This window comes from Hakea prostrata, chromosome 2, assembly GCF_041222555.1.
Source record: "Hakea prostrata isolate BN-2017 chromosome 2, UWA_Hpros_2, whole genome shotgun sequence".
Classification (NCBI taxonomy): Eukaryota; Viridiplantae; Streptophyta; class Magnoliopsida; order Proteales; family Proteaceae; genus Hakea; species Hakea prostrata.
In genome coordinates this window covers 73,296,698-73,412,136 of record NC_142601.1, presented here as the reverse complement: position 1 = coordinate 73,412,136, position 115,439 = coordinate 73,296,698, and the positions used below count along the sequence as shown (strand labels likewise).

The 115,439-nt window shown below is 37.3% G+C and overlaps 10 protein-coding genes and 2 pseudogenes across 19 annotated transcripts; 5 read left to right on the top strand and 7 right to left on the bottom strand.

Moving 5' to 3' along the window:
* Positions 1 to 4,164: 4,164 nt before the first annotated feature.
* On the bottom strand, positions 4,165 to 5,568 carry LOC149026382 (uncharacterized). The gene is made up of 3 exons (XM_089143307.1): positions 5,407 to 5,568; positions 5,185 to 5,314; positions 4,165 to 5,091 (listed from the first exon to the last, which is right to left on the bottom strand). The coding sequence occupies exons 1-3, from the start codon at positions 5,534 to 5,536 to the stop codon at positions 4,320 to 4,322; spliced, it is 1,032 nt and encodes a 343-aa protein (XP_088999433.1). The 5' UTR covers positions 5,537 to 5,568; the 3' UTR covers positions 4,165 to 4,319.
* Positions 5,569 to 11,418: 5,850 nt separating this feature from the next.
* LOC149026381 (uncharacterized) lies at positions 11,419 to 14,577 on the top strand. The gene is made up of 7 exons (XM_089146670.1): positions 11,419 to 11,802; positions 11,992 to 12,084; positions 13,058 to 13,119; positions 13,218 to 13,285; positions 13,714 to 13,939; positions 14,030 to 14,074; positions 14,165 to 14,577. Exons 1-7 carry the CDS (start codon positions 11,449 to 11,451, stop codon positions 14,220 to 14,222), a joined length of 906 nt encoding a protein of 301 aa, XP_089002796.1. The 5' UTR covers positions 11,419 to 11,448; the 3' UTR covers positions 14,223 to 14,577.
* Positions 14,578 to 14,723: 146 nt separating this feature from the next.
* PNG1 (peptide-N-glycanase 1) lies at positions 14,724 to 38,991 on the bottom strand. 2 transcript variants are annotated; one of them, XM_089146668.1, is made up of 17 exons: positions 38,699 to 38,991; positions 38,552 to 38,605; positions 38,298 to 38,468; positions 38,039 to 38,137; positions 37,852 to 37,938; positions 36,756 to 36,838; positions 34,654 to 34,767; positions 30,226 to 30,280; positions 30,066 to 30,152; positions 27,781 to 27,836; positions 27,599 to 27,658; positions 27,382 to 27,469; positions 26,475 to 27,239; positions 26,310 to 26,370; positions 24,072 to 24,174; positions 15,785 to 15,919; positions 14,725 to 15,695 (listed from the first exon to the last, which is right to left on the bottom strand). In XM_089146668.1, the coding sequence occupies exons 1-17, from the start codon at positions 38,774 to 38,776 to the stop codon at positions 15,611 to 15,613; spliced, it is 2,181 nt and encodes a 726-aa protein (XP_089002794.1). In that variant the 5' UTR covers positions 38,777 to 38,991; the 3' UTR covers positions 14,725 to 15,610. The 2 variants fall into 2 exon arrangements, with proteins under 2 accessions (XP_089002795.1, XP_089002794.1); XM_089146669.1 differs by lacking the exon at positions 34,654 to 34,767 and having other exon boundaries at positions 14,724 to 15,695.
* Positions 38,992 to 39,193: 202 nt separating this feature from the next.
* On the top strand, positions 39,194 to 42,945 carry LOC149026379 (uncharacterized). 4 transcript variants are annotated; one of them, XR_016171839.1, is made up of 4 exons: positions 39,195 to 39,420; positions 40,021 to 40,374; positions 40,522 to 42,291; positions 42,386 to 42,945. XR_016171839.1 is itself a non-coding variant. In XM_089146667.1 (3 exons), the coding sequence occupies exon 3, from the start codon at positions 40,542 to 40,544 to the stop codon at positions 41,055 to 41,057; it is 516 nt and encodes a 171-aa protein (XP_089002793.1). In that variant the 5' UTR covers positions 39,195 to 39,318; positions 40,021 to 40,374; positions 40,522 to 40,541; the 3' UTR covers positions 41,058 to 42,945. The 4 variants fall into 4 exon arrangements, 3 of the variants coding, with proteins under 3 accessions (XP_089002792.1, XP_089002793.1, XP_089002791.1); XM_089146667.1 differs by having other exon boundaries at positions 39,195 to 39,318; positions 40,522 to 42,945; XM_089146665.1 differs by having other exon boundaries at positions 40,522 to 42,945.
* Positions 42,946 to 43,450: 505 nt separating this feature from the next.
* On the top strand, positions 43,451 to 51,978 carry LOC149026377 (uncharacterized). Of its 3 annotated transcripts, XM_089146662.1 has the most exons (4): positions 43,451 to 43,693; positions 47,313 to 47,532; positions 50,903 to 51,078; positions 51,160 to 51,978. In XM_089146662.1, exons 2-3 carry the CDS (start codon positions 47,331 to 47,333, stop codon positions 51,055 to 51,057), a joined length of 357 nt encoding a protein of 118 aa, XP_089002788.1. In that variant the 5' UTR covers positions 43,451 to 43,693; positions 47,313 to 47,330; the 3' UTR covers positions 51,058 to 51,078; positions 51,160 to 51,978. The 3 variants fall into 3 exon arrangements, with proteins under 3 accessions (XP_089002788.1, XP_089002787.1, XP_089002789.1); XM_089146661.1 differs by having other exon boundaries at positions 43,453 to 43,693; positions 50,903 to 51,953; XM_089146663.1 differs by having other exon boundaries at positions 43,457 to 43,693; positions 50,906 to 51,930.
* LOC149026378 (pentatricopeptide repeat-containing protein ELI1, chloroplastic pseudogene) lies at positions 43,704 to 47,296 on the top strand (annotated as a pseudogene).
* Positions 51,979 to 58,484: 6,506 nt separating the features above from the next.
* Positions 58,485 to 64,047, top strand: LOC149026376 (vacuolar-sorting receptor 6-like). The gene is made up of 13 exons (XM_089146660.1): positions 58,485 to 58,587; positions 58,663 to 59,103; positions 59,531 to 60,223; positions 60,309 to 60,397; positions 60,709 to 60,778; positions 61,427 to 61,510; positions 61,607 to 61,683; positions 62,019 to 62,100; positions 62,950 to 63,032; positions 63,147 to 63,210; positions 63,344 to 63,472; positions 63,722 to 63,825; positions 63,942 to 64,047. The coding sequence occupies exons 2-13, from the start codon at positions 58,818 to 58,820 to the stop codon at positions 64,041 to 64,043; spliced, it is 1,863 nt and encodes a 620-aa protein (XP_089002786.1). The 5' UTR covers positions 58,485 to 58,587; positions 58,663 to 58,817; the 3' UTR covers positions 64,044 to 64,047.
* Positions 64,048 to 65,316: 1,269 nt separating this feature from the next.
* LOC149026375 (organic cation/carnitine transporter 3-like) lies at positions 65,317 to 67,145 on the bottom strand. The gene is given in 2 exon segments (XM_089143306.1): positions 65,317 to 66,768; positions 66,770 to 67,145. Coding segments are annotated over 2 exon segments (1,563 nt in total). The 5' UTR covers positions 67,073 to 67,145; the 3' UTR covers positions 65,317 to 65,508.
* Positions 67,146 to 72,056: 4,911 nt separating this feature from the next.
* On the bottom strand, positions 72,057 to 85,289 carry LOC149026374 (uncharacterized; annotated as a pseudogene).
* Positions 85,290 to 93,417: 8,128 nt separating this feature from the next.
* On the bottom strand, positions 93,418 to 96,150 carry LOC149026373 (protein ACCELERATED CELL DEATH 6-like). The gene is made up of 4 exons (XM_089143305.1): positions 95,413 to 96,150; positions 95,190 to 95,219; positions 94,372 to 94,949; positions 93,418 to 94,263 (listed from the first exon to the last, which is right to left on the bottom strand). Exons 1-4 carry the CDS (start codon positions 96,044 to 96,046, stop codon positions 93,520 to 93,522), a joined length of 1,986 nt encoding a protein of 661 aa, XP_088999431.1. The 5' UTR covers positions 96,047 to 96,150; the 3' UTR covers positions 93,418 to 93,519.
* Positions 96,151 to 96,747: 597 nt separating this feature from the next.
* On the bottom strand, positions 96,748 to 104,809 carry LOC149026372 (RNA-binding protein Y14-like). Its single transcript, XM_089146659.1, is given in 5 exon segments — positions 96,748 to 97,306; positions 98,631 to 98,776; positions 103,878 to 104,014; positions 104,192 to 104,308; positions 104,311 to 104,809. Coding segments are annotated over 5 exon segments (588 nt in total). The 5' UTR covers positions 104,453 to 104,809; the 3' UTR covers positions 96,748 to 97,260.
* A 271-nt stretch (positions 104,810 to 105,080) lies between these two features.
* Positions 105,081 to 114,029, bottom strand: LOC149026371 (monooxygenase 2-like). 4 transcript variants are annotated; one of them, XM_089146658.1, is made up of 6 exons: positions 109,232 to 109,310; positions 106,705 to 106,851; positions 106,524 to 106,592; positions 106,293 to 106,458; positions 105,969 to 106,197; positions 105,081 to 105,852 (listed from the first exon to the last, which is right to left on the bottom strand). In XM_089146658.1, exons 2-6 carry the CDS (start codon positions 106,848 to 106,850, stop codon positions 105,296 to 105,298), a joined length of 1,167 nt encoding a protein of 388 aa, XP_089002784.1. In that variant the 5' UTR covers position 106,851; positions 109,232 to 109,310; the 3' UTR covers positions 105,081 to 105,295. The 4 variants fall into 4 exon arrangements, with proteins under 4 accessions (XP_089002784.1, XP_089002781.1, XP_089002782.1 ...); XM_089146655.1 differs by lacking the exon at positions 109,232 to 109,310 and adding an exon at positions 107,673 to 107,783; XM_089146656.1 differs by lacking the exons at positions 105,081 to 105,852; positions 105,969 to 106,197; positions 106,293 to 106,458; positions 106,524 to 106,592; positions 106,705 to 106,851 and adding exons at positions 107,985 to 108,807; positions 109,613 to 109,790; positions 110,575 to 110,643; positions 110,753 to 110,899; positions 113,857 to 114,029 and having other exon boundaries at positions 109,232 to 109,460.
* Between the last annotated feature and the right edge of the window lie 1,410 nt (positions 114,030 to 115,439).

The window sequence follows — 115,439 nt, the reverse complement described above, 5'->3', positions numbered from 1 at the left end:
ATCTCTACATCTAAGGTAAATGAGACAAATATACAAAAAATACTTGTCATGTAACTCAATAAATCCAAAAAACATTGTTCAAAACAAGAAAATTTAAAAATCGATTGTGCATGATGAATTATGTTTGTCTCTTTTCTGTTATCAAACAATAGCACTATCTTTTGGTACTTTGATGGAATTTGTTACAATGTTTATGACAATGTTTTTTGCCTTTTATATCTACTCAAATAAAAACAAAGTTGTTCCATTATCATCAACCAAGTGAAGACTATAATCAAAGGTTTTAAAATCGTGGGTACATCCCTTCTCTTTGTCATAAATCATGGATTTTGTATTATTTTAGTGACCATTACACCGAATTGAGACTTGCAATGATTTTGGTCCTCCATTTTGATGACACCACTATTACTCTTAGGCCATTCTCAACATTATAAATGGCTTTAAAGCATCAAAAGGTTAAAAGAAAATCTTGTTTTGAATGAAAGGTTAAAAGAAAATCTTGTTTTGAATGACTTTTTCAACGCCTTGTTGTTTATCAACTCAGGACATTTTATGAAAAATGAACTAAATAACTTACAAAGAGATTGAATTATCCAATAAAGGTGATGGTTAACGATGAGCAAGTTTAGTCTTGTAACTTGTGAATGGAGAAGAAACATAAAGAAGAAAAGGAAAACAATGATAATGAGAGTTTTATGAATATATTTAACGATTAAGGATTTTTCGGAACCTTTTGGTATTTAATTTGTTAAATAAAGTATATGTAGAAAGAAATCGACACTCTTGCCTCATGATGCAATCACATAATTTAGATTTGTGAAATAGAACAGAGAAATAAATCACACACAATGAACAAAGAGATTTTTACTTGGTTCGGATCTTACGATCTTACATACAAGACAAAGGTAAAATTTCTAGTCTTCCACTATAAAGAATGAACAAGTACACCTTCAATTTCGCACAAGACAACTCTTTTTTACAAAGATTACAAACCATAAACCTTCAGGAACCTTTACAATACAAAAACCCCAATAAAAGAGAGTAAAACGTGCAAGAAATTAAAAAGCCCTAGCAAAGCAACAAAGAGTTGCAGCACACGAGAGAGAGAGAGAGAGAGAGAGAGAGAGAGAGAGAGAGAGAGAGAGAGAGAGAGAGAAGAAGAAGAAGAAGAAGAAGAAGAAGAAGAAGAAGAAGAAGAAGAAGAAGAAGAAGAAGAATTGTGAATACACCTAATGACAACAACCACAAAACAAAATGATAAAACTCAATACAATAAACAAGTAGAAAGACCTAAGTGCCCTTACTTATATGCATGGAAATTACTAACACATCCCTAAACTAATGCATGGTTTTATAACACAATATAACAACCCACCGGGAAGAATCGAATACACCTTGCCAACCACCAAAATGATAAAACTCAAAGATAAGCTATAGACTTTACCCTGCACTTACTCGAGAAAAAGAAAAAGAAAACATAAAAAACTATTGTTGAATTTTCAGCAAACTTAAAGCTTCTCAGTCTTCTCTAAACTTACCGACACACTTGGTTAACATATTAGCAGGATTTAAATCTTCTCCAACTTGACTTGACCACTTGCAATGACTTTCTGATAAAATGCAGCCGGATATCTATGTGCTTGCTCCTTTCGTGGTAAGCACTATTCTTTGACGAATGTTTTGCACTTTATGAATTACAAATACAACAGAATCTTCAATTTAAAATCCCTGCTCCTCAATTCCCATGAACCATAAAGACTATTTTATAACTTCAGTTAATGCAACATACTCCGTTTTAGTGGATGATAAGGCAACAATATGTTGTAATTTTAGTCATTCTTAAATGAACTCTCACATACCTCTTTGTAACTAATTGGCTCATTGAACTCAATTAAGTCATCAACATGAAGTGCAAAGGCTATAACATCAGCATGAGCAAACCTAATAGGTGCATGGTTTGATGGTCCTTCTAGACCTATATCTAGAAAGAAGATAATCAAACAAAGAGTGATTGCCTTGAGCATCTAGATTAGGTTTAGTTTCTAAAGGTATATCAGAAGGTAATTCTACGCCATCATCATCATTATTATTACCATGCTCCAGATCATGATATTGATCCAAATATGAACCAAATAGTGGATCTTGAGCATCACCCTCATGCTGCCTAGAATGGGCAACATTCTCCACCTCCAACCAATTCTATCCAAGTTATCAAACTCTTTAGTTTCTTGTAATATGTCTCTATTAAATCATACCTCATTAAAGACAACATCTCTACAAATGACACACTTCTTTTCAGCAATAAGCCACAACCTATGACCTTTGCTTCATGGATTTATCCTATAAAAACACCCTTAAAAGCTTTAGGGTTTAATTTTCCTTGCTTAGTATGAACATAAGCAATGTAACCAAAATGTTTTAGGTAACTCAGATTGGAGGGTTTTCTGTCCAAAGTTCTATAAGAGTTTTAAAAGCTATAGCAGAGAAGGGGGACTTGTTAATTACATGACAAGCTGTTGATACAACTTCAACCCAAAAAGATTTATCTAGACCAGAATCAGCCAACAGACACCTAACCTTGTTTAATATTGTCCTATTTATCCATTCAGTCACCCCATTTGCTAAGGTGTATCAGCACATGTTCTATGTCTAGCAATACCAAACTAGCACAAAATAAGAAAATTGATTATTACAAAATTTCTATTTTCAGTTCTTAAAACTTTTATTTTCTTATTAGTTTGATTTTCTATTAGAGTTTTCTAGATTTTACAACTTTCAAATGCTTGATCTTTATGTTTTAAAAAATGGCCCCCAACTCTTCTAGAATAATCATCAATCATGGGTAGAAAATAATGTGAACCTAAGAGAGAACTCAGAAGGTGGCCCCATAAATTTGAATATATATATATAATATAATATAGATTCTAATCTATGTGAAAATGCAATAAAACTAAGCCTATGAGACCTACCTAAAAAGCAGTTTTCACAGAAATCAAGATTGGTTTCCTTTTTGGGGTCCAACAAGCCATGCTTGCAAAACTCTTATAACCCTTGATTACTCACAAGTCCAAGTCTTAAATGCTAAAGACTAGTATCATCAGATTTGTTAATGAGTATATCAAATCCACCCATAAGAGCATCACCCTCTAAAATGTAGAAAGAAACCTACGCTTTTGCCTCTTGATTCAATCACACAACTCATATTCACGGAATAGAATAGAGAAATAAATCACACACAATGAACACAAAGATTAATACTTAGTTCGGATCTTGCGATCTTACATCCAAGGCAGAGGTAAAACCTCTAGCCTTCCACTATAAAGAATAAACAAGTACATCCTCAATCTCGCACAAAACAACTCTCATTACAAGGATTATAAACCATAAGCCTTCAGGAAACTTTACAGAACAAAAGCCCCAACAAAAGAGAGCAAAACTTACAAGAAATCAACAAGCCCTTACAATGCAACAGAGAGTTGCAGCACACAAGAGATAGAGAGAGAAGAATAATTGTGAATGCACCTAATGACAGCAACCACAATACAAAATGATAAAACCCAATAAACAAGTAAAAAGACCTAAATGCCCTCACTTTTATGCATGGAAATTACTAATATACCCCTAAACTAATGCACAGTTTTAAAACACAATATAATAGTATAAAACCAATTAGTATGCCAATTAAAATGAAAATTTATATGGGAGTTGGTTTTTTAAGTCGGGTACAAACAAGTATATGCTTAATATACAAGAAAAATTAGTTTTTTCAATTATATATATTCGCATACACACATTAATACGGTGATTAATATACATATTCACTAACTAATACATGCTTTTTTCTTTTTTTTTGGTTTGACTAATACATGCTTTAGACTTTAGAGTCTACGATACCCCAATATTGATCATAATCATCTTCTGATTCTTAGATCTCATGATCTTGTGAATTTAGTCCACACACCGTCCATCAGGCAAGCAAATTAATTAAGTGGAGTGATTTCCTTGTCAAAACTTAAAAAGTAACCCTTTATCTTCGATATGCTTAGCTAGACTGACGGCTTTTTTTCTTTCGTACGAAGACTGACGGCATTTTACCTTGTCAAATTATGTCAAAGGAGGATCTGTATAATCTTTGAATTCTTGGCTCTGCAATGAGTGCCTAGGGAGAAGCTACACTTACACAAGTGAAGATAGATTTTGTTTTGATATTTGTTAAGAGAGAGATTCCCATCCAACGGAAATGAACTTTAGGAATGCTTGGTCAGCTGCCTCGACAAAAATACGTACAAACACCAATAAAATACAGAAAAGATCTAACATTAATCCCATGCAAGTTGATCCATAGAGCTCATACTGCAGTACATTCCAGAAGACATCAGTGTAGACTCCACAAAGTCAAGATCAAAGTTAGGGCTGTTGAATGAAGAACTACTTTGCATGTTCTGACCACCACTCTGCACTTCATTGGTCTCAATAAGCTCAGCTTCATATGCCTTCTGGGTGCTTTCCTGTGTCTGTGGTCGTATCTCTTCCTGCCCTGGAAATTCTGAGGGTTGAACAACACCAGTACCCCAAATAAGATTTTCGTCTAAAAGACCTAGCTCATCAGATGGAACTATCGAAGATGAGGAGATGGGTGTGCTCTCAATCGAAGATCTGCCAACAAAACCAGATGAAACCTGAGAGTTTTGGCCTTCAACAGTCCAAGCAAGACTAGGGTTCGGGTGTTCATAGGTGGAAATGGTCATGGATTCATGCAATGGAAGATAATGGATTTGAGTAGCAGCAGTGGCTGCAAAATATGGCAAAGGAGGAGAAGGGGACAATGTGATAGAAGGTGGGTTTCTGTGTTTTGGTCCATCTCTCATATGTGAACTACTTACAGAGAAAATTGAAGAATTTGGCTCTTGGTATAAATGAAAATTATTGAAAGCCCTGTTATTGTTGCTGGTACCCTGATGAGGGGAAAGGAGATTGTGAGTTTTTGGGTCCAACCCTCGTGCAATCAGCTTCTTCTTGATGCATGAGTTCCAGAAGTTCTTCACCTCGTTATCTGTTCTCCCTGGTAGATGCTTAGCTATCTGAGCCCATCTGTGAGATATAAAAGAGAAGTCATCCAATGAGAATCTGGAGATGATTAGAAATAATAACCGATGATGAGATGGGTTTTTAATTCACACAAACCGGTTGCCAAGAATTCTATGAACGTCAATGATGATTCTTTCTTCTAGTTCAGAAAAAGATCCCCTCTTCAGGTCTGGTCTCAGGTAGTTGATCCATCTGAGCCTGCAACTCTTTCCACACCTCTGCAATCCTGCAATCGTAAATCAAATCCATTCAGAACTCTGCAAGAAAAACACTACAAAATTGAGACGCAAGGGGAGAACCAGAATCTCAAGTCTTGACCTGCTAGTTTTGGAACAGAACTCCAACAACCATGGCCATAAGTGGTGATGTATTTGAGGAGTTTCTCGTCCTCTTCTGGAGACCATAACCCTCTCTTAACTTTCTGTTTGCTGCAGCAGTGATGACCCATTACAAACCCACCACCTCAGCAACAGTGCAGCTTCTTTTCTTTATATACCCTTCTCGAATAAGAATTCTTGTCCAACAATAGTGGTGTTCCTCCAGATTTAACCATATAAAAAGTGTCTGCTAAAAGCGTAAACCAGAGACAGAGAAAGAAAGAGAGAGAGTACTGCTTGAGAAAATGTGCTGGAATTCTAACTTAAGGTGCACTCATTAGAGGACCACTAGTATCATGAGTGTTTTGATGGCTTCCAAGACTTGTCTTCAACCATTGCTTTCAAATTTGATTACTACTCCAAATCAGCTAGTTTTAAATTCATTTCATTACATAACCAATTAGGGCACAGTGCATGAATCTTCTGATAGCAGCATCCCTGGTCTTCAACCGTTGTTGGAGGAAAAAGAAAAAAATAAATCTACTCTACAAATACCCATACAGGTCTTCCTTAATTTTCAAGGAAATCTCAAATCTGTTTCGATAAATTAATCAAAATCTCACATTTTCCTCACTAATGGGGCCATATGACGTAATTTTTCTAGCTTGTCTATCAAAAGATGCCTTACCGTTTTCTGTTACATGACCCCACAGTTGACACCAACAGGGAATCTTCAACCTTTTGATTTAAACTTTTTTTTTTTTTTTTTCTTTTTCAAAACTCCAAAACTTGAGACCCCATGCATTATATGTTATATAATGCAGTATTTTTGTTTATGAGAGATCCATCTCACTGATACGGAGATGGTATAAAAGCATTTGGGAGAAGTAGATAGTGATTTACGTAGATATCTACGAGATGAACTGTATGTTTAAGGTAAGCTTGCTTCTTTACTGGCTTCTTTCTACTTGCAAGAAGAAATGATTCTGCCCATTATAGCATACCTAATGATTTTTTATATCTAAGCTGTATTCATTCAACATGCAAGATCCCCTCTTGCACCTCTCTCTCTCTCTCTCTCTCGCTCAAGGTAGTAGCTTTACGTTTTGTCTTGGAACAATACAAAAGGCCTCTTTTAAAAATTATTACAGAGATCGAAATGGGTATGTCTTCCCTTCACTCAACCGTTGCTTGGGAGTGTCAGTTCCTTGGTGCCAACGTAGAGGAAGATGATTGGCTGATGGGTTGTATCTCCAGTTATCAAACCCGCCAATTCCATCTTTCCTTTTCACTGAACAATTATGATGTTCTGGGTGTCTTTGTAATGAAAACGTTTTTCTTCTGGTTCTTCTACTACTACTACTACTTTTTTTCCAGGAATTTTATGATTTCACGTGACAAAGCAAAGAATTAATTAGGAAAGCTCCTAAAAGAAACTGATTCATCCTCCCTCATAAAAGAATGACGATTACATTTTGCATTTATATCATGATGAGAAACAAATGGGACCGGAAGAAATTATTTTCTCCCTCTACTTTCTCTATTATTTCAATTTCCTTAAGTACTTCTTATGCAGATTAAACTTAACTGAAATCAGCAATATATTATGCAGGATATATTATGCAAGTAGGGTTGACACTTGCTAATTTTACCATGGAAAGTATCAAGTAGCAAATGAAAAGGTACCAATTGCAAGGTCATTCATCATGGTTCTATGACTTTGGAACATTAATAGATTCCAAGCAATCCAAGACAATCATGGTTTCTGTGATAACTTTCCTCCTGAATTAGTGATGCAGAAAGAGAGTCCCTTCAATTCAGCCTCAAGGGCTGATCTCCTCCCTAAATTGAAGATCTTTTCATTGAATTCTTTCGTTCCTGTATTACTCAGAATTGCACACCGGCATTCTAGAGGCCCGTGCTAGATGGGTATTATGATTGCTTTCTTATCGGCAACAATTATAAGTGCCACAATTTTTTAACCCAAGCATAGAAAAAGGAACCTAGAATGATGCAGAAAACAAATAGAAATCACAAAATGCACTTTACTGGGAGTTATATGGTTCGACCTGATTGTTCCCTATGACCATAATGACATGATATTTGCTTCATTGTCAGTAGAGAGTAGAGAATAGGTCTATCTCGGAATATCCTCCCAGTTCACTCAAAAGTCAAAACTTAAGAGAGAGTTACCACACAAAAAGAAAAAAAAAAAAAAACAACTCAACACTTAATAAGAGTTAAGAGAGTAGAAGATCAAAACTGTAGCATAACGAATTTTAAGCAGTCGAGTGAATCCGACATGAAAACTTACAGTTGTAATTTGTACACGTCTTTTGAAGTGACTCTTTTAAATAGATGTCACATCTTTTGAAGTGAGGCAAGAATCATATCGAACAGCTCAATTGATCCTTGTAGAAGGAACTGGTGGAATGCAGTGATTTATGGAGGTCAGAAAATCTTATCATGTAATAAGAAAAGAAAAAGAAAATGTCACCGCTTCAATCTGCAGATTTCCTTGCATTTCTTCTCATATTCAGCTGCAAAATCTTATACTCTCACTCTTCCATTGGGAACTCTCAATTATTCAAGTTCTTGCTGCTCTTTTAATGTATATACTTCATATACCAAGTAGAGAATCTTCTTCAGCTTAAGTCATAAAAGAAAATTTTTGGTAGGAAACAGCTTAAGTCATAATGTGTGTATGACTAACATTCTCTTACACATAAAAAATTGCAGGAAACCCATTATTAAATATCACCTCATTCGATATAAAAATATGTTTTTAATTGTTAATTACATGATTTCCAAAACGGGCCTTCCCACCTGATGAAATCTTCATTGAAATTTGGTGGGCAAACAAGATATAAGATCTCCAGTGATTGGACAAGTTAGAGGGAAAGACACATGAAGTGAAGCCTCTCTTAGATGCTAGTATTAAGTATTATTCCTAGGGAAGGAGGAACTCGAACTTGAACTTGTCCAAATGAGGCTAGACTGGAAACCATAATCAAATCTGTCATTAATGAAGCACCCGATTTAATTATTTGTCTTTGTTTTATTAGTATCATTATATTTTACGTGTTCTGCAACCAGTGGTTCACAATGAAGATGATGATAGTCATCTGTGCTGCGCTGCAGAAACATTGCAAGAGAAGTAAACAACTTCGAGGATCATGTTCCACAACTACATCAAATCAAATCCCTTCCAAACAGTGAGAAATTAAAAAAAAACCCTACCGACAAAGTTGCATAATTATCTTCCTTCATTTTATATTGAAAAGTTGAAAAGCTTAAAGCGTCCTTTTTGTTCAATGTCAAAACCCAACAAACTTGATTATGCCCACTTGTCAAGCTAACAATCTGAAATGACTCCTTTCAGTCCCACACCTCCTTCTTTCTCTCTCTCTCTCTATCTTTTGTATATTTGAAGCTTCTAAGTCTGTAAACCCCGTTGTTCAAGGAATGAAATAACTATGATAAGTTCAGAATTACTAACTTTTCTTGTCGGTTCTCTTAATTAAATGATGATCAAACCATTTCCGTGCCCCAAAGTAGCTTGAGGAGTTTACTAATTAACTGTATACACTTTTCTTAATCTATTCTATTAATTATCTTGTCACTTAAAAAGTATCTTTTTTCTTCTTCTCTAATGATGCTTGGGGCAATTGTCTGTGCTGATAATCACAACTCTTATTATAGATAATAGTATCCATGTTTTTTTTAGTAAGGAATTCCATTTGTGTTTAAATAACAATATTTGGGAATTATTTAGACTTCATGTTAATCTTGTCTCTCAAGATATGATATGATGACAATAGATTACACTTAAAAAAGATGCTTTTCTAGAAACAAATCATTCAATCTATAGAAATGGTTGATCCGGTCATTCAATATGTAATTTTTTCCTCAACTGTGGTGGTGATCCATTTCTTTTTTCCTAGATCTGGGATTTATCCGCGCGAATTTACATGCACCTCAACTACATATTTGGGGAGCTTTTGTATAATTAATGTAGATGGAGCTTTGCCCATGGTCCTAAGGGATTTAAACTCTGACCTCCGATGTATAAATATTGGTTTTTTACCATAGAGTCACCCCTCGAGTTGTAGTGATCAATTTAATTTATTTTATAATATTATTAACATCTTACAACTATCGAAATTTATGTCCTACAATGTATCATATGATTATCTCAAAATTAAAGATCCTCCTAATCCTTCAATGGTTTTCTTTCGACGTAAATGAGGTTTGTATCTTTTTCCTCTCCCAAGCACCATTCCTTTCTACACAGATACAAGAGTCAGAGAGTAATTTGTACATAATATCATCAATACTTGTCCCCTTAGCTTTTGTAAATACTACCCCTCTTTTTTCCTACAAACTCAACAGATACAAAACCCATCAACTATACATATACATAAATTATTACTAACAATTTCATGTTTTGGATCTTCAATTACCATGTAACATTTATTGCATACCTTGGAAGAGCCATAGTTGCATGACACTTCAATTGACTACACAATTATATTAGTACTAGTTAATTGTGAATATGCCTTCTATGTTTGAGAAGTGTCATTTCTTCGTCTCTTTGTAACTATGTTAACGTGGAGGTCAATTTAAATTCACTGGTTGACATGGTCATTCTTCCACCCCCACGCCCCCCCCCCCCTAAAAAAAAAAAACCACCCTCCCCCTCTCTCTCCTAAAAGAAGAAAAATTACAATGATAATAATAAAAAATTATATAGATGACACATTCCTCCACAGAAAACATTTCTCTTGCATGCTTAGACAACTCTTTTCAATTTCTTCCTTCTTAATGGTATAGATGATCCTTTCTTGTAAACAATTTCCTTTTCCTATCCATTTTTCAGTTTTTGCAGCTAAACACTCCAACTAGTACGCAGCCTTTTAAATTAATTTTTTCTTGCCTACTTTTGTTCCATTCCAAAATTATTTGTACGAAGGAATCGTGTTTAACTTATACAATTAGGTAACTTAGAATATTTAACCTCTAAAATGAATAAGAAAGTTAAACAACGCAGATGAAGTGTTGAAGTGGATAGAAAGAAACTTGCACTTCATATCAATAACAAGTTCTCATTGGATCCGCCGGTAAATGATTTGTTTAACCGAATTTGAAAGAGCCATTCATTATCAACTATAAAACATCATGGGACTGTATTTTTTCAATCCACACACAAAGTTCATTTAAACCCAACTGTTCTTCCATTAGTATTCTTGAATATATTACGAGATGATGCAAACAAGAAGAAATACTATAGATTGTAAATTTTGTTTTCCTATTCAATATAGCTACCGTTCCTTTCAAAACAAAAACATCCAATGGGGCTAACAAGTAACAATACCTCTACCAAGTCACGACTGATTATTACCCAAAAAAAAAAAAAAAAAAATTCACGACCGGTGATATAAAAAAATTGCACTGGCTCTCCAAAATGGAGGCCTTAAAGCACTGACATCCCTACTTTATGTTTAAAAAGCACAAAGACCCTAAAATTGGATTTTTATTATATATATTTGTCAAATTTATCATTGAAAACAATTAAATTACTGTTTATTTTAAAAAATATCCCTATAATAAACAATGTCTGAAAAGTTTTTAGTGATAAATTAGACAAATATATCCAATGAAAATCAATTTTGGGGTCTCTATACTTTTTAAACATAAATTGGGGTGTTAGTGTTTTAAGGCTTTCATTTTGGGGTGCTACTTCAATTTGCTCTAAAGTTAAACAAAGCCTTCTTCCATTCTTGGCATGAGTGTTCGCCATAATTTTCCAGTCTTTGGCCCATTTAATTGAATTTTGGATTAAGTTACCATGGGCTTGATATAAAGTTGGGCAATTTTTTGGGCTGGGCTTCGCCTCAGATTATGTAAATGGCCGAGCAGTTGGGCCTATCCAAATCCTGACCCACGGCCCAAACCATTCCAGTGGTACCTTTTAAATTCAGTGGATATAATCATGAATTGGGAGTCTCACGTTTTCAAAGATAAGACGTATTGGTTAGAGGAGATGAGTGCCTCGACATTTGCTCTGGGTTCTTTCTCTGTTTCTTTCTCCTCCGTGAAGCTCAACAAATCCATCAAGACAACGGAAGCAACAACCACAACGATCACCGCTAACCAAAACAAACATGAGAAACTTCCTTCTCTGCTACTAGTGCAAGAGAATGAAAGATCAGGAGTGTCGTTGGGAAGGAGAGAAGCAATTGGGCTTGGCTTCTGTTTTGGAATCATTAATGGTGTTGTACAGCAATCTTCAGCCGCAGAGGCACAATGTGAACTCACTGCCACTCCTTCTGGCCTCGCCTACTGCGATCGAGTCATCGGTTTAGGTCCTCAGGCTTCCAAAGGTCAACTTATTAAGGTAATTTCCAACTCACGTGTGAGAACTGTTCGAAGAAATTCCCCAATTAATTGGGTTTCCTATTAGCAAAGCGAGACTCTTTACAAGAAGCAAGCTTTTCACAATTTTGAATTCCAAACAAACTCGATGTCATGCTCCTATGTTTCAGGTATTAAAAGCACAGGTAAAACGTTTCCCATAAATTTGCAGGCACATTACTTAGGGAAGCTGGAGAATGGAAAGGTGTTCGATAGTAGCTACAACCGTGGGAAGCCTCTCACATTTCGCGTTGGTGTTGGTGAGGTATGCATATCCATCCAATAACTGAAAAAAAGTGCGATTTAGAAGGGAAGATAAATGTTGGAGGGTGGGTACAAAAGAAAATTAGGACAATTATTGTTGCCCCCAGTATTTCTGCTTAATTACTAATTGATTACTGTTCTTTGTGAAATTACTATTGCTTCCTTCAACTGTAATGGTGTGATTTAGTGATGCTCCCTTGTACTATTGCTTAATTATTACTTTATTCTTGCACTAAACCAGCTTTAGACTTTGTTTGATTACTAATGCCCTCACCCATTAAGTTAAAATTTGTTATTATTGATTTACCCTTCATCATCTCATTAGGAGACTCATAAAAATCCAAAATGACTGGAATATAACGGCAAAATCGATATTTGATATGTTTTTTTCTAAATGAATGTAATATCATTTTTGACTTCTTAATTCTAGTGAAGGAAAAAATAGACATTGCATATCCTTTCTTAACAGATTTTAAGCACCATTAGAAGTGAAGGGACAATAATAATTTCATAAAAAACAAGGTTCAATTAGTAATATTTATGGTTGGAGGTTCAATTAGTAATTTAGCTATAGCACAAGAAACATCAGTAATTATTCCTAAATAATAACAAACCTCATGATTATTTTGAGATTTTTAAAAAATACAAAAATCCCATGTTATCAGTTAATTAACATAGTTTAATGGTAAGGGGCATTATTGTTACAAACAAAGTATGAGGATAGATTAATAATTTCAAAAAATACAGAAGATAATTACTATAAAGACATCAATAATTATCCCAAGAATATTCACTCATGCAATTTTGTTCCTTGGTTATCCTTCCAGATTAGCTTGGTTCTTAAACTTCAAATGCCAATTTTTGTGTATTTTTCACTGTTTCTCTTATGAGGAAACAACTTATTTTCTTGTTCTCAAGTAACTTAACGAAGGCTCTAATGATTCTTGTGTATTCCTCACACATCATTTTTGCAGGTCATAAAAGGTTGGGATCAAGGGATTCTAGGTGGTGAAGGAATCCCACCCATGCTTGTTGGTATGTAATTTTAGTTGTTGTCCATGCTTGCATCTTATATTAAAAGCAGAACACTTTAAAGTTTTAAACAGTGCATCTTTACCACAAAATATTTCAGGGGGGGAAACGTATGTTAAAAATTCCTCCAGAACTTGGATATGGCATGAGAGGGGCTGGATGCAAGGGAGGTAAGCTTTCCACATTGATTGAAAGTTTTTGTAAATTGATTATAACTTGTTCAAAAAGAAAATATCATTTGGAATTCTTGAGGTTTGATTCAAAACATTTTTTCGTTCAAAGATAATGGCATTTCTCCAGTTAAGGACGTTTATAACAAAAATACTTTTTGACGAAATAGTTATCAGGATCACGCTACACATGTAAAACTAATCCGACCATTTTGAATGAAAACAAGGGAGTTAACTGTAAATATAAGTTTTTTTATTTTATCAAATCCCATTTTAATTTTTGTTTTTTTGAAATTTATCAAACCCCCTCTTAATCTTTTTTAAATTTACAAAAACAAAGAGCTTCCTGCTTCTCTGAAATCGACTTGAACTTTCAAATCTGGACGACCATCACCGCTGCTATAAGAAGTGCTATTGGCTTACTGAAGCAACCGTGGCAATGGCGATAGAATCACCATCAACGTCTTCAGAGGAGACTCTCTCCAACATCCCACAGATGCTTTCAGGTGAATGTGCTTCTCCCACCGACTGCAAGAAGGCCAGGATCCAGCGCCCAAAATCAAGAAAGGCGGAATCTTGCACCATCAAGTGTGTCACTACTTGCATTCGTGGCGGTGCTGGTTCCCCTGGCGAGGGTCCTCTCAACGCAAGAAGGTATTTACTTGTAAATCTTTGTATACTCATTGAATCAGCATTTACGAAGCTATCAACATTTTTATATTATATATTTCCTCTGTTTTGCAGGCCACTTGTGGTCTTCAAACAAGGGTTTCGAAGTCGGCAATACTGGTATAATATTTTATCCCTAAAACTGTGCATCTATCTTCGTCTTAACCAATTTTCAGAGATCTCATTTTTGCCATTATGTTTTATCTGCAGCTTGGTTGAGTGCTCTGACATCTGTAATCTAATCAAAGATGGTGAAGATGGACCATGAATTTGATTCACTTACGAATGATTGTTTTAGGGTTTTTTAAGCGTTCCTATTCCTCCGAGAAAGAACCGAATAGCTATTATTTAACGAAAACTCATATCACACCGATTTTTCATGGCAGAGCAACTATCCAGTTGTCCTTGTTTTTTTGGGAATTCGCCTTTGTTTTCTTTTATCTTGGAAACGGGGAACTCTTTTTGTAAATTTAAAAAGAATTTGATAAAATACGAAATCTATATTTACAGTTAACTCCCTCGTATTCATTCACAACTGTTGGAGTAATTATTGCACACCTATGACGTATGGTGCTGACTATGTTATAAAAGGATATATTGGTCATAAAATTGATAGTGTTTTTTAAAATTATTTTTTTTAATACCACAGAAAAGGAAAGTGAAAATATCATTATTTAAAAAAAATAAAATTCGGTCAAACCTCTTAACTCTTAAGGTCTAAATAAACATTACCTTTATACCCCCCAAATAAAAAACCAAAAAAATATACATATCTATTTTGAGGTACTAAGATGTTTCTCATGGCTTTTTATGGTGCAGGCTCTTGTATCATTCCTCCAGACTCGGTTCTTCTGTTTGATGTGGAGTTCATAGGCAACATATAAGATAAGGACACAGTAACCAGTTTTTTTCCCCACTTTTCTTTCCTGTTGGTCTATGTATGGAACCTCAAGTGTATCGTCTATATTTAGAAGATGAAATTTCCTCCAACCACAAGCAGATGAAGAAATAATGGGTTTTTTTTATTGGGCAGGAGAAGAAATAAAACTTCTGGCTAACATGAAAGACAAACGCCATATACTGTGTTAGAGCCCTTTGGGCAAGATATTCTGAGAAAAACCCAGGAATAAATAAATCACAAGACGCCCCCTCCCCAACCCAACAAAAACCCAAAGCACACACACACACACACAAAGATCCCTTTAGTATCAAATTCCGATGAATTATACATCCCTATGAGGTCTTGGAGTCCTGAATTACTGATTCAGCTGTAGAAAATAAGATTACATGAAGAAAACCGGAGTGGAAGCAATTCCACAAACTTTCTGCAGATCAGGGAGCATCTTCACACAGTAATTCAACCTTATGCTAACTTAATGGGGTCAGTTCATGGATCCCAGTAGAAATTGCACACCTGTTCAGCAAACTGAGTACTCAACCAGTAGTGAGTAGCTTAACTTTGGAACCTTAATACATACACAATCAGTGCTACACTGCTACTAATAAATAAAAGACAATAACTTTACATATTTTCAGAGACATCTAATCAGATGGTAACTCTACAACATGGTGATTTTAGTTGCTGATATCCTATTACAATGTCGCTTGAAACGGACAAACTTGTTCTGCAAAGAGGCGAATGCTGCATATTAGGCACTAATTGTTTCTTGCAAAGAGGTCAATGCTACCTATTTGTAGTCGTGATGTTGCTTGAACATCTCGAACAGCCAAAAATCTAAACCTGCCAATTTTAACACAACAAAGTAGAGGTAAACACAACAGAGGATGCTTTTAAGAATGTAAAAGAAAATTTGACTTTTGGATATTTACCTGAAAGCATTTGACAAGCGTCCTACTGAATGAATCTTAAAGGTCTTCCTCTGGAAGCGTTTCTCAAACATCTGTGAAGTTTGCTTATCCAAGACATACCAACTGGCGCCCCCATCATCACTTCCTTCAACAATCCTGAAATGCATTGATCATAAGTACCAGGTATTATTGTAGGCTTGTAGCACCAAACAACGTACCAAACAGAGACTTCCCTGACATATGGCCTTCAATGGAAAAACAATACTGCAAAGAAAATCAAGTGATTCATGCATAAAAGGAACGACAGGACAAAGTTCACCATAAATGTTATAAACACAATAAAGGGAATAGTGATGCAGATAATCCATGGTTTTACAAAAATGGCATCAGATCGGCTGCATCGACAAATACATATGGGTACTTCCTGAGCTCAATACAAATACCCGCCCAGGACTTTATCAGCAAAATGGTTCAAATTGAAGGTAATTCAAAAATAAATAAATAACAACAGCAATAATCAACATTTGAAGGCAAAACCACTCAATTTGGCCATGGGCAGGCTGATATCCATCACAACACTCTTTTAAAATCAAAGGCTATTTTAGTGGAAATAGGGTTTGGGTTATGTTGTGTATTAAGCCTTTGATCCAAGGAAATTTTTTGCTATAATAGACTACTTTAATGAGCCCAAGCTAAGGGATAGAAACTACGACTACAAGACTAGTTTAATAAAAGTTTGTGGGTCTATTTAACTCATTTATAACGCCAAATATTGGAAACAATAGGCATGTTAGTCCAACTTTAATTTTTAGCTCATGTTTTGCAAATTATTTGAATTAATTACAAGTTAAAAAGTTCACCAAGTACTAAAATCATTAGGAGCTCGAGTCCAAATGTTATTTCAAATCAATGTTCTGTTTTTTTCTTTGAGTTCAAGTTTGAAAAGGAGTCATAGATTCAAGTCTGATTTTATCATTCCAAATAGTAATTTTGTTTTAAGTTATCAAGGTGGCTGAAACGCTGAAACAGTCAATGTATGAATTATATAATAGAGATGTAGTGGCCTACTGGACTGTGCCTAATGCAAGAAATTATGAGCAATAGTACTAAAGCTTTCTTCTGCAATCCCATTTAGTTGGGACAAGGCTTCTCATTGATGTGGTACTGAAGCTTTCTTCAAGTACACCATTGAGGAAGTTCTATTTTCGAAGTGGATTCTAAGGTTCAACTCCTTGGATTCCAGGGGATTTTGGTGGATTCCACAACCAAAGCAGGTGCATTCCTATCCTGTTATCTCTTTCACCATTTATTTTAGTCTCTCAGTAAACTATAGGTCAGAGTATCCGTTCTCTTTTAACCATCAGAATCCTGTCTCATACAACTAGAAGAGTCTATGCAGGTCAAACCTCTTCTATCTTGCAGAGATAGTTTGGTGAGTTGCTGAAATGGTTCTGATCAGCCTTTCTGCTGTTTCATTTCCTGTTCTATCTGGTGGACTGTTTCTGCTAGTAGAGAAGACTACTTGACCTGGAAGGTAGGATCTCACTTCTCAAGTTAATAATTTGCCCCCATGTCTTATTCTCTGTACAGGTGAAGCTGGTTTTGCAAAGTTCCAGATCTCCAATCAGGAAATGTACTTGCATTGAAAAGCATACATGGCATGAAGCAAACACCCTACTCACAAGAAGGAACAAGTATACTTAATGTTCGCTTAAAATGCTTCCATGGCAAACACATTTCATGGGGACTTCTGTTGGATGCTTTGGAAAGAGAGAAGTATTGGGAAAGGGATATCTATTTCAATGGAACTCGTGGAACTATTATAATTTGCATAATTATACAAGTGGTAAATTTTTTTGTCATTTCACATGTATATTTGAACTAATGTGCAAGACAATGACATAATGATAAGTCATTTTCAAATCAATTTTGAAAAACTTTTCTATGCTAACTCAAAAAAAAAAAAAAAAAAAAAAAGAAAGAAAGAAAGAAGAAGAAAGAAAAAAGACAAAGAACAACATAAAGAGATGGACCTCCAACTTTGGATCCTTAGATTTGATTTGGAAAGCCATCTGCTTTGATGTTTCCCATAGGCTACAGCTTCTCCCTTGCCCCCGATCTTGGACACTGAACATGCACATTGTTCTTTCCACTCTACTTTGCAGCCCCCTAGTAGGATGTAGTCCATGTCCCCCCCCCCCTGCCCGCTTTCTCTCCCCTTCTCCCTCTTAAGTCACCCCCCCAAAAAAAAGTGTTGAGAAACCCGATATTGGTAGAATGGTTTATTAATCAATGATCTCAAGCCCTCTATTTATAATTATGTGGAAAGTACACTATTAGAAGGAATAGAATTTTACATGAATACAAACTCTAATTTAACTCCTAGTAGAATCCAACACTCCCCCTCAAGTTGAGGCATAGATATTAGTCATGCCCAACTTGCCTACAATAGGAAGGAAATCTCTTTCTTTCAAATCCTTAGTGAAAACATCTGCTACTTGGTCTCCAGATCTTACAAAAGGCATGCAAATAAGCCCTTGTTCCAACTTTCCTTTGACAAAAAACATGTCAATTTTAATGTGCTTAATTTGATCATGTTGCACTGGATTATTAGCAATACTAATAGCAGCCTTGTTGTCACAATATAACATCATAGGGTTTGGAACTTGGACTTCAATATCTTGCAGCAAGCCTTTTAACCATAGTAGCTCACAAACTTCATGAACCATAGCTCTATATTCAGCTTTGGTACTAGATAAAGCTACCACATTCTGTTTCTTACTTCTCCAGTAACTAGTTACCTCCAACCAAGGTAACTTGAAATTGACTTCCTGTTTGAGAGATCCAGCCCAGGATGCTTCTACTTTAGATTATCGGTGGGTGGATGAGAAGTATTCATTTTCCATGAGTTCCCTTCAAATATTGTAGTTTTGGTAATGACCTTCATATGAGCTAAATATGGATCATGCATGAATTGGCTCACTATCCCTATAGCATAAGCGATGTCTGGCCTGGTGTGGGACAAGTAAATAAGCTTCCCTATCAGCCTTTGGTATGTTTCTTTGTCCATTGGTTCTCCCTCTTTTTCTTTAAGTTTAGCTCCAGCTTCAATAGGGGTATCAACTGCTTTACACCCCAACATTCCCACTTCTGATAATAAATCTAGGACATACTTTATTTGGGATAGGAATATACATTTCTTTGATCGAGCCACCTCAATCCCTAAGAAATATTGTAACTTCCCTAGATCTTTAATTTCAAACTCTCTACCAAGAAAGTCCTTCAACTTTTGAATTTCTTCACCATCATTCCCTGTGATGACAATATCGTCTACATAGACAATGAGAAGTGTGATGTTAATACTTGACTTCTTGACAAATAGTGTATGATCAACATTGCTTTGCTTGTACCTAATAGAATCATTGCCTTCAAGAGGCGTCCAAACCAGCATCTAGGAGACTATTTTAACCGATAAATTGAATCTCTTCAACCGACAAACTTTCCCTGCAGTATTGTCATCGGAGAAACCATGTGGGATTTCCATATAGACTTCTTCTACTAACTCCCCATGTAAGAAGGCATTCTTTACGTCTAGTTGGTGCAAATTCTAGTCTTTGTTCACAGCTACAGACAACAGAACTCTGACAATGTTTAGTTTTGCAACAGGGGCAAAGGTCCCCGATAATCAATCCCATAGGTCTGGGTAAACCCCTTTGCAACTAGTCCAGTTTTCAACTTGTTGACTGATCCATCCATATTTTGTTTAACCACAAATACCCATTTGTAGCCCACTGGTTTTTTTCTTGGAGGAAGTGTAACCAGCTCCCAAGTTTCATTTTTCTTCATTGCTACATTTCCTCTACCGTAGCTGCCTTCCATCTCTTATCAGCATAGGCTTCCTGCCAACTTTTAGGAATAGATATAGATGACAGAGAGGATATAAAAGCATGGTAGGAGTCAAACAAAGAGTTATAAGAAACATACTTAGCTATGGGATGTTGAGTACAAGATCTGACCCCTTTTCTAACAGCAATAGGAAGATTAGAAGAAGATACCTTAAGGGGAACAGTAGAATCTGATTCTGGAGCAGGAGACCGAAGTGGTAACGTATCACCTTTCTCCACCTGCTTTATCCGGTTGTAATTCTTCCTCTGATAAGTTTGCACCTCCTTATTCTGGTCAATTTGGTTTTGAAAGACCCCAATAGTGTGTCTCACAGGAGTGGTCTCCCCCTGGCTAGGTTCTTCACATGGTTCAGAAAACGAAGGGGGAGGATTAGAGTCCTCAGATATACTGGCCGAAGTCTCCCCCTGATCAAGAAACTCTTCTGGGACTCTTAAGTTGTGTTGATGTGTGATAGGAAGATCTAGAGTCGGAAAGAACACCTCTCCTCTAGGGCTCTCCCCCTAGAGAGGTGTATAGTAAGGGAAAGACTCATTAAAAATTACATCCATGGATACAATGGTTTTCCTGGAAGGAGGATGACAACATTTGTACCCTTTCTAAGTTGTAGAATACCCCAAAAATATGCAGCGTAGGCCACGGGGAGCCAGCTTACTCTGGTGGGCTGTGATTCTAGCATAACACACGCATCCAAAAGCCTTTGGGGGAATAACAAAAGAAGAGGCTCCCTGAAGAATCTCATTAGGACATTTAAAACCAAGTATCCTACAAGGCATCCTATTCATAAGGTAAAAAACAGTGAGTATAGCATCACTCCAGTATTGGTCAGGTGCATTCATAGCAATCATAATGGAATGAACTATCTCTAAGAGATGCCGATTCTTCCTTTCGGCAACCCCATTTTGGGCAGCCATTTCAATGCAACGCTCTTGGTGTATTATGCCAGAGTCAAAGAGATATCTCTGAAATTCACCACTAATATACTCTGTTCCATTGTCACTGTGAAGGATTTTCACAGTGGCATTGAACTGAGTTTTAATCATATTATGAAAATCATGAAAACATCGAAAACCTTATTTTTTTTGTTTTAAAAAATAAATCCATGTAGAACGAGAGTGACAATCAATAAAAGTAACAAAGTACCTATGGCTAGTAATAGACACACGTTGGCAGGGACCCCACACATCAGTATGAATTAGCATAAAAGGAATAGTTTTTCTATTATGAAGAGAAGGTAAATAAGTAGAACGAGTCTGCTTCGCAAAAATGCAGGCTTCACAAAAAAAATTGTCCTCATTACAAGAAGAAACCAAATAAGGAAATATTTTCTTAAGAGTTCCTAGAGGGGGGTGACCTAGCCTATGGTGCCATTGATGAAGGTCGGATATTACTGAATGGACTGGATTAGAAGATGTAGTCAAAGTAGAAGCAAATCCTCCAATTGGCTCGAGCAAATAAAGTCCATTGTCTAGTTTACCACGTCCAATCTCCTTCCCCGTGACCAGATCCTGGAAGACACAGTAAGATGGGAAAAAAATCACTTTACAATTAAGTCATGTGTAAGACTACTGCTAGAGAGCAAAATTAAGTCATGTGTAAGACTACTGATAGAGAGCAAGTTAGTAGAGAAAGAGGGAAAATGTAAAACTTTAAACAAAGAAAGTAATGGAGAATGCTGAATGGTCCCTTTTCTAGCAATGGAAGAATAGGAGCCATCAACAATTCAAACTCCTTTCTAGAAGTTGGAGAGTATTGTAAGAAAGAGGAGGACAAACCTGACATATGATTTGTGGCTCCTGTATCAATGATCCAAGGAGTAAAAATTGAAGAAACTTGAAAGCCTGTAAAAGTTTTACCTGAAGTAGCAAGGTAGGAGTTGGTATGGGTAGTAGAGGAAGCAGTGGTCGAGGCTATATCGGCAGTAGAAGACTGCAGAATACGTTGCAGAGTAGAAAACTCCTCCTGTGAAAAACCAACGTCTGCAGAGGGTGTGGTGGAAACTGTTTCAAAAAGATTAGCCTTTGGTTTTCCCTTTCTTTGTGCTCATTTTTGCTCAATTTCAGTAGGCTTCCCATGTAGTTTCCAACAAGTTGCCTTGGTATGATATAGTTTGTGACAGTGCTCACACTTGACAATCTCTTTAGTTGGATCAAATTTAGTGCGAGCAGACTGTAAAGCTGATTTCTCCATAATAAGAGTATGAAGCTTGGCTAATCGACAACTTTCCTCACATTGAACAAGAGCATAAGACTGTTCTAGTGTAGGAAAGGGAGAACGACTTAAGACTTGCACTCTGATCTGATCGTACTCCACATTCAAACCTGCCAAGAAGTCATATACCCGAATCTTATCAATGTGCTTCCTTTAAGTATTCACATCATCTGGGTTAGTGGGATATTGGGATGATAAACCCCATAATGATCCAACTCCTGCCAAAGAGATCGCAACGCGGCATAATATTGGGCCACAATCAGTTCCTTTTGGGTAGTCCCATGAAGTTTCTTTCGGAGCTCATAAACCTGTGCATCATTCCCCAACTGTCCATATGTTTCAGTAGTAGCCTTCCAGATTTGGGCTGCAATATCAAGTAATAGAAATCCACGGACAATATTTGGAATCATGGAATTCAAGAGAAATGACATAATAAGAGTCATTCAAGATCCATTTATCCTGTGAAACGCCTGTGGTAGTAAGTTTGATAGTGGTGCCCTTAATGTGTCCAACAAGTCCTCTTCCGGCAATAGTCAGGTAAGCAGATCGGGACCAAATCAAATAATTTGTCCCATCAAAGCTTAGGATGAAGAGTGGGGTAATGTTCGGAGCCAGTGGGAGCAGGAGCACCATCAATAGTTGTCATGTTGACAAAATCATCTGCAGTTCTTCAGCGTTCACCCTTCCAAAGTAATAGAAACATCGCAGAATACAATAGCCGAACAAAGGGTTTTTTTTTTTTTTTTTTTTTAAATCCTAAAAAGTATGAACCCCTGAAACATCAATAAATATGTATATATATATATATATATATATATATATATATACAAAATATGGTTTGGCCAATGGAGGATTGGTCTGGTTTAGTCAGGCGATGGGCTTAAAGGGATTTCAGAATCATCGTCCCTAGCTTAAAACAAATTGCAAATCGCAAAGGCAGAGGCGATGGTGTACCTAGGATGATGATGGTGATGGCAAAGGTGATGGAGATGGCGATGGATCGATGGTGAAAGCAAATCGTAGTCTCACTGGAAAACAACTCGCAGTCTCGCTGGAAGCTGGAAGCAGATTGATGTCGATGGTGATGGTGGAGGCGATGGCGATGGCGATGGCGATGTCAATGGCGATGGTTTGATGGAAGAATCAAATCGTAGTCTCATTGCATGAAGCAAGCAGAGTCGATGGAATTTGTTTCTTCCCTTTTTTTTTTGTTTCTTTGGTCGATGGCGGAAGCAAGGTTGAAGTGAAAGTTCTGTTAAGTGCGATGGGATGTTGCTGACGAAGAAGAAGATGTTTGGTTGCAGCAGCGATAGCTTTTGGAGAGATTGGGTTGATAGCGGAAGCAGAGGCTGGAGAGATATCTCAGTAATGGAGGTAGGATTGGTCTTCCTCAGTGAGATTTTCTTTTCTTCTCTTCCCTAATCGAACTTAGGCTCTGATGCCATGTTGAGAAACCCGATATTGGTAGAATGGCTTATTGATCAATGATCTCAAGTCCTCTATTTATAATTAAGTGGAAAGTACACTATTACAAGGAATAAAATTTTACATGAATACAAACTCTAATTTAACTCCTATACAAACTCTAATTGAACTCCTAGTAGAATCCAACAAAAAGACAGCAATCAAAAGAAGGTGTCAAATTCTAAATTTACCTACTGAGGTGCTACTCAAATACTCCCTATATATGCATACATAAAAACATATTAACAGGAAAATATTAATAGACAAGCTAGGAAGAAAATACAATTTATTTGCCATTAAGATCTATATTTTACATTGGAAACGTTCAAATTATACTTCATGACATCATATAGAATTCTAAGCTGGCTTTAATATGTTTAAAAAGAACAAGCAGACATTGTGCAGCCTGAAAAGAGTTGGACTAAGTGTGTCTTCCTAGAGTTGATTGCTTTCTATGGAATAGAAAATCCATTGGAGCCATTGGAGGCAAGGGTTGGCTTAGCTGGGTCAAATTTATCCTTTTAAGGGCAAGCTTTTAGAGAGTAGCACGCCTGATCAAATCAGCCGAGGATGGGATATAATGAAAGCAGCTTCAACATATAGCACATACCCACTATTTTTTTTTGTCACTTTTAGCATATTCTTATTTACTGTAAATATCTTTTAGGTAATATGATGCTTAAAAAGCATACTCACAACAGTCTGCAAACAGGTGGTCAGAACAACTTACCAGTCCATCGGATCTCTTTCAGGAGCATCATTAGCTGACATCAATTCATACACCTCAAGATCAAGCATCTGATTATCCTTTACTTTGTACATTATCCAACCACCTACATGATTAGAATCGATTATATGCATAGATGATGGTGAAAACAACACACTAAAATCACTGTGAGAAGTACACATGATACTTTGAGTAAGGTCAGCCACTGCATGCATTGGGCATTTGATCATTTTGGCACATAAATGGAGATGCATTTCTCATAATCCCATTCAAAAACAGAATTTTTGTATGACTCCTAATAATTTTTATCACTAGGTAACTGTTTTCTTACTGTGGGTCCCAATAGATGGCTCCTTGGCAATATCAACCTAAAACCAAAATAACATAGATATTGCTTTGCTTTTTCCTTTTAAAATCTCCATGATATATACATTCTGCTTATCTTTTAAAGACTTAATGCTGAAAAATGAAAATTGATGCCGACATAACAAGATATATACAAAGTTAAAGGGATATGATTATAAACTAATTTGTTATCATTATTGTGATGCTAATTTTGATGCAAGTATTTTGAGTGAAGGGGAATATATTGACCAGTATCAGAAAAAGAGGACACCTCACGGTAGTCAGGAGACAAACCAAAATTGACTTCATACATACCTAAAGATTTGGCATGCAAGAGATGCACTACTAAGGCATTACTGCACTGACCTCACTGAACCATCATCATAGTTGTCAAAGTGACAAGACGAGGCAATAGACGACAAGGAAAACCAAGGCGACACCAAGCAAGGTGACAAGGCGAGGCTAGGTTGCCTTGACCCAAAAAAGGCCTTGACAACTATGACCATCATGGACGATGGATGTCTAGGACTGAGAGGAAAGTATAGCTAAAGCAATACAATGTCAGGTCATAAGAATCATAACCAGTCACCTAATATTCATTTTAACTGGCTGAAGGCGAGGCTGTTTTAATGTTATCTCCAGTTAGCCATTTAAGGCAATACATACAATGGCACTAATGGAAAGACTACTTTTACTCCCATAAGAAGACTCCATGGTTTCGACATCTATTTGTAGTCATCTACAACAGCCTCAGAATAGAATGGGGGCAGTGGGGACTCATATGGACAAACTCAAATGTCTTTAGTGGTGGTTAAAAGTATTAGCTGGGTTTGTATGATAAAGGTATGCAGCTGAAATTAATTATCAAATTTGTCCAAATTGGTGATAAAGTTAGAAAACAATGAAGTATAAAAATACTTAAGGATTAATCAATTAGAAATGCAAGCAAAGAGCAATACTTCATAAGAATCTTCTGATGCAGAATATGAAAAGCAGTGGCTATTACATAGTGGGGCCTACATTGTCCATCAATTGATCCAACAAAATTGTTCCAAATGAACATTTGATCATCCAATGAATTTAATGTAATTAAAGATTTCCCCCCCTTCTAAGCCTTCTGCTTAATGTTATTTTACTATTTCTTAATTTTTACTGTGTTTGAAGGTTTGAATTGATGCTTGTCTAATTTTACGCCAACTGTGGATATAAGAACTTTTAAACTAGCATCGAATGCAAGTCTTATTCAAAGTCATATCAAAAGCGCTGGTCAGGACCCAGAACCATGTGAAAGATTGTATCAATCATAACTCTTCTGTTTGTAATTCAAATAAACTAAATTGTGCTTTTGTTGCTGGATGCAAAATGTACTGTCTAGTATTGTTGGTTGTGCTAACTTATTGGTTCCTATTGTATTGCAAGAATATTATGTATTTATATTTACTCTGATATTTCTGTTCTTTAAATTCTATTATTTTACATTGCTGAACCCAGAGTATTCAGAAACATGTGTAATCTCAATCTGCATGTTGCACTTCAAAATATAGCAACCAAGACATTGCTATTTATAATTTTTACTCATGCTGCTATTCTCAATAGCAGCCATGGGTACTGTTAGAAGGACCATTTGCCCATTTCAAAACCCCCAACCTAAATGCTCATTTTAATTCTCAGAACCAAAAACCCCTTTTACACTGAATCCTCCAACTCCTCATTATTGACCTAATATCTACCTAATTATACACAAGTTTTTTGAAAATCTAAGGAGGCTTCGTTGCCTGATTGGTTTTCTAACATCCTGCCCAGAAAAAGCATGTGATTAGTATTTCAGTGTCTTCTTATTCTGTTTTTCTATTATTGACTGCCAAACTACAATAACCAGTTCTTTATTGTAAATACCTTTTGCTCCATTTGGTTCCTCCCATTTAGATGTGCGAATACCATCAAATGCTGAAGTGACCTGAAATTTATTGTGAACATCAACACGATACAGTTTAGTAAACTCTCCACGAATACCAATCAGAATAGTGACTTCATAAATCTACAAACTAGATTGTAACTTACAATTCCAAAAGGAAGCTCTTCACCACTGGCAAGGACTAGACCAGAAGATATTCTATTTGGCTTCAGAAGTGGTAAATTAAAGGAATCTTTGCCGAAGCTGTCACTATTTGTAAGATATTCAATGAAGTCATCTAGAGCATCCAATGCAACCGGTAAAGCAATAGAAGTTTTGACAGGATCACCAGCCAAACAAAAGTTCACCTTCCCACATGCCTCCAGTTTTTCACTCTTCAATGAAAGGGAATCAAGTAAGACTTCTATAGAAGAAATTGTTTGCAGCATGACTTTTTTTAAAGCAATTGTTTCCAAACTTATGGAACCACTCCTTGATCTAAAAGATGCCTTTTTAAGATCCAAAAGTCCCCTTTTAACCATCTCTAGGACTTCAAGAATATTAGGTTTAGGAACATCATTCTCTATGAATTGAGATAGCATAGAACAAAATGCGTTGAGAATGCATGTAACATGCTCATCAACACATAAACGGATTGGGCATTCAGAAGAACTCAAAGAGTTATTCTCATTAGAACCCAGTTCAGATCGTGCTATCCGCCATTCCTTAGCGCCACTTCTTCTTCCTGGTAATGAGATTGAACCATCACTTTGAGAAGGGAGGCCTGTTTCAAGTTCATCGACTTCTTTCCTGTCACGATCCTCTATTACAGCAAGCTGTTGAGCTGTAAAACCTTTTCGGCAGTCTTTTGTTATATCAGAGAGAACAGCAGAGACAACAGGCTCTGTTGTAATATTCCGCCTAGACAGAACCTGGAAAAGTAATACATTATCACTCCATCCATAAATCAACAGAAAAGATAGTGAAAGGAGATGATTAATTTAATCTTCACCAAGATTGCATTTAAGGAAAGGCAAATCAAATACCATGACCCTGTGACTGCTTTACAATTACCTCATGCCATTTTCTTGTATATCTTTTAGTGACATCACGCACTCCATCTTTTGCGATGGCGATTACATAATCCAATTTCTTGTTCCAGCTTAAAAAAAACATGTAAAGCAAAAATTAAGACAAATAAAATAGTAAATAGAAGCCCAATTTTCCAATACAGTGCAGATTCAGTGACATAAGTCACAATGTAATGGATAATTGCAAGGAGAGAAAATACCCCTTTTCATACAGCAACGGCCTGTCATACACCCCTTCACAAGGATCAAGATGCATCCACCTATGTAATCAAATCATTTTAGTTTTGACATCTTTGGAATCAGTATGAACAGGGGAGGGGAATCTTTCACTTTCAATTGGAAGCTACGAAATTTTTACAAAAATAAAAAATGCAAAAATTACCTTCCCAGCATATTTGAGAAGCATTCTGTCCAGACATGATCTGTGAAATCCAGGATCTGCAATTTAGTACAAGTAAGCACACAAAGACCTTGCCTCCTCTAAAATGGTAAAACCAAAACTCCTTTGAGTTGCAAAATCAAGAAGGACCCATTCAAATCTTAGTTGAACAGAGACAAACACAAAAAGATCATTGGAAACTCAAGGTGTATCACTAGGAGTTCGCACACAGAAAGAAGCTGGAAACCCACCAACAGAATGACTAGAGCTGTGCTCTACATAAGTCTATATCAAAGTTGTCAAGAATGTATCAGATCAATATGGCAAACACGTATCCAGGTTGAACATATTGATACAACAAAGAACCAATCCATAAAAAATCTAAAAATACAATTATATTGAACCATTGAGAACTAATATGAATTTGTACCCAAAGATACACTTAAATACTATACTAGCGAAAATCCGAAAGGAAAACCCAGCTTTTGAAAAAAAAAAACAAATTATACTTGAATTATTGGGCCAAAACCTAAGTGGACCCATGATCCATCTACACTCAAAAACAACCTAAGAGTAATGATAAATTTTCTTTTAAAGAGTTGTTTCAATGAATCTCAGTGAAGTGTAGGAACCAGGACAGACTTCAAAGCTAGAACTTGAAGTTTTGTATAATGTTTTTTCATGCGTTCCTGAATCTGGGCTTTTCTTGCTTGTTTTGCCAAGTGTCATATTTGAACTAGAAATCAGACCTATGTTTAGATCAATTTTGAATAATGCTTTATTGATAATATGTATGTTTCCATTTTGAAGTACTTACTACTAATAGTTACATCAACTTTAGGTTTGTAAAATCCAATACCGTTAAAGCAATAGAATGATTTATTGTTAATGTATACATATTTAATGTATGTCACTTAATAACTGTAGTATGTTTATACTAATAGACTGCTTGCTTGGTTTGGACCTTTATGGGTTACTTTAGGCCAGTCTTCAAGGATGCAAACAAATTTTTTCCCCTTCTTTTAATCTCTCATATCTTGTCTTCATTGCTTCTTATTATTTGTCAGTAGGTTTTAAATTTCCCTTGCCAATGAATATTTGAATCACAAATATGTCATAAAGACAGTAACCTGACATTGAACAGATATTTGTTGTTCACTTGGGGTGAACAATGCTCAAAAGCACTAATTTTTTTTTTTTTTGGATGAATGAATAATTAAATTAAAACCAAAGAGGACAAATACAAAGCCTACTGTCAGATAGGAGGCCCAAAGGAGGAGCTGAGATCCCAGAAGACAACAATAAGCTTGTTCCTTGGGGTATCAAGAACAAGGGGGTGGGGGATGGAAAAAAAGCCTAGCAGAACATTAAAACAGATGGCCTTCCAAATCATGTTAACAGAGCGGGATTTGGAGGTCCAACTACTAAGATTACGCTCCCACCATAGATAATGAATAGTAGCACAGAAAACAAGCTTGCCAATCTTGTCGCAAATGGAGGAGCCTGAGAAATTTCTCAAGATCCAAGACCAATCCATAGCAAAACCGAAGGCATGATGCCGCGAGAGGGGCCAAATAGAAGATAGGGCTTTTTTCCAAAGGGAACTAGAAAAATGGCAAGAGAAGAAAATGTGATCAAGGTCCTCAGGACTATTCCAACATAGAATGCAATTTGGGTTAGTAGGGATATGACAGCTAATAGGGGGGATTGGGGGGAAGGGCTAGATTAAGAGCCCCTCCAAAAGCACTAGTTTTGGGTGTCCCAAAAGTGAGTTTTTCTCAGTATTCATATCAAAGTGTGCCTTAACTGTATCTATCTCTGAGTTCTCTTAATTCACGCTTTCCAGTAGCCTACTTCCAAGCCTAATCACAACAAACAATTGTATCTAATCATCTACATAATGAAAAAGGAAACAAACTGGCTGCACTTTAGATGGGCCTGGGAATGAATACTGAGCTTGGTCTAGGCCTGATAATTGTAGATAGCCTTATAAACCTATACTAGATAAGGCCTGATAGATGGCCTCTTGTTACTTTGATTAAAGTTTTAACTCACGGGTTTCTAGAAGGCATTTTCAAGGAACATACACTACCAATATAAACAAAGAAATAAAGTTAAATTCTTTAGTTACTTTAAACACCATTGTTTTTAAAACATGCCAATCACCACCTGAGAATGCCTTTTATTAAACAGCCATAACAATGGAATCTTCGTGGATACTTTTGAAGATAAAAGCAAACAAGGCATATACTTTCTTTTCATATCTTCTGAAGATACTAATGACTTACAAGACGAGATTCATAGCCAAATGCACGACAATAAAGTGTAAAGCAATTAGCCCACTCTCCACAACGCCCTTTTCTTGTTTCTACAAGCTGTAAACAGAATGAAAAAAAGTTCAGCACCCTAAAAATATAAGGTTCTTCACCATGAAAGAAAAATTATTACCTTTATTGGGTCATTGTACCGTGGAAAACGGGTGGTTCTAGAGCAGTTAATACACCTGGTGGTTGTTATGGATTGAAAAGTTAGAGGTATACAAATAGGAAAAAGAAAAAAACATGGCAATGCACAACAAGAAAGTAATGGAAGGTTTCTGACAGATTAATCAGTATGAACACATTAAAAGGTTGCACATATTGCAGATTGAAAAAACTCTCAACAAGATAACAGCAAACAATCCACATTCACTTGGATCAAGCGCTCACCTGCTGAATGCTTGGTCATGGCTTCAAGTCCTTGAAACAGTATCTCTAGAAACAAGGGTAAGGCCACATACACTTAACCCTCCCACGCCCTATTAAACATGGAAGCCTTGTGCATTGGGTATGGCCTTTATGAGAGAAAAACTAGATATACAAGACCCTGAGATTTTTAGAATTTTTGCCAAATCACCTAGCATTTCTTGGTGAACAAGGTGTACCATGTAATTTGTACTTAAAGAAGTATTTATGCAATGTGTAATATATACCATGTTAACACATCGCATATACCATCTAATGTTATTGTTATTTCATTCCTAATGCAAATTTTAGTAGTTTTGATTAATTTTTGTTTGTTCTATACCATTTAGAATTGATTATATTAGACAAATATACAGCAAGGTATGACATACACTAGCAATTTACGGTCCAAAGCTAATTAACATTTTGGTGGGTTTTCTTTACAATCTAAATGTTCAAACATGTTTAAAGATGCTGACCAAGATTTTCTGAAGTTTGGGGATCATATATGGCCACTTAACCACTAAAATGACCAACTCATTATGGTTCATCACACAAGGGAACCACTAAAAAAAATGTGCCCCAAGTTGAAATATCACAAGTACTGCTTCATCCTGGACCACTGCCACAAGAAAAACTATAACAAAGTTGTTTTTGGGTGAATGAAAAATTCATTGCTAAAAAGGGGATAGAAAATCAGGGGGCATCAAGGAAAATGGGGAAAATAAATAAATAAACAAACAGAAGAACAGCAAGAAGAAGCCTCTCCCACACTAAAACGAGGTCGAATAGAGCCTTAGGAGGCAAAAATGAGCCCATTCCTACAGAGTCTATATACCTAGAGGGGGCCAAAGGCAACTTGGTTTTGACATCAATGAGATAAAGTCCCATAGCTGCAGAAAGATTTTGGTATGGAAGTCCAGCTTCACAGATTGCTTTCCACACAAATGTAATAAAAAACGACTCCAAAACCAGGCTTGCCAAAATGATCACAAACTGAGTTACCAGCAAAGACATCTCCATCCAAATCCTTTCTTGCTTGAAAGGAAAAGTTCTTCTTTGGGGTCAGCGTCTAGAAAGGAAAGCATTCCAAAATCATGGAGGCAGCTGAAGAAGAGATGGTCAATGTCTACATTGACGTTCCAAAAAAAGCACAAAAAAGATAGTGAGGGTCTGCCACTGAATTAGGAAACTAGTGTAGATCAGCCACAAGTAATAACCAGTCCAAAAGAGGATGACAAACTGCAGGTCCAAAACAGAATGAATACTTCAATCAATATTCAGTTTTGTAGGATATTATAGAATAATAAATTATAAACAAAACTGGGGAAAAGAAAAAAACTAAGGGAGGAAGATAGGGTAGCCTCTCTCATACTCAGGCCTCTTACAATGGCCACTCATGATACTTTGGTCTTGTGCCAACGGCATCTTTCCAAACTCCCTCATAGAGCAACGCACAAAACTATGTTTTTTATTTCTCAATCTCATTGACTGCTAATACAGCAGGCTACTCCATTTATATAACAGGCTATAACTCTCTCTAACTTTTCTTAATTAAAAGCCAATTACAAAAGCAAACCAATCTAATTAGTTTTCTTTGGGTGAATAAATTAATATTACTAAAATCCAATGGCAGACCATTGGGGGTTGGGGTGGGGTGGAGCAGCCTACAACCTACCAGATGGCTGCAAAGAAGAGCCAAGACCTCAAGGAACAAGGATGTGCCTGTTCCTTTGGGTGTCCAAAACCTGGGGGCAGGGAAGAAGATGGAGCCTAGAGGAACTATGGATAATGAAACACCTTCCACACACAAACAGAATTATTGTCTTCTTTAACTGCTAGTTGAAGTCCCTAATAACAGCCCTATGCAGGCTGTCAAATCGATCTTCAGTGACCCACGAGATCTGGGAATTATTGTCTCCTTTAACTGTTAGTTGAAATCCTCCCATATAGGCAACCTTGACTGCAAATCTTTGGAGAAAACTCATCTGAAGCTGGGGAGCAGTTGATTATGGAAACATCTCCTTGAAATCAGTAAGCTTGATGGCCATAAGAGCTGGAAATATCCCTCCAAATAAAGCTGGCAACATGGAGTGAATCCCCCTTCAAGTCAGCAAGATCAATAATTATATTCTCGCCAAAATAAGACTGGCTTGTAGCTATCCTTGGGTCAGAAAATAAGGTGGGGCAATCAAAATCAGATGGTCATGTAATGTGGGTCAGGTATGGACTAATCCTGCATAAAAAAGATTGCGTTCTGGGGTAATAGGGAGGGGTCCACCATGTAACCATGTAGAGAAGATGTGATGGGGAGTATGGGACTTGAACCAGACCAATTTGCGCCAGGGAATCACTGAGTTACAAGTTTGAAGGAGGTCACAGCTGACTTGGAGATTAAGAGCCCGGAGGATAAGGCATACAAGAAACAATATTATCACCTCAAGTGGGCCTTTTGGGGATATCCAGAAAAACATACCAAATAGCAGACAACATGAGTGGATGCAGGGGGAATGAACTCGCCATGCTAGATAATGTCAAAACCTCAGCCATCCTGTTGGAATCCAAACTGTAAACAGTTCTATCACCAACTAAACGGTAGACTCTTGGGGATGCCAAAGGGCAAGCCATAATCTAATGGAGGAGCCATCATTGATCAAGGAGTTGATTAACTCCAGAAGCAATTGGTCTAGGCTTCAGAACTTTTTGTCAGACCAAGAATAATCAGAGATAAAGGTGGTGGCCTTTTTTTTTTTTTTTGGGTGGGTGGGTGGGGGGGGGGGATGGGGGAGCCTTCCAAGTATATTCATTTTTGGAGGGACATATAGTAGCAAATCACAAAATATGGGCTGTAACACTGTTCATGAGGAATCTCATTGATGAAGAGAGGGGTAAGATATGTCATGTATGACATTTACAATAAAATCCCCTCTTAAGGAGTCAAAAGCTTTATGGATGTCAATCTTAACAAAAGCTGCATGGGAGTTAAACCATTTGAACCTCTGAAAATCTAATTACAGTGAAGAACATTTTCATAAACACTGTTGCCAAGAATGAAGGTTGATTGGTTGTTACTGACCAGAAAAACCCAACTAGTGTCTATTATCCACAACCAATATGAATACAAATTTGAAGAGCCAATTACAACAGAAAATGGGGCTGAGATCTACTATAGAGGAAGCACCATCCTTCCTAAGAATGAGGCAAAGGCAACTATGGTTGATCCCTTTGGTCTGACTGGGACCAAAGGAAAAACTTTGAAGGCTTTGATGAGATCCACTTTGATAAAATCCTAAGCAGATTAAAAAATAAATAAAAAACCAAGTTGCAACTATTTTAACCAAAGGCTCTGTTAGCCTTGCAAGAGTGGACAGTAGAAAGTATATTTTATTTCTCGGGGGATTTAACAGGATATCATAGGAAAAGGAGGGGCTGTATTTATTGGCTAGGCCACCTGACACAGCGTCTGGGCCGGCAACAGCAATAGGCCTGAAAAGCTGCATAAAGTAGCCACCGCTTGGCACTTAATATCATCAATTATCAAAAAAGGACCTTCCAAAATCCAACTCTAGCAAAGATATTAGCAACCCAAACATGGGCTTATGTGCAGCATATAGTTGATCCTATCATAAAGGAGAAAAGAGAAGTAGAAAAAAAGGATAATTTTCATTTGGACCCCTTGAGGTTCAGTCCAAATTAATTTCAGTCAAAAAAGAATGACATTTTGCATTTGCCTCCATGGTGGTATTAAAAGAAAAACCAATTACGGACACACCATCGTTTTCATGATCAAAGTGCCCTTATGCCCTTTTGATTTATTTTCTTCAACTTACCCAAATCTTGAACAGAGGTATGAGATACCAATAATTTGGTATTGGAGTAAGCTTCTAAATGAATATGCTACCATTTGAAGAAAGGAAATTGAAAAAGTATAAGGTATTTTGATTATAAAAATGATAGTATGTCCTCAATTGGTTTTTGGATACCCAGGGGAGGCAAATGCAAAATATCCAAAAGAAATTACCTGAAAAGAAAATACAAGAAGGACATCTAGGAAAGCAAGTAACTAACTCTCCCAACCAGGCAAACTAAAAATAATAATAAAAACTCTCAGTAATATGATGCATGATGAAAATGAACATAGATTCTAACATACCTATAAAGTTCAACTCGAGATCCTCCAAATTGAATTTCAGAAGGAATTGGAGCACCCATCCCATAATTAATGGTTTCACTACCACAACCATCACAAGATGGTGCATTAACCCACCTACAAAAATTTTTAGGCACAGAGAAACAAGAAACTACTGAGAGGCAGCATGGGACAAGAGAACCAGCATAGAATGAAAGCACATGCATTAAAATGTGAAAAAGAGGAAGACATAAAGAACACAAAATTAGACTTTGAAATCATGTAAACCAATTTGAAATTTCATTATGTGCAATTGGGAATGCGCCATAAGATATTGTTCAACATGCAACTGAGACTGCTTCTCCAAGATACACCCACTAAGACACACAACCTACAGAGCGCATGGTTCCAGTTTCTCAATTACACAATATGGGCCTTCAATGATAAAATGAAGTAAACCTTCAGCATATTAAGGATTCCCTGATTAAATAATAAATATATTCATAACCCCATGTATGGTTTCCTCAGTTACATACAGAAGAATCTAGAGAAAATAAAAAGTATACTCACATAACCATGTGGACTAGACCTTCACATATTATAGATTTCCTGATATATAATAAATATTACCAAAACCGTGTCTGATCACCTCATTCGACCTACTCTTAGTGGTGTTCATACAGAATTGACCATATCCATACCAAACTCCATAAAATACTGCGGACCGAGGATGTACTTCATGAGTTGTTCCACTATGTAGAAGAAAGGGGGGATCTTAATTACTCAACGGATACTTTCTAGATAAAGTGTCACCAAATAGAGTAATCTGAATAAGTACAATAAAATCAAAATTGGAACACCCCCCCCCCCCCCCCCCCCCCCCAAAAAAAAAAAATAATCCCAGTTGAAACGAAAATGTGTTAATAATAGATGTTAGTCTACCAAATATGGAAGTAACAAATGAAACAGACCAAATCAATACTTAACCAGCAAATCACAAGGAAAGGATTTTCTCAAAGGCATGTCTTTTGCCACATGGAGGGACGATATGGCCATCCTAATCATTGGATGTATGATAGAACCCAAATTCAATGATATAGCCTCCCCATGTACACTATGCACCCACTTGCTAGTTCTGAGTTTTTGATGCAGTAGCCAGGACCTGGCAGGACCGTCATGATCCACTTTGGAAACCCAGACCAAGAGTTCAGCCTATATCAAATTTCTGGTCTGGTAAGAACTTTGACTATTAATATTAATATTAGTATTACTTTATTTTAAGTGTTATAATTGCTTGAGTAGTTTACGTAGGAATATCCTATTAGTTGTTTCCTTTTCTCAGCATTAACTTGGCATGGTAGTTTCCTATTTCAGCTGGTTTCTATCTCAGAGAAGTTTCTATTTTTGAGACAAGGCTTGTTGCCTATTTACTATGTAACTGAATGAGGACTTCTCAGGTTTTGAGTCATTGAATTTGATTAACAAAGACCCTTAGAAGAGAAGCTCCGGCATGAGTTGTGAATGTGATTTTCCCCTTCTCCTTCTACTTCCTATTCATAATTCTTTCTCCATGCGGCCCACCTTAGCAGGCCTTCTCAGGCTCTGTATTAGTTTCTCAATGCTTTTTTCCCCACATGGCGAACTGCATCTATTGAACTTCGCATGTCAGCAAGGGACCTGAGGTGTACTTGTTCACAAAGATTGGGCTGCATCCAGATTGTCATGTGGTTGATATTTGGGGCTATCAAGATATTCCTTTCCAAGAGGATTGCCTGGAAATTTCATACCTAAATTCACCACGACACGTACCAGAATTTACATTGATCTTGCAGCACACAAAATAATACAAGGTCCAAGCGTGTTGGATACCTTACTCTTGGCTGAACTTTATTAAAGAGTAAAGCAACTCTAAAAATCATGACAGGGAAAAACAAGTCAAATAATTTGAGGATGCAGGAGTCAAAAAGATCAGAGGCTACAAAGCCTAACATATTGTATAGAGAACCACATATTTCAAAACTAGTTCTACTTTGGAAGATAAGCAGGAATTACTTAGACTGTATTCAAATGTATTCCACTTGATAATTTCAATAATTTCACTAGGGAAGCAGCTAGACAAAAGGCACCTGAATGTTTGCTTGAACCAGAAAAGCAATTGCAGTAGGAACGCATGATCTTGTTCAGATTTTGAAGGTTTGAAGTTCCCCTCCTAGAAAAGATGGTTAAAGTTGACCATTAGAAGACCATCAAAAGAAATTCTGGATAGCAACCACAGGATGTACCAATAGCATTTTGAGCCACCAATAACTCGGCTTCATTGATATTCAGTCAGCCCTTGATAATGTTGTAATAATATATAAGAAAGAAAAATAATATAGAACAGAACCAGAAGTTTGAGATTTTCGATTTTCAAAATCAAGCACTACATCCTTTTGATAAGGCATACACAACACAGCTGATGGCAAGGCAAGTTGGGGGGTGAAAAGAAGAAACTGAAATTAAATGGATTCCAACCATCATTTTTTAACGACTGTTTGTGGGATATTTTCTTTCAAGAAGATTAAAATCAACTTTGGGCACAATGTCACAAAATTATCACCTTCTTTTGCTTAGAGTTTTTTCAACATATTCCAAATGAATAAACAATCATAACCAGAATAAGAGGGTGCTCCATGCATCTTCACAGATAATCTGGAAGTATAAAATGCTGGAATGTATAGTTTTAACAGACATATAATAAAAAAAGGCAAAATCAATCATATCATCACAAGACTGCTTCACATTGGCCAAAAAAACAGCTTGATCAGTAGTATGTAGAGACAGTAAAAAAAGTTTGCATCCAAGTCTGAACTCCATGTGTATCTTGCAACAGGATCAACAACTATCCATGAGTTTTCAGGGTGACACTGTTAGTTAAGACAGCATGCCACAAAAATAACGATATAAACAGTGATAATAAGGTTCGACATCCTGAGCAATATCTTTACAGGACAAAAGTCGGTAAATGTCATCATGTAGTGGAAAGGAAATTAATGGCCATGGACATGTAAGATTGTATTACTCCAACCACAGTTTGGAGGAATTTTTTATGCCGTGAAAGTCATTGTGGAACATCACATGCAAATGAATCATGTTGTCACATTTAGGCACATCTTTGTTCCTAAACAAGTAAATAAATGCAGGCACTGAAATAGGAAACTACTAAGACGAGCAACCAGAGACCTTAGCTAACGAAATAAATGCTTTCTCCTCCAGTTCATCAACTGGAACCGTTTTCTGAGCTGCTGCTTGGCGCACTGGATCTTCATACTGCAGCGATCAAGAGTCCAAATTATAATCACGAATTTTAAGGAGAAATATCAGCCCAACAGAAAAAAGGGGTGTACATCAAGAAATTAAATTACATTACCATCAGAACTTGCGAAATATAAGGTCGAATCATTTGTTCGAATTGTCCCCTGTCTTCACTGGCACGAAACTGCTGGAAGAAAAGGGCATCTTCCTCGGCCTTCAAATTCAAAGAAAAAAGGAGGAGAGAGAAAGAAAAAAAAAATCAGAACTTCAATTCAATAACCAAAACCCAAGCCAAACCGAATTTGTTGTACCATTAGTTATTTTCTTTCTCTGTTTCAATTTGAAGCTACCATTAGTGACCCAAACCTACTAACCTGAAGTATTCGAGCCAATTCCTCATCGGATTGTGCAAACGCATTGTCATCCTTGACGCCGATTACTGACGAACCTTCGCCCACTTCATCAATCGATGACAATCGGAGTTGATCAGTGACCAAATTGAGATCGGAGTCGTCCTTTAAGAGCAGATTCTCCCCTCCAAAGATCTTCTCAATGCCAATTACATCGGCTCATTGTCAAGGATGAACTAAAATTTTATGACAGAGAGAGACTTGAATAAATATATTACCTTTTGTTCATCAGGCGGAATTGAAGTTAGAGAGAAAAGCTGAAATTTAAGAACCTGCAATAGATAAAAGAACAAACGAAGTTTCGCTTTAGTATTATATAAAGAAACAAATCTTTCCTCAGGAAAAAAAGTGAGAGAAAGACAGACTTCGAAGCCATCTTCTGTATCGTAGTCGAGATCGAAGAGAGAGTCGTTGTGTTGAACGACGAATTTGCGAGCTACCATTTCCAAATTCCAACTGAAGAGGATGTTTCCTATTTTTCGGAGTATTAACACCTGGGATAAATTCTCAACCGCAGTTGTTTTGCATCAGTTCTCTCTGTTCTTTGCTTCGCAGATATTACTGATGGATTCTGTCTTCTTGTCCATTTATGCTTTACGTAATTGTGCGAAGGTGATAAAGTTCAGCTCCATGTTGACGCAACGGCAATGGTTAAGTCTACGCAGTCGGATCTAAAATGTGATTTGTAAAAGAAACTGTTTAGAAATCAGTTCGATTTTGATTTAACAATTTTACAGTAAACTGAATTGTCCGGCCCAATGAAATATGAACCAGCCCCCAGGGTCCAAGAGACCAAGAGGTCCAAGAGGAGGTCCAAGGGTCCAAGACATTGGGGTAGCGAAATGACCATCGTACCCTTCCTGGTCTATGCCCCTGCTTACGCTATTACAGGCGAAACTCCTTTCTCCTGTTCTTATCAGTTCTCATGTCCCTGCTCGAAGAATCTTACGAACAGTCAAAGTGATTCTGCAACTGAACTCCGGCTGTACGTAAATACCATTCCCTTCTCGTCTTCTCCCCCTCTTTGATTGAAAATATTTTAGTGTGCCTCGACTCTGTTCCACCATTTCCGCCGGATTTACTCCAGGTACTTTAATTCTTAATCTTCGTTTCTGGTGTTTGAAACTATAAACAGTCGCTCATCCCATTCATTTCAGTGTCTTTCTTTATGGGTTTGATGAGATCTTGATTGTTTATCCAGGAAATTTGGCTTTATTTCTGTTTTGGTTTATTATCTTTAAGCCTATTGTTAATGTAGTCAATCACTTAGGTTTTACTTAGAAATGAAAACTGAAGGTAGAAGCTTCTGTAACGTCTGATGTCTGAACCACTTGATCCTGGTTGATTGCGTTATTTGTTTATGAAGTGTACGATTAGATCCTTGGAAAAAGAATGAACTTCTTAATCGGAGAAGTTCAATTCTGAATTTCATGTCATATTTTTTTATAGAATTTGTGCACAAGAATGGTGATTTTTTCCCCCAATAGAAACGGTTTTCCTTTAGTCTGACATTCTTTCTGAATATCTCTCCTCCTTTCCATTTGGGTAATGATCTTATGTTAGTGTTTTAATAAGGCTTTTGCTTCTACAAGTTGGATAAAGGACTGAAGTGTATGGGATGATTTGATTCATGCTATTGTTCTATTCTATCCTTACTAAGTTACGCATGTTCTACTTTTTTTGACAGGTTTTTCTGACCGGATCCATAAATTTACCTTTCCAAGTTGTTCCTGAATCCAAATTTGTTGACTGGACCTTCCAAAATTTATAAATGAAGCTTCTCTGAAACCTAACCACCAACTCTCAAATCTTACATTTTATCTGATAGAACACCAATTTGATTGGCAAGCTCTTCCTCTCATTCGTTCACCACACTTCTCTAGGATTGGAGCCTCTCTGGTAAATCATACAAAAGGGTTGGGATTTGGAGGGCGAAACCTAAAGTGTGGAAGACCAAGTTTTGGCACTATCCATTTTCTATTACAACTGAACAATTAGGCAGCTTAACTTCTTTCAACAGCCAAGGAAGCTTCGTCTCTAGGTCATTTGCTTCTCCTTAGAGCAAGTTCTTTCATTCTCGAATCATCGAAGATTAGAGCTAAATTGGAACCCTATAAAGCTGAGTTCTCAATTTCATTTTCTTAATTTGGTGTCTGACCATATGATTAACATTTCATTTCCTATATAGGAACTAAAGGGGTTTCGCTCATGGATCTGTCATGGATTAATGCCTTGTTGGTTGGGGCAGGCTGCCTTGCTTTGGGTTACATTATTGGAACTCGTAGGCACATCCGATTCCTCGCCTCTGCTAGAAAGAATGTTGTATCTGCTGTTGCTGAACCTCATGAAATTGAGAAACTTGCTGATATTCTTGAAGACTTCAAGATGGTATTAGTTGTGAGGAATGACTTAAAGATGGGTAAAGGAAAGATTGCCGCCCAATGCAGTCATGCAACGTTAGGTCTCTACAAGAAGATCCTTCATAGAGCCCCAAAGGCTCTGAACAGGTGGGAGATGTGTGGTCAAGTGAAGGTGGTCCTTAAAATTGATGGTGAGGAAGAGTTGCTGGTTTTGCAGAATAGGGCAAAATCACTCAAGTTACCTACACATATTACAATTGATGCTGGAAGAACACAGATTGCTCCTAATTCCCGGACAGTGATGGCCATTCTTGGACCTGCAGATGTGGTTGATGATGTAACAGGTGGACTGAAACTGTTGTAGCAGTAACCTTAAATTCATTGTTTATTATCTGCAAGTTGGCTATCCAGGTCTAGATTGGAAAGCTGCAAGTGGCTTGTGTCTATGCATAAAATGGTTTTCGTTTCTTTTGTTTTGGTCTCAATGGTGTATGTTTTTCTTTTTCTTTTTTATTTTCTTTATATTTGAAAATGCTCGAACTTGATGACTTTGAAAGTTTCAAAATACAGCCCTTTACCTTTTGGGCATGCTAAATGCAAATGAAAATTGTGCAGTCTCCAATTTTATGAAAATTGAATTTGATAGGTTCAATTTATTTGGAGGGCCCTCAGTTTTCCTTTATGTAATGTTTGATTGGTTATCTCATTTCTATCTTTGGCTTTTGTTTCTGCACATTTTTTTCGTGACCATGTGGTAAGGTCCTGGGGCCTTCATATTGGATTTGATTTTACCAATCTGTTACTGATTTTCCAGTTCTAGCTAAGAATGTTTGCAGTCTGGCAATAGATCTGGGTCAAGGAAGCATTCTGAAGTGGCAGGGGTGGGGATTCGTTCTATACCCAAGATCTCTTCGGAGAGTGCATACCAAGCACAGCACTAGATTCTTCAATTTAGTTTTTGAAATGGCTGAATGGGTTTTTGTTGTTCCTGTGGGAGTTGAGAGATGTTTCAGTTTTTGGAGTTGTAGGTGGGCATATATGTCTCCAAATTCAACTGCACATGAGTCCATGACCTTACAATACATGGAGTAGCTGAAGGTAACGTGTGAACATGTGCAGGAGGGAAATGTTTTCATTACTAGAATGGCAACATATTTTGTGTCCAAAGAGATTCACAGGAGCATATTAAGAAGGGAAGGTCAATTGATAAAAGAAAGAGGGAATTTATTAAATTTGAATGGAGAATGGAGGGTTTAAGCATGTTGGCACTTTAAGACTTAAGGAGGTGGTTTTGACTTTAGAACAGAAAGCCTAGGATCATCTTTGTATAGGCTAGAAGGATTACTGACATCAATGCATTTATATCTTAAACATAATTCAAGAATATTTGGACATTGAGGTGATGGAATCTTTCATCCAACTTCATTGTGAGCCAAGCATGAAGCAGCATGTCTTGCTGCTCAAAAATAGTTAGAATAGAAAGCTGCAGCATAATTTGCTGCTCTACAATAAGTTCAAGCCACTCAGAAGCTGCTGAACATCCCATCGACAGCAACAGCAATAGGTTGGAAACTGCCACCACTTCCACTGCAGGCAAGGTATGGGTACTGTGATTATTCTATATATTCCATTTTATTTGGGAACAAATACTATCATGTTTACTATAATGAAATTATATATTTACTGCTGCAGTGTGTTTGCTCCAACAGCAACCGCTTGGTTAGGAAAATTACATGCTTCTCCCTTGTATTATGGCCTAACCTGATTCCCCTGTTCATGATGCCACACGATGAGATGTGAAAATGACGAACACGGAGTGCACAAGACAGACATCTATCCTAAAGTTGGGAGGTGAGACAGGGTAAACAAGTTGTGGTCTCTTTTGAAGAGTGAAGGTATGAAAAAGAACCCTGGATTGCGGTCAATGCAGAAGCCTGTGTATTTCTTGGATGAGATGCATCACTTCTACAAAGGGAATTTACATGGTGGAAGCATTGCCCTACCAGATCAAGGGAGGAAGATTTATGCCATTAATAGTCCTGTGTTTTGTGCTGCATAATTTTAGGGAGGAGCAAGAACAAGCCTCAATATACATAGTGAGACGATGACAATCATTTGACAATTTTACGGTTGGGCTTGAAAACAATTGTACTATAACCAATTATCTGGTTGGAACTATGAATTTTATTAGGTCATTTTTTTTGGTTAGAAATTGACCATCTATTTTCCTCGACAGCTATCTATGGATCACATTAAAGGGTTAAGATTAAGTTAAAATAAAAAAATTTAGATATTTTAAATCTAGTCTCAATCGTTTGATGTGATTGATCAACATGTGCTCTCCCCATCCACGAGGAATCATAATGGACTTGATAAAATTTTGTTGGAACCATGTGGCTTATATCCAATGGTGCGCGGCACCATCATGTCTAATGCACCACACAAGGAAGATTAGATAAAGATTTGTATTTTAAGTGTGAAAATTTCTCTTCCTTTCCCTACAAATCTTCTTGCTTATAATATTTCCATCCCCTATGGCTATATATTAAAAACTCCCTTGTACTTACTTTAAAGACAAAGACTATAAGTGTCTGACGAAAACGAAGGGGGCTTATGTAAAATTTATATAAAATATGTATTTCTTTTTTTTTTGGGCCCAGAAGCCCAAGCCCAGCCCGATAAAATAAAAGCTTCCAACTCAATTGTGGGCTTTAAAGGTTCTGCCCGGCTGAGCCTCTCTGGGTAAGAAGAAGAAGACGACGCTCGCCTTGGCTTAAACTCAAGCCAGTTTTGTATTGGATTAGGCTCGCCTTGGCTTCGAACCGCCAGCCAAAGAAGAGAACCGGCTCAAACGCTCTAATGCTCGTAACCTAATCGGTGCAGAGATCAACTCTTCTTTGTCTTCGTCGTCTATTCTCTCCCCAAAACGGCTACTTTGAGCATCGTTCTACGGACTCCGCCGGCCTTCCTATCGAATCAAGCATCTCTTGTTTATCCAAGGTACTTTCTGACATATTTTCGTGGAATTGAAACTTTTGTTTGTGAGTTTGTATTCCAGTTATTATCATTCAGTAGAGATTCAAGTTAGGAAGTTTATAGTTTTGGTGTTACGTGAATTTGAATGGTATTGATGTTCACTTGTTGCTCCTTTTTTCGTTTTTTATTTCGGGGGTTGGGGTTTATCTTTGTTTGTGATTTCGGGTTTTAGATAGTAATCACAGTGCTCTCACCTTTTTGTTGCTTTACGTTTTTCTTAATCAATGTCATGGTCAATAGTAACTATCTGTGTTTGTTTTATTTTGTTAAATTCATGCTCTCGTATGACTAGTTATAGGTTTTTTTTAATCATAGTGTTCACCCATCTTTACCATGAATCTTCTATCAGTCTATGCACCTACTTTTTACTCATCGCACAGCTGGTTGATAGTGGACCTATCTTAGATATCATAATCCAAAACCTAGTTATTTTAGCTTATTAACGCTGCTTACGGCCTGATGCTGTTACATCCTCTTGGTTTTGAAGTTGTACAGGGCCTTCAGTCTTTGAAATTGTACCAGTTACTAGTATCACCTTCGTCATGCATGGCATACCCTTCCATCAACTAGGTGGGAAGGGAAACCGGTTGGTAGTGTGCCTTAGGAAAAAGGAAGTCAGCACTTACTATTCTTGCATTTTCTCTCATTTATTCTCGCTTCCTTTCACTGCGAATTGAAACACCTACGCATTGTAGTGTCCAAGATGCAAAGTTGCTCTCCCTTTTGGGGCCCATTGGGGAAACCCCTCCCCAATTACTTCCGTATGTACCAATATTCCAGTTCTTAACTGGTACCCATCTGCTCAAACTAGGCCAACAAGTCCATGCCCACTTGATTCTTCGAGGCCTCCAACCGAACACCTTCCTTGGTGCAAAGATGGTTGCAATGTATGCCAGCTCCGGCGATATTGATTCCTATTGCCCTCTTCAATAGAATTCAAAGTCCTTCAGTCCTTCTGTATAATTCAATTATTTGTGGGTATTCTCGATCTGGGTATGCTGAGAGGACACTTATCACTTTCCTTCAGATGCTCTACATAGGCCTTCAACCAGACTACTTCACCCTCCCCTTTGTCTTAAAGTCGTGTGCTGATTTGTCGCTTCTTCAAACGGGAAAATGTATCCATGGGCAGAGTTTAAGGATTGGTTTGGAGTACGATTCATATGTTGGGACTTCATTGATTGATATGTACATAAAATGTGGTGAGATAAGGGATGCTAATCAATTGTTTGATAGACTGCCTGTTAGGGAAATTTCCTCTTGGAATGCACTTATTGCAGGTTATATGAAAAATGGAGTGGTTGATGTTGCTGAGGCATTATTTCATTGGATGCCAAAGCGAAACTATTTCTTGGACGTCCATGATATCTGGGTACACCCAGAATGGGCTTGCAGACCGGGCATTATGCTTGTTTGAAGAAATGCAGAGGGAGGATTCCGAAATTAAGCCCAATTGGGTGACCATATTGAGTGTCCTCCCTGCTTGTACCCACTCGGCTGCTCTTGAGCAAGGGAGAAGGATACATAATTATGCATGTTGGATTGGTTTGGAGAAGAATCCTTCTGTACAGACTGCACTTGTAGCAATGTATGCTAAATGTGGAAGCCTTGTTGATGCACACAGCTGTTTTGATAAGATACCTGAGAATGAGAAGTCTTTGATTTGCCTGGAACACCATGATAACTGCTTATGCATCTCATGGGTATGGTATGGAATCTGTGTTGACTTTTGAGGACATGATAAGAGCAAAGGTTCAACCTGATTCTATTACATTCACAGGCTTATTATCTGGTTGCAGCCATTCAGAGCTTGTTGATGTAGGCTTGAAATACTTCAATTCTATGAGTGTTGTTTACTCTGTCAAGCCAAAATTGGAGCATTATGCTTGTATTGTGGATCTTTTTGGCCGGGCTGGTCATTTGGTGGAGGCAAAGGAACTCATTGATCGAATGCCAATGAAAGCTGGTCCTAGTATATGGGGAGCTTTGTTAGCTGCTTGCCGAACACATAAGAACTTGGGAATTGGGGAAATTGCAGCCAAGGAACTCTTTGTGTTGGAGCCAGAGAATACTGGAAATTATGTTCTGCTTTCAAACATGTATGCTGAAGTTGGGAGGTGGGAAGCAGTGAACAATTTGAGATATCTTTTGAAGAATCAAGGTATGAAGAAGAACCCTGGATGTAGTTGGATTGAGATCAATGGGAAAGCCTATCTATTTCTTGGAGGAGATATGTCACACTCACAGACAAAGGAAATTTACATGCTTTTGGAAGCCTTGCCTAGCCAGATCAAGGCAGCTGGGTATATGCCAGATACTAGTTTTGATCTGCATGATGTTAGCGAAGAGGAGAGCCTCAGTACACATAGTGAGAAGCTGGCCATTGCTTTTGGGCTTCTCAATACCAGGCCTGGATTAATTCTTCGGGTTACAAAAAATCTTCGCATCTGTGGCGACTGTCATACAACTGCAAAGCTCATATCAAGAATCTATGATAGAGAGATTATTGTGAGAGATGTCTACCGATTCCACTGTTTCAAGGATGGCTCTTGTTCATGTGGAGACTATTGGTGATTACCATGGTTATATGCAAATGCTCTGATACATGATGAAAATAACTGCATCAATTTCCTGAAATGTCTTGCTGATTAGAAAAGGAACACAGAGAAATCTGGATTTGACTCAATCAAATGTTATCTTGAATATCCAGAATTGCCTTTGTGGGTGGGTAATGCTGGGTTTACTTCAACTATTGTGATGGCTTATCCATCAGCTGTGACTGGTTTTTACCCAAGTTTGACCTTATTTAGCAATTTCTCTTAATGCTATTGAGTTGTATGACATTGCAAGGAACAATATTTTGACCAAATTGCTCATTTTGTTTTGAAATAAAAAAGAAAATTTTTAGGATTAATTAGCTTTCACCCAGGTGTCCAAGGTCCTTCACTCTTACATGAACTTTTAGACACACTAATTTACAAGTAGACTCTTGATAAAGCATTCCTTGCCCATTTGATGCACCACTTTGAGAAACTCAATGCTGAATAAATAGTGTCTATCCAACAGTTTACTTTTTCTTAGTGGTAGTTACTCCAAGAAAGTTTTTTCTTATGCATCTTTATTTAGGATAGTAAATGCAAGATCTCCATATTTTATTTGTGACCTGTTTTCTCAAAGTGCTGTTTAGTGGCCCGTTGGACTATCTGGCTATTTCAGTACACTACCTTTTTAAGGTTTTAGTATAAATTTGCAAAGAGTTCTCTGTAATCAAATTCTGAGAGGGGTGTTAGGAGGATGAGCAGTTGTGTTTCTATTCTCCATTGGTTTGATAGTCATCTGGATGTAAGCAATCTTGGTGATCCACAGAAATCTTCGTGTGCTTTGTGTGATTGTGTGTGTTTGCGGTTTGTTTGTTTTGTGCACTATGGTGTCCCCAAATTTCAATTCTTCCATGTTGCTTTCCTTGTGCAAAACAGGATTTTTGTAACACCTGGATAAATGGTATGCATTTTAGTTGAGTAGTTGACTTTTCAAGATGTCCAACTTTTAGTCTAGTTGCAATTAATTGAAATCTGACTTGCAGTGGTAGAAGAGTTCAACAATGGCAAAGTCAATGAGATCAAAGAGGGAGAAGAGATTGAGGACTCTCAGAAGAGAGATTGTAGAGCCCTTCTATGAAAAGAAAGATGTTGCAAAGCTTGCTGCTCAAGAAGCAGCTCTAGCTGCTCCGAAGCTTCCTGTCCGTCCCGTCAAGAGCAACAGTACTAAGATGGAAATCACCACAGATTCCAATGCGAACATGGGTACTTCGATTATTCTTTATATTCCATTTTACTTTGGGATTAAATTCTATGATGTTTTCTGTAATAGGAAATAGGCCTTCTATTTTCTGTTTATTGCTTTTGCTGTCCTGTTTTATTTGTTTCTCATCATTCTGCTGCTTCCACTCAGTGAAAATGGCTACTCAGGTATCTAGTTCTATGAACAATTCCATTTTAGTTTTAAATATATTTTATAAAAATTGTTTCCATTTTGGAATTGCTATACTTCTGTTTCCATCGGAAATCAAGGTCACCAATATGATATGGCTGATCTCATGCCAAGAAAGTGATAGTGAGACCTAGTTGGTTAGTTGGTATTTCTGACCTTCATGATCTTTTCCGTTGTAAGAGAACAAAAAATAATTTCTAGCGTTAGATTGCTTCCAATTTTTTTTTGGTTGGCATTCTTTATTTATTTATTTTGGGTGGTGAGTGGGGTTTTTTTTTTGGGAGGGGGGTGTTGGGGTTAGATAATGAAACATTTAATCACAACCCTGAAGAAGGCCTGAAGGCCCTAAACAGGAGGGGTGATGTTCTTGTTCTTCCATTGAAAAGAAATGGTTTTAGAATAAGAAATGTGCTTTTCTATTCTTCTCCTAATCTTATAAGGCATCAATTGTAGATTTCCCTAGGTTTTTTGTTGTTCCAAGACCACAGACCATGCCCACTATCAGAAAATAGCCTGTATGTTGATTGATATCTTTGCTTATAATGTAGGACTACAAACCCAAGGGTAGCTGACCCAAAAAATTGTTCAAACTCCAATGATTTAATAGGGCTCTCCTTGGCATAATTTATATTTATGTTTATGATCTATTTATGAATAACCAATTATGATAATAGGTTATGAGTGAGTCAGTGAGAAACAATTTTCATTTGGTTACTATAAATTTTATATATTATATAACAAGAAATAGGTTTGGTACCTTTAGGTGAATTATATATTATGTATCATCAGTTTTTTTTTTTTTTTTTTTTAGTTTTTGTTTACCTCGTAAAGTATATGTCAGCTTTAGTTTTGGTTTTATCTCGTTTTTATTGGTTTTGGCTAGTTTTTATTTTTTTAAAATGTTGTTAACTGGAAATTGGAGCAATGTGGAGGGTGGAGAGAGAAAAACAAGGTTTTGTTCTAGTTTTTGTAATTTTATCTTTTTGCCCCTAAGTAAATAGTAAATATGCTTATGTTCATTAATGGTACCTGCATAAATGGAAATTAACAGTTTATGATGATAAATCATTAAGAGCTCCTGTTGTGAATTTATGTTTAAATATATTTATTTTAATGATAAATATGGGCCATAAATCATACCAACTGCATCTATTTTTATTATAGGTCAAATAATCATAAATTTAAATTTAAATTGTACCAAATGGAGCCTAGGAAGACAAACTCACAAAACTATAAAGCAGATCAGAGTTAGTAACTTTAGTTCTCTTTGGTACAGCAAGTTTTATGTTTATTTGACACAAACATAAGTAGATGTGTTTGGTATAATTTATGACTCTATGTTTAATTAAAAATAGATTGATATAAATTCATAATGATTTAGGGCCCCACAACCACCTCAAGACTCAAGAGGACCCCCAAGGGCCGAAAGGGAGCATCAGGTTGCTGCCCAGAAACGTAGAGTGTTTTTCAACAGCAGGGGTATTTTGGTCATTGTGGGCAGTCCAAGTCAGGCCCAATTGGGTCTAGTTACAGTCTGAATTTTATTTTGAGTCCAGCTAAGTTTTTGGTTTGTAATTTGAATCAGCCTATGTTTATTTATGTAGCAGTTGTACTCAGGAATTCTATCTAAAATAGAAGTCCTTTTAGTTGCAGTCCTATTCTATGTTAGGAGATCTACTTAAAACAGAATCCTTTTCTTTTGGGTTTTGCTTTCAAAGTTGAGTGCTGTTGGGAGTTTTTAATAAATGCTATAAATACATAGCCTATTGTCACGGCCTTAGTGATTGACTAAGCCAACCGTGCTGGCACTTAGCACCAACTTGTACTAAGTCAGATCTTAACCCGCAAGTGAGTGAGTAGGAGAGAACTTAAAAATGCTTGTAACCAGAACAATTTTTGATGAATAAAAATGAGTTGCAGACTTGCAGCAGAGAGAGTTATTCAATTGAGTTGTCTAGGTTTCTAATTCAGGAGAAATCCTGCAACAGCCTGGTGTGGTGTTTCTTCTTCAGCAGATATTCATCTCCTAGCTTTCTAAAGCCACTGGGTGCTCATCCCTAACTTCGCCCACCCTCAATCCCCCCTCCAATTTCTGTCCCCTTTTTGAGTCATCCTCTCCTTAATCCCTTAGCACTCAACTATAAGTATCAGCGCTGAGCATTCCCCAGAAAGCCTAGAAACTGAAATTCTAATTTCACCAAAATGCTAACCCATTTGAATATGAACTGATTTAAGATTCAGGCATCCTAACCCTATACCCTTATAGCTGAACCCTGTATACCTACCCATTCAACTCTAGAACCTCCTAAACCCTTAGAAAACCCTAGCTGCAGGGTTTTAGAAGCCATAATTTATCTGCTGATTCCTTGAATGATCTTGGATTTTGACCCTCACCCGAGTGAGGTACAACACATAAACAACTGTAGAGTTTTTTTTGATTTACCACCATGAACTGTAAAACTTCTGTTTATGTGGATACCATTGATGAACATGTGCAGAATTGCTATTGTAGTAGGGGGTATAATGGTAAAATCAACAAAAATTATAACAAAATTTTCATTCACTCTCTGACGTCCACCCCTCATACCTTCTCTTTGATCATATTTTAGGGTGTCAAAACTCGCCCGAAACCAATGACACTGAGCCAGATCATAAAAAATGAGGTGAACCAGCCAAAATGGGATGAAACACCAGAACTTAACCAATAGAACTTATTGGTTCATGTTCTGAATAAAGATTTTGTTAGTTTAAAACCGTACCGCAGTACCGAACAGCACCTAATCTTGAGGACACTGAAAAGAACTTAAAGAATTGAGTCAAAACCTGTGTAGTCCAATTAGAAACTAAAACCAACTTAAAATTCATTATTACCATTTTTCTTCATGCTTCTAATATATTTACCAAGTAAACCGAACCAAACCACATTACCAGAAGAGATTTTGGGTTTTTTTTTTTGAAACTTATATTCTATATTGTATTGTCCATACGAAATAATGAACTATCCATATTGTATTAGCTCGTTTACTAGTTTGTCATGTCTGTAATGCAAGTAACTTTGATGTTATTTCTAGCTTCTGTTCTCTTTAAGCACAGCATTCGTAAAACTGCTATTTTTCTTTTGGGTGTGGGGGGGGGGGTTAAACATGCTATTTGTCTGTTGGAATCTTATAAACCCTGTTTCAGCAGATGTGGCGATGATGGATGAGGGAGAATCAAAGAATCAGAACTTGGGCTTTTTAAAACCCGTTGGTGGTGTAGGGAAGAAGTTGAAAAAGAAATTGAAGATAGGTAAAGGCAAGCGGCATGGAAAGGGGAAAAACAAGAGGAAGAATAAATAATTATGATATTCTACCGATGAGGTATCTTTCCTCATTTTATTTGAGCTTAATTGTAGGATATTTTCAATCCAAATGTTTGTAATATTTTTGGTTTGATTTCAGATGTTCGAAGAAAATTTTGTCCTTGAAAAGACGCTACTTAAAATTTCTGTGATCAAGTGAGCGAGTAAATTTAGTATTTTGTGTCGTCTGTCTCTAGAACGTATCTTCTTAGCTAGTTCCCGTGAATAGATTTCTGGCATCAACCTCAGATGTTTTAAGTTTTGTTGCTGTTCTAGAGAAAGCCTCTTCCAGACTAAATTTGTAAGTATAGGACATTCTGGATCTTCATCATCTCTGCATGTAGAGTTATCGGGAAATAGTAGCGGGGGACGGGGACAAAAGCGTGCGAGTGGGGCGACTTCCTTATTTGGTGGAGTTTTGTGGTGACTTGTTAATGGTTGCAAGGAAAGTACAGTCACAAACTTTCCCAGTAAGAACCGATTTGTGGCTTAATCACAAAACGATTGGCTTCGCTATTTTTAAGTTGTTGTCAAGCCCTGATCAACAGAAGCCGCAGGGAAGAACCGATATTAATTATTAGCACTAGTTGTAGTAATGCTAGAGTCGGAACTTGGGAGCAGATACACAGCTTAGGTGAGTACAAAATGTTGTTTCTAGCTTTGTAGGGGTGAAGGTGAATCACTGTTTTTCCCTTTTATCGATTGCTGCAACTGGATCTTGTTATAGAAGAGGGAATTGCATCTATTTCACCAAGTGTTGTTCAATTAAACCAAACATCCTCGATGCTCACTTTAACTAATAACCAGACATAATATTAGATGCTCACTATACTGACGATATGCAATTTCCAAAGTCTTGAAGTGTGATACATCATATATAAGGAAACAATCATAAATAATACAATTCATTTCTAGAATTGAGCATGATCAAATTTTCAATAAGAAATATAGATACATGAAGTTCAATGGGTTGGGCTGGTTCAGTTTGTAAGAATAATTAACACTTCATGGTATGAGGTTAAATTTATTTATTTATTTTTTTTTAAGGGTCATAGATGAATTTTTTTTCCCTTTCTTTTATATGAAAAAAAAATAAAAATTAGACTACCCAAAAAATTAAAGGTTCAAATTAGAAACCTATATATGTTAGATTTGGCTAAGGATTTTTAGCCTTTTGCTATGCCATTCTAACGTCAATTTCTTCAGTAGAGGCATAAAGCTTTTAAATGAAAAATGGTTGACAAGCAAACTCTAAAAGCACCAAATCCAAGTACGGACCGTTAGCAGAAATTTGGTTTCAGTTTAATTTTGAACACGATTTAGGTTTAGGTTGAGTATGGTTTGGATCGGTTTTGAGATCATAATCAATTCGTTATCGAGCTGTTCCATCCATTCTAAATTAAAAGTTATATTTGACCCTTGGATTTTGTCTCTTGGGCTTAAGCTTTAACAAACCGACTTCTTTAAATCAGATTCTAAGAAGTTGGGTTTTTTAATGGTGTGGTTCAGCCAATGGGCCTCCAGGAAGTTCGACCTCTTCAACTAGAAAACTGGAGGTTTTTCAATCCCCAATCCAGATCTCATCAAATAACCTTGGATTGGTCCGTCTGGGTCTTAACGCGTCAATTTTATTCGTTTTCAATAGTTTATACCCATTATTGACACCCCTATGAGGACTCATCTTTTGGTTATGAGCAGACTTCTAGTTTGGATAAAAAAGAAGAAGAAGAAATCCTCTAGAATGTTTGCTCATGCTTTGGTGTATGTTTTGATGACCCACCAAGGTTCATATATTTTTACTTTTTTTCCTAAGCTCATGCACTTCTAATTATTATTATTTTTTTCTCTTTTAAAGTTATGCCTTGTGTTATAATTTTGGAATTTTTAATTTTCTATAATATTTAGTCATACAATTGTGGGTGATAATTTTACCATGACCCACTTTCCTAAGTTCGTACATTTCTATTTTTTCGGGAATTTTCGCTAGGGTGACAATTTTATGATTGTGCCGGTTTCACAGGTTTCAAATGAAAAATTGAAAATAAAAATTCGTAGAGAAGATTTGAAGTCTATTTAAACCGGTTCATTTCAATCAATCTCTCAGAACCCTCTAATCTATTTGTCTAGATGGATTAACAATATAATTTCAACTTAATGTTCCCAATTTGCTTCCACCTCAACCATTAAGTGAAACAACTTTAGGAGAGTTGAAACAAATTCTAGGAAATCAACATGGGAGGGATTCAACTGAATAGTGCTCCCTATCAATGGCAGAAGGGAAAGAGAAGATGAGCGAAGAAGAGTGGACGAGGCCTACCAGTGATATCCTTGATGACATGGTCATGGAAATATTATCAAGGCTTCTAGTCAAGAGTTTTGCAATATTCAAGTGCGTGTGCAAACCTTGGTGTTCTCTTGTAACTGATCATGCATTTGTCTAGATGCACCTTAATCAATCCCTTGCAAGCAATAGCAGCCTTAGCTTCATTTTGAGTGGTTATTGTTTGTACTCTGCCGACCTTGATACCTGTGAACAGAAACCTGCAGTAAAACTTATCATCCATGTCAGAACCGATATAGTACGTGGGTTCTTGCGACAGCTTACTTTGTTTATACACCAGATGATAAGTTTTATTGCGGGTTTTTGTTCACAAGTATTAAGGTTGACAAAGTACAGAGAATAACCGCTCAAAATGAAACTAAGATTGCTATTGCTTGCAAGGGATCAATTAAGGTGCATCTCTCGACAAATGCAAGATCAGTGGCAAGAGAACACCAAGGTTTGCACACCAGGCCACCTGAATCTTTATAAGACTCTTGACTGTAAGCATTGATAATATTTACTTATGAAATCTTTCTACTAGAATGCATCAATAGTTACCCTTATTCCTTTCGAGTTTCCAATATTTACCTTTATCCATTTTATGTTGCAGAGTACAACCCAACACCAAGGGTTAGGGTTGTGCAACCGGAAGGGAGACAACAGCCACCACCCAGCACACACGGACATGGAGTCAGCCGATTCCGCCACCGGGTGCAAAGCGAGTTGGAACGAAAGCTCGGTGACGACCTCAAGATGAAAAGTATTGAGAGGGAGCCTAACGTGGATATAAGTCACATGCAGGTGGTTCGGAGGAAAGCCTCCTGAAAACCCATGCCGAAAGATGAGGAGGGGAGTACGGAGGAGGGCTCCAGACGAAACAACCCATCGAGCAACCACGGACAAGAACCATACCTCAAATCAATGCTACTCAACTAAGGGAGAAGTAGTTGTTGTAAAAGATAAGTTCGCGGTCTGTTTAACCCCACGCGAAGGGCAAGAAGGACAGAGAAAGACAATATGAAGCAAGAGGTAGATCGAGACAAGCTCGACTCACGGACAAGCTCAACAGTTGATGCCACGGGGGATGTGACAAGGGTTTGATATTTCTAACTGTGTTACAGCTGGCTAGCCAATGACGTGTCCCTTGTTGATACTTACAAATTGTTACATGTACTGTAACTCTCTCATTAATAAGATTATCTCATTTCATCCACTCTCTCTTGTGACATCTCATTAATCCCATAATGATTAAGAGTCTCATATATAAAGATTCAATAACAGTTGGCCTTGAAAGAAGAGTCTTGCGCTATTAGGTTGAATCCCATGTGATTTTTTAGAATTCATTTGAACTCTCTAAAGTTGTCCCAAATGGAACATTAACTATGAATTGTTGATGTGGATGCAAATTAGAACTGGATGGCAACAAAACCGAGTCGTGTGGTGACTTGGTAATGGTTGTAAGGGAAGTAGAGTCCATATTTTCCCCAGAAAGAAGAACCGATTCGCGTATTGAATACAAAACCATTGGCTTTGCCATTTTTAAGTTGTTGTCGTCAAGCCCTGATCAGAACAAGTTGCAGGGAAGTAGTAGCAGCAGCAGCAATAATTGTAGCAATACTTGGGAGCAGATACATAGCTTAGGCGAAGACAGTATGTTGTTTTTAGGTGTAAATCACTCTTCTTCCATTTCATCGGCGGCGGCGGCTGCTGCAGCAACTGGATCTTCTTATAAAAGAGGAGGGAATTGCATCTATTTCACTCCAAATCATTTCATCTTATATCGTTATCTCGTCATGGATGATAGCAATTTTGATTTCCATGAATTGGATTTGGGTGTGTATGATTTGAAAGATAAAAGCATTCAGCCATTGCCGTCGTTATTGCAAGCTCTTCCTCGTAAACAAGGACACTGTTATATATTGTCCCTACCCACCTATTTGGCTCGATCCCAACCCATACTAGTAATTATATATCATTGTCTTTTTTTTTTTTGATACGAATTAAGCTGAAAAACTTCAATCAATGTCATTATGATTATTTATTTAATTTGTTTCTTCCCATTTTCTGCTTCCTTATTTGACTAAAATGGGAGACACCTGAACAGGTTTGGACTAAAATTAATGTGGATGGCTCATGTCTAGCTGATTTGGAACAAAGCTGGGCGGCTTTGGGGGAATTGTGAGAGATAACAATGTTCGCATGATTTTCTGGTTTGCAGATGGATGTTGAAATCAGAATGTATTGTTTGCATACGCAATGGCAGTTTGACAAGCTCTTTTAAATGCAAAGGAGAAGAACATACACCACATTAATATAGAATTAAAGAGATAACTTGTTCATCTTCCAACTTTTGCAAGCAATATTACAAAATCTAATTCCATGGAAGATAAGGCATACCATCTCATTTTGGATGCTATGGAGTTGAGTGCATGCTTTGAATCCTTAAACTTTAGGAGATAAATTTTTAGAGGGTTCAAGTTTAAATAAATTAATGTTTCTATAAAAAAAAATTGCATTATGTCTGGTTCAGTTGGTAAAATCAACGACTCATGATGTGAGATTAAAGTTCCAATACTTTGAGTGAAGTCATGCCATATATATTTTATAAAGCTATCACCATAAGTTAAGACACATGTAAAATAGCCTAAGAGAACCTCATTCCTCCTAACCCTCCAAAAAAAAAAATTAAATAAATATTACAAATATATGGTATGTCCGCTTCTTTAGCCGTCCGACCTGAAAGATAGAGGAAAAAAAATTATTTTAGTCAATAGATCCAACTATTACTTTGATCTATGTTAACTTTATCTACAATGTTTACATTTCTTACGTTAAAAGAATGCTAATAGAAGAGTACATAGTGAGTCAATGATCACTCTATTCATAGGAAAAAAAAGCAACATTAAAAGAGCTAAGAAGGACAAGAGAAGAAGCAGGACGAATTAGAAATATACTGAAGTATGGTTGTGATGAGGATAAATAAAAGAAGAAAAAAAATCGGGAGATTAAATGATGAAATCTAGTGAGATTGTTTCAATTTCAACCGTTCGTCTTGCAAATAGTTAAAAGTAAGATGGACGGTTGATCGTTGGCAACACAGTACTGTGTATTAAATAATTAACTGAAGTCGAATTCGATCGACCAGCAAAACAGAAGGGCGGGCAAAGTGAAATTATAATATTTGGATGGAATTGGGTTTGGGTTCAACCAGAAAAGAAGGTAAGGTGAGCTGAGATTGGAGTTGGGTTTGCAAGAACCTTATCGGAAAAATGAAATCTGCATCGAAATCCAAGGTGGTCATCCTAAACTTATTAAGTTCTTGTTGGACATGGTTTCTTATTCTTATAGTTTTTTGTATTTAACCAAAGAGAAAAAAAATAAATGGGATCCCAACTAATCTTCTAATTTGAATTGTTCAAATTAGTTTAATTATGCTGGCCGCTAAAGCGTTCCTATTAGTCTTATTTTATTATTTTGAAACATTGAGTTAAACTAACTGGTTAAAAAAAAAAAAAAAAAAAAGACAACCAGATATGATATAAGGTCTTTTCAGCCAAGGTGCATACAATACCTACTGGGGTCGTTTATTATTATTTAATATGCATACCTATTCCAAAGAGAAGGAGGTGATGATGGAAAAGATAATCTTTTGAATTTTTATTTGCTACAGTAGCGATTGCAGCCTATAACATGCTGTTGCAATTGCACCACGTGTATAAAATTCTATCCGATATACATGTAAGTTCAACTTTATTTTTTTATATTCAAATATTTAATATTTTAGAAATTTATAAAACCAAACCCCTGGTTTTACCCTGTCTTGAATAACACACGGTCGGTGGTGACTCGTGAGGTATGTGTGGAAGATTCTAAGGATTTAATTTGATTTCGAATTTGAATTAAACGGATTAGTTCCAAATCAAATCAATCGAAATAGATCATTGATTTGGATTGACCTGGCTGATTTGCACAAAAGCTAGGGTTAAGTCATTTGTTTATTGAAATATAGATTCTAATTGATCTTAAATCCAATGAAAAGCGATTCCAGATATTCAACAACATGGGTGGGTGATCTCTATTCAACCACAGTCGTTAAGATCTAATGAAGAATTTTTGCAAGTATTCGTAATTCACCTCACTCATTCAAGGCTTACCCATAAGAGCTAGCAAAAAGAGTAGTATGATTGGATGGTAACAAGAAAGTTTAAAACTTAATTACGACCCAAAAAATGATTTTTTTTTCTTCCTTCAACTGACAACTGGTATGCTATGTTATACAGTGGAATAGAGAAGAAAATTAGTAATGTTGACCTTCATTAAATAGAGTCAAGGATTTGATTTTGTAAATTTATAAAATATTAAATACTTGAATATAAAAAAATGAGGTTATATTTATATTTGTGTCTCCCATGTACATGCGGCACAATAGCAACGACTGGTTGCAGGCAGCGACCATTACAACAAATAAAAATTCAGATTTTTCGATCAATACGAGGAACAGATATATAGGCCATGTGACCGTGTAGAAAATAATATTCCTCCTTCTAGTCATAGACTATATTACCCTCCTCTCTCTCTCTCTCTCTCTTTTTTTTTTTTTCCTTTACTTTAAAAATATACCTTCTTCTTCTTCTCAATTTCTATAATTTTTCTCTTTCTGCCAGTATCCATACATAATCTCTCGATTGAAGAAAGATTTTAACTTCACCAAAAAAAAAAAAAGAAGAAAGATTTTAAAAAGAAAATAATAAATTATTACATTTGATACAACTTTATACTTTTAGAATAAAGTCCGAAACACCAAAATTTCGTTGGCAAGGGCTTTGCTTTAACTTAAAAAACCTCTCCCTTAAAGATTAATTAAACACTGAGGAACGCTAATCTTTCGTTTTCAGGTTTCGTCATTCTCTCTTTGACGCAATTGCTTACTTGTCAGTTGTCACCTTCTGGTGTCCATTAGAATTCCAACCTTCCCCAGTAAGCATCCCCAGTAGACGATCGGACGCACAGATGCCAATCTGACGGTAAAGAACTTGTGGAAGCCATCATTGACTTCCAATACCGCGCCTCATCGGTCATTTGAAGGAAAGAGTACAAATTTCTTCTTCCCTCGCTCGATCTCTTTCGTTGTTGTGTCGCGTTCCTGTTACTTCATCTTTGCTCTGTCAACCTTTTCATGTCGTTTGTTTAACGTTACAGAGACAGGTAAACGAGAAGACTTGGCTCTCCCTTTCACTTCTTTGCGGTTCCTCCTCTCATCCCAAGTTTTTCTCTTTGTAGATTGCGTCTTTCCACCTGTAAACTGTTGGCAAGAACCCAGATACACTTGTTCTAATTTCTCTTTAGCTTTGGGTTCTTCGTCGGAGTGCTCTGCTTCATAAGACAAATTTTTTGAAAAATCCAGATAAAAAAGAGAGAGAAAAACATAGCATACAATGCGGATTTTCGTAGAATTCATAGTTCTGTTGTTAGTTTTAACTAGCCCTGTTTATGCTCGATTTGTTGTGGAGAAGGAAAGCATCAGTGTTCTGCAACCAGAGAGTCTCCGTTCGAAGCATGACGGATCAATTGGGAATTTTGGAATTCCTAACTATGGAGGAACCTTGTTGGGATCCGTTATATACCCTGCAGAGGGCTCTAAAGGCTGTTCTTCCTTTACTGGCGATAGCCCTTTCAAATCTCGGTCTTCTCGTCCTACAATTCTTCTTGTGGACCGTGGAGGTATTCTCTTAATTCAAATCCAACTTTCCTTTATTCCTTTTGTTTTGAGTGATGAACTGGAAAGCATCAACCAACTTACGGCTGCCTTTTCTTACAAGTTTGTTCATTGATGGTTGTTTATTTCTGGGGGTTTCTGGTTTGATTTGGTACTATCATAAAGCATCAATTGATAGCTTTTAATTTTACATGTTTCAGATTTTGACTTCTTAAGTATTTCTTTATGTATCTTTACTTCTCTGTTTTTTTTTCCTTTTTGGATTCTCTTTTTCCTCTGTTTGATCTGATTAGATTGTCCGTTGACTTACAAGTTCCAAGTTGTCCCCCCCCCCCCCCCCCCTTCTTCTTTAAAACTGGTATTCCAGCAAGAACTCATGGTTTTCTAGTTCACTTCGGTTTCTAATTTTTGCATGGAACTTTTGTCCTCTAGAATGCTACTTTGCACTGAAGGCATGGCATGCTCAAGAGGCCGGAGCTGCAGCTGTTTTAGTGGCTGATAACGTAGATGAGCCTTTGATAACTATGGACTCTCCCCAAGAGAACTCTGATTCAGGGGGTTACATAGAGAAGATCAGCATACCATCTGCTTTAATAAGCCGGTCTTTTGGTGATAGCTTGAAGAAAGTCTTGCAGAACGGTGAAGAGGTTCTCATAAAATTAGACTGGACAGAATCCATGCCCTACCCTGATGATAGGGTTGAATATGAATTCTGGACCAACAGCAATGATGAGTGTGGAGTCAGGTGTGATGAGCAGATGAATTTTATTAAGAACTTCAAGGGTCACGCCCAGGTCCTTGAGAAGGGAGGTTATACCTTATTCACTCCCCGATACATAACTTGGTACTGTCCAGAAGCCTTTATTCTCAGTAGCCAATGTAAATCTCAGTGCATAAATAATGGAAGGTACTGTGCACCTGACCCAGAGCAGGATTTTACAAAGGGTTACAGTGGGAAAGATGTGGTATTTGAGAACTTGAGGCAGCTTTGTGTGCATAGAGTTGCCAACGAGAGCAATCGGTCTTGGGTTTGGTGGGATTATGTGACAGATTTTCATGTCAGGTGTTCAATGAAGCAGAAGAGATATAGCAAAGAATGTGCTGAGGATGTCATGAAATCACTTGGTGGGTTGTAAAAACACAATTATGCTGTTTTTTTTCTTCTGTCTTTAGTGTCCGTTATGTTAATGATTTTAAGCATTTTTATCAGATCTGCCAATAGAAAAGATCGACAAATGCATGGGTGATCCTGAAGCTGATGTTGAGAATGTAGTGTTGAAGACAGAGCAGGATTTCCAGGTTGCTTTCCGTAACTCTTCTACTTTTGTTAGTTGTCCTTATCAAAAATGGATCTCAAACTTGCATCTTCTATCTAATTCCTTTCAGGTTTTACAACTTAGAGGATAAGATGTCCATAGATTTTAAAAGCATAGTAGAGTTGAGAATTCTACTCTCTTCATTTTATGAAAATCAAGGTTATCATAAAACTCAATATATCAGTGCATAAGAAAAAAGGTTCTTCATGCGTTAGGACATATCATACTCGTAATTTCTTATTATAATTTGGAATGCTGAGTAAACTCATAATTTTCTTTTAAATTGTAATCCAGGTGGGCAGAGGATCTCGGGGTGATGTTACCATCTTACCAACTCTAGTCATTAACAATGTTCAATATCGAGGTATGTTGAGCTATATTACATTGCTGAATGCTACCATCCTCTTTGTTCTTAGCACTAACAACACATGACGATCATATAGTAGTATTAAGGGAGTTTTTATTGGAAAATTAACTGCAGTATGAAGCATAAAATGGTTGATCACAATAAGTGATGAAATTCTTGTGAGACTGGGCTCTGAATTTATCACCATTTTATGTTCCTAGAAAAATGTTACAATTAAGTTCATCAAGTTTCTTGAAGTTGTTTCATTTTGTCCCTTGATTTAGTCTTCTTCCAAGTGGGTGAGGGTGAGCCGATGAGACCTACAGTACAATGAGGATAGGGTTTAATGGTCTATGATTATGTCTTTGAAGTTGATTTGGATTGTGGAAATCAATTCTCTCTCATTGTTTTGCATCTGCAAAAACTCTGGGTGAATGAGTTATTCATCAAGTTGACATGTTCTGATTCTTTATGTTTCCTATGTTTGAGACTTTGAGTAGTTCTCATCATTCTTTTCTGTCATTCTTTTCTGGTTTTAATTTTTTTTTTTTTTGGTTGGGGGGGGGGGGGATTGTTTTTGGTCCCCCTAATACTTGTGATACAAGGTTTTTTAATCTTTGAACAGCATCCTCAGGATTTTGAATCTTATTTTTGATTGGTGTGCAGGAAAGCTGGAGAGAACTGCTGTGCTGAAGGCAATATGTGCTGGATTTAAAGGGACTACTGAACCAGCAGTTTGTCTGAGTGGAGGTCCATACTTCTAGTTCCTAATCAAATATTTGTTTATTGAAACTTATTCTGTGGATCTACTTGTTGACCTGTATTAACTTTCTATTTGATCTACAGATATTGAGACTAATGAATGTCTTGAAAGTAATGGAGGCTGTTGGAAGGATCTCCAAGCTAATATTAGTGCTTGCAAGGTATTTAATCTATTGTCCTTTGCAAGTATGGGTTTTCTGGTTTTCAAGTTGTGTGTTGTCCACTGGGGGAAAAATTTAAGGGGAGGTTGGTTAATTAGATTTGTGGAGTCCACATACTGTGTTAACCCACCTATGGCCAGTTGCATGAACACCTTTGCAGATGAAACTTGGTTTCTGTTTCAAGTAAAGAAAATTTCATTACTTTCACTTATTAAACAGAGATGATATCTCTTTTCAATAACAGGTTGAGCTAATGTATGTCCTTGTATAAAGTAAATTTTTTAGGATTCCTTCAGAAATATTATTTTTTTGATCTATCACTTCTCTTTGATTAGGACACTTTCAGGGGCAGAGTTTGTGAATGCCCTGTGGTTAATGGCGTCCAATATCATGGAGATGGTTACGAATCTTGTACAGGTACCCTTTTGGCCTCTTGTTACAAAGCACACAAACAGTGTCTGTATATAAATTGACTTACATATATCTTGATTTGAATCAGTGACCACTACAGATACATTGTGCCTCTAATGTATTTATGCTCAAAATGCCTACACAATCCTCCTTGAGACATTACAGAGTCTCTTATCAGTAGATGTGTCAATATGATTATTCTGGTAAATGTTATATGATTCCTAATGTTGTATCTGACCGGTGGTATATATCTAATCTGAATTTGGGTTATGATGCAATGTATAGATGTCGGTTTTTGCCTTTGACATCAAGATTTCTCCTTCCACTAGATTTCTAGATGACCTTCTCTGAACTAATTTCATACTCGGTAAATTTTTCGTTGGATATTGTACCATCCCAAAGTAGTCAGGCTTGTGACCTTCTTATAAAACTTACTCTCTAGTTTGAATTACATGCATTGGATCACCATCTGGCTTGGGATATCTTGTTCAACTTCTCTCCATGGATAATTAAAAACTGTGGTGGAAATGATTGTTTACGGTTGTGGCATGTCTATTTTACTGTTGCATTGATTTTTTCCTCTTTTGAATTTTATTCTGTAATTCTTGTTTTATTAGGTAAATATTTTTTCTGGAGTAAACAACAGTATCTAACAATTTACCAAATAGTGTTCAGGATTTTAACCACAATTTGACTATGTTAATATTACATTATTAATTTCATCATTTAGATGAAAATGTATAGATAGAAGTTGGGATTTCCGGGATTGAAACCCGCTGTAACCTGAATTAATTACCTGGTGATACCCCATTTTAGAGTTAGCTCTGGAACTAACTTCTTTTTTCTTCTTAACAGCGGTGGGACCTGGAAGGTGTAGCCTGAATAATGGTGGTTGTTGGTCAGATAGTAAAAATGGAAAAACCTTTACAGCTTGTTCAGTTCTGTGTTGTTATCCCTTATCTTTTTCCTTTCCTTTGGTCCCTCCATATTTTAGTTAACTATATACACCTATACATGTTTTATCTTATCACTCTCATTTTTTCTTGAAACAGGAGTCTCTACTATCAGGTTGCAATTGTCCAGTAGGCTTCAGTGGGAATGGTCTAACATGCGAAGGTATTTTTCTGAATTATTTATTTATTTATTTTAAATCTTTGACTTACTAGATGTTTCCATCTCTTTGCTGAAATAATGTTATTCCTCCTTTTCATCCGAGTTACCATTATATCTTCCTTCTGATTGTGTGTAGATATTGATGAGTGTAAGGAAGGTCTTGCTTGTCAATGCGATGGTTGCACTTGTACAAATACATGGGGCGGATATGACTGCAAGTGTAAAGCTAACCACCTTTATATAAAGGAACACGATGCATGTATCGGTGAGGAGAACAACTATATCTTATCTTAGCAACTGGTTTTTGCACTAAAAAATATCTGTTTCTTAAGGAAACAGGATTCCAGATCTTATGGTCCTATAAATTTTACAGGTTCATGTGTGTGTTTTTGTTGTACTTAGTTTGGGGCAATGGGATTTAGGAGCAAACCTGTTAGCATCACTTGCTATTGGGTCTAGAAAGTGTGAAGTGCACATAAAATCTTTGACGATGACTCTTTCCTCTATTTGACAGCTCAAACTGCATCAGCATTTGCATGGTTTGTTTCTATATTTGTCCTTGCTGCTGTTGTGGGTGCTGCTATTGCAGGTTACATATTCTACAAATACCGGCTCCGGGTATGTCAAAAGAGAACTAAGAGCACTAGCTTGAGCTTCTATCTCCATCTGTTACTCTTGATTGATGAGATATCTAATCCTTGATCCTTATTTTTCTTTCTCCTTTCCAAATGCAGTCATATATGGACTCAGAGATTATGGCTATCATGTCACAATACATGCCAATTGATAACCAGACCCAAGTTGAATCCCTACAGCAAGGTACCACCACCGTGTAATAAGGTACTTCCCTTCTCCATTACAACTCTGATCAATGTTTCCATTTGCTTGAATACAATGTAGTTCTAATTATTACAGTATCTTTTGAATTAATTTCCATTTCCTCTCCTTCACTTTCTAATATTTATGCACTTGGTAGGGTACTTGTAGAAAGAACAATTGAGCCAACTTCAAAACCAGTACAGAAATGTGTGACAGAAAGGATGATGCAGTTCCCAAACTTTTTGACCATTAGCTGCACCAGGAAGCACGAGTTTTTCCTCGTCTCCAAATTCATACAGGAAGATATTGTTCATTGCAATACATACAGGGAAAATAAACATTCCACTCTTCACAGAACATTTTTTTCCTTCCTTTTTTGTGTTTGTGCAAAGTAAATACATTGTAAATGGTAGAAATAAGGAGCTCCATGGTTCCATCTGTGTTTTGCTTTTTGCTTTTTGTTACAGAGATAAATAAAATTCATGTTTATGTACAATAATATATTTTTATCGTATGATGCTTCTGCTTCTTTTTATGGACTTGGGTTTTCTATTTTGGTGTTTGGAATTAATCTTCAAAATTCATAAAATTTCCTGGAGACAAGAAAAACCGATTAGTTTCAGGATCCCTCAACCATGGGTTTTTTCTTCTTCTTTTTTTTTTTTTTTTTTTTTGTGAGCCAATGCCCAAACCTAAAGCCTATTTGATTACCAGAAAAATATATTTAACTCTAAAATATCTTACCAGAAAACCCAATACGACAGGGGAGATGATCTGGTAACCAAAGAAAATGACAAAGAGAGGGAAACGTGTTATGTACGTGGCATTTTGGTAGATAAAGTCATTTTCATCTTGTTAAGGGATCGAAGTCCACATCTTGACACCATTGATATTTTGGAGCTACCTATGGGAATTATTATTCTACGAACACAAACAAAAACCACAAAGTTGCGTTTTCTGAGACTCTGTACTTGACTATACAAGCAATTTCACACTCCTTCGATGTCTTTAAAGCCATTCGAATCTTAAAGAGCTGTATCAAGTCTGCAAGGAACTGAAATAGAAACTACACCAATTAAGACAGCTTCTTTCTAAGCAGTGTGTAGTGGGATATCATCAGAAAAATCCATTACTATAAAATTTTAATTAATTTAAGTTTTAAAATTAAAAAGCATGCAAAAGACATATCTGATGATGCTTCTCTTCTCTATTCGAGATTTATTTATGAATACACAACTGATCTCCTATATATTAGAAAATAAATTTTCAATTTGAAAGAGACAATGGACCCATTAAATATAGTAAACAAATCTGTAAAAAATTAGATTTAAGACATAATCGATCCATTGATTAAAAAGAATCTGAGCAAAAGACAGAGACACAAACACTCTTTCTGATCGTCATCCACTACATACATATCAGATGCTACCTACCCAAAAAAAAAAAAAAGAAAATTCAGAAGGACAAGCTAGCTAGTTAACTTCACGCCAATAGTGATCCATCTCCATTTGATGCAAGATGAGTTTCCTTGTACTCTTGTTCATCCATTGTGTCACAGAGTGTGCCACCCTTTGTCTCCGGCAAGAAAGCCACAAACAACCCACAACACCCTATCACCAACCCAAAAACCCCATACGACAGAAACTCATCTTCCATCTTCCTTCCCACGGCCACCAACACAGGACTGAAAACTCCACCAAACACCAAAGCTTGCCTCACAATCGACAGTGCAGAGTTCCTCACACTCGTCGGAAACAGCTCCAACGTATATATCATGACCACATTAAACGCCGTGCATGCACTGAAGAACGATACCAATTCCAACCCTATCTGCAACTCCTTCAACGACTTCCCTATCACCACACACATTATACTACAAACCCCACTCACCAACGTGAACACCAACACCGAACTCTTCCTGTTTAATCTCCCTATCAAGAAAAACGTTATCATCGAAGATGGCAGCTCTGATAATGCATTAAACGTCACGCTCAAGTAGAGATTGTAAGCCAAGTTACCAACTCCTAATGGCATTCCATAATAAACCATTCCGATTCCAAACCCAACTGTCATGACTGCTGATAATCGTCTTCTAGACCATTTCTTACCTAATAATATCTTGATCGCCGAGAACAGATCCACGTTGTTATCTTCTCCGATGGGTAATGTTGAGAAGCTAAAGCTAATGCTACTCTGGGTTCTTGAACCGATGCTTTTTAATGTCTGAATGGCTTCTTCTTTCCTTCCTCGTACCAACAACCACCTCGGCGATTCGCGAACTAGGAAATGGATTAAAACACTGTAACACATGCAAGGAATCGATGTCCATAAGTAGAGGATTCTCCATGATGAACCGTTGGTGAAGTAAGCTATACCAGGTAAGGATAAGAACCCAACTGTGAAACAGATGAAGCCAATGATACCCACTTGTCCTCGCCATTGTTTTCCGACGAGTTCACTCGCCAGGACCAGTGCTGCGGTGCCGATGCTAGCCCGGCCAAACCCGCTCATGAATCGGAGAGCCGAGTAGACCCAGACGTTGGGAGAAAAAACGGTGGAAGCGGCTGTTACCGACATGATCAAACAAGAGAGAACAAGCATGTTTTTCCGGCCGAGTGAGGAGTCAGCGAGTGTTGCAAGAACGAGTCCGCCCGCGAGGCAACCCATGAAGAAAGAAGATGCAGGGAGGCCGGCGATGATTGGTCCAGCGCATGTGAGATTCCATTCTGATACGATTGAGGAGCTTGAGTGGGTTGTCCCAGGACCATGAGTTTCTTGGTAATTTACAAGGGTTGGGAGCCGAGTTGCATGACTCGTCGTCGGAGCGAGTACAGTGCCATGTGGGATCGGCGTCGGTGAAGACACTGATGAAGGTTTGTTGGGCATCAAAGAGCCAAGCGAAAGAAACTAAGAAAGCTTGCAAGAATTGGGACCAACCGAAGGTGCCTATGCAGCGTTCGATGGTGGAGTCTAAGGAAGGATGATGCTTCTCCAGTAGAGGAGCCTCAGAATCGTCCGAGTTGGGTAATGATGAATCGGCGGCCATTTCACGCTAGTTAGAGAGCTCAGATAGATAGATACACAGTTGTATCAACCGTGGAAGACTTGAATGCAATTTTGCTGTGGGCGAAAGGGGTCTTTAAAAGAGGTGATTGGTGGGACCCGTTCCCTTCTACATTGAGATTATGGGCTCCACACTCAAATGAATCTACACGTTGGATTCCATGCATTTTGCAAGAGAATGAGTTGGCTCTTCCACGCCAAAGATTCCTTCCCCAGATTTTACCGACGACATGTTGGGTATTTATTATTCTCCAAATTAATGTATAAATCAGAAACATCATTAAATTATGAAATAAATATGAACCCTAGAAAGAAAAAGAAGTAGAATTTATCATAAGGATCCTTCCTTCATCTTTCCATGTGTTGTTTTCATCTTTATCTAGCCAGCTTTTTAAATTTCGACTCAGGAATCAATGAGAGAATCCATCCATGGCGATTGGCTGGAATAGGTCTAATTAAAACTAGAATACGTTGGAAGCTAGAAACTGGAAGCATTTGAGATGAGTAACATTCAAGTTTAAAATGAATAAAAGTGTGGTCAATCTCAAACAATTCTAAAAAAAAATCTTTCATCTATCCTTTTAAGTTTAAATTAATTTGATTCGTATATGAAGAGAGTCATCTAGATATAAAAATATATGCAATATATTGGATGACATTTTAATCTTTTGTTACATCTAGCCAGGTCTTTTCAGCTTGGTTTTTTTTATTTTTCTTTGGGTTGAGATGAAATTTACGCAAGAAAATGTGAACAGTCCATGGCATCTTTATCAGAGAGTTTCCAAGAAAATCTGAACAGTTCTAAATAATTCTGAGGATACAAACCAGTCCATCATTGAAATATTGAATTAATAATAATACTCATGAGGATACACAGTTCCTCGTCTTTTTCTGCAGCAAACAAAACCAGGGTGACCACAGTTTATAGACCATGGGTGTATCCAATTTCTGACCAACCAAGATGAAGAAGATAGATGAGAAAAGAAAATGATTTTAAAATGTCAAGTGTATTATATATAATCTCTCATGTGGGGTTTTCTTTTATTGATCATTTTGGACTGAATGTAAATGTTTTCTCTCTCTTATTCGATTATGAATCTTATGATTTAGAGAAAACAATTTAAAAACATCTTGATATGAATGATACTGGCCTACTTTTGGTATATTATTTGAACCTCATTATTGTTATCATTCTAATCCAAATCATGTAGGCCTCCATGTCAATGATAAATCTCCAAATCTATGGTTGCACATTGTTAGGGGTAATCTGGTATTTGTACTATTCTTGGTCTTGAACCGAACCGGCTGGGTTCATTTGGTTCACAGCCTATTATGTATAGGAGGCTGGGTTGGTTCTGGGGTATTATGCAACTCGTGTTTTTCATTTTTCTGAGATTTCTCTCTCTGTTCTACGGGTTCTTCTTGGAGCTCTCTTGAAGCTTCGTTCATGGCGCTGTGTTCGAAAGCTTGTATCTATGGTTATCCCTGGTGATTGAAGGAGGAACAATAGGGCTTTTGATCGGTGGAGTGAGGTGAACACTCGATGGTTTTTTGGAGATCAGAGGTTGCTTATATTAGGTGTTTCGTATTCCTTTCTTTCTTCTTCTAGGTCTGTAATCTCCCAAATCATATAGTGGATTGGATTCATACCTGAATCCCGGAGAGTAGGCTATGCCGAACTCCGTTATCATGTCTTCGTCTTCTCTATTGTCTTGAAATACCCTTGTATGTTCGGTCCACAAGTAATTAGGGCATGAGGTTTTAGATTACACGATCACACACATAAATTTGAAATCTGTGATTATGGATAATTAATTGACAGCAAAGATTCATGATTCAATAGAGAAAAACAATCATCATTGATTGTATCACTGTATGATTGGTTGCTGCCATTGATTGAAAAAAAAACAAATCAACAAAGTCGTCTTTGATTTAAGATAGTTTTCTGTTTACCATCCTTTTTAGTGAATCAAATAAATTCAACTTTTAGAATTTCATTAAAAATAGGTTTTTTTTTTTCTAACATTTTTATCCATCTCATTTTATTCCATCAAACAAACTATCTCTTAAAATTTAGGATTTTACCACCAAATGCACAATAATAGTAACCAATATGAACAATAAATCGAAAGCTATAGAAAGAGAATATCTTGAGAGAGAGGATATAGTAAAAGTATAAAAGTCCGGAAAATCAACCATTAAGATCAACAAACCTTTGTATTTCGCATTAATTCATGCTATTATAGCCAGTAGTGGTTGAAAAATATACTCATCATCTAGGGACTAGGGGTATGATTGCACTCCCCATTTTTTCGCCAAGAAAGAAAAAAAATTGCTCTCCTCATTGATACAAAGTTTGAATTTTTCTGACGCTGCTGTTATCACAATAAAAGATAAAACGCACCTGATTGTTGGCCGCAAGCAAGAGAAATATAACATCAGAAGTAGTTAAAAGGAACTGAAATGCCTGAAGTATAGACAAAACTCTAAGTATACATCAATGATTTCGAAATATGCTACTAAACTTTTTTAGATTTGCCATCAATATGTGTAGAAAAGTACATCAACCATCTATAAGAAAAGAGCCCAACACGTTAAAGATGGATCCATTGCATCATTAAGGCGCCGTTTGTGGACAACAACAACAAAAAAGAAGAAGATATTAAGGCACCATTGTTTGCAAAGATTGGGTAAAAAAAAAACATGCAAGACCCATATGTAATGGGTTGGAAGAATAGAAAAAGAAAGTAAAGGATTTTGTAAAAAAGTTTTAAATATGGATCTCATTTTATTGTTTTTCCCATTCTTTTACAAAATTCTATTTATTTTTTAGGGTTTTGAATATATATACATAGTGAAAAAATTAGCATGCCAGTAGACAAACTGTCTCACCCCACAAAATTAAGGAAACTGTTTACCAATTTTTTCACCCAAGTGAACTAAATAAACCACATTCTGAAATTTCATGAAAATATTTAAATTTTCAAACTTTTTCTCATCCATTTTTTTTTTCTTCACCCACTCGAGATCTTACAAACAAACGGTACCTAAAGATGAAGATCTATTATCCTTTGTATCCAAGGTTTAAAGTATCGGTATGGAGTATCGTATCGGTCAGATGATTTTAAGAGACGTATCGTCCTGTATCGAGTATCGTATCGTTCTCTGGCTAATGTATTTTAGTGTAATTCAATGGAGAGACGTATCAAGATGTATCATATTGGTTATACGTATCGACTAGTATCGTATGGTATCGTGAGATACTTTAAACCTTACTTGTATCTATGTGTGTAGCTGATTAAGACCCCTGAGTAACTATAAAACAATCAAAAAATTTCCACAACTGTAAGGCCAGAAAAATAAAAATGATGAAGAAAACAACAGTAAAATTATTACACTAACTCGGTGTTAGGGAGTGAGAGAGAGAGAGCCGTTCAAATATGAAATTAGAATCTAATAGAAGCTCATAATTAAGTACCTATATCAAATGCCATTCAATTCGCATCTAAAACTGTCTGCTTCATAGCGCATGGATTAAATGAATTGGAGACAATGAGAATCTCATCTAATTTTAAAGAGAATGGTGGTGGCGACAACATTTCTCTCTTCCGCATGTGATGATGTGAACCGATTCAACTAGGAGGAGTAAAGCAATTTTGTTATGGTTTCACCTTTTTAGTTTTGTTTCTAGTACTTGAAACACCAAGTAGACAAATTAATAACAAATGGACGATATTAACTTATATATATGAAAATGACAAACAAAAGATGGAAGTCAAGTCCATCTTTAATTAAGAGAGGGAGAGAGAGAGAGAAACAATGAATATATACTCCGAATGTAATGTTCAGGTAAGTAATAATTCAAAATTGGAACAAGCAATTGGTATATAATCATCACTTCACAAGAAATAGAATTGTTGATTTTAGTGCTAAGGACGATCGATCATGTAGAGCCGTATACGAAAGCTTGTAATCTTAAAAGTAACCATTAATTCATTGATAAAATAGATTATCCGCTATTTTCTCAGAAATGTAATCCAGTAGTAGTGAGAAAAAGATGGCAAAGACATTTAAGTCGAGACATATATCCTTAGTGAATGAAAACAGTGAACAAAAAGATGGTGTGATGACATGGGAGATGATGATCAGCAACCATACAAGAGACAATGAAGCAGTAGTGTATAAGCTTCCAAAGAAAATGTATATTACAAGGTGAAAGTGGTAAGTGTCAATCTTGAACTGACCTGAAACAGTGACTTTCCATATATATATATATATGAAGTCTTCAGCTTCGTGTTAAAAGGTAAGAATTGTAGAGGATGTAAACCCCCGTAAAATGATGCAGTGTCACAATCCAATAATATAAACCCCGTAAGAATTAGAGGAATTGTAGGAGACAAGAATTGTAGAGGAATTGTAAGAGGTAATTAAAGCACGTGTCACAATCCAATGATGCAGGGTGTTTTGGTAATTTAAAATACCTTTATTGGGCTGGGTTAGACTGAGGCTAGATTGGGCTTTACTTTGAAAGAAGGGCCTTTTTTCTTTTTCTATATTGTATAAGGTTTTCAAATTCCAACAACTCTTACCCAAAAAAAAATTTAAAAAAAAAAAAAAAAATCCAGCACCTTGGAACTTTTACTACTATTATTACCACAAAAGGAAGAAAAGAAAACACCGTTTAGCTCTACGCCTTCACATATTCTACTTTTCTTGTCTATTTTACCCTTGATTCCCTCACGCTGAAACTGGTTCATATGTGTTAAAATCTATGCATGAGCATTGAGGAGGCTATATGTATGAGAACTCATAAATAGGACTTTATTAATTAATACATAAAACGTCCACACATTAACATAACTAGGTCCATACATCACATAACAAACTCTTACAAGCAATAGTTTAAGAGATCTACACAAGAACAGAAGTGTGGTTCCTAGCTAAACTTTACATTGTTATCTTCTGCACTACGTACTTTTCAAAGGCTTTGTCTCCTCTGGAGGCTTCTCTCCCTCGGGCTTCTTGTTATGGTCTTTGAAAATACAAAAGAGTGGAAGACAACAGCAAAGCAAACATCCACAACAGACCGGACTACAAAATATAGGACCAAGACAGTACTTACTAAAACTAGTTAATAGCGTGCCCCCCACAACAAGGAAAAACAAGCAGCCAATAACCGCTGTGGAGATAGCAAGTGGGCGATTGTTGGCTAATACCAGGTAGGTGCTCGTCACAAAAGCTATTAACATCCCAGTATTAGCAAGGATAATGAATTTAGCAGCTCTATCTGTGGAAAAATCGATGATGTTTGTGGTGGTAGCATTGAAGTGGATAAAAATAGCAGAAGTTGATAATGTCATCGCCAATGTGTTTGCTATTGCAAACACTATGAAAGCTGCTTTTGCACTTAAAGTCGCCATGCCTTGGTCTGGGCCATCGCTGTTGTAACCTCCAGGCATTGTGAAAGTAGCTGCAAAAGAAACGGTGGCTATGAGGGTTGCCACCAACAATTGGATTTCACGTACTTGGTCTACGTCTTCAGCTTTCCTTTTTGGCACTTGGCCTTCATCTTCAGGGTCTTGGGTCTTCTTTGGGTCGCCATTCTTAAACTCTCCACCTTGTTGGGTTTCATTATCTGCAATCCTCGCCACTTGATTGGGGACTACACCTGTTTTACTCTTCAAATTCTTTATGAGAGTTGTCTGCAAAAAAATTAATTTTTAAAAAAACATTGTTCATCATAATAATTAGGAGATTTTCATCTTTTGATAGTCGCTAGCTAATGCCTAACATGTCGATTCATATATTTAATTGCATAGTTTATGTTGGTTACCTTTTCCACGATATCATCGATTCTTTTCGTTTTAACAATGTCCAGAGTGGTCAAGTTGTGTTTGTCCAGAGCTCTTTTGTCCACTTGAGGGAGATCCATTAGAACTTTCAATGCATCAAGGTTTGGTAATTTGGCAGCAATATGTAAAGGTGTGTTTCCATCCTTGTCGCTCTTGTTCACCATAAACTTTGAAATGACTCGCCCTTTTTTATGCTTTGTCGTAATAAACTTGATAGCAGAATCACTGCCAGATTTAACAGCAAAATGAAGCGTGGTCCAACCTTTCTTATCGACCTGCTCGAGGGAATCTGGAAAACATTGAATCAGCTCATTGATTGATTTGTCGTTGCCTTTAAGAGCTGCATAGTGAAGCGCTGTCATCCCATTTTTGTCTTGGTGATACACAACTGATGTATGATCACTGAGAATTTCTGAATCCGCCAGCAACCCTTTCGAATCAAGCAACATCAACCTCTCAGGGAATCTAATCGTCACAGAATGCAAGGCAGCAAAGAAGTGGAGCGCCGAAATCGTCTTCTGATGAGCTCTGGCTTTCGCTGATTAAGGCATGATTTCTAAAACGAAATGAAAGCAAGACTGTTAGCATCTGGAAAATCACATGTATCAGTTATCGTCTTGAGCAAAATGGGCTACCCAAGTTCAGATCGTAAAGAACCGATCAGTTAGTAGCCACCCGCCCGACCATATAAGGATTGATAAATGGTCTTTGGATTGATTTTGACATCCCCTTCTACTTAAACCCATTTGGTAAGATATAGAAATATACATATTCAGCCCGTTTATGTACGGAAAAGAAAAAAAAAAGAATTTATCCAATGGGAGAACAAATTTTCGTTTTTAATAGAGTTGAGACATTTTCAGTACATACTGTTTCTTTCTTTTTTCTCCTTTCTTTTCTCCTAAATCCAAGGGAAAGTAAAATTAGTAGCGATCCATTAATTTTCTTGAATATATACACTAAGATTTAGAAACGTAGATTAATTAATTTCCTGCACTCCGAGCTCTACATAGAAAGAAAGCTTTCTATCCTTAATTGACAGTTGACGTACGCACAGAAACATGGGTTCTGCTTCAATTGCGCAGCACTGATCTCCCGGATCACTTTTGGTGGTCATCCGTTTTGGTTTTGGGTTTGGTTGGTTTTTTTTTTTTTTTTGAACTGCACCACTGAAACACAAAAGAAAAAAACTAAAGCAGGTGATCGGATTCAATATTGACCACCAAAAGTGATCCGAAAAGACATTAATGAAAAGCAGCTAGGGAATACCCCCCCGCACAAGAGAGAAGAAAAAAACACACCACCCCCCAAAAGAACGCGCGGCAAAGCCGCAGGGGCCACCAACGGCAACAAGAACAAGACACACAAGAAACGAGCAGCCCCCGGCAGCAGAAAACGGGCCACGGCACCAGATCAAGGGACAAGGGACCCCGAGAGAGCCACCACCCCAGGACCCCCCGAAACCCACGAAAGGGAAGCAGAGCCAGCAAAGCGGGCCGAGAACCATCGAGGAGGTCGAAGAGGATCCACCACCAAACCGGGAACAGAGAGCAGCCACACGAAAAGGCCCCCGCAGCGAGGAGGGAGACGCCACCAAGGCCGCCGAAAGTGGAGGGCAAAACACAACCCCCAAAAGAGGCCCTGATACTGGTCGTCCGATGCAACGACGGCAACAGAAGGAGGCGTCGACGCGACGCAGAGACGAGATGAACGCGTAGGACCAGAGACCCCAACACGGCACAACAACCGGCAGCCCAACAACACGGCACACAGACACACACAACCGGCCAGCCAGCGACAGAAACGGAAGGGCGCAAACCAAGCCGGCCAAACACACACAAAAAGGCCGGGCCGGGCCGGGGGAGGAAAGAAAACCCAGCACACCGAACCCAGCAGACAGAAAGGCAGGAGGGCGAAGGCGGAACCAAGGCAGCCAACACGGCACCAGCGCACAACCGGCCGGAGACAGAACCACACCAACAACCAGGAAGAACGACAGCAGGGGGAGACGACGACACCGCCACGGACCCACCGAACAAAAAGACAAAACACAAGGACAAAAAACCAAAAAAGAGAAACAACAAAGAACGACGCAAAACAGACCCCAAACAGAAACAACCCAACGACCCCAAAGAAAAAAGCGACCCACAAAAGGATGAAAAGAAAAAGGAGCCAAGCGGAAAAAGACAGAGGCGCCCACAGGACAGACAAAGCCCAGCAACAACGACCACCACAAACAAAGGAAAAAAAAAAAAAAAAAAAAAGCAGAGAGGAAGAGGGATAAAACGGAAGGGAAGGCCGAAGAACCCAAGGCAAAGCAAAGGAAAAAGAAAAAAGCTCCAAAGAGTCCGGAAAGGAAGACGACCAACACAGGGCAGGACAAGAGAGGGGGGAAAAAGGAGGAACAGGGGAAAGAAAAACCACAAAAACCAACAGGAAGGACAGGAGAACAGTGCCAAAAAAGGAACCAGCAAACGCAACAAAACCAAGAAAAAAGCAGCAACAGCAAGCAAAAGCAAAGCAGGGAAACAACTCAACAAAAAACAAGACAAACAGGACAAACCAAGAAGAAGGACAGGGAAAAAAGAGAGAAACAAACAGGGGGGGGAGACAGAGAGTAAACCCACCCAAGAGGCCCCAAAATCACAACCCACGAAAGAAAAGCAGAGGGTTGACAAGGGGTTTGAGAGGGGATTTTAGGGCTGAGATTATGGGGGTAGAGAATTAATAAAAAGAAGGCACGGGAAAGTAAAAACAAAGCAACCACAAAAACAAGCGGAAAAATGAATAGATAATGAGAGGTCACAAATGTACCTAACATTAATAGTGGGCGAAATTTACCTAACAACCTGCCCAGTTTTAGACTTTTTAGTTGACAATAGCGAACCGGGTTCAAGAGTACTGTCCCATTTATTCTGCAGAAATTTGCGAAGGGTTTGTCTCCTCGACAGTTTTCCCGCCCTCTGCCTACTTAATTATTACTTCTCTGTAACTGTAGCAGAAGAGGAATGGAAGACTTGGACGGAAAAAAATCAATTAAAACCAAAGAGAGTTTTCCTCCAAGAACCCAACCTTCATGTGAAATTGATCATCCACCGAAAATCAAAAGTATAAAAATTAAAAAGAAAAAAAAATAATAAAAAGACCGCCGCCACCATTTTCCCCTTTAAACAACCGTAAATTGAAAAATTATTCAGGCAATTTTAGTCTCAGTTTTGCACCTCGAAAATCAATCGATCCCTAGCTGGACAGCTCCAACGATCGTTATAAAACTTTTTTGTGATGTTCTATCCTCGTCTGTCATTAATGGACCTCAATTTCAGTTCGTAAGTCTTTCGCAATTCTGATTCTGGGGTTCGAAACTTTCAGAACCCTCTACGGCTCTTGGTGTGTCACTTTCACCAAAAGATTATACAACCGAAGCTTAAAATTCACAGCAAAAACCTCGTCGGATTCAACTCAAAAGCCCGATCGTTTCAGCTCTATTTACCGGTGTCAGGATGAATTCAAAATTGATCTTCGGATCAAGAAGTTCGTCAAGTCGCGGAGAGGATCTCCAGTTGCAAACAACGATCAAGTTCCCAAGTACCGAAGTACCGCAGCTGCTGGAATTCCGAAATTCGTATTCTTAAAAGGTTTCTCTGAAGGCCGTCAAAGCTCGAACTGAGAAAGTTTTCAAGATTCCTTCAAGCATATTTTACCTTTTCGGTCAGCAATGATCATGGGTTTATTACTGTTTCCTAGAAATCTCTATCATTGTGGTTTATTTAATGAAAATCATTATTCTTGAATTGATTTATGTTTGGAGAAAATGGAGAGGAAGAAGCAAGAGCTGAGTGTAAATTGATAGATTTTCTTGAATTACTGCTCGCTTTCATCTTAAAATATTAATCTGCCAAGTCTCAAATGGCAGGATGTTATAAACCCTTCAACCAAAGCTTTCTGAAATATTCAAAAAATATGCATGGCATTGCAGACTAAGAGCATATAGCAGAAAATCATGGTAAACTTGCCAATCACACTATTGTATGACTAAATATTGCAGACAATTGAAAATTCCAAAATTATAACACTAAACATAAATTTAAAAGTGAAAAAAAAAAATTAGAAACACATGAGCTTAGGAAAAAAGTAAATATATATGATCCTAAGAAAGTGGGTCATCAAAACATACGCATGAACAAACATTCTAGAGAATTGGAAAATCCAATTTATAAACGGCATAATATTAAAAAGAGAAAAAAAATAATAAAAAAATTAGAAGTGCATGAGCTTAGGAAAAAAATAAAAATATATAAACCTAAGAAGGTGGGTCATCAAAACATACACTAAAGCCTGAGCAAACATTCTAGAGAATTGAAAAATCTAATTTATAAAAGGCATACCTTTAAAAAGAAAAAAAATAATAAATAAAGAATGAATGAGAAGTGTTTTTTTTTTTTTGGCGGGGAGGGGTTGTAGAACAACTAGAAGTTTGGTTTTCTTCTTTTTGTCGCCAAAGTTTGACCATAACAAGAAGATGAGTCCTCATAGGGGTGTCAATTATAGGTATAAACTTTCTTTTTCTTATCAATTATAACAAAATTATGGGTATAAACTATTGAAAACGAATAAAATTGACGCTACCAAACAGACCAATCTAAGGTTATTTGGATGAGATATGAATTGGGAATCGTAAAACCTTCAGTTTTATGGTTGAATAGGTCCAACTCCTTGGAGCCCCATTGGCTGAACGGCACCATTAAAAAAATCCAACTTGTTAGAATCCGATTTGAAGAAGTTGGTTTGTTTGAGCTTAAACCCAAGAGAAGATCCAAGGGTCAAATATAATTTTTAATTTAAAATGGATTGAACAACTTGATAACAAATTGATAATGATCTCAAAATCAATCCAAACCATACTCAACCTAACCCTAAATCATACCAGTTCAAAATCAAACTGAAACCAAAGTTCTGCTAATGGTCCGTATTTGGATTTGGCGCTTTTAGAGTTTGCTTGTCAACCCATTTTTCATTTAAAAGCTTTATGCCTCTGCAGGAAACATTGACGTGAGAATGGCATAGCAAAAGGCTAAAAATCCTTAGCCAAATCTAACATAAATAGGTTTCTAATTTGAACATTTAATTTTTTGGGTAGTCTAATTTTTATTTTTTTTCATATAAAAGAAAGAAAAAGAATTCATCTATGGCCTAAAAAAATAATAAAATAATAAAAAAGAAGAAAAGAAAAAAGAGAGTTTTAAGCTCATACCATTACGTGTTAATTTTTACATACTGAACCAGCCCCAAACCCCTGACTGAACTTCATGTATCTATATTTCTTATTGAAAATTTGGTAATGCTCAATTCTAAAAATTAATTGTATTATTTATGCTTGTTTCCTTATATATCGCCAGTCGGTATAGTTAGCATCTAATATAATTGACATGACAAACTAGTAAATGAGCTAATACAATATGGATATTTTATTATTTCGTATGGACAATACAATATAGAATTAAGTTAAAAAGAAAAGAAAAAAAATCAAATTCGTTTAAATCCAAATTAATTTGGAAAAATTAGGACTTTAAACCGATTTTAGTGTTTTTTTTTCTTTTGGTACTGGTGCTTTTTTAACACTGGAAATATAGGTTGGATTGGCTCTAACGATCAAAAAGAATTTGCCAATAACAAATACCCTTTTTTATTTTTTTATTATCAATTTATCATGTTAGTGACTCGGCATAGGTTTCGTTTTGGTTTATCCTGGTTTTTCATCTATCCGTTTTGAGCTGGTTCCATAATAGTTCAGACCAAAACCTTCTTTCATGTAGACCCAGATCAGAACCAGCACGGTAAAAACCGGATAAGCCCTCCATATTTTTTTTTCGTTTTTATTATTTGTTAGATAAATGGATAAGCTTTCGGCCTAGGGCCATAAGTAGTTTTCTTTCTAGATGTGTTTCTAGTATAGTAATGATAGTCATCTATATAAAGGCTTTGAGTCTAAAAGAAATCTTGAATTTGAATTTGCATACTTTCACCCCTTTCCCCCATCATTTCCATAGGTTCGGCTCCTCTCCAAGGACAAGGAGTGCCCAGTGAACCATAAGATTCTGTTATATGTCATATGCTCATTTAAAGACTGCAACAAAATATGCATTTTTACCCTCTTAAACGCATATAGGGCCTGGCCCGTATTAGGGATTCGACGAGCGTAACAAATTGAAGGAAATCCACCAGGCGGTGGTCTCTCTTGCCGGGATGGCATATCCTTCACACTCGCCATGATTTCAGGCTTATTCCTAACCACTGCCTTTTCATATTATTTGATCAGCTTGTCTTTCTTCCCTTCTGCTGGTATTTGTGGATAGCAAGGAATGAAGAATATTATAACAAGAAGACTTGGCTCCCTGAAGAAGTGATCAACAAGGCTCACAATGCTGCGGTAGAGTATTTAGAAGCTATTGGTATGGAGCTATCAACTAACAGAAATGATATTGGTAGGGTGCAAGAACATATTGAAGATCAAGCTAGGGACAACAATTGTGTTTTAATTCAATGTGATGCTTCTATAGTTCCTGGGAATATTAAAGGGGGTGTGGGGTACATCCTCTTCGATGAAAATGGAATTGTAATGAATGCAATCTCGGAACATATGGTGTTCGATCAGATCCTTGTTGGAGAAGCTCTAGCTGAAAGAGCGGCTATGGTGTTTGCTCTTCATTGTCATGTGTCTCAAGTGCATCTCCAATCAGACTGCGAAGAACTCATTAGATTTCTTCACAACTCTAACAAACTGGATTACCCTCTCACTGGAGCCCCGGTGGTTGAAGATATCATCCAACTCACAGGCGACTTCTCTTCATGTTCTTTTGAATGTATTTCTAGGGAGTATAATGGGTATGCCCACTCCTTAGCTCAGAGGGCTCTCACTTTAGCAAGAAAGACTGAGTGGCCAATTTCTACTATGGACTTCCATCCTTATCTTGCTCTTTAGAATGAAATTTCCCTTTACTAAAAAAAAAAATTCTTCTTCCTCTGAGCTCTCTGTCTTGTCCCCATAAACGATACAGGAACAATTCTTTTTCCTGTTGTGGTTTTGCAGAATATTGGGAACAAAATTCCTGGACTGGATACGGCTCGGAGGCTCTCATTACTTGTTGGGCCATTTGATTATTTTCAGAAGATGGATATATTTCATATAAACAAGAGTTGGAAGTTGGAAGTCGGAGGCTCTCATTACTCACAATTGCTTCATCAAGAAATGTTAGTCTCACCAATCCAACGAACCACCTTGCGTGCAGCTTTCAATTGTCATTACCACCGAAATGAAGAAAATAAAGCACCCTTTAGCTTTACCATGTGTATCACGTATGCTAGCTTTCACTGTTCCTAGTCTTACCTCTTCATCACTTTCCATCACTATTTTTCTCTTTTCTTCGGGTAGGACCCATTCCTTGTTCATACCTAGCAATTGTAAAACCCCTCGGGATTTATAGAGGGAGATTCCGGTGCACAATCTTGCTTTCTTCTTCTTCTTCCTCTTCTTCTTTTTTTTTTCCACACTCGTCAGATAATCTCGCTGCTCACCTTCACCTGCCAAAAAATGTTTCTCATATCACAAAATACACCCACTGGAAAAAGATCAATTTTCTTCTTATAGTTCTATCTCGCTTTTATTAAGGTTTTCCTTCTCATAAAATTTTCAGGTCTTCGGAAGATTATAGAAAAATTCGCCGCCAATATTACAGCTTCAGAACTCATGTGGACGCACGATTAAGGGCCATTTTATCTGACAATCTCTTCAAACTTTTCCAAAGATCCAAAGGTACATTCAGCTACGAACCCTAATTTTCTGAGAGTCGATTCGCCATTTGTCCTACTTGAAACCATGTAAGCTTTGTAGATCTAATATAACTTCTTGCAGCTTTTCTGAATCTATAGTGTTTCTTGTTTATTTTGAATCTTTTAATATTGTGTTCGCTTCTTCTACCTCTTTTAATTTGACTTCATTTGGACCCCAAGGTTTGGCCAAAGTTATTTTTTATTGAAAAAATATGACTCATTGCATTTGGCGCCCTTATAGTTATTTGAAAACAGCCAACTTAAGGACAAGCAATAATTTTTAGGACAATCGTAAAATAGGAGGATTTCAATTTAACAATTCTAATAAAAAAGACAATATATGTACTTGTTTTTTTCAGTTTACATTTAAGTATTTTAGAACTTCAATTTTACAAAATTAAACCCTAGTTTTTTTTTTTTTTTGGGGTGTTGAAATTCAACATAATTTTGTCAACGGAGAAAAAAGTTCTCATTATGATTGCAGAATACACAGTTTCACAAATCTAAACAAATTTATTTGTGGGGTAAATCTAAATGCGATCTCGCCATAATTGCGGGTTTACGGTGCAATTAATGCACAACATTGTATTGCAAATGGTTGAGTGTTTGCTACAGGTGCTGGGCATTAATTAGGTAGCACCCAGCAAAATCCCATAATTGCAGACCCAGAGATTCAAATCTTTTTTTATTATCGGTAAATTATGATTTATTTTATTCGAAATGAAAAGTTCAACTTTTCTTTTCATAGGTTCACTCTGCTTGATACATGCAACTCACTGCTTCTAGAGATTGTACGCATGCAAATAAGACCATATAAACACATTTGATTCAATGGTGGAGATGCACTGGCGCCCAATGCATCCCAACAGTGGTCGGTCGGGATGCCTTTTGGACTCCAAATTGCATCTCGACCATTTGAAAATACTTCTCAAAGAAACTTTGCAATGGCTTCATCGCCTCGATTGGCTTGTTCTCTCCCTATGATTTCTATTATCACCTTAAAGCAGCAGAGGAATGGAAGACAGTAAAGCAAACATGTAAAACCAGAGTACTAATGTGGGACTATTGCTTTTGCATGAAACTCCAACAAATTCTTCATTGATACCAAAATATATAGAAATCTTATGCATGAGCAGTAAGATTATACATGAGAACTCATAAAAAGGCCAGGCTTCATTATTTAATACATAAAACGTCCATACATAACTCAACAAACTCTTACAAGCATGCAATACTAACGAGATGTACATATAACAGAGGTGCATGCAGTTCCCAAACTTTACTTTGTATCTTCTACAGAACTTTGCAAAGGCTTTCCCTCCTCCACAGGCTCTTCATACTTGTGCCACTTGTCCATGACATAGGACACGCAATGGATGCATGGTAAAAAGGGCAAAATAATACAACATAGCAAATATTTCAACACAGATTCCCTCAGAAAAATAATTATCCTCACAAGAAGGGTACTGAGGAACTCAGAATCCATACAGTACTTCAAAAAACTACTAAATATTTTACCCCCTACAACAAGGAAAAACAAGCAGCCAACAATGGCTGTGGAGATAGCAAGTGGGCGGTTGTTGGCTAATACCAGGTACGTGCTTGTCACAAAAGCAACTAACATCCCAATATTAGCAAGGATAATGAATTTAGCAGCTCTTATCTGTGGAAAAATCGATGATGTTTGTGGTGGTAGCATTGAAGTGGATAAAAATAGCAGAAGTTGATAATGTCATCGCCAATGTGTTTGCTATTGCAAACACTACGAAACCTGCTTTTGCGCTTAAAGTCGCCATGCCTTGGTCTGGGCCATCACTGTGGTAACCTCCAGGCATTGTGAAAGTAGCTGCAAAGGAGACGGTGGCTATGAGGGCTGCCACCAACAACTGGATTTCACGTACTTGGCCAAGGTCTTCATTTTTCTTCTTTGGCACTCTCCTCATTATTAGGGTCTTCTGTCTCTCTTGGTCGCCGTTCTCAAACTTTGGTGCTTGACTTGAGAGTTTTCCTGTTTTACTACTCAAACTGTATATAAGAGTTTTCTGCAAGGGAAAAAAATAATAAAAATTGTTCATCATAATTAGGAGATTTTTCAACTTTGATGGCGATTAGCTAATCCGTGACACGATCAATTGATATATTTAATTAATTGCATAGTTTAGGTCACCTTTTCCAAGACATCATCGATTGTCTTCGCTTTAAGAATGTCCAAAGCGGTCAAGTTGTCTTTGTTCCGAGCTCGTTTGTCCGCTTGACACTCATTCATTAGAAATCTCAACGCATCAAGGTTCGAAATCTTGGCAGCAAGATGTAAAGGTGTGTTTCCATCCATGTCGCCCTTGTTCGCCATACACCTTGTTAAAATGAAGTGCATTTCTGAATGCCATAGAGACTTGATAATAGAATCACTGCGAGATTGAACCACAAAATGAAGCATGGTCCAACCTCTCTTATCGACCTGCTCGACGGAATCTGGAAATTTTTGAATCGTTGCCTCCACAGATTTTTTGTTGCCTCTAAGAGCTGCATAGTGAAGAGCTGTCACCCCATTTTTGTCTTGGTGATACACAACTGATATACGATCACTGAGAATATCTGAATCGGCCAGCAAGTTCTTTTCTGAATCAGCAACATCTTAACTCTCTCATGGGAATTCTTGATCTTGCCATCAGAATGCAAGTTTGCAGCATAATGAAGTGGAGTCCGCCCGGAATCGTCTTCTACTTTGATGAGCTCTGGCTTTCTGCTGATTAAGGTTTCCATGATTTCTAAAGCTGTAAATGAAAGCAATGACTTGTCAGCATCTTGGAAAACTTCACATGTTATCCTCTTAAGGAAAAATGGGCTACCCAAAGTTCAGATCTTAAAAGGATTTTGACAAATGGTTTTGGTTTGATTTTCACATCTCCTTCTACTTAAAGCCATTTGGTAAGATATCTAATATATTCAGCCCTGTTTATGTACCCAAAGGAAAAAAAGAAGAATTTATCTAATTGGGAGAACAAATTTTCGTTTTTGTCAGAGTTGAGACATGAAATTGAGTACATACCTGTTTCTCTTTTTTCTCCTTTCTTTCCTTTTAAATCTGAGATGAAAGTCTTTTACTCCTTTCTTTTCTCCTAAATCCAAGGGAAAGTAAAATTAGTAGCGATCGAACAATTTTCTTGAATGTATACACTAAGATTTGGAAACATACATTAATTAATTTTCTGCGCTCTTTACACTACATAGAAAGAAAGTTCTCTATATTTGACATACACAAGCATACACACACAAACATGGGTTCTAATTCAATTGCACTGCACTCCAATAGTTCAGATCACTTTTGGTGGTCACCCGTTTTGAATTTTTTTTTTTTGGGTACTTTTTAAACAGGTAGTTGAATTCAATTTTTTAACAAAAAAAAAAAAAAACAGGAGTAGATCAATTTTTTTTTTTTTTTTTTAGGTACTTCATTCATTAAAGAAGAAAACTACAACACAAACATTAAAAAATATATATATTAGAAAGATAATTGAGATTCAACATCAAATTATCAACCACCAAATAGAGGAACAAAATACCGCCTCAAGGAGGACAACAAACGCAGGGGGGGGAACAGCCCAAGGGCGGACACGGACACACCAAACCATTGGCAACTCTGTGCTATTCAATTATTACACAGTCACTGAAGCCAAACATCAGAAACACACGTGTGCACGGATGCAAGTGCACGTCCACAGGCATACCCAAAAAAACTAAACATTAATGAAAAAAAGTAGCTAGGGAATATTTTTCTTCCTTTCCTGCACATTAGAAATGAAGAAATATATACACACTCTTACCTCCTTCCCCTAAAAGAACTGCAGCGTGCAAAGCCGTCATTTTGGTTGGGCCACCATATTCTGAGCAACAAGGATTCAAGACTGCATTCAAGAAATCGAGCAGTCCTTCTCTGGCAGCTATGAAAACTGGGCTTTCACCGGCACCATTGATCAAGTTGGACAATTGTGGATCCTTACTGATCAGAGTCTTCACCACCTCCAGGTACTCCCCCTGATATTTCCCATCGAATAGGTGATAGTTTTTCAGAGCTTCATGCAAAGCAGTGTCTTTCTTTGAATTAACCATTTCGAGGAGTGTCGAAGAGGATCCACATCCACCATTCTCAATATCCTCGAACTTACTGATGAGCTGTTGCACCACTTCATGTCGGCCTCCCCTTGCAGCGATGTGTAGTGGAGTATCGCCATCCAAGTTTGCTCGTCCGATAAGTGATGGGCATAAATCACATATTTCCCCAATACATGATAGTAGTGCATATGCTTGTACCGCAACATGAAGGATTGTGTTCTCTTGACGCGTTACTTTCAGTAGCTCTGATGATGCGAATCCCTCTTTTAGGGACTTACGTTCAACTACGGCCTCATACAACTCTGGTTTCATGTTTACTTCAACAACTAGGGCCTCACTACACAGCTCATGGTTCCATGTTTCCTCTCGTAACTGGCAAGGGCTGCACAATCCAAGCGCTAAAAGCATATATTTATACATAAAATATATGGCGGTGGGGAATGAAAAACCCACATTCCTGTTATGCCTCCAGCAGACATTGATAGGTTCAGGTATGATGCGTAAGGCGTGTAGCCAAGGCGGCCAATTCCGGTTCACCAGCTGCACCGGCCGGATTATCTAGAATCTCAACCTTACTGTATTTATTACTTTTATATGATTTGTAACTACATCCTTGAACAAGGTTGGGAAGCCTTTTCTTTTGCTGTTAAGAAAAGAGCGTGGTGGAGCAGCGACCTTTACCGAGTGCTGAGAAAATTTACAAGTTTGCAAGTTGGCAAGAAAGCTTGGTTCTAGAGAAAGAAAGAGAGGCGTATACGAGAGGGAAGAAAACAAAGGAGTGTTGGTTCAGTGGTGTGCATTTAATGTACAGTGAGCTATCATTGGTGATATCACTTTTGGTGATCATTCGTTTCGGTATTCTCTCTTTACTTTTTAAATTACACCAATGAAATCCAATGGAAAAAAAAATAATTAAACGGGGTGGTCATGATGGAATCACTTTAAAACACACCGTAGCACTGCACACTCCCCCGTAGTTATCGAAGAAGCTTCTATCTTTAAGAAGGCAAAGAATAAGGGTCGTACTAAAAGCTGAGTGTTTTGGTTATTTTTGAATAACAACTAAAGTACACATACATCCAGTTCAGTCACTGCAGACGATGGAGTCATATTCACGTTTCTTACTTATAGACAGTTCGCATGATCTGGTAGTCATTGCGGACTGCTTCTTCCATTTAAATCATTTGAGCACAAAACAAATACATTGGATTCTGTGTTTGGTCGCCCGACAAGACAAGCTTAAGTTCAAGGGCTAGCTTTCCTCTCATCCTGTCTTTTCTCTCGAATAACTTTGTTTCAATGCCTCAGTTAAAACCCACAAACTAGCAACTTAATGTGGAAGGCTCTCTAGATCTTTCAAATCACATACACTTTCAAGCAGTAAGCAATGTGCAAGGTTTTAAAGTAATTTACGAGCTCTTTAAAAGATGGATGGATCTAACACATATTGTCAAATTACATCCGAATCTACTATAAATGAATTTTGAAATATAAAGAGGGCAAGAGTAGTATCATGAGACTAAATAAAATTCTATAGTAAATGTATAACTTTTTCAAGAGAATGTTGTATTGCTAAAGAACATGCCATGAGAAAATCAATTTAAAGTACCGGACCGTTTGGTCTCTTTATGATCCCACAATATCAAATGCCAATGAAGCAAAATATCACCATCCGTTACTTCCACTTAGGGGTGTCAACGGTGCGGTCTGGAGGGGTTTATGGCCGAAAAACCCCAGCCCAAACCAACCCATTTAAAAGATAACGGTTTGGTGTGGTTTCGGTTTGGTGCGGTTTGGGTTCGGGTTGACTAACGGTTTGGCCTAATGGTTTGAATTCGGTTTAGTTAACGGTTTGGACTAAATTAAAAATCAATATTGAAATTTATTTTTATTTTTTCCTCAACTCCAAATCCTAGTTTCTCACACACAAAACTACAAAAGATAGGATGAAGACTCCAAGTAAATCCAATGATAAGTGATGGCATTAGCTTGATCCAAACCACCCTCCCCCCTCAAAAAATAAAGAATTTAGATTTTTCTATCATGTGTAGACGGTAAAACAGTGATTAAGATTAAGACTTGAGAGTTATCAATTAAGACTTTTAAATTTTAAAATAATAAAACTAAATGAAATTTGAAAATTAAAAAGTTAACGATTAAGATTAAGACTTAAGAGTTAAGTTATCAATTAAGACTTTTAAATTTTAAAATAATAAAACTAAATGAAATTTAAAAATTAAAAAATTAAAACTTAAAACTTAAACCTTTAAACGTGTTAACATTCAACTCTCAACTACTCAAACTCGAGTCTCAACATTTCAAACACCGAAATTCATGGATCATTAATTACATTTAAACAATACCAAAAAAAATTAATTACATTTAATATTTTAATTTTATTTATATAAAAATCATAAAGTTTTCTTTATGTATATAAGGCCTTTCAAGCTTTTTTATGATGGCCGAAGGATAGAGAGTAACGTTCCCTTATATAATTTTATTTTGTAAACTCAAGTAACAAAATAGTGGTTGAACCTAAGAACTTCATACTACTTTGAAAGATTTACAGAAGAAGTTTTCTTTATGTATATAAGGCCTTTCAAGCTTTTTTATGATGACCGAATGATAGAGAGTAACGTTCCCTTATAATTAATTTTATATAGAAAATAGTAAGAATTTCACAAGAAGCTAAATTCTAATATGGTTCCCCCTCACTACTAGTCTCCTTATAGAATTGGGATACTAGCAAATTACATTCATAACAAAAATCATATATGGACTAAAGAATTTGGTTTAATTCTTTGTTTATATCAGTAGTAATGTATGTTCTTAGTTTTAATTAATCTTTAACTAATATATGGATTGACTTAGAATGACTCCTGATTGAGGATGCAAAGTAAATAAATCAATAACAGATCATAAGATCAATCCACTATACATGTATATATTAAAAACCACTACGATAATCAAGAAACAATAATTTAGATCGAAAATTCCAGCTAACAAATTAAACTAACAAGTCTCATCACATAACAAACATCTAAAACTAAAAGAAACTACTACTACTATATATATACAACTTCTCCTTTCACATTGGAATCGGCGGCTCCAGAATGACTATGAAAGTATATCACATTGATTGAATTTCTTAGGTTCAACATTATTCTGCTACTTGAGCTTACCAAATAAAATTATAAGGGAACGTTAATCTTCTATCTTTCGGCAATCGTAGAGAAGCTTGAAAGGCCTTATATACATAAAGAAAACTTCTTCTGGAAATCTTTTAGTATCATCTTATTTATGTAAGAACGGATGCAATCAAAATAGTATGATTGACAAAAAATTCATCATATCTTCCATTAGGAGCCCTATAAATATATAAATCCTTTAAAATAACATATAAGGGAAAACTAATAGTAATATTAAAATTATTATGATTTATCGCCAACGACACTGAACCTTACTCTGATACCATGTTAAATTTATCATAAACATTCACACACAAAAACCCTCCGCCAACGATATTGAACATTGCTCTGATACCATGTTAAATTCAACATTCATATACAAAAACCCTCCGCTAATGACATTGAATCTTGCTCTGATACCATGTTAAATTTATCATAAACATTCACACAAAAAACCTTTGCCAGAACCCATGAGGGGAAAAAGAAAGAAAGAAGTATTACTATTGCTCTGTTCTATATATTCTTCTGATTCCCCTACTTTTTATTCTTTTCTGTTCATCATGATTCAATATTTAGAATTGAGTGGAACCAGGATTTGAATGCATATATCTGCGTCAAAAGAATTTTGAACACCAATAAGATTCAGCTTATTAAATGCATATATCTTTGCTCCTGATTGAGAATGCAAAGTAAAGAAATAAATAACAGATCATAAGATCAATCCACTATACATGTATATATTAAAAACCACTACGATAATCAAGAAACAATGATTTAGATCGAAAATTCCAGCTAACAAGTCTCATCACATAACAAACATCTAAAACTAAAAAAACTACAGCTTCTCCTTTCACATCAGAATCGACGGCTCCAGGATGACTATGAAAGTATATCACATTGAATGAAGTTCTTAGGTTTAACCACTATTCTGTTACCTGAGCTTACAAAATAAAATTATAAGGGAACGTTACTCCTCTATCCTTCGGCCATCATAGAGAAGCTTGAAAGGCCTTATATACATAAAGAAAACTTTTTCTGTAAATCTTTTAGTATCCTCTCATTCATGTAAAAACGGATGCAACCAAAGTAGTATGAAGTTCTTAGGTTCAACCACTATTTTGCTACCTGAGCTTACAAAATAAAATTATAAGGGAACATTACTTTTCTATGCTTCGGCCATCATAGAGAAGCTTGAAAGGCCTTATATACATAAAGAAAACTTCTTCTGTAAATCTTTTAGTATCCTCTCATTCATGTAAGAACGGATGCAACCAAAGTAGTATGAAGTTCTTAGGTTCAACCACTATTGCTACCCGAGCACAAAATAAAATTATAAGGGAACATTACCCTCTATGCCGGCCATCATAAAAAGCTTGAAAGGCCCTATACATAAAGAAAACCCGAAATCCAGTATCCTCCATTCAGTAAGAACGGATGCAACAAAAGTAGATGAAGTCTAGGCAACACATCAACGAGCACAAAATAAAATTATAAGGGAACGTTACTCTCTATCCTTCGATCATCATAAAAAAACTTGAAATGCCTTATATACATAAAGAAAACTTCTTCTATAAATCTTTTAGTATCCTCTCATTCATGTAAGAACGGATGCAACCAAAGTAGTATGAAGTTCTTAGGTTCAACCACTATTCTGTTACTTGAGCTTACAAAATAAAATTATAAGGGAACATTACTCCTCTATCCTTCGGTCATCATAAAAAAGCTTGAAAGGCCTTCTATACATAAAGAAAACTTCTTCTATAAATCTCTTAGTATCCTCTCATTCATGTAAGAACGGATGCAACAAAAGTAGTATGAAGTTCTTAGGTTCAATCACTATTCTATTACTTGAGCTTACAAAATAAAATTATAAGGGAACGTTACTCTCTATCCTTCGATCATCATAAAAAAGCTTGAGAGGCCTTCTATACATAAAGAAAACTTCTTTTGTAAATCTTTTAGTATCCTCTTATTCATATAAGAACGGATGCAACCAAAGTAATATGAAGTTCTTAGGTTCAACCACTATTCTGTTACTTGAGCTTACAAAATAAAATTATAAGAGAACGTTACTCTCTATCCTTCGGTCATCATAAAAAAGCTTGAAAGGCCTTATATACATAAAGAAAACTTCTTCTGTAAATCTTTTAGTATTCTCTCATTCATGTAAGAACGGATGCAACCAAAGTAGTATGATTGACAAAAAATTCATCACATCTTCCATTAGGAGCCCAACAAATATAGAAATCCTTTAAAATAATACCTAAAGGAAAGCTAACAATAATATTAAAACTATTAGGATTATCGTCAACGACACTGAACCTTGCTCTGATACTATGTTAAATTTATTATAAACATTCACACAAAAACACTCCACCAACGACATTTAACATTACTATGATACCACGTTAAATTTAACATTCACACACAAAAACCCTCCGCCAACGACATTGAACATTGTTCTGATACCATGTTACATTTTTCATAAACATTCACACACAAAAAACTGTTGCCAAAACCCATGAGGGGAAAAAGAAAGAAAAAAAGTATTACCATTGCTCTCTATTCTATATCTTCTTCTGCTTCCCCTTCTTTTTTTTCTTTTCTGTTCGTCACAGTTCCATCTTTGGAATTGAGTGGAACAAGGATTTGAATGCATATATCTGCATCAAACGAATTTGGAACACCAATAGGATTTAGCTTCATAGCCCTTTGTGTACAGGGGTTAAACAGGACCAACGAACTTAAATCCTTTGCAAGAACTACTTCTCCCTTTAGTAGCATATAGGTTTGATGTAATGAAAATATTCTATGTCCGATGGTTGCTCAATGGATAATTGTTTCATCCAAGAATCCCTCACTCCATAATCCCCCATCACCAAAATCTTAATATGGACATGGAAGAAGTTACAACTCAAGGAGAACTTTCCTCCAAGAGCCTCAACATGCATGTGATACTTATTATCCACAAAGTCGAGCAGTGTCACCTCTCAATACTTCTCATCTTGAAGGTTAAAAGGAATCACAAAATTGGAGACAATTTCAAGTTCCAACTAGAGCTTTGCAATCCAGTGAAGAGCAGAATTTGCTAAGACTCCATGTACGCGCGTGTAGCTAAGGTGGTAAGACATGTTGTCCACCCTTCACAAAAGATTGCACAACCCTTACAACCTTGTAATCTTGAGTGTTGGGATCGTAACAAATTCGTAAACAATGAAATGGATAAAGATAAATATTGGAAACTCGAAAGGGATAATGGGTAGCTTGTGATGCATTCTAGTAGAAGGATTCCATAAGCAAATATTATCAATGCTTTCAGTCAAGAGTCTTGCAAGATTTAGGTGGATGTGCAAACCCTAGTGTTCTCTTGTAACTGATCTTTCATTTGTCCAAAAGCACCTTAATTGATCCTTTGCAAGCAATAGCAGCAACATTACCTTCATTTTGAGTAGTTATTGTTTGTACTCTGTCAACCCTAATATCTGTGAACAAAAACCTGCAATACAATTTGATCATCAGCTGTATAAATAAAGTAAGCCGTCACAAGAACCCACTATATTGGTTCTGACACGGATGATAAGTTTTACTATAGGTTTCTGTTCACAGGTATCAAGGTCAACAAAGTACAGACAATAACCGCTCAAAATAAAGCTAAGATTGCTATTGCTTGCAAGGAATCGATTTAGGTGCATCTAGACAAATGCAAGATCAGTTACAAGAGAACACCAAGGTTTGCACACCAACCTGAATCTTGCAAGACTCTTGACTGGAAGCCTTGATAATATTTCATGACCATGTCATCAGGGAGATCACTGGTAGGCCTCATCCACTATTTTTCACTTATCTTCTCTTTCCCTTCCACCATTGATGGGGACTAGCGTTTTCTTCTCAGACAAAAGATCGAAGTGTGAAAACACAGCGAGAAGCACACGAACGGTAGAGGAAAAGCATACCAAGACCTGGAAGAACGTGGTTTAAGGAAATCGTTTAAATCCAAATCAATATGGAAACTTAGGATTTCAAACCGATTTCAGTTTTGGTCTAAAATCCATTTTTTTTTGTTTTTATTATCGAATAAGTTTTTGGTTTGGGCCCATAAATAGTTTTTTTCTTTGTAGATGAGCTCCTAGTATAGTAATGCTAGTCATTAATGTAAAAGCTATGAGTCTTAAAAAAAATCTTGAATTCAAATCTACATCTCTTCACACCTTCCCCCCCCCCCCAAGTTCGGCTCCTCTCTAAGGACAAGGAGTGCTCACTGAACTATAAGATTCAACCATGTGTCATATGCTCATCTATAAACTACAACAAAATACGCATTTTTACCCTCTTGAACCCATCTCCCTAAAACTTGAATAGAACTCCGTTCAAGTTTCAAACTTGAATAGAAGGTTTGGAAGCAAAGAGAGTGTGATGAGGATGATTTACCCAAGTATATCTGAAGAGTTTAACGAAGATGTGAAGGTGTTGAAGATTGAGAGGCAATGCACAATGAGATTACCGATGCTAAGACCATCCATGGGAGCCGTGGTGAAAATGTTGGAGAATGTTGGACTTAGAAAGCTCATCAGCATTTTAGTCACAAAAGAAGACAACAGTTGCTCGATTGCTCCTACTACAAGTAGTAGTAAGAAAAATAGGATATTAGTGGATTTGGATGCGGTTGATGAGGAGAAGCATAGTTGTAAGAGCCCTTGGAAGTAAATCAAATTTAGGAATCAAAACTAATGGTGGGTATATAGCTTTTCACCGAAAACAAAAACATAGATAGCAGAGAGGTTCAAGATTTAGGCAATAGTTGTTTCCCTAGACATAAATGCGAACTAAAACAACGATCCTTTCAATCTCAAAACTTATCGCTGATCTAGGTTTTTAAACCAGGCATGATGCATCAAGGAGATGGGTTTGACAGGGTAAAATGGGTATTTTCTAGTCCTTAGATGAGCATATGACATGGCTAGATTTTTTGGTTCATTTGGCACTCACTGGGAGATTCCCTCCCAAGAGAAGAGTCCATCCCCCCCCCCCCTCTCTTTCCAAAACCCATCACGTTAAACAGATGGAAATGTGCATTTAGGAGTGGATTTCAGTTATCCATTTACACCCCTACTTTGTAAAAGGCTTCATCTCATCAATTGGCTTGTTCTGTTCTTATGATTTCTATTATCACCTTAAAACAATAGAGGAATGGAAGACAGTAAAGCAAACATGTAAACCTAAAGTGCTGATGTGGGACTATTGCTAAATTTTCCAAGAGACTCCAGCAAATTCTTCATTGATACCAGAATTTATAGAAATCTTATGCATGAGCATTGAGGCTATATATGAGAACTCATAAAGGGGGCTTCATAAACTAATACATAAAATATTCATACATTAAATAACTAACTCTTACAGGCAATAGTTAGGAGATGTACATATATAATAGAAGTGTGTGTGGTTCCTAAACTTTACTTAGTATCTTCCACAGAACTTTGCAAAGGCTTTTTCTCCTCCACAGGCTTCTCTCCCTGGGGTTTCTTGTCGTTGCATTTGCAAAAACAGAGGAATGGAAGACAACGACAAAGCAAATAACCACAAAGCTTATTAAAAAGTATAGGACGAATAAAATACTCACAAAAACTACTAAATACTCTCCCCCCTACAACAAGGAAAAACAAACAGCCAAGAATAGCTGTCGAGATGGCAAGTGGGCGGTTGTTGGCTAATACCAGGTAGGTGCTTGTCACAAAAGCTATTAACATCCCAGTATTAGCAAGGATAATGAATTTAGCAGCTCTATCTGTGGAAAAATCGATGATGTTTGTGGTGGTAGCATTGAAGTGGATAAAAATAGCAGAAGTTGATAATGTCATTGCCAATGTGTTTGATATTGCAAATACTATGAAACCTGCCTTCGCACTTAAAGTCGCCATGCCTTGGTCTGGGCCATCGCTATTGTAACCTCCAGGCATTGTAAAAGTAGCTGCAAAGGAGACGGTGGCTATGAGTGTTGCCACCAACAATTGGATTTCAAGTGCTTGGTCTACTTCTTCAGCTTTCTTTTTTGGCACTTGCCCGTCGTTATCAGGGTCTTGGGTCTTCTGCTCGCCGTTCTCAAACTCTCCACCTTGTTGGGTTTCATTCTCTGCAACCATTGGTGCTTGACTATAGACTACACCTGTTTTAAGCTTCAAGTTGTTCGTAAGAGATTTCTGCCACATTTTGTTCATCATAGTTAGGAGATTCTCAATCTTGAATAATGAGGAGAAACACAACACTAACATGTAGATTCATACATTTATTTGCATAGTGTAGGTTACCTTTTCGAAGATATCCTGGATTCCTTTCGCTTTAACAATGTCCAAAGCGGTCAAGTTGTCTTTGTTTAGGGCTCTTTTGTCCACTTGAGAGATTTCCATTAGAAATCTCAATGCATCGAAGTTTGAAATCTTGGCAGCAAGATGTAAAGGTGTATCTCCATTCTTGTCACTCTTGTTCACCATAAACATTGAAATGCCTCCGGTTTTCTTTGTAATAAACTTGATAGTAGAATCACAGCCAGCTTTAACAGCAAAATGAAGCGTGGTCCAACCTCTCTTATCAACCTGCTCGAAGGAATCTGGAAAACATTGAATCAATACATCAATAGAGTTAATATTGCCTCTAAGAGCTGCGTAGTGAAGCGCTGTCATCCCATTTTTGTCTGGGTGATACACGATTGATATATGTTCATTGGCAAGTTTTGGATCCAACAACTTTTTCAATCTCTCATGGGAATCCTTGATCTTATCATCACAATGCAAGTTTGCGGCATAATGAAGTGGAGTCCGCCCAAATTTATCTTCTTCTTTGATGAGCTCTGGTTTTCTTTTCATTAAGGTTTCTATGATATCTAAAACTGCAAATGAAAATAACAATTTGTTAGCATCCTAGAAAATTTCACGAGTACTCATCCTCTCAAGCGAAAATGGGCAACCTCAAGTTCAGATTGTAAAGCTCAACTGATCAGTTTTTAGTTTAGCCCCACTTCCCTGCTCAACCATGAAAGGATTTTGGTTTGAGCTTGACATCACCCTAGTTAAAAAGCCATCTTGCTCCTTACTACCTTTAGAGTTGAGACATGAAAATGAGGACATACCTGTTTTTCCTTTTCCTCCTTTCTTTTCTCCTAAATCCAAGCGAAAGTAAAATTAGTTGTGATCGATCAATTTTCTTGATATATACATTAGAATATATATACTAAGATCTGGACACAAATTATTTGTTAATTTTCCTGCATTTTAACTCTACATAGAAAGAAGAAAGCCTTCTATACTTGACACAGAAGACGTCAAAAATTGATAAATAGATATGCACTATACCTTCTTCCCTTAAAAGAACTGCTGTGTGCAAAGCTGTCATATTGTCTGGGCCACCATATTCTGAGCAACAAGAATTCAAGACTACATTCAAGAAATCGAGCAATCCTTCTCTGGCAGCTATGAAAACTGGGCTTTCACCGGCACCATTGATGAAATTGGACAACTGTGGATCCTTTTGTATCAAAGTTTTCACCAGCTCCAGGTACTCCTCCTGATATTTCCCATCGAATAGGTGATGGTTTTTCAGAGCTTCATGCAAAGCGGTACCTTTCTTCGAATTAATCATTTCCAGTAGTATCGAAGAAGATCCACCATTCTCAATATCATCAAACTTACTGATGAGTAGTTGCATTATGTCATTTCTGCCTCCCCTTGCAGCAATGTGTAGTGGAGTATCGCCATCCAAGTTTGCTCGTCCAATAAGTGATGGGCATAAATCACATATCTTCCCAATCATGGGTTCCATCTTTTCTTTAGTTTCATATGCTCCATATCGTGCTGATGCGACTTGTACCGCAACATGAAGGATTGTGTTCTCTTGACGCGTTACTTGCAGTAGCTCTGATGAGTTGAATCTCTCTTCTAAGGGTCTAATAAGACCTCCAACTACTGCATTATACAACTCTGGATTCATGTTTCCTCCCTTAACTTTGTAAGGGTAGCATAATCCGAGTCAAGAAACATATATTTACGCTGAAGGTGCGACAATGTTATTGCCTTGATACTTCTCAAACGCTGTTGGAGATCATGGGACCTAGAGAAGAACCAATACAACTTTTTCTAATATAATAATCGATAGCTGTGTGGTGTGAAAACCTACAGTCCAGTCATAGCTCCACCAGACACTGATAAGTGTACCCAAAGAGGCCAATCCCGGGGCACCAGCTGCACCAGGAAGGGATTTCACTTTCCAAGCCTAGAACTTTCTATTTGGTAAAAGGGAAAAGCCGGATGTGGCTCTTGATTAATAATCTGATCTGAACAGCAGAAATAGACAAGAACTGACCCTTACTCATCCTCCATTCTGGACTATCTGTCTAGAAACCACACACCTAACAACCGGGAAGAACGACGGGTATGGTGAGACTGGACGCTGGACTGACCCCTCTAAAAATCGTCCATTTTCATAAATCAACATAGAAAGAACAAAAACGTTTTACGTGCACTACGTACTTTAACACAGAAATATTACCCCCAAATCGTCCATTTTCGTGTAGGCAACGAGATAATAATTACACACCAGGTTGCCTGGGCACAGGGGCATCTTACACTTTGAATTGTCACAGATTTCAATTTTTAATAAGAACCTGATGGCACAGATTTAAGAACAAAAACAATCTCCCCACAAAACTGTATCTGTAGTCACATTGTGTAATTTTTCATCTGCTTCTTTCAACAAAAAAAAATAAGAACCTGATGGCAGAATCTAGTTTGTTCGCAATCGTATGAGTTCCAGGGGGAGCACAATTAAGAAATTTGAAGAGTTCAACATTTTCCAGGCACTACCCGAAAAGAAGAGGGAGAGGAAAAATGGATGTTCGAGTGCGTTAGCAAAGCATTGTCCAAACTAAACTCACATGATAATGATCATAGTTTTTTACATATACCAAGAAGCTGCTTCATCAGTGTTAATACCAGATTGTACGAATGCCACAATCCAGGGAAGAAAAGAAAAAGATAAGACACTGTGGGCAAGGGAAAAACAGAGTCGGACCCACAAAGACATCAAGAGGGAAAATGGAAAGAGAAGCTCCCCACGCATGCATCAACCAATATTTCAGCGACGAGTCTAGTCTCAACTTAATATCCCAAATGAAAACAACACTTCCGAGTTCCGAACAGCTAACATCAGTATCTCCTCCTGGGACTCCTTGAACGGTGCCCCCGTGGTGACCTGCAAAAGCAAATAATAAACGAGAGTTTTTCATAAGCTGTCTGTACCTGTACAAGCTAAAATAAGGATAGAAAGAGGCATGGTTTATAAAAAAGATAAATCTGACAATTAAAATGGAAATCTACATCACCAACAAAAGATTTGATTTCTTCAATTACCACCAGTATTTGGCAAAAGACGGTACACACTGTTTGTAGAAACATATGCTTTTGCTGCAGTACTCCAAGGTTGAAGTCCTTTTCTGGGGGTAGGACTCCAATGTTGAAGTTCAAAGCACCAAAATAGATTGAAAAGCTAGAACCATTATTAAATACAAGTCTCTCTATTTTTCCCCCCACAATCTAAACGATGTTTTAAGTAGGGAAAATAAAAATACAACAGACAAGAAACAGGCAGAGGGGTGGTTTCCTATCAATGACCTAAATGGAAAATCAGATAAGGCCCAAGTTCTGTGAAATGATAGACCTAGACACCAATGACTGAAAAATTCACTTGTGAACACATCACCAAGTGGAAAACTAAAACTTTGAAAATCTAGGGATTATTTGAGATGCTAGGAGACACCGATGACTGAAAAATTCAGGGGTGCTTGCCCAGCTAGAAGGATATTTCAAACTTGAAGCCTGGCTAATCCAATCCTAAACCCATTTATCCAACTGCCAGAATCACCATATCATCTTGCCACACAGCTCGAATAGTAACAAAATACGAGATGAATAAAAACATCAAGAGTAACATAAAATCCTCTCAAGAGTAAACAAAGATGTATCTGAATATTTCTTCCAAGGAATTAACAATTAATAGACAAAATCCATAAAGGAGTATAAACTCACTGAAAATTGGACTGATCACCATTTACAAGAAGAAAGGCTAGATGCCAAAGTGAAGAAAAGGTTGGTCAGCTAGAGACCATTAGTTTGCAGGAGAAAAAGGATAAGATAATTAAAGTATGGGATCCATGTGAAGTGGGGTGAGGGGTAAAAATATAAATGAAGAAAACCTTAGAGAAAGTAGAAATATATGGGCCCTGCAGTTTACTTTGTTTTCCAGAAAATCCCGCCTATAATAGTGGGACTATTTTTTAGGCATGGAGGGAAAGAATGGGTGCTACATCGACAGAGAAACTCCTTAAACTAAGGAGCTTGTCTGCTTATTCTCCCACTCTAGTGAATCAAACAAACTCAACTTTTGGAATTTCATTGAAGATACTACACTTTTCCCACCCCTTTCTTGTCCAACCTATTTTATTCAACAATAATCTTCTGAGGAAAAAAGCTCTAGGATATACATTATATAATCAAATAATTCACAAAAACTAACAAACCTTCTCCTCATGTTTCTCCTTTTGGAAGGCCCGTTGCTGAAAGCCCAATCAACAGTGATGGTCTGGGTAAGGAACTCAGCACCATTCATTTCAGATATTGCAGTCTGTGCTTCTTCAAAATTCTCGTATTCAATCAAAGCATAGCCCTGAATGACACAAAAAATTTCAATGATATAATCCAGGATTAGATGCCTACAAGAAGATCAACATTCCTTTAAATAAAACCTAAATTCATCAATTTGTGCATCCATTTCAGAATTTGACAACATGGAATGCATTGAAAAGATGCCTGAGAACAAAATCATGTCTTCACCCATTAACCATCATTCTCCGATCAAGCAAGTAAGAAAATAATAAGTGCCACTGGGGTCCGAGGAACCCACATCCTAATAGCATGCCATAGGCTTCACATTCAAAGTTTTCAAGCACTTGATCCTTGTCATTACTGAGATGGCTCACACAAAAATCATCTCTTTAAATGATTGTATGTGTATCATCGGGGAGATTTTCAAAGCTCCAAAGAATTGTGCAATCCACAAAGGCAATCATAGTCAACAACAGTTGACCATCTTTTCAAGAAACCTCACAGCAATTTGTTATTTCTTCCCAACCTCCATTCAGAATTTGATGATTAATTTGAGGACTAGGTGTCTCAACTAACAATTCAACAAGCTCCTCTGTTTGAACATAGATAATTTATTATAGTTTATTATTCACTTATAACCCTTTAAGTCATTCTATGGATAATCTCCAGTTAACCCTATTCAACAGCCTCTCTGAGTAACAGAATTAAGGCTTTTAATTGTCGAGTTCAACAGGAATATAGTTTTGATCACAAGTCAGTTTCAATCTCGTATTCGATATAGAACTGTGCATAAATATTAAACATTGTAATCCATAAATAGATAACATACTAGAGAAACAGAAAAGTGGATTAGATTGCACAGTGTACAATGTTTGTCCAGTTTGTGAATCTCCTCCTTGTGATTTTGATATCCATCATATCCTCCACCTGCCACTGACCAACTTTGTACCAGAGCCGAAGGATCCATCATCACACCCCATCCATCTCTCTTCCTTTTTCTGTCAATCTTCCCCTCTTTAGCACACCTCTGATTGACTTGGGTAGCTACATCACAGCACTCCATCTCCCAACCCCCTCCTAAATTCAATGCCACCCCATTTTCTGGTGTTCACCCAAAGGGGGAAAAAGGACTTTGGACCACTGAAATATAACCATATCCCTGCAACTCCCACATAATTCAACCCCTTGATTCAATTGCAAAAATTGCAGTAAGCACAGCAGCCCTCACTCCTATAATTCCTACGGACAACACAACCCTCTCTAGTGCTCCACCAGCAAAGGAGAAGACAAAAAGAATATAAAGAGAAGCAAACAAGAGACAAAGAACCAACCAACCCCTCCCCCCAAAGAGAGAGGGAGGGGAAATCATAGCTGGTCCCAAGTCAAACTGCCAATTGCTGGCACGAAGCCCCTCTGATGCAAACAAGTCACCTAGAAGGCTTATTTAGTAGAAATAACCATTCAATTGGATTAGTGCATGCGTTGGACATTTACTTCCATGAATTCTCTCTGTAATGTCACTTTAACGGTCCAAAAACCTGGGTAAAAAGCAGCCATATAGAATTAGGCTTGGCAGACGCCTGTTCTCAATCTTACTTTCAAGTAGGAACGCTAAGTTATTAAATATTATTAACTTTTTATTTTTATTTTATTAGGTAAAGTTCTTAAACAGTACCTCCTGTTCATAGAAGGTTGGCTTTTGTACAATGGTAAGGTTGCTCCATTGTGACAAAATTGTCATCAGAGTTTGGAAACAGCCTTTCCAACCCCCTCTATGAAAGCAGGGTAAGGCCGCATAATGCATGCATCGTCACTCTCCCCAGGATACCACCCCCCCCCCCCCAAAAAAAACCCCACTCATGATGGCCAAAGCCACATGAATCGGCAGATCTGTTCTTCATAATAAAGATTGCTTTCTTTCCTAGTTACAGAATAAGTTTTTGTTTCAGTCTACATTAACATCATAAGACTGCTAATGCCATTTACAAGTATGGTTCAAGAACTGAATCAATGCCAACTGCTACCCAGGTTCCTTTTTTTTTTTTTTTTTTTTTTGGGGGTGGGGGGTGGGTTGATGGGAAATGGGGCTGAAACTTGGTATATGGCCTATTTTAGCCTTTTGAAGACAATAGCAGTATCAAATGTATGGAAAAATGTCTAAATTTAGATATTGAATGTGGACCACAGGATGTAGCAGCTACAATGACCTGAAAGTCTATTATGTTGCATATTAGAATTCTAGTTCTAGTTCTCATACTTAGTTTATTTTTTGTGCTTAAATTGAACTGGATTTGCTGGTTCGAACCAAGGGGTCAACTTAAGCTGTTCCAGGATATTCCTTCCTTTGTCTAGAGATATACATTTTCAAATAATTTTCTTTCTAGTGTCTAGTGGGGTTGGATTAGGACTTTGGTTTGAATCTGTTGGGGAGTGCCCCTGCCACCTCAGCCTTCACTCTTAATGATAAAAAACACAAGGTACTAATGTGTTGTTCAAGAAATGCTTTATTAGGGCTGATGCAAATTGATCAATCCTAGCAAACCAAGGCAAAGTGATTAAGACATGAATCAAAGGCCAAACCCAAGGCTCAACAACTGAATTGGAGTGTGTAGACTTGTAGCTTGAAGATCAAGACAAAGAACCAATCAACCTCAAGATGATCAACGGCACTTGGAACACACTAATACACTTGTACAGTTGTACCATTGCACACATAATGCATCATGTCTAGACTAGCTCTAGATAGACCTAATACATGTTAGAAAGGCTCAAAATGGACTCAGGGGTGGCTAGAAAGACCAAAATCCCAAAATCCCAAAAATACACAAATTACATGCTTGCTGAAACAAACAGCAAGCTATTTCAACACAAGAAAATGCTTGCTGAACTAAATGACATGCCGTTTCCCCAAAGGGCATGCTGTTTTGCTTGTACTTTCATGTCTCTGAAAAAATGTTCAGTTCCAGAGACCAAACAAAACGGGGTCGTTTCTCCAAACAACGCGCCGTTTGTAAGAAGATAGGCTGTTTCCCAAAAGGCATGCCGCTTGAGCCCCAACGGGTATTTTTCCAAGAGTCACATTTTGAAACAGCAAGTCGCTTGATGGAAAATATGACTGTTATTGATCCATTGGAACACTTGCCATTCTGAATACTTCTATATATAAGCCCTCATCTCGAGAGTTAAAACCTCTACCTTTTGCCAACATTGTGCCATCTTTAGGTGATCAAAATTCTCACTCACAATACATTCAACCTCTCACCCTTGTGCACACCTTAAAGAATCCTTCCAAGGAATTCCACCAAGATTGATTGTGTCTGTGTTGATGGAAAGCTAGTCAGGAAGTCAAATTGATCCCAAAGTGGTGCAGCATCCCATCCATGTCTTTCATTCCACATTGCATCACAACTCAATCTAGGAGTAACGTGTCAAACACCTTCACAGGTAACTTCTACCTTGTATTTTTCTTTTATTTGTAAACTAGTTATAACCTTCTAGGTTGGATTATAATTGTAAAGGGTACTCTTTCCCCGGTAACAAAGATTGTAAAGGTGCCCATATCTGATGAACAAATGTTGTAAAGGGTTTGTTCTCTACCCACTGTATTGAAAGAGAAATGCTAACGGAATCTCTCCTGAGGCCAAGAGGGAGTGAACATAGACCTAGATAAGCTGAACCACTGTAACATCTGTGTATCGTGGTTGCTTGATAGTGTCTCAATTGTCTAATTAACTTTACTTTGCAATTGTGAAAATTAGACTAAACCACTAGAAGTAACCCCCCCCTCTAGATTATATTTACAAAAGTTTTTAAGTATCAAGTCAGTTGAAGAGACCTAATTGGTTAAGAACTTTTAGGTATCAAGTCAGCCAAAGAGACCTAATAGGTTAAGGATTTTGGTTTGAGACCCTAATTTCCATCCTCAAATTCTGTGTATCGTGGTTGCTTGATAGTGTCTCAATTGTCTAATTAACTTGACTTTGCAATTGTGAAAATTAGACTAAACCACTAGAAGTAACCCCCCCCCCCTCTAGATTATATTTACAAAAGTTTTTAAGTATCAAGTCAGTTGAAGAGACCTAATTGGTTAAGAACTTTTAGGTATCAAGTCAGCCAAAGAGACCTAATAGGTTAAGGATTTTGGTTTGAGACCCTAATTTCCATCCTCAAATTCTGTCCAACCTAACCATCAAAATTCCTCCAAGATTGGAACCTTACCTTTCTTGAGACAAGTTTAACCTCCATCCACCCATTAGATCTCAAGATCCTAAACTTAGGATTCCATCCCCTTCCTTGGTTGCTAAAATTACCCTCAAACACGTGTGTTCAATAAGCCATCTTTTACCTGTCCAATATGTTTCAAACTTCAAACACCATGAATTTTTATTATCCCCTACACACCCCCTAATGCCATCATTAATTAAGCCCCCAGCACCCCCTTTGAGATCCCCCACCCCTTTTTTAGCCCTACACACCTAATTAATGTTTGAACAGTTTATAACTTTCCACCCAATTTAAGTTGGTTCTAAGTAAAGATCTTGGCATTGGCCCTCTTCCAATTGAGGCTACATCAGTATGTTCAAAATTCAATTTCAACCAGGCAGTTCATATTAGATCCAGAATATACACTTGATAATTAGGTCTAACACTCGAGAAATCTAAAGCTAGTGACAACTTCTACAACATACAATAAACTTTTCTCCAACAACTCATGACCAACTTATACCTATATTATGGTTAACTTTTGGGTTCATGTGTGGTTCATGTGATATTTCTATCAAATACTTATTATGTATATTTTAGTGAGAATAAATTCAGGTTGAATAGTATTTCATTCTTAATAAGCTTTAAAAACTAATACGCCCCCACACACACAAAAAAAAAAGAAGAAAAGCACCCACATTGCTAGCTAATGCTTTTAAATATAGAGATGACAGAAGAAGCACAATTAAAGATAAGAGTACAATGTACCACGATATCATTCGAGACCACAGAAATGTTATTAATACTCGAGATAAATTATCAATGTACAGGTTAACCCACCTAGTACTGGGAACTAGTTTCAAGCTTCAAGACCTTAAGAAACCAAATTCTTACCATCCTTTAAAGTTAACGACAGATAGAATAGGAAGAGGGTAATCAAATAAAACTGTTCCACTCACCTTGACAAATCCAGTTCGACGATCAAGATTCAGCTGTAAGTTCTTAATCTCCCCAAATTCACCAAAAGAATTTTGAAGATCGTCTTCCTGCGCTTCTTCGTGAACACCGGTCACCAGAATAATCCAACCCTCGATAGCTGCCCATATCAACATGAAAAAATAAACAAATAAGTAAATCTTCACAACAATACAGAAATCAGAAACCCTAACAGCAACAGGATAAGAATGAAATCCGAAATTGAACAGACAGAAGCAACATCCGGAGGGAAACTGAAAACAATTAAAAGAAGGAGTCAAGAAACAAGGAAACTGACATCGTTGGGGGCCAGGACCGCCGGAGGTGTCAAGAGAATCGAAATCCTTAGAAGCAAAGCGATTGTTGCGTTCTGCTTCAGCTTCTTCTCGAAAACCTCCGCCTTTGGTTCGGACAAAGAAGAGGAGCCACCAGTGATGGCCGACTTGAGCTTAGGGGGAGGAGCTCGAGGGGAAGCTTCGACTTCGACGGGACCATCTTCGTCCATGAGATCATCATCTTCTGGCTCGAAATCCACGGCCTCTACATCAGCGTTTGCCATCCTCTCCCTAAACGCTCTGTGTGCTTAGGTTTTCTTCGACCGTCTTCCCCGTTAGGAGAGGTTAGGCGGATTTAGGAAAGCTGGAAATGAGCTTCTTCGATGAAAACCAGCCTCCGCTCTGTCTCTCTAATTTTTTTAGCTTCTAATTTTACCGCCTCAGAGATGTTGGCTGTATCCCTACTCACAGGTACCGTTAGATTAGTATCCTACGTCGTCAGCGAAATCTTCTCTGTCACTGTCTATATTGGTATCATTTCAAAATTTAGGGTTGGATCAATTGGATGCCAATTTAGAGTTGGTTGAGTAGTAAAGATTCATACTGTTTTTAGTGGAGTGTGTTCACGCTTGCAAACAACATTTTATTTACAATATTAAAAAACACGAAACAATAATAATAATAATAATAATAATAAAATTTAGAGCTGGAGCAACATTGGGTACTTGAGATGATTTATAGCTATTCACACCGATCTTATAGCTATCCATGCCGATCTTGATCATCAGCTAGAACCAATACCATCAAACCTTATACCACAAAGAACATCAAACCTTGACCTCTTCATCATGAGCTAGCTACAAATCATTATCAACTGAGCAACCTTTTAATAGAATACAAAATAAAATTACATTGCAATTCAAAGTGTGGTGTTGATTGGTTACCATGATAAACTCCAGATCCTCCTATTTCAACCCAAAAAAGTATTTTACATTAAGCTGAAGTATATTTTTGTACTAATGAAAAGGGGAAGGTGATAGAATTGTCAAATTAAGGATAGCATTTAAATCATTTATAATAATGTTTTTTTAATCAAGGATAAAATCACTTCTAAGATTAGGGACAACTTAAGAGAAATTGAGTTCCCCACAATCATAAGAAGCCCTCTTCAGCAGCAACCCAGCTAAGAAGGATGACAGCAAATTCTCTCTTAAGAAACACATGACTTTTCCTTTACTTTGTTGTATCAAACCCACCAGATAAGCTGTACTAACAAGTTCAAAGCTTCTCCATCTCCTCTCCTTTGCAAATTTCTCCAAACCCTTTTTGATCCTACTGAATTCATCTTCTTTATCTTTAACTCTGAAGTTAGATTCTCTTCTCAACTCCTTTGACATGGATTCAGCAAGACACCTTGCTAGAACAACACCATCTTCTAATGCTGAACACCCACCTTGACCGATGTCTGGTGTCATTGGGTGGAGGGCATCACCAGCCACACAGACATTTCCCTTGGAGATGTCTTCCCACAACACATTCCATGGCTTCCTTAGCTTTAGTGGTGCTGCCACAAAACGACTCAAGGGAGTACTTTCTATGGCTCTCTCCATGGTCTCAGGTACTTTTCCGAGATTACTCAACACAAACTGTTTCATCATGGCAGGGTTTTCTTTTATGTCTTTGTCTGCATCCAACCATTGCAAAGAATTGAGAAAGATGATTCTCACATAACGAGTATAGGTGTCATTCAGGGCATATTTAAATGCAAAGAACTGTAAAATGATATAGTGAAGTACTTACGCTCAGCAGAAGGAATCCAAGTGAAAAACCAATATGCAGTTTTCTCATCACAAGGCACTACTCCAGAGCGAAAGCCATTTCCATAGAACTGCAAGAATTTGTGCTCAAATCCATGTACACCTACATGCTCTCCACAGCCTCTAATTGACCATCTCCCAGAGAAGACAGGCTTTTGAAGACCCAGCCATTTAGCAACAACTGAATTCACTCCATCGCACCCAATTAATACCTGGAATTTGAAGTTGTGAGTGCTGTGAACTGAAGAAGAATGCAAGAGAGATTTTTTGTATCACTTCTTCAGTGATTCTTATGGGTTCTGATCACCTTGGTCCTGAGGATGGACCCATCAGCCAAATGCAGCAGTATTAAGTTTCCTGCTTCTTCAATAGAAACAACCTTGGAAGTGAACCTAATGGTGCCTGGTGGTAGATCCTTCGCGAGGGCTTCTAGCAAAGCTTTCCTTTTCACAGAACGAACTTCTCGGCTTTCACTGCATCCAGGAGAGACAGCTCAGAGAACCTTTTCCCAAATTTATATAAACTACAAGCTACTTACCGTTTCCCGTCAGCCTTAAATGACATATGGGATATTGCTTGGCCAGAATTGGTTGACGTAGCCACAAACCTGCAAACAAATATATCTAATGTGAATTGTTTGCTAAGCCTCATTCTGGCATGACTATGTGCAATCCTAAAAAAAATTTGCTTAACAGAGGATCCTTCCATGGAAGAATTACCCATCAAGCTGAACGTGTTGTTCTCTGAGGAAATCACCAATGCCGATTGCATCCAAGGCCTTCCATGCATTAGGCCATAACACAAGTGCATATCCGGAGGCCCTTAAGCTATCTGATGATTCCAATACCAAGCTTTGCAATCCCATCCTACACAAGTAATGGCATCATCTTTATTATTGATATTATTATGCATCAAGTGGAACAAAACCAGAAACATGGAAAGCAAACATAGAAAATGTGCTGAGAACTGCATATTAAATTGTCATAGATTTTTTTTCTATTAGAAATACAATACTACCTCCTAATGATTCTGATAATCGGAATGGAATCAACTGGACCAGATTCTTGATTGTGATTTCAAGGTGTCGAGTTTTTCTTGGACTGCGGCCTGATTTTGGGTTAATTATGGTAGAATAACAATCAGCCTGCAGTCTTCAATTGAAAGAGAATCGACCAGTTACATGGCAATTCTACATTTAAGATCCTCGAAGCTAAACCCAGGAAGGTATCAACAGCAAGGTTTGCTTTCCCGTGCTCATGATTTTATATTACTGTCCATTGCAGGAACCAACTTCCATCAATTCATTTCCTACCCGAACCAGAGGAAAGGAGTACAAACACAAAATCGAATAAGAAGAACAAGAAGACCAATTGAAAAGGGGGAGAAAAATGCTGAATTTGAATTAGTTTTTTGTAATCCTTTTTCCTGGTCTTCAGAATTTTGTTCACGTATCTAGACACCATAGGGTTCCTTAACTGAAACCAACTTCCTTCGTCTAATTGAGTTTCAACACCATAAGGGTTTTGTTGGTCAAGTGTGGCGTAATTGAAAGCTAATCAAGAATTCTAATAGATCCCTCGTAAGCATCCCATTAAAGAAACAGTAAGAAAATTAATGTTTGATTTCACGGAAGATCTGGGCTCTATTTCAGTTGTACCTAATACATCATTACGATACAGGCTCATACCTGTGAAGTCCTAGGGAAGTAGTAAGCCCTGCTATTCCAGCACCAACTATCACAACGTCTTCAACCATCTCTCTTCTCATTTCTCTACTATCAAACATAGAAAAAAGCTAGAGGAGATAAAAGTACGGACTGAAATGAAAAGGAAGATAAAGCAACGATAAAAGGATGGGCTCGAAAGCAGAGCCTGGATAATAAAATAATTACCCTCCTATGAGATCACTGATAGCTGCAGCTGATGCATGAATTTACGTCACTAATGACTATGCAGACGATAGAAGTTGCTATCCGGATTACTATGGATCTATCCAACATCGTGTTCTCAAATTTCTTAGGAGAAAAGATTAATCATTTAGAAGGCTCTGCTTTCCAATAGCTTATCAGATTAGATTGTTCATTTAGAAGATTATTGATTTAGAAGGCATCATCCAAGTGAGAAAATTTGAAGAATCAGGTTTCGAAATATATAGATAGGATCACATGTACATCATGAAGTGAAAACAGACACATATACAGGACCTCAGCAAAATCTAACTTAATACATATCTAAATGCCAAATTTCCTCTCAAACTATGTATAACTTAAGATACATATAATTTTCCACAATCATAAGAAGCCCTCTTCAACTGCAATCCAGCTATGAATGATGATAACAAATTCTCTCTTAAGAAGCTCATGATTTTTCCATCACTTTGTTGTATCAAACCCACTATATAAGCTGTACTAATAAGCTCAAAGCTTCTCCACCTCCTCTCCTTTGCATATTTCTCCAGACCCATTTTTATCCTACTGAATTCATCTTTGCCATCTTCAACTCTGAAGTTAGATTCTCCTCTTGATTTCTTTGACAGAGCTTCGGTGAGGCACTTGGCCAGCACAACACCATCTTCTAATGCTGCACAACCTCCCTGACCAATATCAGGTGTCATTGGGTGGAGAGCATCACCAGCTACACAGACATTTTCCTTAGAGATCTCTCCCCATAACACATTCCATGGTTTCCTGAACTTCAATGGTGAGGCAATGAAGCATCCCAAGGGAGTGCTTTCTATAGCATTCACTAATGCCTCAGGTACTTTCCCAAGATTACTCAACACAAACTCTTTCATCATGGCTGGGTTATCGAGTATGTCTTTCTCTGCATCCAACCATCGCAAAGAACACAGTTAATTGTGAAAGCATCACCTGACGTACCACTATATGGCTCTGTTTGGTTGGATATAAAATGACGAATTGATAAATTATTTTAAGAAGAAAGATCAATACTACATATTAGGTAGTTATTGAAAAGAATGCAAGAATTTTAATCAATTTACTTCACTAAAATCTTAGTAGTATGATTGATAAGTTAAATATGGCTATCATATTCAATGAGTCCTTGGGTTAGTAACAGATATGTTCTTGAATGACTCAGTCCTGTGAACTTAAAGAAACTTTGGGGATTAAAAAAAACACATCAATGAAAAGAAGGTTACAAAATCCAAATATACCTGTGAGGGAGTCATCAGAGAATCCCAAATAGTTAAATACATAGACAAGAGTAAAAATCATGAAATACTTACGGTTGGCAGACGGAGTCCACGTGAAAAACCAGTAAGCGGTCCTCTCATCACAAGGCATCAGACCAGAGCGTGAACCGTTCCCAAAAAACTGCATGAAGTTGGGCTCAAGGCCATGTCCACCCAAGTACTCAGCACATCCCCTAATAGCCCATCTCCCAGAGTTGACTGGCTTTTCAAGACCCAACCATTTTGCAACAGTTGAATTCACTCCGTCACACCCAACTAATACCTGAAATTGGAAAACAATGTTAAGAGATCTCATTGTTGTGAGTCTTGTGAACTGAAGAAGTGAAATCATTTCCAAAGAGTGTGGTTTTTATCTAGATAATCATAAACTGCTTTGGCACAAGATTGCCTAAATGGTGAACGATGTTTGTTTACCTTGGCCTTGACGATGGACCCATCATCCAAATGCAGTAGTTTCAAGTTGTCTTCTTCTTCAATAAAAACAACCTTGGAAGTGAACCTAATAGTGCCTGGTGGTAGATCCTTTGCAAGGGCTTCAAGCAAAGCTTTCCGTTTCACAGAACGAACTTCATTGGTTTCTCTGCATTTGCAACTCCACAATTATACATCATGCACAAACCACATTCATAAACCATACACAACTCCAACGATGCAATAGAAGAATTGTAACTACGAGGATGATCTAGGAGCAAAGCAGAAAAAGGAAATGATTTTGGAAGCCAATTGGAGCTCCGCAAAACTGTAATGTTGCTCCATTGCAGCCTAGAGATCAAGGATTCAAGTCAAGAAATAGCATCTCTGTAAAACAGTGGTAAAGATGAATATTTTACGACCCACAACAAACCCTGCAGGGGAGCGTCCTGCATGGCTATCCCTTTTCTATTCAGAACAAATTGGAATTAGGCATAAGTATTAACACGTGGTGTACAAATAATATATCTTTGGAGCTGGGAGGTGAGAAGGATTCAACTCACAAAGAACGTCTCAGAGGTTCAAAAACCTGATATAGTAACCTGGATCAAAGCAAAAAAAAATTAAGGCTGTAATAATATGTAATTATTGGCTACGATTGGCCGTAGTCTCTCCTAACCCTGGAGTTTGTACATAATCAGCTTTCAATTCAGTCCAAAATTGAATTGTTTGGCTAATTCAGCTCATCTACGCCTTGCATGGAAACTATGAATAAGGCATGTTTTGGCCCATTTCAGCTATTTTCTCATAGACCAGAATCCATTGCCACCTAAAGGGTCCCCATTCTTCATGTTAGATTCCCAGTTTTTGCTCAATATCAGAGGTTAAACCAACAAGAAGCATCAGACCTAAACATTTTGTTGAAGAATAAGACTAAAATTTCACATATAATTGAAGTTACTTACTGTTTCCTGTCCGCATTAAATATCCTACGTGAAATAGGAAGACCAGAAATGGATGATGCAACCACATTCCTGCAAGCACTTATGTAATGTGAGATGTTGGTCATGACTCGTTCAGGCTTGGAAATGTCTAGCTTTGATAAATTCACATAACATAGGATCTTCTTATGGAAGAACTAACCCTTCAAGCTGAACATGTTGGTCTCGGAGGAAATCACCAATGCCAACAGCATCCAATGCCTTCCATGCATTTGTCCATGACAAAATGGCAAACCCAGTGGCCCTCAAGCTGTCTGATGATTCTAATACCAAGCTTCGAAATCCCATCCTGCAAAATTAATGGAATCATTATTATTATATATCAAAGTGGCATAAAACCAGAACCATGGTCAGTAAACATAGGTTGCAACCAAGCAAATGAGCTGCTAACTACATTTTTATCCACAGGACACACTAATACATGGATTACCAAAAGAAAGGGGCGGGGGGAAAGGCAATTCTGATGTAAATGGATATCTTAGTCTGATAATAGAAGGGGGGAAGGAAATCACTAAGAATCGGATCTAATCTCAATTCTAGTTGAATCAGATTCCCAATTCTTGTGGATTCCGGCTTCAAATTTCGATTTACGCAAGGATAGTGATTTCGTTCAAGATGAAACTCTCCCTCCATGTCTGTATTCTCCACTTTCTGCCTTAATAGCTCGTGTTTCCCAATGCTATCCCACTTGCTTGTGCTTTAACTTCTCCTAGCTTCTCATTCTTCCAAGAGGCGTTGCTTGGTTGGAAATCAGGGGAGGATCTGTTTGATGGGGCATGCGTATATGTGTATCTAGGACGGTAGCCATTTTTGGCAGTAACTATCAAATCCACTTAATCTTTTGTCTCTCAACTTCATTTTCTCATTTACCGGTTGTGTTTGCCTTGGATTCACATGCTCTGTAATTCCTTTCCCTACAATTCCCTGTAATTCCCTCCTAAGATTGTGCCATGTGGCATTAGGTAATCCAACGGTCATCAAATTTTAAACCCATCCATATATTTTTCCGTCTCTCAGAGTCTCTCTCCGTGCGAAATTCAGAAAAAGCTAATGAACAAAGCATTACTCCTTAAACAGGGATAAAGGCTTTTTACTGCGCAAAACTCTATTTGGAATGTTTTAAAGCTAAGTACTTTAATAATACCTCCCTTTTTTATCCTTAGGTGAGTAACAGGGCTGGATCCCTAATTTGGAATAGTTTGCGCAAAGTGCTACCTAAAATTGCTAGGCTGGTTCTTAGGAAAGTGGGGAATGGAAAAGACACCTATTTTTGGTTTGACCCTTGGGTGTGAGAACTAGAAATGATCACTCAGTAGGAGATTTCAACCAGCATTTTTAACCTAGAGGGGTTACCCTAGATGAGGTGGTGGAGAATAGAAGACGGTTTGCATATGAAATCTCGCTCATTTTTAGCCCTAAGATCTCCTCTGCTATCAATACTATAGATTTAAACTCTGAACCCAATTCTTGGACTTTACTCCCTCACTCTTGAACTAGGCTTACTACTAAATTAGCTTAAAAGGAGTTACTGTCCTCTACTATTACCCGCCCCCCCCCCCACCCACTCACTCACTCTTATAAATGTCGGTGGTTGTTCTTCTGGAAACTTCACCATCATCCAAAATTTAAAACTTTTTTCTGGTGACTTCTGAATGCAGCAGTACCAGTTAAGGAGCTATTATTTGAATGGCTACAAATTCCGCTGATTGTGTGCTTTGTGGTGGAAGCTTCGAATCAAGTTGATATCCTTTTTTCACTTGCAACTGGACAAGAAGGATTTGGGCGGCAGGACCATTAGGAATAAGAGCTGAAAATCTTCCACATTCTAATATTTTTGACTTTTGTCTTAATCTCTTTTATAGCTCCCAGCTTGACAAACCAACATTAAGATGGAAATTTTCAATCTTAATAATAACATGTTATAGCATTTGTGAGCTACACAATGATGTCATCTTCAGAAATGTTCAATCAAACCTTATATGGATTTTGAATTTTATCAAGCTTTGGTGTAAAGATCTACACCTTAAACCACTTGGACAGTACGATGAACCACAGAGAGGGATACTAACTATGATACAGCTATCCCTGTTTCGCTCTTAGATGTTGCATTTGCCAAATGTTACTCTTCTATTCTGTGCAGGATTTGGACATGGATATAAAACAGAAAGTAGGATGCTGCTGGGGAATCATACACAACGGGCAAATGGTATACTAATGGAGCGGCTCCCAAGTTGGTTCTGACCCATCAACATCCATCTTGAAAGGACTTATTCAAGGGTTAAACATGGCCCAAATGTATGGTCTTCAAATTGACTCCATCTAGACGAACTGGGAACAATTTGCGGACTTTATGCCTTATCATCGGAGAACATGGCGCTGGTCTTAGTACCTAACCTCTTGTGATTGGCACCCAAATTGTCAGGGATAAAAATTGAGTGATCTCTTAATAAGGAGCTATTTAAGTTGTTCTCTGATCTTGCCTAGCAAGCAATGGGGGGGGGGGGGGGACTATGGTTTGGGACATACTGTTTCCGGAGGGAAATTGTACTACATACTATTGATTGTACTGCTTTTCTGTAAAAAAAAAATATCAATTAACGCTAGGGCCCAGCCAAGTTCTGATGATTCTGGCAATTCCAAGAAAGATGGCTGAATCAGTATGATTCTGCTTCCTGGAAATAAAGATAAATATATATATTTGGACCTGCTAATTTTGAGGCGGCATAAAATCAACCAGAATTTTGTACCCTGAAATCAATGGGAATTCAGGAAACCCAATTCTACTCCAATAACATTCCCATAGAACAGAAAATCAGCAGAATCATTCCCATGGAGTATCACGGAAGAAACTTATCCCTAGTGATTACCTGCTTCTGCAACCACGAGGGAGAAATGGCCATGCCTAGGTTTTAAAGAAACTATCCATTTTATTGGCTAAGCCTACAAGGCTTTGGTATGGGATTCACCAATAAATACTCCAGTGGTGAGGTTTTTAAGATTATAGCTACTGCTGCACCTTCTCCTGCCTGAGAAATAGTTCACTTGATGCTTGAAATGGGCAGCATAACAGTTAATAACTCCAATGATGTGAAGAAAAAAACCCCAGAAAAGGGTAAAAAACTGAGGTTAAGTTAAAAGAATTCCACTAGTATGAAGTCCAGAAGTCCATCTTCCTTGTCAAATAAGACTCATAATATAGGAGGAACACAATAAATTGTTAATTTAGAGTTTCTGAAAGTGGCATACCTATGAAGTCCCAGCGCTGTAGTGAGCCCTGCTATTCCAGCACCAACTATTACAAAGTCCTCAACCATCTCTGTTCCCATTTCTCTACTGCTACTTGCACTGTGTATGGCTGCAGAACGACTTTGAGAAGAGAGAGAGAGAGAGAGAGAGAGAGAGGGTAGAGTAGATGTGAAGAATGAAGAAGAGGAAGATATATAAGGAGTAGCCTGAGGATGGAAATCAATAATTGCTGCTGATGGAGTAGCTTACGTTTCTGGGTTGTCGTCCTATATGGACGCTGGCGCATATGCATCTGGACGTTATTGGTAACTCTCTTCTTAACTCTGCCAATGCCGTATTTCCTTTTAATTTGACAGCATCCATTATAGTTAACTTTATAGTAGTATTTGATTAAACTTCTGCCTGGTAGACTACAGTGAATGATTTTTTATTTTATCTTTTCCTCTAAAAGTAAGCTTGTATAAAGCTCTCTAGCTGAAAATTCCTGAAGACAATAAAAGAGTTTTTTAATATGAAATGCAGGGACAATTCCACTAAATTCTAAAGATATTAAAATTTCTAATCCCACGAGCAATGAAATCTGCATAAGTATTGTTGGACCTACTAATAAAAGTAAAAAATACAGACTCAAAAGACATCCTAAGCTTCAAAATCTCAAGACAGCAGCATGTCTATAGAGAATGATTAAGAACTGGATGCTATTTCCTACCAAAAACAGAACTGGATTTTACTTGGAATTAGATAATACTCTCATGTTCTTCAGGGGTTTTAAAAAAAAAAAAAAAGGCCATCTCAGCAGATGGTCCTCTCTTACCACCTCAGCAGCTGAATCATGCGGCACCGTGACATTCTTCTCTTCCTCCATTATAATTTGTGTGGAAAAATTCAGATTTCGGGCTGCTTTAAGTGAGCACAAAAGCGTTTAAAAACTCCCATACTAGAAGAGATTTTCGTGCACGGTTTTGCATAAGCGTGTTTGCAGCTATGGATTTACACGATCAGCAAAACTATGTTAGTCTTAAGATTTTTCTTTTTTCTTTTTTTTTTCCTGAAGCAAGATATGTAATAATAGTTTATGAAATCAAGTCTTGCTCCACCCAGGAAAGTCGATTCAGCCACCACCTCAAGGCTACAAATCCTCAGGGGTTCTAGTATTATTCTAAAATGCATTCCCAATACCTCAGGAAACTCAGTCCATAACTTTAATGGATCGCTGGGCATTATCATTATTTTTAAATATTATGTGCATATATTTTGTCAATTAGCACCAACAAATAATACCTTCCATGTATCATTATAGCTGTTAAGACGCCTATGAACAAAAAAGATGCGGAGCCATGAATTCACATCGTGAGAGAAGTTTTTACTATTATTTGTGTTATAACCTCTGGTGATGAGTCTGTGGTTGCAAACATGATAGAAGTAGAAAAAAACCTAATGAAGAAAGAGGATTTGATGATATAATTTGACCAATTCAGTCAACGTCTCCACGCCTCAAGATTGATGCCCGATCCACTATATCAGGGGAGAGTTTAACTTGTAAACACATACAATGAGCACCATTAAAGGTGGACTACGCCACT

Bases quoted from the DNA above. Each gene is read 5' to 3' on its own strand.
- LOC149026382 (XM_089143307.1), bottom strand. From the start codon at position 5,536: ATGGGTCATCACTGCTGCAGCAAACAGAAAGTTAAGAGAGGGTTATGG. The intron at 5,315-5,406 runs GTCAAGACTTGA...TTACGATTGCAG, and splicing joins TTCTGTTCCAAAACTAGCAG to GATTGCAGAGGTGTGGAAAG. The intron at 5,092-5,184 runs GTTTGTGTGAAT...TATATCTCACAG, and splicing joins CATAGAATTCTTGGCAACCG to ATGGGCTCAGATAGCTAAGC.
- LOC149026381 (XM_089146670.1), top strand. From the start codon at position 11,449: ATGAGTGCCTCGACATTTGCTCTGGGTTCTTTCTCTGTTTCTTTCTCC. The intron at 13,120-13,217 runs TATGTAATTTTA...AATATTTCAGGG, and splicing joins ATCCCACCCATGCTTGTTGG to GGGGAAACGTATGTTAAAAA. The intron at 14,075-14,164 runs GTATAATATTTT...TTTTATCTGCAG, and splicing joins TTTCGAAGTCGGCAATACTG to CTTGGTTGAGTGCTCTGACA.
- PNG1 (XM_089146668.1), bottom strand. From the start codon at position 38,776: ATGGTAGCTCGCAAATTCGTCGTTCAACACAACGACTCTCTCTTCGAT. The intron at 24,175-26,309 runs GTATTTACAATA...CTAATCATGTAG, and splicing joins GGAACCAAATGGAGCAAAAG to GTGGTTGGATAATGTACAAA. The intron at 15,920-24,071 runs GTAAGTTGTTCT...AATGCATTTCAG, and splicing joins GAAAGAGATCCGATGGACTG to GATTGTTGAAGGAAGTGATG.
- LOC149026379 (XM_089146666.1), top strand. From the start codon at position 40,542: ATGGATCTGTCATGGATTAATGCCTTGTTGGTTGGGGCAGGCTGCCTT.
- LOC149026377 (XM_089146662.1), top strand. From the start codon at position 47,331: ATGGCAAAGTCAATGAGATCAAAGAGGGAGAAGAGATTGAGGACTCTC. The intron at 47,533-50,902 runs GTACTTCGATTA...ACCCTGTTTCAG, and splicing joins AGATTCCAATGCGAACATGG to CAGATGTGGCGATGATGGAT.
- LOC149026376 (XM_089146660.1), top strand. From the start codon at position 58,818: ATGCGGATTTTCGTAGAATTCATAGTTCTGTTGTTAGTTTTAACTAGC. The intron at 59,104-59,530 runs GTATTCTCTTAA...TTTGTCCTCTAG, and splicing joins TCTTCTTGTGGACCGTGGAG to AATGCTACTTTGCACTGAAG. The intron at 63,033-63,146 runs GTTCTGTGTTGT...TTCTTGAAACAG, and splicing joins AAACCTTTACAGCTTGTTCA to GAGTCTCTACTATCAGGTTG.
- LOC149026373 (XM_089143305.1), bottom strand. From the start codon at position 96,046: ATGAATCCAGAGTTGTATAATGCAGTAGTTGGAGGTCTTATTAGACCC. The intron at 95,220-95,412 runs GTATAGTGCATA...GCTTGGATTTAG, and splicing joins AGTTCTTTTAAGGGAAGAAG to GAGAAAAGAAAGGAGGAAAA. The intron at 94,950-95,189 runs GTATGTCCTCAT...TTTCATTTGCAG, and splicing joins AGGAGGAAAAGGAAAAACAG to TTTTAGATATCATAGAAACC.
- LOC149026371 (XM_089146655.1), bottom strand. From the start codon at position 107,770: ATGTTTGATAGTAGAGAAATGAGAAGAGAGATGGTTGAAGACGTTGTG. The intron at 106,593-106,704 runs GTAATTCTTCCA...ATTTGTTTGCAG, and splicing joins CAACACGTTCAGCTTGATGG to GTTTGTGGCTACGTCAACCA. The intron at 105,853-105,968 runs GTAAGTACTTCA...GGTTGGATGCAG, and splicing joins TTGGATTCCTTCTGCTGAGC to ACAAAGACATAAAAGAAAAC.